The sequence below is a fragment of the Musa acuminata genome, chromosome BXJ3-6, assembly GCF_036884655.1.
Source record: "Musa acuminata AAA Group cultivar baxijiao chromosome BXJ3-6, Cavendish_Baxijiao_AAA, whole genome shotgun sequence".
NCBI classification, from domain to species: domain Eukaryota; kingdom Viridiplantae; phylum Streptophyta; class Magnoliopsida; order Zingiberales; family Musaceae; genus Musa; species Musa acuminata.
Window position 1 is genome coordinate 32,141,860 of NC_088354.1, and position 140,360 is coordinate 32,282,219.

Sequence of the window (140,360 nt, forward strand, 5' to 3'; positions counted from 1 at the left end):
AAATATGATCCGTTTTTAGTAATTTATATTTCTTATCAATTAATTTAAATTCATCATACAAATCATGAAATGCATCAAATAATTCATTGTAATGTAAAGATATTTTAGGTGAGTCACATACCTCATCGTCGAGAGACATCAAAGCGTAGTTCGCCACATTGTCTTCATTAGTTTGCTCTTCATCTTCTGATGTACTTGATTCGTCCTAAGTCGCCTTGAGTGTTGTCTTCTTCTTTTGTGCAAGTATCTTCTTCTTCAATTGTGGACAATCACTTTTGAAGTGCCCTAGCTTTTTCTATTCTTAATAAGTTATTATGTCTTTTTTAAGTTCATTTTTATTCTTATATTCTTTTTTTATGAACTTTTTAAATTTTCTTACGAGGAGTTTAAAGTCATCATTATCACTTGAGTTTTTGCTCCAATAACCTTCTTTGATTCTAAGTGTAATATATTTTCCGTTCTTTGAAAGTTTATTCTTATATTAATCATATATCTTATAAGTCATTTCATAGGTCATTGATCCTAGGAGTTCTTCAAGAGGAAATTTGTTTGTCATTTGCTTGTTGAATTACAGTTACCTTTATATCCTAATTTTTTGGAAGGGATCTTAGAACTTCATTAATAAGTTCAAGATTAGTAAAACATTTACCAAGAGCTTTCAAACTATTGATAACATCCGTAAAATTGGTTTACATGACACTAATGATTTCGCTTGGTTTCATTCCAAATAATTCAAAACTATGTACCAAAAAATTAATCTTAGATTCTTTAACTCTATTTGTGCTTTGTTGAGTAACTTCAAGTGTGTGCCAAATATCATGTGCAATTTCACGAGTTGAAATACGATTAAACTTATTATTGTCCAAAGTACAAAATAAATCATTCGTAGCTTTAGCATTTAATAAAAATATTTCCTTCTCAAAATTATTCCATTCATCCTTTGGTTTAGAGGGTTTTTAAAAATCAAATTCAACGACATTCCATAAATTAGAATCTATAAAAAATAAGAAAATTCTCATTCATTTTTTCTAATATTGTAGTCCGTCCCATTGAACATATAAAGATGAGTGATAAAGTGACCCTCTTAATTATCGACAAAAGCTATTTAATCTCTCTTGGGTATTAAATCTATCAAGAGAACTTGGCTCTGATACTAACTATTAGGACCATAAAGGTACTAAAATGGCGAGGGATAAATTAATGCTTTTGAAAAATTATGATTTGAAAACTCGTTGGATAAAACCCGCATCGAAAATTCATTTAACTTGGAATGTGAGTGAAAGTAGTGAGCAACTAAATCATTAAGCAATTAGAATAAAATGCACAAAAGAAATACAAACTAGATTTATAGCGGTTCGATTATCCTGATCTACGTTCACTCTCGATGCTAAGATTAGTGTGCAAAAATCCATGAAACTTAAAAATGCGTAAAAGAAAGTTTGTGTTACATAGGGAGATCGTATATCCTTGAATCCCTACAAATCTTTAGGAGAGGATGAAGGAGGTCAAGTGTCCTCCTCTCTAGTGGTGAACCACACAGCATGGCTGCGATGATGCTCCTCAAAACTTCAAGCCTACTTTGAGGTGAAGAGGGGGAGGAGAATAGGAGAGGCAATCAAAGGCTCTAGCCTATGAACCACTGAATCTCTCCTATTTATAGAGGTCCCTTGTCAAACCCTAATGGATCCTCCCCTCTTGGGTATTGGATCCGCATATAATTACCCAAGTCTCTTAGATTAGTGGATCTCTATCCAATAATCTATCATAGGCTTTTATTGGATCTTATCCATAGGATCCAATAATTCAAGGGCTTATTGGATATCCAATAAGATAGGGGCTCCGGAGGATATCTCATATTCAAACCTCTACTCATCACAATGCCTACCATATGTGTGTGACCCTCTAGGCCCAATATCGAGTTGTCCATGAGTCATACCTGTCAGAACTCCTTTTGGCTTAGTGAATTATTATCTCCATAATAATTCACTTGACTTATCGACTACGGACATACTATGCCACTACGCCGTAGTCCCTAAACGATACAGGGGAATCTAATCTATTGGACATGTCTATTCTCAATTACCGTGTACCTATAGTCCCTCATCCATCTAATATCCTAGAGATTGTATACCGGGTATGGTGTTGTTAGACCCATATGGTTTCTACTCGAGTCTTGCTCTAATTGAATTCTCCTGGAGTACTCTTTCTCTCTCAATCTGAATGACCTTGGTAAGGGATTTGTTTGAGCAAGAACATATGTGATATTCCTCTCATGATACCAAAAAGGTGATAGCACTCCCACTTGCCTTCCTATATACACAAGGCTCATCTTTGTTCTTAACGAAGTCATAAGATCTAATTGCCTCATCAAATCTTATGTTCTAACTTCGGGAAGCTTGGTTTAGTCCATAAATGGATCTAAGCAACCTGCACATCTTATCTAGGCAGACCTTGGACATGAATCCCTCAAGTTGTATCATATACACCTCCTCCTCGAGGTTCCTATTGAGGAATGCGATTTTCACATCCATCTGCCAGATCTCATAATCATAGTGTGCAGCAATAGCCAATAGAATTTGGATGAATTTTAGTATTGCTACGGGTGAGAAGGTTTTGTCATAGTCAACACTTTGTCTTTGATGATACCCCTTAGCCACTAGCCTTGCTTTATAGGTCTCTACCTTTCCATCTACTCTGATCTTTTTCTTAAAGATCCACTTACAACTGATAGGTACAATACCCTCGGGCACATCAACTAGGTTTTAAACCTTATTGGAGTTCATGGAATCTATCTCAAAATTCATAGTTTATTTCCACTTCCTGGAGTCTATAATCATAATAGCTTCCTCGTAGGTTTGAGGATCAATATCCTCAGCATTCTCTCCTCTAATATGTCTCATATATCTCTAAGGAGGATAGGATACTCTGCCGGACCTACGTAAAGTTAGAACTTGTATATTATGTACCTAAACAGATTCAGGTTGTAGAGTGGTACTTGAGCTAGGTTCTTCAACCTTGCTCAACTCTATCATTCTCCCATTGTTTCCGCCAAGAATTTGTTCCTTCTCAAGGAACATCGCTCTCTTAACTATAAAGACCTTTTGGTCCACGAGATGATAGAAATAATATCCACAAGTTTCCTTAGGGTATCCCACGAACTTGTACTACTCCATCCATGATTCCAACTTATCGAAGTTATATTTTTTAACGTGGGTAGGACAACCCCAAATCTTAACAACCTTAAGATTAGACTTCTTTCCTTTCCATATCTCATATAGTATAGACACTACCAACTTAGTTAGAACTTTATTCAGAAGGTAAGCTACGGTCTCTAGGGCATATTCCCAGAATGAGATGGGTAGGTCAACGAAACTCATCATAGACCTTACCATGTCTAACAACATACAATTCTTCCTTTTAGACACATAACTAAGGTGTATAAGGAGGTGTCCATTAGGATAGAATCCTATGGTCCATGAGGAACTAGGTGAACTCTGTACTCAAGTACTTACCTCCTCGATCTGATCGAAGAGTCTTGATACTCTTTCCAGTCTAGTTCTTCCACTTCATTTTTATACTCTCTAAATTTCTTAAAGGCCTCGGACTTGTATTTCATTAAGTATACATATTCATACCTTGAGAAATGATCAGTAAAGGTAATAAAGTAGGAGTAACCACCAATGACATGAGTTGATATGAGTCCATATACATCACTATGTATGGGTTCCAATAGCTCAATGGCTCTACACTCCAGTTCCACTAAATGGAGAGTTGGTCAGTTTTCCGCAAAGGCAAGGCTCGCAAGTTGTATATGACTCATAGTCGAATAGATCTAGATATCCCTCCTTTAGCAACTTTTCAATCCTTCCCTCATGGATGTGACCTAGTCTATAATGCCAAAGGTATGTATTGTTCACCTCATCTCATTTCATTTTGGACACACCTACATTCATGATATGTGGAATAGTGTCTAGCATAAACAAATTATTATGCAATATTCCTCTCATCAATCTCCTCGGCTTTGTCAAAATCTATAACAAATTGCATATGTGATAAGTAATATCGGTATCTAATACCCATGTGTTATCATAAGTGTCTGACAAATGGAGACTGATCATGAATGTACCTGAAGCTTCTCCAAGCTTCTGTTTCGCCCTCTCTACAAGGTACTCTTTGCAGTTCCTCTTCCAGTACCCATCTTTGCCATAGTGGAAGCACTGACCTTTGTTCTTTGTCGGGTATTTCTTAGTAACCTTTGCTTTACCTGGTCTACCCTTGCCCTTGCCCTTCTTAAGGAACTTTTTTGCTTTCCATTTCTTTCTGGTCTCACCAGTGTAGAGAACTGGCTTCTCCCTTTTGATAGTGCTCTCTACCTCCCTCAACATATTAAGGAGCTCTAAGAGAGTCACCTCAAGCTTGTTCATATTAAAATTCATTATGAACTATGAAAAGGAACTAGTAGGGACTAAAGCACAATGTTCACACATAATTTATAATCAATCTTTTGCACGAACAACCTAGTTCTGATACCACTATTGGGAAATCTAGGGGTGACATCACATACACAATGAAAGAACAAAAATAAAATCTCAAATTCCCTAAGTTGTTCGTCGTCCTACGAAGATTAGTGCACAAAAATTCACGAAACTTAAAATTGCATAAAAAAAAGTTTGTGTTATCTAAGAAGATCGCATATCCCTGAATCCCTGCAGATCTTTAGGAGAGGATGAATGAGGTCAAGCGTCCTTCTCTCTAGCGGTGATCCATACAGCAGGGCTATGATGACGCTCCTCAAAACTCCAGGCCTTCTCTGAGGTGGAGAGGGGGAGGAGAATAGGAGAGGCAAGTAAAGACTCTAGCCTATGAACCACTGAATACCTCCTATTTATAGAGGTCCCTTGTCAAACCCTAATGGATCCTCCCTTATTGGGTATTGGATCTGCATCCAATTACCCAAGCCTCTTAGATTAGTGGATCTCTATCCAATAATCTATCATGGGCTTTTATTGGATCTCATCCAGAGGATCCAATAATTCATTGGCTTATTGGATATCCAATAAGATAGTGGCTCCAGAAGATATCTCATATCCGAACCTCTACTTATCACAATGTCTATCATATGTGTATGACCCTCTAGGCCCAATATCGAGCTAGTCGTGAGTCATACCTGTCAGAACTTCTTCTAACTCAGTGAATTATTATCTCTATAATAATTCACTCGACTCATCGACTACGGACATACTAGGCCACTACGTCGTAGTCCCCAAACAGTACAGGAGAATCCAATCCATTGGACCTGTCTATCCTCAATTACCATGTACTTATAGTCCCTCATCCATCTAATATCCCAAAGACCATATATCGAGTATGGTGTTATCAGACCCATATAGTTTCTACTCGAGTCTCGCTCTAATCGGATTCTCCTAGAGAACTCTTTCTCTCTCAATCTGAATGACCTTAGCCAGAGATTTGTCTGAGCAAAAATATATGAGATATTTCTCTTATGACACCGAGAGTAGATGATCCTCTTGTTAGGATCGGAGCGGCACTAAGAGGGGGGCTGAATTAGTGCAGTGGATTAAAACTCGTAAGTTTAAAAATGATTTCGTAAATGCGTAGAGATTTCAATTCGTCAATGACTTGGAGAAAGTTGCTCGAGTAAAGTAAGAAGATGAAAACCGAAAGCTTGTTGCTATGTAACTAATGGTTTCAGAAAAGTAAGAACTCACACATTCAAGGAACGCACCAATTTAAAGTGGTTCGGTCAAAATGACCTACATCCACTTAGGAAGCCTTCTTCAATAAGGCTCCCAACTTTCACTAGTAAATCACTTTGAAGGGGAAGGACAAATACCCCTCTTACAACCTTTTACAAGTGGTTCACACTCTTACAAATTTTCAAAGAGAAAGATGGAGGTGAACACTCAAGCTATTGAAAACAAAAACTTGCTAAAGACTTTGCTAAGACTTTTATCTCAATCTCTTGCTTCTCAAAGGTTGTGTTCTCTGCTGAGAATTGAGGGGTATTTATAGGCCCCAAGAGAATTCAAATTTGGGCTCCAAATTTTAAATTCTCTTGGGTTCCCGAGGCTGGCGGTGCCACCGCCCGACCTCTCGGGTGCTAGGCGGTGCTACCGCCCAGTCCAGCGGTACCACCGCCTGATCCTTAGGTTCTGAGCAGTGCCATCGCCTAGTCTGGCGATGCCACCGCCTACACTATTTTAGCTCACTGGTTGGGCTTCAAACTTGGCCCAAACCAGTCCGAACTTGGGCCCAATTGGCCCCTACTTGGGTTATAGGATTAACACATAATCCTAACCCTAATTAACGTGTTAACTACGAATTTAAAGACATTTCCTAAGCTATTACAAAGTCTGCAAGTCAAGACTTCTTCCGGCGAGCATCCGGCGAACTCTTAGAAACCATTATGCGGACTCCCGGCAAGCTCCTAGACTTCACGATTTGATCTTGGCGAGTTCCAACGAGCTTCTTCGGCAAGCTCTGATCTTTCTCAGTGAGCTCCGTGAACTTCCCACGAACCTTCCGGTGAGCTTTCGAAAAACCCTTCGGCAAGCTCCCTACTCATTCTCAGCTAGTTCCGGCAACATTCCCAACGAACCTTCGGACTTCAGTCGAACTCTTGAACTCCTAACGAATCCTTCGCGCTTGACTCCGGCACTTTGTTTCGCTTTATGTCTTCATCGTTATCGTAGTTAATCCTGCACACATAAGCCAAAACTCTACTCCGATCTAGACAATTATTGCAACGCGAATTGACATTCTGTTGCCCGGCACGTCATTGGTTGGCGCTTCGTCCGATTCTTCAGCGCATCGTCCTCTCTTGCGGCTTATTGCCCAATCGACGGTTGACCTCCGCAACCCCGATATCCTTGGCGCAATTCCGCTCTCCTTAGCCCGATGCCCAACGTCCGAAGCCTTCTACCGTCTAATATCCTAACGTGATCTCCGCCGGCGCAACGTCAATTCGTCCTGCATCAACTGTCTAATCCTGATCGAGTAGACCTGCATTACTCAAAATGCAGTTAAACATATAAATATAATCAATTAGTTTCATCATCAAAATCTGAGATTCAACACCTCTATCGACACTCAATAGCCCTCGTAAGGGTGATTGTCACTCCCGATGACCAACTATATTAGATCTGGGACATACAAAACTATAAGTCCGGTATCAAAAAATGGAGTACTCATATAGGACATCCTTGGTGTCTCAAGTCTAAGGACTAAATACATCACTAGGACTATGGAATCGCTGTTTGACAATAAGGCATCATCAACCATCCAGCATTCCTTAAGCGGATCAATCAGTGAACTCATTCTCCAATGAGCACCTGTACTGTATCCCTAGTGTCCCCACACGAGCAGTTATGAGACCAACTACATCCATCATATGGATGGGTATACAACACACTAGTCTGTCAGGTTATCTTGATATCCCTCTTGAGTAACCTATGATTGGAATTATTTAGGATATATGTTTAAAGGTGAATTGGTCTCATTATTGTGATCTCATTACGTTCTGATTCATATTGCATAGGTCCAAGGACATCACAATATATATATATATATATATATATATATATATATATATATATATATATAATAAGCAAAAAGTGATATAAAGTGATATAAAGTTATATAATAGTCAATATAAAGTGATAAATACCAAAATGTAATAAGCAAAAAGACTGTGCATCAAGTCACACGTGCCATCACTCAACTTGCTGAGCACATATGACTAGTAGATCAATTACCCTTGTTACAACTCTTTCTCCTTTTCATAAGCTCAGAAGAGAACCTTTATATCTTTCTTTTACAATTAGACCTCACTCCTCTCTTAAAAGACTTCTAAGACTAAGGAGAAAGATACTCAACAACTTAAAAGAGTTTACATACTTTTTTTTCTCAAGAATTTGTTTCTCTTTCTACTCTTTTTCTTGCTATCTCAAGTAAGAATGAGTGACATTTTGTATGCCCCAAATAACTTAAAAATAAAGGTAAAAAGTTAAATTCCTAGGTTTTTGGGGTATTGGCGATACCATGGCTTGTACTAGGTAGTACCACCGCTAACATGGAACCGAGTTTTTCGAAAAAATATATTTTATACTTTCCAACTCAGGCTTAGTGGTGTCATTGCTTGGCTTAGTAGTGCCATCGCTTGGCCTAACTTCAAGCCATTGAATTGGCCTTCTAATAAGTCTAATTCAAGCTCAATGGGCCCCTAATCAAATTAACATTATTATACCTAAAATCAACTTAATTAAAACCTAAACTACTTCGATCAAGACAAAATGATTACAAACATGAATCCTACGTTGTTCGGTATCTAATTGGTTCATCCGACACTTCGTCCAAACCTTCAGCGTTATCGTCCTCTCTTTCGATATATTGCTCGATCCACCGATATGTTGACCTTCCGCAACATCCGATCTTCTTAATGCAATTTCTGATCCTTCTGGCTTGATGTTCGAACTCATTGCATCTTCCGGCACATTGACCAATCCTCTAGCCCGACATCCAATCGCTATCATGATCCATTCCGATCCAATTCTTCTGCTTTAATCGATTTATATTTTTATGATCAAAATTAATCCTACTTCGTTCAAAAGCTCATTAGATCTTAACTTTATCAATTGATTTTATAATCAAAATTCGAGATTCAAAGCTATATTAAACAAAAAAATTTAAAGATTAATTTCATTGAGTACCATCCTAAATTATACTCCAAAAGAAAAAATATATAAAAGCAAAAATAGCTTGAGCACATTATAAAAGTAAACATGTATTTTGTTTACTATGTTGGATGATGTGCCATCCGAATTATATGCAAACATGAAAAAAAAAAAAAAAACCCTCTAACATTATATTAGAGTCATTGTTGATTACTTGCCCGTTCTCGTGTACCGATAAATGAGTTATCCTAACTTAAAAATGATACCTAAGAGTAAAAAGAGATTCTCCTATTTGATAGGGACATCTCACATAAGCGAGATACCCCTAGCTAGGAAGGGCACCTATAGGATAAGGGAGGTTCCTCTACTTAATATGAATGCTTCAGGTGAGAGGGCTCCCTATCGGAGTAGACGCTCTTTAAAAAAAATAAGAGAGATAAAAAATGGAGGAGGAAAGTTAAGTTAGGGGTTTAGAAATTTTGATTTGAACCTATTCATTATGAATTCGTACCAAACTAGTTTTGTTTAACTAAAAAAAATCCTATTAGATTTGTTTGCAACCTAACTATATCAACTAGCAAAACTAAGGGTATATATGTCAATTCATGAAAAAAAAACCATTCAACAGAGAAGTGCTTTCCTACAAAAGGTGATTATGAGGGGATTTCTTTCATAAATTACCCAATATTTGATGTATATATAAAAACGTCCATCTCAACTGTGTCCATAAAAAATCTGCATGTCTCAGTGCGCGAGGTTGTCCGACCTTGCTGGATCATCCATGCTTTGTACTTGTCTAATCCTCGCACGTCGAGTCCACTGTTGACCGGAGGACATTCCCAAGTTGGTCCGTGATGGGTTCAGGTCAACATATGCTCTTGGCAAGCTTAATTTAGTGTGCCACAAAAGATTCCGAAGCTCATTTCCCAAAACAAGTCTCTCTGTTCATGATAAGCCTTTTGTCTCAGCTAGCATTTCGTGTCACGCCTTGCGAGACTCTGTGTTGATGTGATTGGAAAGAAGCCCATTGATACGTTGCCGTGTCAATGGAGTTTGATTTGTTAGAGAATTGCTGATCCATTTGAGTCCATTGCATCACCAGGAAATGGGCCTTTCCTTGCTGCTGTCCAATAAAACGGTCAGATTTAACTTGAAGCACTGAATTGCTTTCAGATGGTCATTCTCCTTAACTTTATTGTTCCAAACAGTACGCAAATGTGTTGTTGTAATGATTATTTTACCATGGTAATTATTTCAAACAGTACATCGGGTGTTCTTCAGAGGCTTTTGTGAAAGAAATCTGACAAACATCTAATCAACTATAATCTTTAAGAAGATTAAGACAATTAAAGACAGATTTGGAAACAGTTTCGTTCAGATTTGGGATGGATCCACTAATTTGGTTTGCCATAAACAGACCCCACCTGCACCCCATCCAAGTCTGGTGGATGTCAACGTCCACAAAGGTGAGTTAGGCCAGTCTTGTCCCAGTCTGTCTCTTTCCATCTGTGTGATCTTAGATCTGATCCCTCCAGAAGCTAAACATTGACACACTTCCTGCAACATCCTCCCTTTCCGAGAGACGGATCGGATGTGTAACCCTTTTTTTTTCTTCTTTTAAACAGATGTGTAACCTCTGACTACAGCAACCCTCATTAAATCCTCTCCTCTCTTCTCTGTCTACAGCAGCAGCAGCAGAAGACCTGAGACTACCTCATTGAGGTTCGTATGTTCTTGCTTCTCTTTGGGTTTTAATGTTACATATAGGAAGGATTTTCTCCGTGGAAACTTTGGATTTTATCTGATTTCGAAATAAGAGAAAATTTTCCTTTCTTCCCCCCTTCCCTTTCTCATTTTTAGGTGTTTTTCTTCTTCTTTTTTGTTTCCTCTCATATGTATACTGGAGATCTTCAGTCAGTGGAACAAAGAGACAAATGTTTTGGGTTATTCATGTTTGTTTGCTTTATGAACTTGAGATGATTTTGTGCTTGAAAGCCAAAGAAGAATTGTGCACCTTTGGTATTTGATGCTCACATCATTATCATCCCACGTTCCATCATCGCATCAGATGCAATGCTCTGGTCCTGAGGTCATTCTTTCTCCCTGTGGACAGGCACTCCAAGGTTGAGAGATCTTGCGGAGGAGAAGCACCATGCTGAGGCAGGTGTCCAGTAGGAACCAGAGAGGAAAAGGGGGCTTCAAGACGAAGAATGTTCTTCACGTCTGCCTCTTGGTTGCCATCTGCGTCTGGTTGCTCTATCAGATGAAGCACTCTCACGACAAGAAGAAGGCATACGAGGAAAGGGTGTCAAAGCTCTCATTCAAGGGCGGGGAGAAGCGACTTGACCTCGCAAGTTTTGGTAGGAAGTATCTCCCGCACACGGTCGAGACAGAACCTATACGTGAGTCACAGATCGAGGAAGAAGATGATGAGAAGGTAGAGCATGAAGTCAGGCGTGAAGAAGCCGGTGATGAAGAGGAAAGCGGTGCTGGAGATCACGAGATAGACGGAAAAGATCAAGAGGGATCCCAGAGGGAGTCTGAGCATGGAGAAGAAGTTACTGCTGCTCATGAAGAAGGGAACAAGGAGGATCGAACAAAGGGAGTGGATGGTCTTCAAGATCGAGATCATGAAGAGGCGTCGCACAAGGCTCGAGAGATGAGTTTTAGAGGTGATGATGCTTCCAGTGAGGTGGTCCATATCACCCAACAAGTAGAGCATGAAGAAGGGTTGCAGGAGGCACGGGAGAGGAGTTTTAAGGGCGATGATGCATCCAGTGCTGTGGCTCATGTGCCTCAAGCGAACGAGCCAGTGTCGGAATCTGAAGATGGAGGATCGAGGAACCTGGATGAGCCTGGATCACAGAGAACAGAGACAAAAGATGGAGAGATTCAAGATGAAGATTCAAGTGCTCTCACTCAGCTTGATGATTCAACAGGAAATGATTCGACTGCCATTCCACGAGGAAGTGAGCCTTCACATAACAACACTGTCTTCACGAGAGTTGTGTCTCCCCAAAAAACGACCACCGGCGGCGAATCTGAAACTCACAAGAAGCAGCAGCAGCCTGATCTAATTATCATGAGTGTCATCAACAACCAAACAGACAGCGAGAGACACTCAACAAACATGACGGGCAATGTAGTTCGATCGCAGACAAATTCGACCTCTTTTTCGACAAATCAGATCAATTTTCTGAAGAATTCTACTGCAGTATCCATAGATGGGGTTGCAGCTAAGGCCAACCTGACAGCAAAGTGGGATGCAAATAATGTCACGGCGTCACAAAATCAAACGACTTCCACGCATTCAGTCGATGGACGAACTAATACAGTTGAGCTAGAAACACAGGAACCGATAGAGAAGGACAACACAGTTGCCAAGCCAGAGGAATCTGAAGAGAGCTACAAGAATTCTTCAGCGACAAATGAGAAAGTTGTTCAAGGCAATTCAGTGCATAGTTTGGCCCATGGAGATGCAAATTTGCCAGGCATCCAAAACGGAGTACACAAAGAGGAAGCTGCCGAGACATAATAGGAATGGAAGGTGGATGGATCTTTAACAGTGTAATTGGCTGTCTCGTAATTGTCATTCGATCTCTTTTCTTGCTTCCTCCTGAAGCTATTAGAGTCACTTCTGTTTTCCTACATTATTATGCTGCTGGTTTCTGCTAACAAATGGTTAATTCCAGGGTGTGCTGTGGGTTAACAGTGATGTTGAAAGCAGCAGATATCATCATCATCTTCCTGTTTCTCTCTTCTTTTTCCCTTTTTCGTGGGTAAGAAAACAACCTATTGTGTTGAAAGCAGCAGATAAGACAGCTCAATCGCCTTGCACTTGGCCTACTTGGGCCCATTGGCCACACAATTACCACATCCCGTAGCGATGACCACTCCCTACTTATCTTGTACAAAATAACCAAAGCCTACAGTAAAAGATGAAAACAAGAATGAGCCATCACCGATAATAATCTTCTCATCCTCCTCTATAGGATAAGCGTCTGGGTTTGACAAAAATCATTTGTATAGGCCATCACCTTGTAGCGATGGAAGACAGGCAGCTCAGATGGTGGCGAAATACGACCCCTTTGTTTTTTGAGCCAATGCATCCACAGGAAAGTTCCTATGGAACTACGCAACGACCAAGCCAATGTCTGGGTAAATTTGATCCTTCATTCATTCATCCATGCTCTCCTTGGTGCCAGAAGTCAAACATTTGAAACTTCGAATTGAAATTATGCTCCACCAACTCCGGTAATCTTCTAGCAACTCTACAAACTGGACACACTTCTATTTGTGATCTATGAATTTTCGCAAACAATTCCGAGGTTGGCAATCGCTTCCACAAGAGCCTTCGTGGGAAAACTTCAACTTTGGGAGGGCACCCAAGCCTCGTACTTGTTCTTTTGGCAAACAGCTAAAGCTTGCCCATTTGTCGAGGGGGTCCAGACCCATCTGTCTTGCTCAAGAGCTCGAGGATTTTGTTGGATCTTCAGGATTTTATCTCTGAAAGGATGATGGAACACAACATCAAGGAGATAGCAATTTCCATTCATAACCCACAAACGAATTGGCAACTCAATTCAACCTCATCATACCATGTACATTGACAAAAAGATAGGTCATTTATTAAAAGATATGTTTGATATCCGAGCATCAAACATTTTCAATCAATTTTTTAAACCCTTTCCTAATATTCTCAAAGGTTCTGATGAAAATAGATCTGGATCCTGAAGTTTTAGGATAAGGATTCAAAGGGTGCCAATTACCATATTCTGTAGTAAAAACCTTCACCCATAACTTATCTTCATTATTGAGAATGGGTAAGTTCTTTTACCCCAACTAGTTTCATAATTATCTTTAGGTCCCTAATCCCAACATCTTAAAAAATCCTTATGGCAAGTTATTTTGTTTTAAGAATAAACAAAATAAGGATAAATCTTTTAGCTTAAGAATAGAATTAATAAGAATAAACTTTTTAGCTTAAGTTATTGAGTTAAGTATCCTTTATATCATCTCTAAATCTTATTGGTAGTTTTTTCCAAAAGAATATTCTAATGACTCTTATTAAGTCTCCCATTTGATATATAACTAATAATATAAAATAGTTAACAATATCTATCCCCTTTCCACCCAATGCTATGGGTGTCGATGACACCTTTGTCAATCAACTTGATTCTGTGCTATATGTATAGGAGTCAAAAAATAACTAAGAAGATGACTCAAGTGCTTGCTTGAGAATTAATATATAAGAAGACTAAAGTCAAATAGGGTATTTGATCTGGTCCCTTCAATACTTAAGTTAGAGCCAAAGTGAAAAGTAGAGTCATAGATGAATAGTAATTGACTTGGATAACAGTAAATTAATATGCTTTTATAGTAAGTTAGGCTCGAGATAATATTCCATAATTTGAGTAAAATATTATCTTCTAGGATCATCATTGTTATCAAATCTGGGTGGTCACCATATCATCTGAATCCTGCTCTTTATGTTGAACTAGTAATAACCACAAGCTACATTTGGAGGGAGAATTCTCACCCTATCTTGTTCCCACCCACCCAATTGGAAAAAAAAATTAGTCTTAAGATCACCTTCCCCAACCCATTAAATCTTAGCCTTAATGCATCACTAATGAAGTTAACGATTAAGGGTTAAAATTTTCTTATAAAAATAAATCAAAGTTTTATCAGCCTTTTCAAATATCCCGAAAGGTTATCCTAAGACTTAAACCTTAATCTCTTTATAAGTCTTCCCGATATTATGCTCTAAGCTAGCCTCTAATTTATTTCATTTGTCAATGAATCTCCTAAGAGTATTAAGGTTACTATGCATCTGATCACGGTGACACTTAGTATTATAAGGATTGTTCCAAATATATTTAACTATATTCCTAAGATGATGGTTATTAGTCCAATAATAATCAAACCTAAATATTTTACTCCTTTTCTTACTATAAACACTGTATGGTTAAACATATCAAATTAGCGAACATGATCTAATCTAGCAGAGATTCTTGAATACGAGTCTTTGAAAATTAAGATAAATTATTTTGACATTAAAAATAAAGTTTCTAAAATTCATAACAAATTTAGAAAAAGAAAATAGCTTTCCTCCTAATTTATCTTTAGGATGAGAAATCGTATTCATATCACTATAAACAATTAAGGCACCTCAATGAATTCATAAGATGTAAGAATATTCTAAATATTCTTTTGTAAAACATGATATATACTTACATAAATTATAGTAATGATAAAAAAAAAAAAACTTATGGAGTTGAATACTATGTTTAAGAATTGTTTGTCTCTATTGATTGTTCTTGCCTACATACGCTCCTTGTCCCAGCCTAGTAAGATCCTCCCAATCTCCCCTCTGTCTCAACAAAACCACTCAATCAATGTCTTTCAAGCTTCTTTAAAAGTTATACACTCCCCTCTTTCTGAAAATGAGTCTCCAACAAAGCGATTACAGTAAGATTATGCTCCTTGATTAAGTATTTAAGTTGAGCCAAACAATCCTTTTTGGTCACCCCCTTATAATTCTAAGATAAGAAATTTATAAAATCAGATTAGAAGATTCAATCTCTAGAACATGAGGCTCGGGATCATTGGGTTTTTAAACCCTATCCCTTTGCAAAATACTATTTTTTTTCTTAATATGATGTTTAAGAAAAATAAAAAGGATTAATGCTTCAATCTTATTCCAAGCTTTATGTTCTTGGCTATAGATGACTCACGTCCACCAAGGTCATCTTCCTCCGGAACAAACTCGGGCTCCATCTCAGTTGAGTGATTCTCCAAAACACTTATTCTGCTTTTTCTTGTAAACCTACATCTCTGAGTTTAGATGGATAAGGGTAGAGAAATGATAAAGATGATGAGAGCATCCCACACCATCACTTCTTTCCTTGTATCCTAAGCAAAGAGACATTAACATTGACGTTGCATGTCTTGGAACCCCGCCCTTCTACTACAGGTGGTGACAACCTGCAACTGCTAAATAGCCCTTTGAAAGCTTAATACAAGATTTGACCTAATAAGTAAATCACTATTTGGGTCCATTGCAATTCCCTCCGACTCATGTCTTCATTGAAAATACCCCATAAACCCTCTAATTGGGCTTGGCCTATACAATGTGGTCGAGTGAGATCTGCCCACTCCCGGACTCTTATTATCTCATTTCATTTTGGTCATGGAATCAATTCGATTTGACCATACTGAGGCTTTCTTTGGACCCTTACCTATGATCTATATAGTTTCATCTTTAACTTCCACCTTATTATCAGAATCCTAACCTTCTCTCATTGTATCTCGGATTCTCTTATTTCATCCTATTTTAGCATGTAAATATCTTATGACCTACTCTTCCATGATAGAAGTAAAAATTTAGTATGTTCTCATAAACAATGGACTGAAAAAAATTAGTAAAACTAATCATTCTCCATAATCCTTGAGGAAGAGTTTTAGATATATTCATAGGTACACGGATTTACATGTATTTTCCCCACGGAAAGTAATATTATCCGGCGTAAAGGGTCTTTTCACTAATTTAGCTAACTTGTAAAGAATTGTTGGAAAAAAATGGATAAAAATATATGTGGATATAGACAATTAATTATCAAAAATTTTTCTCCCACTCATATGAATATGTTAGGAACACTAGAGTATATGAGTAATGAACAATTAAATCACAATCAAACACACAAGAATATCGATATTTTTTTATGTCGAAAACATAATGTGAATGATAGAAATCATAGGACCTCTCTTGGTCCAAATCAAAATCTCCACTATGAAATTATTATTCATAGTAATAAAGATTCACAAACGAATTTGTTCTATAATAAATTCAAAACCCACAACTCAAATACTCGTGAAACAAAGATAGAAATCACAAATGGTAACTAATGTTAAATTTTAGAAAGTATTTGCGGCATCTAAATGCAATCTTTGCCATTCAGATTAAAGAAACACTAGTCTAGAACATGCTCACCAAAAATCAGTCAAATCAAACCACAAATGATAGTCCAAATGCTAAATGAGATGAAATTATTCAAAATAGAAAACTAGTAGAATAGTCTTGGATGAAGTTATTGAGAAATCTGGGACGACATCACATGCACAACTGAAGAATAGAAAAATAAAATCCTAAAATTCCTATATAAAAGATGGTTTCGTTGTCATACAAAAGTTAGTGCATAAAAACCTGTAAAATCGAAAAACTAAGTATAACAGAATTATCTAGGGAGATCATATATCCCTGAAAGCCTACAGATATATGGGAGAGGATGAAAAAGATCAACTATCCTCCCCTCTAATGGTGATCCACATTGCAGGGGCTGTGAAGATGCTCCTCAAATCGCTACTCAAAACTCTTCCTCGCGCGCACCATATAATCAAGAATGGGCTGCCCCTTCTTGGGATAGGATCTCATAATCCTTAAGGAACTAGGTGAACTCTATACTCAAGTACTCACCTCCTCGATCTGATCGAAGAGTCTTGACACTCTTTCCAATCTGGTTCTCCATTTTATTCTTATACTCTCTAAATTTCTCAAAGGCCTCGGACTTGTACTTCATCAAGTACACATATCCACACCTTGAGAAATCATCAATAAAAGTAATAAAATATTAGTAACCACCTATGACGTAAGTTGACATGGGTCCACATACATCACTATGTATGAGTTCCAACAGCTTAGCGACTCTTTCTCTCGTTCCACTAAAAGGAGAGTTGGTCAGTTTTTCACAAAGGCAAGGCTCGTAAGTTGCATATGGCTCATAGTCGAATAGATTTAGATATTTATCCTTTAGCAACTTTTGAATCATTCCCTAATGGATGTAACCTAACCTACAATACCACACAGGTATGCACTGTTCACCTTATCTCATTTTCTCTTAGATACACTTATATTTATGATATATGAAGCAGTGTCTAGTATAAACAAACCATTATACAATGTTCCTTTTATGATAATCTTATCATCTAATATTATTGAATAACTATTATTCTCAAAAACTAATTTATATCCACTAATTGTCAAACATAAATGGAAATAATATTTTTGATAATAAAAAGAACAAAATAACATGTATCCAATGTAATAATAACTCCATCAAGCAAATGTAGGATGACCTCGCCAACAACTACTATAGCAACTTTTGTTTCATTACCCATCTTGAGATCCATCTCGCCTCTCGCCAATCTCTTAAGTCATGTCAGAACCTATAATGAATTACAAATATGATAAGCACTACCGGTATCCAATACTCATATGTTATTATAAGAGTCTAACAAATGGAGATTGATCATGAATGTACCTGAAGCTTCTCGAAGCTTCTGTTTCGCCCTCTCTGTAAGGTATTCTATGTAGTTCCTCTTCTAATGCCCATCTTTGCCGCAATAGAAGCACTAATCTTTACCCTTCGTCGAGTCCTTCTTAGCAACATTTGCTTTACCCGGTCTGTTGTTGCCCTTAGCCTTCTTAAGGAATTTTTCTATTTTTCTCTTCTTTCTAGTCTCACCGGTATAAAATGATCATCAATAAATATCACAAAGTAAAGTGCATAACTAAATGACCTTACCTTCAAAGATCCATAAATATCGTATACCAATTCAAATAGCTCAGTTTTCTTAGAAGGAATATGATGGTTGAAAGAAACCTTTTTCTATTTCCCAGCTAAATAATGAACACACCTAGATTTTCACCTTTCAACCCTAAAAGCATATTCTTTTTAGTTAGACAATCAAGCCCTTTTGCACTGATGTGACTTAATCTTTTGTACCATAAATCTAAAGAGTCAATACTCTCAACTGCATTAACATGATCAGTATTGACCGAAGCCTCCAACCAATACAAGCCATAAGATTTCTTTGCTCAAACTATAATTATATAGCCTTTAGTAATTTTTCACTGATTATCATCAAAAGAGCCACAATAACCATTATCATCAAGCCTCCTCGTAGAGATCAAGTGCAACTGAGAACATCTGGTGCATGTTTGACATTCTTAAGAATAAGCTTTGTCCCAATATCAATCTCTAAACAAATAGTTCCAATGCCTATTTTCAGAACTCCAAAATCACTTAGAGTATAAAAAGTGAAGAAGTCCTTCTTTGATGTAATATGGTAGGCAACACCACTATCAAAGACTTAACTGGTTTCGTTCTTAGTAAAGTTGATGTCCTCTGCACAATAAATAGTAGTAAGGTCATCAGAAATAATAGAAACATGATCATTGACCTTTTTATCTTGCTTGTTGTTGCCCTTATCTTTGTTCTCTTTTTCTACCCAAAATAATATTTCTTGATGTGCCCTGTCATACCATAGTAATAACATTTAAGAATCTTGTACTAGGCGATGGAACCATCGTCGTTCATGGGCGGTACTATCGTCGTAGGATCTGTACTGGGCAGTACCACCACTGGCAGCATTGCTGCTGGCGATACCACCGCCCAGAAATCTTGGGGTGCTATTCCCCAGGCGGTGCCACCGTCGGCTAGGGTTTTAGCACCCTGGTTGGGCCTTGAATTCGGCCCAAATCAGTCCAACTTCAAACCCAATTGGCCCCTAATAGAGTTGATGAGATTACCTCCCAATCCTAACTCTCTAATTATGTGCTAACTACGATTCCTAAGACATAATCAAAGCAAGATAAGTTCGATTTCTTCTGGTGAGCTTCCAGCGAACTTCCGATGATCTCTCGATAATGTTCTGGCGGACCTTCGGCAAGCTCCTGGACTTCACAATGATCTTCTTGGCAAGTTCCGACGAGCTTCTTTGGCAAGCTCATAGACTTCTCAGTTGGTTTCGGTAGAACTTCCGATGAACGTTTGGACTTCCAACGAACTCTCAAACTCCCAACGAAATCGCGTTCTTGACTCCGGGACTTCATTTTGCTTTATGCCTTACTATTGTAGTTAATCCTACATACATAAAAACATACTTCGATCCAAACAATTATTGCTAAGCATGAATCATGTCGTCCGGCATGTCATTGGTCTATCGATGTTTCGTCCAATTCTTCGGCACATCGTCCTCTCGTACGGCATATTACCTAATCGGCTAATTGACCTCCGCAACTCCGATATCCTTGGAGTAATATCCGCTTTTCTTGGCCCGATACCCGAATCAATGGCCCGAAGCCTTCTGTCGATACGACGACCGATCCTTCGACCGGACATCCAATCTTCTGACATGTTTCTCCAACCCAACATGATTCTTCCTATTTTAATTGTCTCTCCTTGATCGAAACATCCTACGTCACTCAAAACATAGATTAAATCATAAATACTTATCAATTAGTTTTATCATCAAAATCTAAGATTCAACAGCTTCTCCCCCTATTATCAGTAACCAAAATCTTTGAGTGCCATTTAAATGTATCCAGAGTTCTTCTTCTTATTTCTTCATTCAAAACATCACTTTTCACATACTCCATTGTCAGAGTACCACTGAGAGCAGAGTTTGCCAAAAATACCTAAAAACTCTCTCAATCATCAGATAGAATATTAAGTAACCAAAGTCCAAGTACCTCTTCTTCAAACATTAGACCCATGCCAAACAATTGATCAAAATAACCTTGAAATTGATTCTAAGTGATAAAAAATGGAGCTACCTTCTTTAAACTACAAGCGTATAGCTTATTTAAGCAAAATTAGTTTATTATTGTAGTTCTTGAAGCATACAAAGTCTTAAGTTTTTGCCACAATACATTTGCTTGTCTCATTGATAATGTGATTGAAGACGTTATCTTCTACCCATTGTTGAATAAAGCTACAAACTTATTGATGCACAAAATCTCACTCTTTATCATTTTTAGACTCCAGTTTTTAGGTAAGAACACATATAAATATAGCTTTTTTACAAAGAGAAGATCTCTCATCTTTCCTTTCCAATTGTGATAGTTTGTGTCATCCAAACAAACCAATTGGATAGTTTGTGTCATCCAAACAAACCATTCTACCTAAATTAGCCTCCATAATTCTAAGTAGTGAAAAAACAGCAATAACTCAGCTCTAATATCATTTTATTAGAAAATATATATAAATATATACGGATACTAACAATAATTATAAAAAATCTCCCCCCCCCTTACTCAACAATTAAATCACAATCAAGCACACAATAATATTGATAATTTTTTACATAAAAAACTCCTTCAATATGAAGGATAAAAACTCCAGGACTTCTCTTAGTCCAAATCAAACTATCCACTATAAAAATATTATTCACAACAATAAAGATCTACAAATGAATTTATTCTACAACAAATTCAAAACTCACATCTCAAATACCCATCAAACAAAGATAGAAATCACATAGGATAGTTAATGTTAAGTTTCAGAAAATATTTACTACATATAAATGCAATCTCCACTATACATATTAAAGAAATTCTAGTCTAGAATATGCTCACCAAAAATTAACCGAATCGAACCATAAATGACAGTCCAAATGCTGAATAAGATAAAACTATTCGAAGTAAAAAAACTAGCAACATAATCTTCATTGAAGCAACCAGAAGCCTTATACTTGCTGATAAAATTTTAGCCAAATCCAACGGCTGAATACTACCCAGCAAAGAATCGAAGTAAACTAATTGGTAACAAAACAATCAGTGAACAATTGCTATTTAAGAAGCCGAAACCTTATAAATAAGACCTCTAAACCAGATCTCTACCATTCAGAATGAAGATCACTAAGCCTAGAATATCTTCACTAAAAATCAATATGATTTAATAAAAATCTCACCATCCAATCGCCGGAGAAAAATGGCTGAATGAATTTTAAAAAAATCTAAAAAAATTCTCTCTCTACAGTGGTTGTAATGAAATTGAGTTGTATATCATGAGTGTCTCAAAATGTAATCTTAATGGGTTAAAGTACATGGGCCAAAATATTTATTGTCGGGCTCTCTCCACGTTAGAGTGACCTAACCCAATAAAAACGATTCCAAATAATTATAGGGACAAAAACTTTTTCTCTATAAAATCAAGTGTTAGAGCTTGCTTTTTTACAAACCAAGATCCCTCTATCAGAATTGATTAAATTTAAAATATAATTATACGGCTAAGTCTATAATCTTTATCTCCGGTGATACTTTCTATATTTTCAAAAGAATTTTCTGAAGAAACTCATAGGAGATGCTTAAGAATTTTTCATACAGATTTGTTCAAAGCTCCAGAATGAGCTTTGAACTTTCTCCAATTTTCTGAATCTTTCCGTCTAGCTTTCCATCTGCCTTACACAAATCCAAGCCTTTGACCTTTCCGGATAGGCTTGACCAAGATGGAGGCTTGTAAAGCTCCAAAGGATGACTACGAATCATACCATCGCCAACATTAGTCGAGCATCCTCAGACTGCACCACTTCAATAGAGACAAATACTTTAACAAGGGAAGGAGAAGAAGAGACCTTTGGGGCTATAAGAGGAGTTTCGGAAGGGTCCAACTGACGAACGAGACAGAGTCCTATTCCGGTGGAGAGCTGCTGTTGCTACAGCATATGCAATATTGATGTCACTACAAAGGCTAGTGATTTTGATTCCAAGAAATTTGATGATGAACTCATGCAATCATTCTTCTCCAATATTGTGAATATGCACAAATTAATTTGTGGTTTTATTGATTGTAGGACTTTGATCGAATGTTGACACTTTGACAATACATGACCCACCTCAGAAAAAGACACGGCCACCCACTCATGTAGAGGTGTTAACCATGCCTCGAGTCTTATCCTCTATGTTTGGTCACCAGTTCCAACCATGAACTGCGTCCTCCACCTCAAGCCTCACCTTCGCATCTCGATGAATGGCCACCGCCCCGTTCGATCCCCTACACCACCATCACCACCACCACCACCACCTTCAAAGCTCCAATCGAACTCATCACCCCTCAATCACGCACCAACAGCAGCCACCGTCAAATCCGAGGCCCCGACACCCGTGGAAAAGGAGAAAGCGGAAACCATCCCTGACGCTGAGCTCCCGAGGTGGTTGCTCCTCGGTGGCGCTTCTCTCGGCCTCGCGCTTCTTCTCATGGGGATCGACCCGCAGCGCCAGGCTCTGGCCCTGGGGCCCGAAGGCCCTCTGATGGAGGAGTTCTGGGACAACGTCCGGCGGTACGTCCTGTACGCGCTCACGGTCAGCACCGGAGCCATCTACACCATATCGCAGCCTATCATTGAGCTGCTGAAGAACCCCATCACTGCCGTTCTCATCGTCGTCTTGTTGGCCGGCGCTTTCTACCTCTTGTCTCAGGTGCTGAGCGCCATGGTCGGTATCTCCGAGTTCTCTTATGACTATGCATATTGAGTCGCTCGGTGTTTGACATGATTGGTGATGAATGCTGCAATCTGTTTCTCCTTCCCCTGCTGAATCCATTAGCATGTATCTTTCCTGATCACTGTGTTGTCGTCTTATGATTCTGCCAATGAGATCATCCACAGTAGAGATTTATAGTTTAACGATATGTTCTTCGGCTGAAAGGATTTGATTCGTATTAGGCATGTCTATACTCACATGACAATTGACAAAATATTTTTAATTAAACACTAAGAAAAGAAAAAAAAGATTAAGGATTTGAACTCATGACCAGCTCTAACACGTGTTCATAAATCCTAAAAACTTAAACTGTTAGGAAAGTGCCTAATATATGCTTTAGTGTGCATAAATCCCAAGTGAAGAATAGTTTAGGCATAAATATTTTTGATTAAATACTATAAAAAAAGGTTAATATATAATTCAAACTCATGATATGCTCAAATACAACACCCAAAAACTTCACAAGAGAGATGATAGAGTATATATGAACTTTTGGCATTTATGATCACTCGATTAAAGCAGTTCATGAGTTGAATCACGTAGTTACCTCGTTTTCCTGGTATTTTAATTAGAAAGTTTTTAACTTATACTTTTAATTGCTTTAAAACTGTAGTAATAGATGAATCAAAGACTACAGTTGTTGATGAACCGTTGGGAAAAGTATGTGGAAAGCAGCATTTCTTGCTATGTTTTTTTTTTTTGTATTTTCTCTCTATATTTTTATATCTTAATCTCGACATATCATCCATGACATTGGCATAAGGATCACTATCATTAACATTATTGTGACCATCGAAAGCCATCGCCGTGAGAAAATTAAATGATTCATCACTTAGTTCGTTTCATAACTATAAGAAAACCTTATTACTAACCATAAAATTTTTCACAACATTCATTTATATTTATTATTAAAAGATGATTATTGATGGAATTATCTCCAAAAATAAATTATTAGTGATGAAAATAATTTATCATTAAAAGATCATCACTAATAATTAAATTAAATTTATAAATTAATCGTGAAATTAAAATAATTTTTTTATATTTTCTAACAAAAATCTTATGATTATGACAATTGATATTTTACTTGGTGACAAATATTATTGTTATCACTAAAACAATTATTATTGGGATCAAAACATGTCACCATTTTTTATTATTGTAGTTTTGACCCACCCCTGCTGCCGCCGGTAAAACCCCGCTGGTAAGAGCCCCTTACAGAAGCGAATTCACCGCCGGCGGCCTCCCAATCAGCGACCTCACAGGAAGAATCAGATTCTTGCCACAACCTAAGTTATTTAATCCTAAGTAATTATTTACTAATTGATATTTATAATATTAATTTGTAACCAAAGCTTCATTATCCTTATAGTCAAGATGTAGTTAAGTGGATATTATAATCAATTAATTCAAAATGGAGAAACAGAGAGAGTAACTTAAAATCCATTCATTATGATAGCTCGAAGTTCATGTCTTATTATTTAAAAAATATTTCTGATAGAGTCAATATAGGCCAGTAGATTAGTGTTGTTATTTACTAAAACTCTTAAAAAGGATAGGTATATAATACTCTTGAATTCATTTCAGTTAAACATTTTAGTATCATTTTGTGTATGTAAATTTTGACTTTTATATCATCAATTTTTTTATGTCAATTTTATGGTATTTAAAACATATTTTCATAATCTTACCAAGAGAAATAAAGTCAATAGGTCAAAACAAAAAAAATGCCACATATTTTAGGGGGAAAAAAGTTATGCCAGGTTATTGATAAAAATGTAAGTAAATTTTTCATAAATATTTTATATATTTTTAGATTTACAAATAATATTGTCTTTTATATTTTGTTAGGAAGCTAAGCTAGGAAAGAAATTAACTAGAGATGATATTTTTATTATCAGTTATAAAAAAATAATAAAATACTAGTGGACGAGGATATAGCAAGAAAAACTATATGTATCACTTGATCTTTTCATTACTATTTGAGTTTTTATTTGTTTAATTTTCCTTTTTATTAACAATATATTTACTTTTATTGTAGGAACAAATGAAGCATCCTAAGGCACAACATCCTGAACTTGTAATAACTGATATTCCATTAAGTGAAGATATTGTCTCTCAAGAATTAGGACCATAGACATTAGGATATGTGTGATGTTATAGTATAGAACCATCTTCTTTAGATTTTGTAGCATCATATCTCATTGTTTAAGATTTATGGCCACACAGTTGAGAATGAGAAAGATGAGAAGTTTAACTACTAAAAAAAGCTTGAAAAAACTCATGATATGGAAGAAATATGAACTCAATTACAAATCCTTCTGGATGAAAGAACTTCTTGAATAGATAATATAGGTAAAAAATTAAAAAACTTCTTTTATTATATGATTTCATATTTATATTTATGTATCTAATTATTATTATTCACTTGTGCCTGACTTTGAGAGAAGCACTATGAAAGATTTCTTTGATAATTTTTTTGATATTGTGCTACTCAAAACTTTCAATGAAAAAGTTGTTTGTTTGCATCTGTATATAACATTATATGTACTTAAATATTGGTACTGTGATTTTTGTATAAATTGATTTGGTTGATGAAAGAGTTCTGTCATCCTTTTTTGTGAATTGTGAGCTATCATTGTGGTCGGTATATTATGATAATTTGTATATTATTGTGGTTATCTTTCATTAGATAAATGTATCTATTTATTTAATTAAATAATATTAAAAATATGTGAATTATGATTGTGATTTTCCTTTGGAGGGTAAAAATATCCATTATTGCAAGTGAATAATCGTGTTAATAACTAAATTATTACTGTGATTTTTATTCATAAGATAAAAGTATCTATTACTGTAATTATCGATCCATAGTGATATATGAATTATTAATATGATTTTTATTTATTGAGGAAAAATATATATTACTGCAATTGAATCACCGTATTAATATTTTAGACCTTTACTTGTGCTTTTAAAAATCACAATTACACCTTTTGGCGATGGCATCTATTATCACAATTTTTAAGTACAGAAATAGAATTTACTGTAGTTAAAATTGGAGTGATATATAAATAAAAACTATAACTACAAGTACAATTTGTTGTAGTGAAAGTTGTTTTTTTAGATTAAATAACCATATTCGATATACGAAAATTGTTTCTATGGAAGCTTAAAGTAAACAACCTACATTATATTTAGGAAAGAAATCTGAAGCATAGTGATTGGATGTCTTTACATGAATTTGGTGTCGAGAAGAAGAATTGGCTCCTTGTGAGGGACATGGCATCCGAATACTTTGAGAAATGATAATTTGCTTAGAACTGGGGCATGGAGCGGCAACATGGTAGACAGGTAGATCAAGAAGGCTGGCTGGCATCCCAGCTCTTACTGCAACATGTTCAATTGGAGACAGAAAATGATGATGATTAAGCTAATTATTTATGAAGAATTCATTGTGTCCGGTGTTTCTAACAAAATGATCATATTTTATTATCTATGGAAGATGCAAAAGCACTCAAATGGTGGAAGAAATACAAGGTCTAGGGCAGATGAAACATCATTAAAATGACATATCGAGATGCCAAATAAAGCAATTTTGGCTGTGGCATGTGATGAATCTTCAATTTGTGTTGCCAACCTTTTTACCATGAATTCTGAGAGTCAATTTATCTGATAAAAGGTTGAAAATTCTATCAGTTCATCATACCAAAGCAGGTTTTACCCCTTTTGCTAACACATATGCTGCCTACAAATGAATATAATAAGATAGATTAATATAGAAACTCGACTTTGTTTTCATATGGTTTATGTTCATAGTGGTCAAGGCCCCAGTACATATAGGCCCTGTATATAGAAAACACTTTTACTTTCATATAATGATAGGCTGTACTCCTTTTACTTTTTTGAAAAAATACTTTTATATCTTTCATTAAATCCTATGTTTTTTGCTACATCTATTTTCGAGTTTTGTCCTGTATAATGTGAGATATCTTATATGTTTCATTTCACTTCAAAGATTTGGCAAGAAAGAGAGTTTGATTCTCAAATTCCTAAGCACTATAATATTTTATAATATTATTATAGCTTTTTGTTGCAGTCTTATATAACCCCTTCCAAAACCTATATGATATCATATAGTTTCACAGAATAAGTAGTAATTATTTTTTTCTTGAAATATTTTTCAGAGAACAACATCTGAAACTATTTTAGCCCGAATTAAACAACACTAGATGGCTTAGATCGATGACATTTTTATGCATCATCACGTTGTTGTTATTTTTTCTATCATTTTTTCATCTAAATAATAAAATAATAAATTGTTTATACTTGATAAGGTTGAGAGTGGTTTCTGTACCAAAGGATGATGTTTAGGGCTATCTTGATATATATATATATATATATATATATATATATATACACACGAGATCAAACCAATGTAAACCCTTTTTTTTAGGGCATGCAAGAGTCCGACATGCTCATTGCCCAAGGCTACACAAGCATCCTCCAATGCTAAGCTTGATATGGTGTCCCCCTCCATGGCCTGCGTGCCTTGAATGGTGCTGCAATGTGCACACAGTTTTCCTGAACTTGAACTGTAGTCCCCACTCTCAATGCATGCAGGAGGGGATGCCCCAAGCACAAACACCATGGATTACAACTCCAGCACTGTATTAAAACCTGAGAAGAGGACAATACTGACAGAGCACGCATGGCCAAGTAGGGTTCAAGTGACACTGCTTTATATGGCCAACCCTACCAACTGGCCGACAGGTGTGTCAATCACCACATCTTCTCTCACTTTAAGTCCTTCGACTCGATGACTTGGTGCTTCATTCTTGGGAGTCACATCTCATTCATAATCAACTTTGTGTCTGCCATGGTCATCACTGACCTCAGATCGACTCCTTATTCATTAAGGATCGTACTTGGCATGCATGGCTTCTTCTATAACCTCCTCCTCTTCTATCATTGCTTTGTTCAAATGTGAAGTGGTCGATCCTAGTAACATTAGATGCAGAACTTTGAAGAAACTATAGTTTGCCTAACTCCTCCAACTCATATGGTCCATCCATGTCTCCTTGATTTCCAACCTTTCGTAATCATATCTCAAGATGATCTTTTCCTATCAATATTGCATGCCTCAAGGCCACTGTGGATTATGATGTGTCCCAATTACTTCTTTTATTCCCACAGCAAACATAAATTTATTTAAACCAAAACAGGTTAATATCGAATAAAAATCAATAGAAATTTTCTTTTTCTACAAAATGATCTACGTGAGCTTCTAGCAAGCTTGACTACTCAACTCAGTCAACAGTGCTATCACAGCATCAAAAAGTCTTCAAATAAGGGGTTCCTTGCATTGATGTCAACTAGCAGTGAAGAATTACTATCAAGCTCAATAAATTTGATTCCTTCAGCTATAGCAACTTATAAACCCTCATTGGCAACAACGATAAGTAGCATTGCCCTCAAGAATAACAAGACCTATACCACCACAACTATGACTGTTAGACCATGACTCATCTATATTAAGTTTGAACCAGTTTTAGTTAGGGCTGCTCCAATTGACTGAATCACTGCATATCCTTGCATTACCTTTAGATCTTTGGGTGTTAATGCAGGAAGTAGCATACGCGAGAGTTCTAAACATTAAGACTCTTAGGCCTCTCTTGAATTTGGTTGAACTTGGTATCATTCTTGGCATGTCATAGCATCCAAAATCTAGTGGTCAGACAAGCCTTGTGGATCAGTGCTCACCTTCCTTGAGCCAGGTGCCGCTCATACCTTTAGCACCCGTAGCAAAAGGAGTAAGCATTTCGAAGAGATCTCGGACTTGTTGTGCAATATCACAATGAAGAATAGATGGCTCACCGATTCAAATTCAGAATTACTAAGCCAGCTTTGGAAGGATTGAGACAAATTCACAGCAACAAGCATGCAAGAGGTAGGAGGTTTGGTACATAAAACTTTTCAGCAGAAGACCAACACCCTAGGCATAGCCAAAAGCGAGGTTTATTGTGGTCCTCAAAATTGTTCCGAATGGATGATACGTATTGGTCCAAATGTGGACTAATATGCGAATCAATCATCCGTTAGAATGGTCTAATTCAACTTAGAAAAAAAAATAATAGAGTGATGGGTCTGTCTAACTTAGTATTAAAAAAGAAACAAATTTAAAATAATTCGTGACCCCTGCTCTCACAACGGTTGTCATCGTCATTATTTCATTAGTCTTCTTCTTAGCGATGCTACTATCACCACCAATATCACCACTAATGTTATTTGCTAATGTCTATATCTCATAAAGATATGCTTCCACCTCTTCTTCTATTATTTAATTTTGTTCCTCCACCGTTATCTTTTCTTCTTTTGTTCCTCCACCATTTTCTTATTTCTTATTTCTTTTTTTTTTCCTATCTTCCTCTACCTGACCTTTCTATTATCCTTCTTTTTCTTTCTTTTTCAAAAAGTTGATATATATAGACATACCAACATATGGTATATCGATATTGACTGATATATACTGGTCTAACTTAATCATCAAAATAAATTTAGTACTCGACACAATGATCCTTAGTAGGGGGTTTTCAAAATCTATGTCAATCTATGTTAGGATCATCAACAAGAACCTATTATCATTAAAAATTTTGTATGGTAACACTACTTGGGGTTAGATTCCACGCACATGTTATCTATCATAAGGAAACAACAATGTGTAGGAATTAAGAATCTTTTGGCTAAGGGAGAGACCACGAAACCTATTTTGTTACCTTCCTTCTAGCCCCTATATTCAATTAAATCGACAATAAGACAGTTAGGAGCTTCACTATTGATAAACATAGATTTTCACATTAAGGGGATAACAAAAATCTATATTGGTTGGAGGAGGTTAGTGTAATTGCCATTATAAATAAGTCTATAAAATCATAAGTTTAAATGTAGTCGATGTGCACCAAAATAAAAAAAAAATAAAAACATAGCATATGTGAATAATTTTTAGCTCCAATTAGAATTCGATATGTATCGAGAAGTCCAAGGAAAAACCTCCATACAACACAAGAACAATTTGATTCCATAAATTTTTCCTTTGAGATAGATTTGAATGTTCTAATTTTAAGAACTCATTTAGTAATCTTTATATCTTTAATATCAAGATCTTTTTCAAAATAAATATGAAACTAATGATAGATTAGATAAGGACCTTCCTCCTATGAAAAAAAGATCCATGCCATCCATTTTGATCTTTATAATATTAAAAATAAGATCATGACTAACCACGTGAGTCTTCTAGGAGTCACAAGAATTTTAAGATATTTAAATGTTTTTATTATTATTTTTTTTTAAAAAAAAAGTAAGCGACAAAAATGAGATTTGAGTGTAAGACCTTTTGATAAACTGTCAAAATCTTTGTCAGTTAAAATAACTAACACTTGAAAAAAAAAGATATACCTGATGCATTACGTTTTCATTCGGGGTTTAAGAAGGGTTAACATACATAGTTTTATCTTTAAATATTTAATTTTTTTATGACTACTTTTATCTAAGTCGTTAAGGAATAATTTTACTATTATACTAAGGATCGTTATCTCCTTATATCTGAACATATTATATACAATTTTCTTGGTACCTTTAGAAGTGCGTAAGCCGTAACTTATATTTATGATTTAGCCAAGTTCATCTTTACATTGTAAGATGTTTTATTAGTCCTAAAGCTAAGACACTGCTAGACTATAAAAGATTATATAATTTAGTTTTTTAAATAAAAAGGGGTATTGAAGACATGATTCGAAGCGCTATTGAGAAGGCCAAGTGTTACGCACTATACCTACCTTTGTCCCTTCTTTGGAGTTTTATTAGAACAACCTACACGCACTAGTTTCCAACTTGTGCCATATGCACAAGATAATACTAAGATAACAACAAAATCTTACCAAATAAAAAATTACTTAAGCATATGACGCATCTAATTATTAAATATGTTTAAGTATATTATTTAGTGGAGTTAAAGTTTGCCATTATTTCAACGGCAAAATGTGGAAGATATGCGAGAGACACAAAATTTATATATGTTTTGTATACATCATGCTAGAATGATTTATAATGAATACTACTACATATCTCATATGCGTTGAGGGATTACGTTTTAATTAAGAGATTTAATGGCAGTTGCTATAAATCCCGTAACACACTAATATGTGTGAGAATGTTGGTTTGTTTGTAATCATATGCAGAGTGATTTTGGTGGATGTTGTACTATCACAGTATAAACCATTACTGGCGAATAAATAAAAGCAAAACGTATTTTTAAAATATAAAATACTTATATAAGAGTACTATATTGTATATTTGTTTATATCTAAACGGGACATGCTATATCTAATAGTTATTTCTAGATATAATATCCTTATGTGCATCACTAATATGATTTGGTTATTATTGTTATTGATATTATTATTATTATTATTATTATTATTATTATTATTATTATTATTATTATTATTATATTCTTCGCTTATGCATATGCACGTTTAGTAGAGCGAAAACATACATACTTGAAAATGTATCATGCATCTTTGTGTTTTAAATAGTTAATAGTTATTATTATGTTCGCCATATAACATAATTGATAAAAAATGATTTTATTAATAATTTGGAATATCTAAGTTAAATTAAAATGTATCTTTTATTAATATTTTATTTGCTCAAATGGACTTTCTTGACATTATATAACTTCATAGTGATAAACAAATATTTTACATTGTACTGATAATTATAACTTTTGAATATATATATATGCATATATGTATGTATATATATATATATGTGTGTGTGTATATATATATATATATATATATATATATATATATATATATATATATATATATATATATATATATATATGTATGTATATACATATATATATACACATATATATATATATATATATATATATACATATATACATATACATATATATATATACATATATATATATACATATATATATATACATATATATATATATATGTATATATATATATATATAACACTGTTGAAGATTAATCATCAGATAAAAAAATGAGGATAATAGAACATTACTTGTCCCCATAGATTTACTGTTGATGCATTTGGATTGGAAGAAAAGAAGACAGAGGAGACTATGACAAGGAAGAACATACTTCCAAAAGCTCAAAGGAGGAATCCTTTCAAGGACCCACTTTATGGCACAATCAACGGTGAATGATGTTCAAACATGCACAAATGACACAGAGGGGCCCCCTCCATTGGTATGTGTGGGACTTGAGTCGATTAGGCGTCGGACTCGGGCATCATTACCGGATAAGAAAGCCACATCTGAGCCCATCATTAGCAGCACAAACAACAGACAACCTCCTTGAATCCAGATAACTAATCATAGATCGCAAGATCTCTGGTGGATAGAGCAACATATCTGATAATTGTTGTTGTTGTGGATCACAGCAGGTTCCTTGTATCTTAAGTTTGTTGGGTAAGAGTCCAAGCCAGTTAGGTTTCCTCAGATAGATGTAAACGATGCTGCATTCGTATGGGAATATGGTGGCCGTAGTTGAAGGATTGCAGCAGTTGTTTTGCCGAGGTAAGTGATTCATTCATGAAGAAGATGGTTTTACTGGTGTTGATCGAGATGGGATCTCAAGGCAATATGTTAGTGGTTTAGGTGTACGATGGCCTTTTTCCTGCAAACTAAGAACAGATATTATGGTCTGCGTTCAACTTAATAGGATTGGTTTTCTTGATCTGTCTTGGAGCTGCAGAAATTTGAATGAGATGCATATAAAATATTGGCACCTTTGTTCGACCTGTTTCTTTCGATTTCTCTGATGGAAGGGGGAAAGTGCCATGTGGTGGTCTGAAGCTCCTGCATATGGTTGCTCGAGTTTCCAAGTCGTGGGAGCTAAAAACCTATGCAGTGAAGCCACCACCCATGGCCTTCCCAAGAGAATCAAAGACTCAGGAACAGGACCACCACCACCTTCTGGTGTGCTCTTAGAGAAGGCTCAGATGTGGGAGAGAGTAATTTATTCCTTGGAGAAGTGTGGGCAATGGGGGAGGTGGTAAAAGCCTAGCCAGTAGGGAAAAAGCATCACCACCTTCCCCCCGCCCCCCTCTCCCCCCCCCCCACCACCACACACATCTACCTCTCTTCTGCAATTGCTTTACTGTTTCAGGCCGAGACTTCACCATCTTTCCTTCTCTCTTCCTTGCAGGTGGGATCTGAGTTGGTGAGTTGTCCTACATCAAATCTTGCTGAGCAGTAAAGCATTCTATTCCAACAGCAGTCTTCGTCTTCTCTTGTTGTTTATTGATTCGAGGTCCTATCGGTTGCCTCCGAGATTTCCTGCTCATGCTTCAACCACTGGTTGATCAAATGGCAATTCCTTGCTTCCCCAGCCATGCTAGAGTGGTGGCCATCGCACTGTGTCTCCTCCTCCAGTTTAGCTGCTGGAGTTGTTGCAGGAATCATTTGGCTTCAGCATTTCTTGCCACCTTGTTCGTTCTGGTGCTCTCCACTTCTCTTCCGTTCTCTTTGCCAAGGATCCGGCAGCTCGTCAAGTCCGACTCGATCCAGAAACCATCACCAGCTGACCAAGTTTTTGCTGACAAGAAGGTCGACGCAGCAGTCGCCGGGTCTGGAGAGGGAGAGTTGACGCACACTTGGACTTCATCCGACAGCGGCACACCGGATAGTCTAAGTCGAAGCGCGTCGCAGTTCTCCAACTTCGACGACGACGACGACGAGTCTCTGCCGGAGGATGCTTGCCACTCGACGGAAAGCTCCGAGGATTCCATATCCGACGACGAGAACCTCATCGAGATCTCGCTCCCCGATGGCCATTTCGTTGCACCTGAAAAGCCTAAAGCGCTGATGAAGCCATTGCCGGATACGAGGAGAGGATTCCTGACGAACCATCTGCCGGATTCGGTGCTGAGGCAACACGGCCTCATGGAGCTCTTATCGGAGATCAACGAAGAGGACAACCTGATCGAGATCGATATAACCAGGGGGTCCATAAAGTACTCGAGAGAGGGAATCAAGGCATAATACGCTCATCGTATCACGTTATTTTTGGTGATATAGCGGGAAGATGAAATGGTGGGTAGGAAGGAATAAAAGAGACATGGGAGTAGCCATAGATTTGGCTTTCTTGAAAGCCTGCAATGCTGCTTAAAGCGTTAAAAGAACTATGTTGGAGGAACTCATCCTAATGGCACTGCTTTCTCTTTTACCTTTTCTTTCTTGGAACCTTCAGCCTTTGTTCCATGGCTTGACTGATTATTTTTCTGGGATGAATCTTGGATTTTTAGTTCTCAAAATCAGCTGCTCCCATACAAATGTTCTATCAACTGCGTGGTTATAAACAAAAATAATAATAATAATAATGAAATGGATAAAAAATGGTGATCATGTTTGGTTTCCTGCGTGTGTGTGTGTGTGTGGTGGTTGAGCCTGGACTGCAGTGAGGGTCATGATTAGATATTTGATTTTGTCTACTTGAATTCAGCCAAAGATTTGAGATCAGGTTTAGTGGTGTTTGCTTTCATAACAAGGGTGAAGAATACCACCCCTATCGAGCCATTCGACCTAAGACTTCAGCTCTCGTGGACTCTATCTAAATCAAGCTTGAGATGAGAGGTTTAGGTTTTGTTTCAGTGACCAAAGTGCTTCAGATCTCATGGACCCCAAATCAAGATTGAGATAAGAAGTTTTGATGTCCCCTCTAATTAATCCTGACTGGTAAAGTCAGGTTTGCTTTCTTTCCCTCGAGTCCATCTCCTTTGCTTGTACTGTAGGCCCATGATTGAGTCCAGGGAAAATGGCCAACAACTTGAGATCACATACATGTTTAAGGGACCAGAATCCAATCGACCATTGACCAAGAGTTCACTAAGAGATATTTTAAAAATAAATATTAAATAAATTTAAACTTTTGATTTTTGTTTTTTTGTCTCTTTAAAAATACTAATATTCTTTATAATATAAAATTCAAACGTCTGCTACAGGAATCTCACAAAAGCAAAGAAAAGATGAAACCAAAACACACCCCAGGGTTCGGGTAGCAAACAAAGAGTTGGAGCACAATCGTAGTGCCAGAGACGAGTCACTTCTCAATCACACTTCAGTTCCAGCGTTCGTATCAAAACAGTACTGTCATGTAGAAAGGAGCAGTACTCCGCTGCTCATTTCTTGGCTCGCAGCTCGCCGAAGTAACCCTTGGGATTCCCCTTGAACGTGAACCGGCGCAAGCGCTCGCCATTCCTCCCGGGCGTCTTCATCATCTTGCCGACCGTACCGGCAAAGCAGCAGGAGAATGGACAGAGACAGAGGAAATCTTCCACTTCTTTTACCTTCTCCTCCAGGACCTTCTTCTTGCTCTCCATCTTGCCGCCTCAAGTTGCAAAGCGAAGGGACAGCAGGGGACAGGCTAAACGAAGAGGCACAGCAATGAAAGAGATGGTTCTGATGACTTTGAGCATGGCTGGGAAAGCAGGGCTTCTGGCCCGTAGTCTAGATAGAACACAAGCTCCATTTCTCTAGCCCTGCTCCTGCCATGTCGTCATATAATACTGCCTCCTTCCAGAGAATGCTGATGGCCGACTCTTTTTGAGATGAGTTGTGGGTTTTGGGTGAGAAGAACAGTGTTAAAAGTATTCTCTTTGAGTTGGCCTCACTGGGCTTCTGCCACTTTGAACCTAATCGGCATGAACCTTTACATGACGAAGGAGCAATTTAATATATATATATATATATATATATATATATATATATATATATATATATATATATAATTTGAATAAATTTTATTAATTTAGAAATATTTTACATAAATCATCACATGACAATATCGATCGCTCAAAGAGAAAAAAAAAAAGATAAATATAAAATCAAATAAAATAAATCAGATTTTTTTATTGAATATTTATTTCTTTATAGACAAAAGTTTATTAATCAAGAATATTCTTTGAATCAAATCAGAATTATTGATATGATTGTAATCTTTCTTATTTCTATATTTTTATTTTTAATCTTGTATTTAATATATAAGAAGGGATTAGAATATTGTAATGAGTCAATCGTAATGAATTAATGAATTAAGTTCCTGTACTATTTTTTCTTTATGAATTAATGAATTAATCCACGTACGAGTCATGCCGAAGTAGGATTAAAGTCCTTTAATCCTGTAAGCAAAATTAGTGGTACAATTATATCGATTATATTTTTTTTATCTTACCCTAAGACCTCTTCATCTACCCTGGATGTGGGAGGGAAAGGGAAAATTAGTGTAAGTAAAATAAAGAGCACAAAAATAAGTGCAATCATGGAGAGATGTCAAGATAGGCTGAGTGGAAATAATGATAATGATGCCTTTAATTTGATCAGAACAGCTACTTTGAACTCTCGACAAGGCTTAAATTTGTGGGAGGACACATTGAAATGCCAAGACTCCTCTACCGTGATGATAGTCCACAACTCTGCGTCCAAATTGATGACTCTGAAGAAGATCAAAGAGAGCTACAGTAATAGCTTTGGAGACAGACATGGGAGATGATAAGTAAATGCATTTGATTCAACACAGTAATAACCACGTTATAGCAGATTGAAGCTTGACGAAACAGTTCGAAAGTCCTTATTTTCTTGGACTAGCTTTAGAACTTGTGCTCCCAAACATGAACTGTCTGGACTTCTTCATGATGTTTGCACTCGTTCAACCCTCCCCAGTGACTCCAATCTTGGACAAGATAAGCAGGTTTTCACCCCACAGTTAATCTTCTGGCACAGTCAATTCGTGTGCAAATAACATTAAACGTAGTTTCACCTCGAAACAATATAATTATTCTATTAGTTTTCTCTTATTATAACCAATTTCTGGTTATACTGATATAACCTCTGTCTCATAATGTCCATGGACATAATTGAGGGTTACAGCTTCTGTGATGCTAAGTATGCCACGCTTATCGGTACTAAAACCACATACTGCTGACTTCTAAGCGTTTCTTGTCATATTATTTTCATGGACCTCAATGTCACGAGTTGCAGGACCTATCATTCTAGAGGATTAGGATCAATATGTGACAAAAGATTGTCTGGTGATGAACAATATAGATTCAGTAATTACCAAAGCAGATTTCAGCAAACTTTGGTTGCAAAGTGGATCACTGTCTCTCATCTCTAACAAGTTCAGCAGAAACTAATGTGCCGAGTTCCATCTATTGCCGTAGTTATTATCAGGTTATGCCTGTATCAGACTGATATGGGAATAGCACAAATACTTGTAAACCATGCAGAATATGTTGGCGACAATAGAAGACAAGCAGAATATTTTCTCACCACAGAAAACCTATTAGAAGATTTGGAGTCTTGGGAGATGTTTGGTTGAAGATTTCTGCGAGAAGATACCACATCAACTTGTACTTGAATGAAAAATAGACAAGGTGCTTTCTTCTTCCTCATCCTCAAGAGGAGAGGCACACCCAACGAGTAGATGTTACTGTGTGGTGTATGGAGCTGAGTGAAATAGAACAAGTGCATATGTCGTCTCGTGCCGCCAAAGCTGGTGTATACTCCATTGAGTGGAAGCTCAAGCTTTGCACTGCTAAGACTGAAGATACTGGCAACTTGAGGCAGGTCTGTGGATGAATGACGCCCGAAATGACACGACAGAAGCCATGTGTTGGTGAACATCTCTTTCTTGTGATCAGTTTGCCACTGGTGCTGCCCCTTGATTTTGGAACATGTATGCACACCATGAATGCAATCGCATCCACATGTCACTTCAGCTTCGTACACTTTCATGTTCTTCCGCTCTGCTGAACTTTCAGCGTAATGTTATTGAAGCTGAAAGATTTCAGCATATTTAAATGATGCTTCCGATGCCTAGCAAAAGCATCCTTGAAAATGGAGTTACAGGTTAAGAAGATATGTATCAGTGAAAATCTTCTTTTCTTTTATAGGGAAAGGCTTCGTATGCAATCCAATGTAAGCCAAAAAAATCTCTTTGCAGTGACAGAAATCAAGGACAACATGTTCAAAACATTCTACGCTGTGAGAAGTTGACACAGAACGAAAACAAATAAGAAAATTTATTATTAAAAAGAATTTTAGTAAATTGGTCTGATAAGAAAGGATAAGAAAAATAAACTCGAAGAAATCTTTACAATAATTATTTTTTAATAATTTTATAAACTTAATGGAGGCCTTTATTTATATTAATTCTATGCCTTTAGAATTAGTTAATTAATAATATGAGATTATTGAAAAATATAAAATATAAAAATAATAAATAGGCAACTTGGTCTTTGAAAAAGTCTTCTCTTATTATGTATTAATCCCTTCTATTTAAGAAAAAAACTCATTCTCGAATTTATGTTTAGATAAAATATTTTTTTTATTTAGAAAATAGTCATATAAATCTACAAATCTTTGAGATCCTCTAATCATCTAATAAATTAATTACATAGGCATTGTTTTTAATTTTCTTTAAGACATTGGGTGATATTTTGGATTCAATTTGTTGTAAGTGCTTATAGGAAATCTTTCTTATGTAACAACACTATAATCTCCTTCCTTGAACATATTCTCTCTCTTATGCTTGTTAGTTGCTTGATTGTACTTAACATTAGTAGCTTCCAACTTTTTGGGTGTCAAAAAAGTCGAGATTACACATGGGTTCATATTTTCTTGAATATTTCATTTTTGTATCGGATCTCACTCAATATCTCTCACTTTTGGGTTCATCTGGTAGAGAGATAAATTTAATAGACTTGCTCTTGGAGCCAAATCAGTTTAACACTAAATATCTCTCATAAGTAAAAGTCCATCTGGTAACACTTTAGGGGTAATCTCTTTGAATTCTTCTAATATATCTTAGTTCATTTGAATATTTACTTTAGATGACTTTTTTCCTTTCATAATAAGAGCATAGCATATTCTTGTTTCTTTAGAACTAGCAATAAATTTCTGCCTAGAGTTAAATTTGATAAAAAAGACTTCCCCTCCACTTTAGAAGTGTTAGATTTATCTCCCTTTTTGTTAATTGATAGAATGGTAATTTTCTTTCCATTCTATCAAAATACATAGATATTCTTTTTTCCAAGATGAGTTGTATTTACATCATACTACCATAGCTTACCAAATCGTACATGGCACACATATGTCAACTACCTCATATATAACTTCCTTCTAATAGCTTTTCCCAATTAAGAGAGGAACTCTACAAATCTCAATTACAGTGATAATTGAGCCTTCTTTAATACACCCTTGCTTGTATGGTGTTGGATGAGCTTCTACCTATAATTTAAAGTGCATCACTAGTGATTTGGATACAGCTTCCATTGTCTATAATTAATGCACAGACTTTGTTATTAACATTACATTGAAAATAGAAGATTTTCTTATGTTAAGATGGATCTTCTTACCTTGAGAGAGTAATAATCTTTTTACAACATATACAACATGTTCCCTTCTTCCTCTATTATTTTAGTATTATCAATATCATCAATCGTATCATCTTGGATATCTCTTTTTTCTTCAAAGTTAATTTTATAATATGTAAGATTAATAATCTTATCAGCATGACACTCGTTGGAACTAAGTTTCCACATTTGAAATACTTTCCAACCAGAGGTCGAGCATATGAATTGTTTATAATTGTTAGGACATACTTAGCTTGCATTATTGCTCTTCTGATATTTATGTCTTGATTTGTAGTTTGTATTGACTTAGTCACAACTTGCTTCTCTTTCTTAATAACATGTTGTGTTGTTATAGTATAGATTTGTCAGGTAGTAATTGGAGGTTGAGTCAACAACATTTCAGCCTTTAATGTCATATTGTGAGCTTTATCTACTATCTATATTGGAGTTAAAGATATTTTATCTTGAATTATAAAATCTAATCTATTAATATACCTTGTTGTTTGTTGGTCTTCTAACTTTAATAAGCTATATCTAGTTAAAAGACATAAGAATTTATTAATATACTTGATTATAGATAAGTGCCTTTGGATACAGTTTTGATATTGTTTGAACAATAATTATTCATAGTCTAGGGATAAGAATCTTCCTTTGAAAAGTTGTTCATGATGTTTGTATTGGTGTCTTTCCTTATCCTCTTTTGTTATTTTGCAATGTATCCCACCAAGTTGCTACACCTCCTTTCAATTAGTATATACTAAACTTGACTTGTTTGTGATCAGGAACATCTATTACCTCAAAGAAGTTCTCTATTTCATAACTCTAATCAAGAAAATCTTTAATGTTTAGGTGGCCATTAAAACTATGGAGGTTTGCTTTGAGACGATAATCTTCAAATAGTCTATTTCGTTTGAGTGATGCTTAATGTCTTTTGTATCTTTCACTATCATTTTCTAAATCATCATTATATACCGTTAGTTGTTATGGACAGATAGTAGCATATCAATTGAAATGTTGAGGTTGAGCTACACCTACACCTCTTCTTTGATTAGTTTTATGATAGTCCATAATTCCTTGTTCTTGATAGAAGATAATATTTCCTAACTATACGAGGAAATCTCTTTATTATGTTGAGGAAAATCATCTATTCTGTTGAGGGAAATCCTTTCTCCTAATCTGTATAAATAGGAGAGAAAACTTTTTCACTTCTTCAATAATTGTTCTTATCTTCTATTATTTTCATCATGGTATTAGAGTAGTGAGAAAAGCGAAGTTTCACTCTTACCTTTAGCCAGCGACCAACGTCGTTGAGAAAAGCGAAGCTTCGCTCTTGTCTTCAGCTAAGAGGCTCCACGGCCAATCCCCATCTTCCTCACCGCGGTAGCCTTCACTGCCTTCATTGATCTGCCAATAATCGGTGGACTGAAGGAGAACGAAGGGGGAGAACGAAGGGAACTGTGCCCTCACAGCAACACCAATCGCAACAACAATAGAAGATAAGATTTCCCTCTTTATTCTGTTGAGGAAAATCTTCTATTCTGTTGAGGGAAATCCTTTCTCTTAATCTGTATAAATAGGAGAGGAACATGTTAATGTATTGAAGTATTTTTCATTTCTTCAATAAAGCTTTTTCACTTATTCAATAAATGCTCTTATCTTCTATTATTTTCATCACTTCTAACTCATCTTCATAGGCTGGTTACCTACGTTGGATTGCAAGCTCATGTTGACGATTAAACTAGCCATAAGCATAAACTTTGGTATGGTTGATTCTATAATTATCATGAACTCTGTTGGCGCTTAAACCCAAGTTAGTGAGCATGTCGTGAATCTTTTGAAGTTCCCGAGTCATCCTCGCTTCTTATGCTTCGAACGTTGCCCATAGGGCTAGCACTCGTGATCATTACTGTTAAGTTGTTGCCATTACTTCTATCATGAAGGTTGTCGCTATCTAATTTGCTACTGCCATCGCTAATAATGCTAATTGTTGTTATCATCATTATTGCCACTAGACCTTATCTTGATAGGCTATAGAGTTATATTTAGTAAATTAAGTTTCTGATACACAACATCTACGTGAGTGTAGAGCATACTTCTTAATTTTTTAATCATAAAAATATTATACTATCATCAAGGGCAATGCTTTAATATCAACTGATAAAAGAAATTACTAAAGGAATCTAGTAAACAAACATGATACAAAAGATAAGAAAAAGCCGACAGAAAATTCTTTATAATATTTGTCATTTTTTTATGATTTTATATAATTTGAGAACATCTTTATTTATAAGCCTTTAAAATTAACTAACTGAAACTATTGAAAGAAACATAGAATATAAAAAATTAATAATATGAAACAAATAAAAATAATAAATGGGTAACTTATTATTTGAAAATAATCTTACTCCTCCGCTTATTCCGCATTAGAATATTACTCTTTGTCCCCTTCCTGCCACTGCATGGGCCATCCATCAGCATCGACGCCACCAAGTGGAAGCACCTCTTCTCTCACGGTCCTGTAGTTAAAAAGAGGGTGCATCACTTCAGATGAAACCTGCAATATCCCATGCAAGGTATGCCTTTGATGTCCATGTCCTCTTCCTCCCAGTCCTTCCCCTCAGTGATGTCGAAGGGTTATAGCCAAGCTGACTCCGACGAGATCGACGTCTTCGAGGCAACATGGTACTTCTCCGGCGGAATCGATGGCGCAGGCCTCGGCCTTCAGAGATCCATGAGAGAAGAGAGACTGATCAGCTGGGGAGGAGATAGGAGTTTGGACACACTTGCAAGATCCACCAGACTTCGACAGCAGTCCAAAAAGGTTGAGAACCAACGCAATGACAAGAAGAGCAGACAGCCCAGCTCGGCCGGTCGTAGGTTAGCTAGTTTCCTCAACTCTTTCATCAAGCAAGCCATCTACAGGAAGAAAACAAGGGCTCTTAACCCCACTGAGTCAGAGGAGGACGCAAGTTTTGACAAGATGCATGCAGGGAGGAGAAAAGGTAGCATCAACTACTCCCAGCGCATGAAGAGAAATGACTCCAGCATCCTGTGTTCCACGGAGCGTTGCTGCAATAGCAAGTCTAGTGGGCACCAGAAATATGCTCCTTTCTGCTCACAGAGAGAACTTGGGTGCGATAAGAGGGTAATAGATGAGGATTGGCTGGTTGAGAGAGCTAAATCCATGGATGGTTATCCTGAGAACAAATGGCTAACTAGTAAAGCTGGTAATCGGCTTCTTGACAAAGAAGCATTGTGGAGTGAAGAGTTCATGAAGAAGCAACACAAGTGGTTCAGGAGGACAGAAGAGGAGGATCGGGGAGGGAGTGAATCCAGCTCTGAACTGTTTGAGCTGAAGAACTATGATCTGGGGAATGTTGCCTTTCGTTGAATCAGCATAAATAAATATATTACATCTTATTTTGTTAAATCATGTTTCCTCTTACTTGGGAGATGGTCTCTCATAACCAGATTTCTGTCTTTGGCTTGCAAATATGTGAAATGATGCACCCTATTTGTTGAAAAGCACAAGAATTTTCTTCAAGTTTCAGCATCCTAAAGTATTCCTTTCAATGATAATTGCTAGTTACATGAACCCTTGGTCACATCTAAGATTCTACATCTCAGAAACACAATCATCTCACTTCTCATCTGCTCAGATGATTCCCAGGAAACAAGGTAAATGTCCATGTTTCTTTTCTTTCTTTTTTTTTGACCAGAACAAAAAGCATTGCTATATTACTTAAAGCACCCTGGTATAATCTGTGCTCTGCTCATCAGAGCTCAAAGCCTCAAGGAACTCAGGAGGAAAACCTAGCTTCCACATAAAATCAAGTTTCCAAAACTTGGCCATAGAAGCTAACTAGTGAGAACAGTTGTTGACTTCTCTAAAAACATGGGTAATAGATACTTGTTGAAAAGATTCTAATGCCAGAATACATTACTAACATAGTCAAAAACAAAGGAGGCTGTTCCTGCTTGGTAAGGATCGGAACCAAGCCTTGAGCATCCACTTCTATGCAACTTCTGAAATCCTTCTTCCCTACGTAGCATTAATCCCCTCTTCTACTGCCTTCATCTTATTTATTCTGTAGTTTCCTTCAGTAATAAACTTGCTCCTAGCGCTTAAACATCTACTTTGATCATCTCTTACGACAAAGCCTGCTCCTCCAACCTGTTTAGAAGAAGAGAAAGCCCCCCCACCCCTCAGTGTTCAATTCGAGGGGATGGCCTATTCCATTTCACTAGGATAGAATCTAATTCCCCACTAGGCCCCTCAGGAGAAATCTGGCCGTCCATAACAATCAGAAGCTATAAGCGAGGCTCTTTAGAGTTCTTGCCCCGTATTTATGAAGATTGCTTCCTTGCTTAAGCCGAAAGCCTCGATTTCACTCGTTGAAAAATCGAAATTGGAGGTCAAATTTCTTCTGATAGATGGACCAGACCTCTTAGCAAATGGAAATTGAAAGAAAATATGATTTTGGGAATCAGATTCACCCTCACACAAATAACAATAGTGAAAACATCAGCAGACTCATCTCTCCCCCTATAGTGAAAGAAAAGTCATCCCAAGATGTCTCATGGATTTGACAAAGAATTTCCAACACCAGCTCATGTTTTTATGACTACTGTTGAAATCCCAAAGAGAGAAAACCCGTATTTGGTGAGCTTGATGTCACGAGCTTCAATGTTCAAGCCATGAACCTGCTGCATGCACACGACACAAACATTGTCCCACTTCCCAAGGAAAGTAGCAGTTGTTGAATACTCATTTGTCCCAATTCCAAAGGAAAGTTTGTAATGTGATTGATATGTTCATTTAGCTTAATAAGCCTACGAGATAATCCAGTTCTGTTTCATTTATAAAAAGCATGTGTGCTGCAGCTATATGCAGAGGCACTGCATCACTCACATATGATGAGATATATTGCCAAATCTATTGGCATGATGAAAACACAGAAAAAACACAATGTGGATTCTTTAATAAGGGGACAGATAATGAATTATAGACGGTCAGAGTTGGTGGCTATTTATGATAACAATTGTTGCATTCATACAGGTAGACTAAAGTGAGCACACACAGAAGCAGAGTGGGTGAATTGATGAACTACAAACAGTTCATCAATGAGAGCACACACAGAAGCAGCTGGTTTGTACAAGGAACCCAAATTTGAAGGAATGAGACCATGCAAATTTTCAATCCCTTATTTTCCTGATCAAATTCTGGTCAAAACTAAACAAATTAAGAAATTGAAAACCAGCTTAATTGATAGGTTTCAAATAATCATTGGGCTGGTAATTAGAACCATTGTTGTCAACATTATTGTTGTTGTTACTGTTATTAATATGGTCATTATTAGCTTAAAATTGTTTGCATCATTAGCTAAGAAAATGTGACAAAGAGATCAAGAAAGCCAACACATATCTCAAACATGGTTCTTTTTTTGAACTCTGAAGAATGAAAGAATTCTCTTTCTTGGGGGAAAAAGACATGGAATCTTTGTCCATCAACAACATGATCAGATCAGTATGGTTTCAAGCCAAGAACTATTTTGCATATAAAGTTCTTCAAAGTCCAAGATATGCAGCATGTGATACTTGCCCAACTTTGAGCCAAAGTAAATAGGTGGAAGCATCCATGACCCACCAAATTAATCGAAGTCTATTTTATGGGGGACATGCACCATAATGATGTTCTTCTGTGAAAGTAACTAAATGTTGTGGTGAGGGACAAGTGACAGGGAAAGCAAGTCCAAAGCAAGTAGATTATACTGTGGAAATCATTTTATTTCCATTTTGATCATTGTCATTGGCTCATAGCAGGCAAAAAAAGCTTTCAGAAGACATATTTGCTCCACCTAATTGTAGGTAAGCCTTAAACCGAGCGAGTTCTACTCGGGACATGTCTCGTTCTCACTGATATGGGAAGTGACGGTTTGGAGGACAGGTTGATGACACTTGGCTTTTGCCTAATTAATATCAAATCCATCAAGGAGTACATTGCTGCAACATTCAAGGGAAGCTGTCCCATAATTTATTGTGGCAGTATAATATGTGTTTGGCAGTTGTGGTCACTTTCTCCTTTTAAAGTGATTTAGTCATCTAAAATTCAAATTTTGATTTTATTCATGCACTAGAATATTACCATGCACTTTGTTTTTCTCCAAGAAACGAGGAAGTGGTTCCCTTAGAATTACTGTTTTCTCAGCAACAAAAGATAGACCAAAAAGATAACAAAATGGACATTAGAATTAGTGTTTTCCTCAGCATTGTCAAGAAGAACAATGTGTTACCACTTTCATCTGTGCATGTGTATTTTGTGCAATAGAGTCAGTTTGTCAGTGACATAACATTGAGAATTCTGAGTTCAGGTGTTCCAACATATTAGTTCATGTTAGTTTTAGCGGTTGTAATTGCTATATTTTTATTGTTTGGATGATGGAGAACCATCTAGGTTTATAAATAATTTTAGAAGAGTTTATTTTAGATTAAAAATTAATAAAAAGTAATCGATCGACTAACTTAAAAAACTATAAGAGCTGTGTGAAAAAATAAAAAGTCATTTAAAGGAAGCAAAGAGATGGCATAAATAATGTAGTCACTATTGACTAACATGAAACGATTCCTTTTATTCTTATAGTCAAGCAAACAAATTCTAAGTCTTGGATAAGATAAACAAATTCTAAGTCTTGGATAAAATAATGCTCTCCAAACTAATGCATGATGTTTTGTCATTCTTTGTATTTTTTTTTAATTATGCATGCATGTATAAGAACATTTGTCTAACTAGTTTTACAAAATATGTGAATCCCCCATCTCTGGAAAAGCAAAATCACATCTAGTGATTGAGGGACAATGATAACCCAAGTCTTCAATGGTTTTGTTCCATGCATGTTACCATTAATTAATTTCATCCATATTAGGTTGTAGAGCTCAAGTCAAAATTATGATGTCTTCATGAAAGATTGGCCAGAATCTTAATTACAATCCTCTAAAATTAGTGCTTAATTTTGAGCATAGAGGCATTTGGTTCCACCTTGCAACCCAAGCATAAGATAGATCTTGGGATCAAAATCCATCTTCATGATTAATCTATTTTTAGAAAAAGAAATTGCAACTTTAGTTCTTACGGACAAGTCCTCTTATTTGAAGAAAAGGTCTTCTCAATACTCTACCCATATCATCCTTGGAAGAAGAAGCACAATATATATATATATATATATATATATATATATATATATATATATAGTGATAGTTTTGTTGGAATTGAATGTAAAGATGGCATCCAAATAAATTTAATCTTCACACACGCTTTCTAACTGGAAATGATATTAGCAATCTGAAATAATATTCATAAGTAAATATTATATGAGCAAACAAAGCTCGGTTGATCGGCTATATGTACTCTTTTTATTATAAGAAAGAAAGGTATGTAATCTGTTTGCAGTTTCATATTGTTTCGACTTGCATATCATAAACTAAGATGGGAAATTTTTAACTATAACTTATTTTCAGAAAATGAAAATCCAAAAGAATGATCAAATAACATTAGGGTTTTGAGAAAAAAATATAAGAAAATGGAATAGAGAAGAGGATCGCCTTATGGCTGCATTATTGGATCAATGACAAACATATAGATGGCATCCAAAACAAATTAGAATGTTGCACCCAGTTAAACATGAGAGGACAGTGAGGTATATCGACCATCTTTGGCTACAGACTTCAGAGTATAGTATCGGATGTCTTTTCTTCTTCATGTTTACAAGTTTTCTTACAGAGGAATTTGATGTCAGAAGAGAATGAACCTTGAAATATCACCAACTGAAACAATGAACTTAGTATGAAATGCTACTTTCTCAGCTACTTTTTGTACTCAATTTATGTGCAGATGTTCATGTTGATTAATCTTTGAAGTGCAAGCTTTGTCCACAAAAGATAAATGAGTACATCCCTGCAGAAAAATCCTTTATCCTGTTTCGTCATTTTTTTCTTGCCAAGCATTGTCAAATACTAGTGATGGTGGTGAGCAGGTAACACTGAACTCATGGAATCAATAAAAATCAGATTGCATAAATATATATTTGACGGGCTCCAAATCCTTCTTCTTAGATCAAAACTTGTCTACTTCGATCGATCTGTATGGAGTTTTATCATCCAAGTAGCAAGGGATGTCTTCTTACTTTAAAACATTTCTAACGAGGCACTCAATACTTGGGTTTAAATCTTAGCAATTCATACATCTGAGCAACATGTATGGATCACTTCCTCTTCATCTGCAGTGCATCCATAGGACACATGGATCATAACTGGGAAATAGTACAGATTTAAAGATGTTTCACTATAGAGAGATCTAAGACAAGATCCAACAAAAATTAACACCATAATTGCATCACTAGGAAAGAGGAAGAGCTCCATATGTTGTTTCGGAACCTAATCCTTCTTTTCCAATTGCTTGCAAACACTTGAGCTTTCCATTCTAGAGCAACTGCTTCTTTCCTGTGTCATCAAGACAAGACGGCACGAATAATTAACTACACAAACCACTTCTAATGGTGAAAAATGAAAGTTATTTTCTCTTTACCGAATCTGGAACGGGAGCCAGTTCATTGGTATCAGAAGGCGAAACAATAGTCGACGAGCAACGAGGATCACACTTAGCCCACTTCAGTTCATGTGACAAGAAGCATGCAAGATACTGCCATTAGTATTGCCTTCAGAAACAAGTTGATAGTGTGATAACTTACATTCTTTGCAGCCATGCTAAATGCTTCCCGGTGAGGAATATCAGGTTTAGCTGCCTTGATTCGTTGTATTTCCTCCCTGTCATGATATGGTTCTTGAGTTATGTGATTTGTCCTCCAGCAACAATATACACGAGTTCAAGAGCAAGCTGTAGCCAGTTCATGACTGCAGTTCCAATCATACATAATGCTGCAACATAATGTGTTGTACTATCTTCTGTATAACAACTTATAAAGGCATCTACTTGGTTTAAACACTACACAACGCTTCCTAATATTTTTCCATTGCTAATGATTGATGTCTTTATGTGCTTGTAGGTGTAAGATTACGTATATTGATCCTCTCTAGACCCCTATTCTAGGAGCTTAAGATCATCACTAGAAATTCATTAATAATGATTCTAAGTCAAATTGATGTGGGTTAATATATATCAGGGTAGTTTCTAATTCAACCCAAAAGTTTAAGCCATTAGATTGTAGGCCAAACTCAATATATGTCATTTGACTCTATCAATATTTAGCATATAGGACACTTCTTTTTAGTTCAATTTTTAATCTCTCCACATACATAAATATTTCTACTCTATTATGTTGTTGTGTGTCTTGAACATCTGACTTGTAAGTAACGAGAGTAAAGACTATTAACTAACATGCTTCATTTATAAAGGAAAAGGTCAAGAGGAAGCACACAGCATGAAGTTGTACAAGGGATCTATTGGCAGAACCATTTTAGTATCTGAGTCACATTTACTCCATCTTTGGTGTTTCAGATGCATCAAATGAAGTTGCCCCAGTAGGATATGATACGTATCATAAGGTACAAAGCAAAGAAATTGTAAATGCAGAATTAATCTCAGAGGAAGATCGATGTGATGAAATGTAAAGGTGCAAGGTTAAAATAGTAAAGGTTCATAAGGAAAAAAGAAAATGCTATATATTTTTACAAAAAAGGTTTCCTGTGCTCTTTCGAGCAGCATCGAGAAAAGAGGACTTTGCTACATTATCTGTGTGAAGGATGGTGGAAAGTGTCTGATGGTAGGTTGAGAATGTCTTTAAGGAGTCTGCCGTTTTGCGACGAGAACATATGAGGATTTGGCTGGTGATGTTTACACCAGATCAAATCTGATGATATGCTCATTCATGAGATGCAACAAAGAAAATACATCAGCACTCGTATGAAGATATCGTATCTGATTCTTACTTCATGAAGCGATTATAAGCAGAAGGCATTCTGTGCTTCTTCTCGGGAGCTGCCATCAACAATTGAAGGAATCAATATTTCCTCAGAAAAAAAGAAGAAGAAAAACACTAAACATGAAGGGAAAAAAAAAGAGAGAATCTTTACGTTTCATGACAAATTGTGGGCTTTGGATCATTTGCTCAATTGAAGTTGATGATGATGGTGGTGAAGGTTGTCCTCTCAGGCAGTCGGTGCAAGGACCCTAATCAAGATAACGAACATCGTCATACAAGATAAAGTGCCTAAAATATCACTGCCTTTTCCAGAAAGAAAAAGAATCAAACCAAGCAGAAAAGGAGATGGAAGGAAGCAGACAGACAAGATTGCAATGGATCCTAAAATATTGTTCAATTTATAACGCATCACAAATATATTGTTCGGTACGCATCATCTTGTCACATTAGTCTAAGCACAAGAAATTTAATAGAGAAGAAGTGAACCTGAAGGCCTATGAGATGATGATTAGTGGGAGTAAGGGACTGCACAATGGGTCTGGGACCGAGAAAGGAGAGATGGTTGCAGTGACCACATTTCACAGTAATTGTATCCATCATCCGCTTGCATGGAACTCCAACCTGCAGCCAAGTGAAAGTCTTGTCACCACGCCAGATCAAGGTGTAATCGGTAGCTCTTTTCACCCTCTGGTATCTTTGGCTCTTATTTTCCCAATAATGTGCTTTTTTTTTCCCCCCATATTATCTAGAGCTGGCAATTCTGTGGAATCCCATGTTGCCTTTCCAAAAGATTGCAACTCGAAATAGAAATAGGAATATTATAGTTCATCCACAGAGTAATTGTTAGCATCAAGTGGATATCCTGTAGATAATTGTTTAGCTGAAGAAGAGCTGATGAATTTGGGTGAGGGGAAGGGAAGGGAATAGATATCAAAGTCTGCTTCCATATAGTATGATCTTACACTGCCATGAGCAGGTAAAAGAAGAATTCAGCATAAGAAGAGAGAGGAACAGAACTAGAATGCTCGAAGTTTGAGGAAGGTGCTTATGATCTGCTTTATGCATGCTCTTAGACCAAGATCAGCTGCATTTCATGGAACTGCAACCTGCAAATACTGAGGAGACTAAAAAATTAGAGCGTGGAAAGAGAAAAATAATCAAGGAATCATCTTTAGATTCCTCATGCATGCAAACAGATTGGATCTCGTTTGAACAATTTTCTTTTTCTCACTTTGTAAGAGAGAGAGAGAGAGAGGAAGAGGAGGAAAAACCCTAGAAGCCGACGGGAATACTTTGTCGTAATTAACAGCGGCATGGACAGCATAAGAACCATCAACACGAACAGTAGAAAAACCAAAGCAAAGTAGTACTTTCATCTGGATCTTCTCAAACTAAAACATCATTCATGGTTAGTGAGATAATTAAAAGTGAACAGAAAAGTATGAGAAAAGAAAATGAAGGCTTGCTTTGAAAGTACTGGTCCTCGGATGCCAGATCGAAGAGAACAGAGAAAAAACAGGGAATTCATACAGAGAAACTTGCTCAGAGAACAAGCTGATATGGCTGAAGAAGATGCTCTTTTTTTTTTTGAATGGACATCTTTCCTGTACATCTAAAGCACCATGACTGGCCTCTTTTTAGTCTCCTACTTTAAGAAAAATTACCGCAAGAACAGTGTTGCAGTAGGTGCAACGCACGTAGCACAGTTGCTCAGTGGGAGAGACCAAATCCATGACTAAGAAGAAGAGACAAGCTAAGCCGGGGGAGAAGAAGAGGGTGATAGACCTCCTCTCCCGTGCCCAAGAGATGCTCACTGCAGTGGGCATGCGCCATGGCTTAGGGTTTCTATTCTGGCAATAATGCCCGTGGGAACCCCCACTCATGGAACGTACGGCCCGGCCAACCCTGCTTGAGAGAGAACGGGTTTATGGCTTCCTATATCTCGTGATATCTTGCCATGGTGCTTACCATCTCTCAGTATCCGAAGTCAGACTCCATGTCTTTTAGCTTCTCAAATTACTACTTGGTCAAACCAACATATAGAAAAGTTATCCCCTTCCTGGGTGACAAGCTATATTACTGTATCTGGTAGGGTTACTAGGTAGGTTTTTTGACTTCATGATACCAAGATAAACTACCATGCTTTCACATCTATGCCTTTGATTTTTATGTGTCTACAGATGCACCTGAAACAGTGCTCCTATTTTGTTTCAGGGTCACTTGGTATAAATGAACAGAACTTAGCCTTTGACTTGATACGTTGTTCTTTATGATCTCTTCTGGATACATGCAGCAAAAGATGAGAAAGATCAAAGTCCCACCTTCTAAAACACTGTTTACCAAGTTTCTATTAATCGATGATGAGCCTCCATGATTCTCCCAGATTTAGAAAAAACGCATTCAACAAGAAAGGGTACGATCAAGTTTCAGAAGCTGCGTCATGTTGCGCTCCAAGGGCAGGCACTTGCTTCGAGCAACACATATCCAACAACAACAAAAACATACAGGAATCATGCGCCAGTCTCCATCAGTCCGCATTACAGAGCAATCTTCGAAGGCTACAAACCAGGCCAAGATCCATACGAGACATCATGACATGCTGAGCGATGAAGAGGGGCAACATATCACGAGAAGATGCACCCGAGAAGGGTGGTGAGTGCAGAAAGTTTAAGAAGGGGAGGGAAAAGGTGGAGGGGATCAGTTGTCACTGTCCTGAGGGGCCAGTGAGTGCGGGAAGTGATGTGACGATTCCTCGGTTTCCCATAGGGGTAAAAGAAGGGACACCCCCCAACGCACCCTCACTGTTGCCCTCTTCGTGTAACCACGCCTTTTTCTCCACCATAGAGAGCCTTTTGCCCGCCCAGACTCGATAGGCTCTGCGGGAAAGAAACTGCTCGATGGGGGAGGCGGTGGTGGTGGTGCTTGGTCAAGCGCCTTTAATGGATTTAGCTAGGATCAACAGGTGCGAGCCAGGCTTCACTTTCTCTCATCTTGGGAAAGAGCAGGGTTGATGAGACAGCCAAGGTCAGATGAAGGCTTGCTGCCATCCCAAATCCCAACCTGCACGCACTTGTTCACCCTAATGGCGCACTGTGAAGTTATTCTCTTCTGCTTGGTTGGGTGTCAGTCCACAGTCCACAGTCCACACTCTCATGAGCAAGCAGTACTCTTATCTGCTGCCAGAAGCATGGCTTTTACCATACCGAGTAAAGATCTGCTCTGAAACATTTTTATATTTGGTTGATTCTGTGATCTTCTCGTGGGGTGGAGGCTGGATGTTGGGGGAGCACTCGCGCACATGCTCGCGTGCAGCGCGTCGCTGGAGTTGTTCTGCGACCCCCGCTGGTGTGTAGTAATTGCGAAGCAGGCCGAACGGTGCTCGCTTCTGCTTTCCGTGCGTACCATATCCATGGAAGGCAATGCTGCCTGCGTCTTAAGCGCTAGGGTTAGGAGGCTTTTAAGGCCTAATAGTATGTATCGTGTGATCTCTCTCTCTCTCTCTCTCTCTCTCTCTCTCTCTCTCTCTCGTGAAAAGCATCTGTGAGCAATGACTGTGAAGACGCAAACTTCTAGCAAGCTCAACTCCCATGGTTAGAGGGGTATTTCCTCGCTATCAAAATAACAGTACTGTCATCAATTGACTAGGGTTTAGATTTGGAAGGTGGATGAGATGTCCAATATGTGGGCATCCCAATTATTTCAACTTTGGAGATGGATGTGTATGATTTAGCTTTAAACTGACATATGCAAACAAAAAAAAAAAACAAATATTTTTTATAATAACTCAAATCAAATTGATAGAACTAGAAAGTTCAGTAGTAGTTTTTACATAAAATCAAACTCTACTCCCGAAAAATGGAGTAGCTCCATGTTTATGACATCTTGGTACACAGTGAGCATTTGGCATGTAGTTCTCAGATTATTACTTGCAGACTGCTCACAAGTAACTGAGTTAGTCTTTAACATTTACATTCATGGTTTGGCTTTCCACTATGTGCTCCATTTGACTGACAAAAGGAGTGTCGGTCAAACACAAACGATTCCCTTTTTTTTCTGGTTGATCATCCAAATTATGAAAGGAAAAGAAGAAATTTAAGGGAAAATATGAAGGTAGTGCATAGTATACCAAACAAGAGATGACAAAAAGAAAAAGGCATGGTCAGATCTTCTTCTCTGAGCTCCAACATGATGATATTGTTTGGGAGATACTGCCAACGACCACCACCAATTAACCCACTTAACTGTCTTCAAGAAATCTTGCAATAAAATCTTAGTCCAAATGTATCCAGTGGCCAGAATGAAGGCTCATAATGATTGACTTGTAAACTCAACGACAAGTTAGTGCTTGTCATTGGAGACCACAATTCAAATTTTCACATTGTCATCATCTAAAGAAGCTCACATTTGGTTTGAGCAAAATGTTAGCTATTTATCTTCATCAAAAGAAAGAAAGCATGAAATAAAGAAAGAATTAGCTGCCTAGTTGTTGAGGTTTCCACTCCAAGGATAGATCAGGTTTTGGTTGCTGAGGTGTAGTAGTCCAACAAAGACAACTAGAAGCCCAATTGTTCACATGGGATGTTTGTTGTTCCATCATTTTACATCCAAGATCAATTCTTTAGGTTTTCCTCTCTCCATGAACGTGAGAGATTTGGCTTGGATCAGCGTGTAAACGTTTCCAACCAAGAACTCAAAGAATTCAAATGTGGATATTTGATTCATTTCTAAATTCCATTTTGGTGACCACCATGTATTGAATTATAATTTTCCACTCCGAATCTTTATTGATCTTTTATTTGAAAAAAATCGATATAATATGGCAAATAAAACGCTGCAATATAATTCATGAACGATAATTGAGTATGAGACAGCACAACTAATTTAAATAAAAAAAGGCGTATATATGCGTGCGTATATTTGTGTGTGATATTTATCACTTCGGATTCAATTAATTTCCGACTTGTAAAAGAATAATAGCTTCTTGAATTGTTCGCTTTCGACTTACTCCATGATCCAAAGTTACGAGATTATAAATCCATCTGCTAAGTCGATCGATGTAACCCATAATATCATACTTTATATTTATATACTTTACATATATGTATAAATTATATACTTATTATCAAGTGCAGATACTAATTAAATTTAGAAATGGAGTTAACAAACATTTAAGAAATGATTGGGGATCCATTTCTGATCCAATAATAGTTGGCTATAAGGAGCCATACTTGAGAAAATTCATGTCAAGCCCCACAAGATGAAGCCCGAATTGATATGGATAGCATGTCCTGCCTCTTTAAGCTAAATGAGTGCTACTAAGACAGGTTTAATTGTTTTGTCTTTCTATGTGTGTAATTAAGAGGATGGCTTTGCACCAACAGAATTCCTTGGATCAAGTACCTGTTGTATTCTTCAGTAAGAATAAATCAAGTTCATATCTTTGTGATGAAGAGGGTAGAAACAACAGTCAGGTGAGCCCACAGTCTCTTTATATCATTTTCATGGATCCACATGCATGATCAACTTCGGACCATAAAAATAGGGGTCCCAATGCTGATAGTTCCCACAGCATTAGGTCTCACATGGATGTCGGGATTTGTTGTCTCGCCATGGATTCTTAGATGATAATGTAGGATCGCATTGGTAAGATTATTTTTGTGACTAAATAATATGTTGAATATGAAAGTTACATTACTGTTGGAACCAAAAAGAACTTTAATTTTGGAGCATGTTTTACCCTTAAAAATGTTAGATGCATGCGAAAAAAAATCAATCCACATGCGTGCAAAATAAGTCCTTCTCAACCAGAATTTTCAGGATTTTAAGAACATGAGATTAGTGCATCCTAAACCCTATCTTTAAGTGCCTCTTTCTTTACAAGGATCACATTGATCCCTTTTAGATCTTGTATTGATGGAAGTCTCTTATGTTGAATACCGCTACTAATTGGTATTAGCTTCTGTACAATTAATGTTGGGCCCTATTGATTATTTTTTTCTGGGAATAGCGATAAATTGATGATGTCTCAACTAATCATTTTATTCCTCCCTTTTCCTTTGTGCACAGCATGACATTTTTTTATTGTGTTTTTCTTTGATTTTTCACTAGAAAAGAAAAATATGTTTATATTTATAACGCATTTCTAGCCCGGCATTTAACTACCCATCTATAGCATTTTCATTTGGATAAAGAATTGAGTTATGAAAGCAGATTTTGATCTAAGTACCTTCTTTGCTAGCTAAGCTAGCTAGCATCTACATGAAAATAAAATCCTCAAAGTTGGATTAGTATACACACACTTTGCTATCGTCTTCTTTCCATTCTGCAAACAATTTTTTAAGCAGCATCTTATCCTCTACCTACTTTCATGAAGAACTTTGCATGGATTGCTATACTCAGTTGATTTCTCTCCATCCATATACATAATGTATTGTGGATGCTATAGGATTATGCCATATGACATCCTGCATCAGTATTTTTGCCTTTGGATGTGATCAAAATCAATCAACTTCTTCTTTGAATGGCATCTAATTAGCAGCCATGGGCTCCAGATCTTAATTGAAACTTTGGCAAAGAAATGAACGACAAACATGAGTTTTTTCTGCTTCCTAACAAGGAATACATCCTAAATCATCTACGAAACCTTTTGCATTTGATCTTCTAACGATTATTAGTAATTTTTTGTATATTAGTTTGTCCCATCTTACAACGTTTTTCCTTCTCCCTAAATTGTTCCCATGCTTCCTTAATTGTAGAAACCTGTATGTATTCAGATTAAGATCTGGGCAAGAATCCAGCAAACCAATTTAATTAAGATCACAATCTGCAAGAACAAATCACATTTTGACAGGAAAAAGGTAATTAAGATTCAATTATTTTGCTTGATGGAATGGATGGCAATATCCACCTATTGGTAGATCACACGACATGATTCAGTAAATAGTCTTACTAGTCAGAGTTGATGCATGGTGTTCAGAGTTTACTAGACTCAAAAGAGCTAAATAGTGGAAAGCCACAAGCATTTGATTAGAGATCAATGTCCCAAACTCCCATGTAATTATATTGTATCTGACAAGAGATCAAAGTCTGAGTGTCTATACATCCCTTTCTCCTGACATTGTCACAAATGCTAGCTGCAATATGCAGGTTGAGTGATGCTGAGGCATGGAATTTGTGATGCTGTTTTCTGTACAAGGATATATATAGCATAAAGGTTAGCAATTTGGTAGAAGAAGAGGTGAATAATAAGGCAAAATGCGGAAGCCATGGTTGAAGTCTACACCAGCCAAACATAGATGATAAGACCAAGGCTGTGTGTCCTCATGCAGCCCTACCTCTCTCAGTGAAGGAGATATGGACAGCTTGGAAAATGTTCCTGAAGCTGCATTCTCCATAGGATGGTCCCTGTAGCCATGCAGTGAAAACCATGTTTCTGATGCTCCATAGGATGGTCGCTGTAATTATCCTCAGAAACATATCATTTGTCATGCAGAATTGATGGACAGCACAAGCTTTACATTGATTCTGATGTCCTGCTCCTCCTCAACCTTTTTAAGCTCATAGCAGCATCTAGAAATGTTTGGCAGGAGATTCATGGAGGCCATTTGAAATTTGAAAGACGTGACTGATGTCGAGTTATCGTTTCTCTTTCCAGATATCAACCAATCCAGGGACAAGAAATCCTATGCTGACTGGAGTTGTCATCAACCTGCAGTGGATCCAGTACTGTTCACCAATCAGTGACCAATCATCTGGACTATGCCTTCTCTCTTCCGGACCACAGGTTCATATGACCTTGTACATGAAGAACATGGACAATGGTGGTCCAGGTTCCTGTTCCTCTGAGAGAGAGAGAGAGAGAGAGAGAGAGAGAGAAATAGTATAATTAATATTTAACATTATTAGTTAATTATCGTATTAATCAACCATGCCAAATAACATATGAGTCAATCTTCTAGTTTTTGTCTACTCAAATTGAAGTGTAATACCCCCACGCATAACCTTGAATTGGCAACCACGCTCACTTTAGCGGAACTGTATGATTGATCGTTAACGTGCGCCGGAGGCCAAGAAATAGGGTTTATAATGTTGCGAAGCAAATGCCCTCGGAATCATCCCCTCCGCGCGATCGTGTTGGGGATTTGGATGCGGCAATTCGAAAGCGATGCGGTTCTCAGTCAGGGCGGCCAAGAGCTTGCCGCTGATGCCATCAAAATCGAGTCTTTCACTCTCCTCCTCATCCTCTTCTTCGGCCCCAGAAATCGGTGTGGGGCGACGTGGGAGGGAAGCCCGGAGGAGACGCAGTCGTCGAGGAAGGAGAGGCGAAGATTCTTATGGATTCTGCCAACGGCGTATTCTACGACGAGGCCCAGGTAATGATCCTTGTGCGAGTTCGTTTTTCCGAAATGAGAAAAACCATTTGGTAGAAATTGCTTCTTGTTGTCCCGTTGCTCTTGTTGATTGTTTAGGTTGGATTTCTATCGGTGCTTCTAATTCGTTAGAAGAAGTCATTTTTTCTTGATCTGAGATTGTAAAGATTATTATTTTTCTTTTCACCTTGGACAAGATTAAATTTTGGTCATCTACGTCATAAAGCATACAAGGTATAGAGCATGTGTTCGTTTTAGTAGTTAATCTAAATTATATTGTAAAAATGTGTCATGTTGGGATCCTTAAATGATAAATTGTTAAAAAGAATACTAAAAGTAAATAATAATGAGTGGAAATTAGTCCCGGGGTGTGCCATTGGGGTCATAATCACTTGTTCATATTCCGGATAATTACCTGTCCATTTTAATGACTTAAAAGAATTGGTTCCTAAACTTTATTATTTTTGGCATTCCTCTCGTCAATGTAAGAAATGTCACTTAAGACCACGATTAGGCTTCATTTAGTTGGAACAAGGTTGACTTAGATAGAGAAAGCCAACATGAAAATCTGTGTTGTTACGATTGGTGCTGCTGCTTGAACAACATGAATTTGGTTTTCGATGTTCCCCTGTATGTATTCTAGTTGCTGTTGAAAGTGATGTATGATCATTAGGTTCATAACAGAGACATTTCCATTGCTGTTTTAAGGACTTCTATCTCAAAACGCAAGGAAGAACATGCTATTATGTTGAGCAGGAAAAGATCGGCATCAGAGGTCCCTTGTGACAGGCCTTCTGATTATTTATCAGATGGAGATTGTCAAATCCAACTAGACACTTCAGATTATACCAAAGGCAACTTAAGAGAAATTCAGGAAATTCCTGCCTCAAAAGTTCAAGAACTCAAAGCACCCACGGTTCTCGAGGTGCATCTATAGTTATCTTTTGTACCTATCCTTGCAAATGGAATAATGTGCTTTGTTGATAAATATAATCTAAGTTTCTACAAGGTGGTCTGATCTTTAGCCTTCATCTAAAGTTGTGGTCATTATGAGCATATGTTTGCTATGCCCAAGTTGAAATATTTTTTGGTTAGGAATCTGTAGGCTTTAGCTGCTTCTGGATTACGATCGCGGAGATATGCACTTGAAATAGATGGCATTGGCAAAATTGTCGCTCTCGACTATGACGAATGTATTGTTTAATTTTACATAGTATTAATTTCTTTGCTGGTAGAATTTCTAGGCAAGGCTTGAAATGGATGCTTAATCATGTCATATGCATTACTGCAGAATCTATTGAAGCTTGCAAAAGAAATATACAGTTTAATGGCTCTCTGGCATCATCAAAGGTGGAAACTCATCTTGCCGATGCCTGAGTTTATATGCTTACCCATCCAAAAGAATTTGATGAGGTAACTTTGGACCCTTGCAAATTATTAGTTTTAAGCTCATCTTTGTTGAAGTTTTGCTTAAAAACATGTGGCACTGAAACCTGGGGATGTTAGATTGCCAAAATCAAAGAAATTATCCTATATTGTGTTTCTTCTTCCTTGTACTTAATATATTTCTGGAAGTAAGATTATTTATGGACCTGTTGTTTGCTATAAGAATTTTATGTTGAATGGACTGATATGAGGCTTCTTCTTGTACCTAAGTGTGGAAAGCAAGTTTAGGCTAAGTCTGTAACTCACACAGGTTATTCAAGCAATTTATCAGTTTTGCAATTCTTGGAAGTCCACTGTTGTGCTTGTGGGTTAGCATGTTCCTACTTATACACCTAGCCTAGTCTCCAGGAAATGTATTTTCCTTGTTCTCCACTCTATTTTGTGCCTTATTCTATTATTTATGGGGGAGGTAGGATCGCCTGATCAAGTCAAATTGTGCTAGGATTACAACACCCTCCCGACGAGGTAAAGAAAAGTTTTTCTGGTCAGCTTCTGGACCATCTTTTGTGGGCTTTACAGATTGACCTTATCATCATTCTTATCTCTAATTGTATGATCTTTAGTCATTATATCCTTTCATAATCCACAGTTCCAATAAATTAGATTGATGCTTTGTCCATGCAGCAGTTCATTAATCATTTATTGTGTATCCCATGAATGAAAAGTACATAGAAGACGGTAATCTCATGAAGACACATTAAAGAGCTAGAAGAAACTTGGTGAGCTTGTAACCTCAAGTTTTTGGTGATATGCTATCTCACATGTTTGAAGGAATCTTATATACAGAGAAGATCATTCTTGGATGAACCTTGGCCTGCCTCATTAATTGAAAATATTACTCCTGTTCTTCTGCTTAAAGGAGTTGGATTGATTTGGGAAATATCAAGTGGATTCCTGACATTCAAATGGTCCTGACTTTCCTGTTCTGTTTTAGTCCTCTTCAACTTTTCCTTTGTGGAAGTGATATTTTATGGAGAGGACCTTCTTTATGATGTGGCCTGATTCTGGAAGATTTCCATCAGCTTGGTATACACTCAAGGTTTATTTAGCCTTAGGTTAACCTTTTTAAGGTGCTCAATATGAATTGTGTTAGGATGGTTCAACTGAAGACAATTGGTAGAGCCCTCCGACTTTCCATCAAACAGTTTAGCACAAAATCACCCAATCCAGCATTGTACAAGTCATTTGGTACACTGAAGACGGACCAAGTTGCTATAGCAGCAGTATACAGAAATTATTGTGGACATTAAATAGGTTTGTTTGCTTCAAGTCTGAGGAATTTTTCCATATTGAATTCATTCTGTGGTTGAATCAAAAGAAAAAGTATTTGCCATTAAAGCATATTTAACTTTGACGTATGGCACATTATCATTCCATTAATGATATACACTCAAGGTTTATTTAGCCTTAGGTTAACCTTTTTAAGGTGCTCAATATGAATTGTGTTAGGATGGTTCAACTCAAGACAATTGGTACAGCCCTTCGACTTGCCATCAAACAGTTTAGCACAAAATCACCCAACCCACAGCATTGTACAAGTCACTTGGTACACTGAAGACAGACCAAGTTGTCATAGCAGCAGTATACAGAAATTATTTTGGACATTAAGTTTGTTTGCTTCAAGTCTCAGGAATTTTTCCATGTTGAATTCGTTCTGTGGTTGAATCATCATGATCGAAAGAAAAAGGATTTGCCATTAAAGCAGATTTAACTTTGACGTATGACACATTATTATTCCATTAATGATGTCAGATAATTTATCATTTTCAGATTTTGATCTATGCTAAATCTAATAAATTTCAGTTTGTAATGATGAAAATGACTCTGGTATTAGGTTGAGCTTGATCCTTATGGATCACCTTCTGCTTTCTTGGACTTTGCTGTTCAGTCAATTGCTGATGGTGGATTACTAATGTGCACAGCTACAGATTTGTCAGTTCTTTGTGGTGGCAATACTGCAATCTGCTAATCTAAGTGAATTCATGCTTATGAATTTTAAACTAGAAATTTCTATTTTTAGCTAACTTTACCTGTAGATATGGGTAACAGGTATGGTTCTTATCCTTTGAAAGCAAAATATCATCATGATGTTACGGATAAACTTTTAAACAGGATGTTTGATGTAATGCTTATGTATGTCCATATCTTTTGGTATGTTCATGATTTGCATAGAGGGACGGTCGAAGGCTTAATAGTCCCATATTAGTTGGGTTTGGTGGCCGCTTTAGGCTTGTAAAGAAATGTTGTGTCATGTAGATATTTGTGAAAGATTTTCGGTCTGTAGTGGACCATTTTGACCCTTTATTGTGCAACTGTTTAGAGCTTAGAAAGTATGTTTGTAATTTGCATTGTGTATGAAGTGTTTTCGGAAATGTTTGCTTGTGGATCCCGAGTGAGGCATTTCTCTCACCCATTTTCTCTTTTGTAGGTCCTAAGGGACCATGTGAGGCTTCGGAGAGGCTGACCTTTGCGGACGGACACGCAAGGGTGCCGCACGACTTAGGCAAAACCAGCTAAGTTCGTGATAGATAGTATCAGAGCGGGACAAGCACTCATAGAAACACTTGGCATGCAAACGTGGGGGACCTAGCGGGGGTTGTGTTGACGGCAGTCAGCACACGCGCGACCGTTTAGGGGAAAACGGGCATGGAGATGTAGGGAAAATGAGTCGCTCGGAGGAGCGAGCATCTGAAATTGGCATTCAGAGGAATGGCCAACCCTTCGCACAAGAGGCACCATGAGAACAAGCAAGCTTGGAAGAATGCGGAGTGCACAAAGGTTGGGATGGCTGAGTCCGAGCTACGGCTCGACGTTGACAACTATACTTGATGGTGCTCAAGGCAAACGAGACGCTTGGTAAAGGATGAGACCATGCAAGGTGGAATGAGTTGCTCAGCGATCGAAAGAGTTATGCAAAACTCACAGAGGTGAGGGGAATTGCTAACTCGAAGAATTCGGTACTCATGCATGGGCTTGTATGCGGACGATAGAATGTTCGCGACCATCCCAAGGCGACCGAAACTCGACGCCATGGAGCATTGAAACTTTCTTTTCGGCATGTGAAGGATACGTCCGTAAGAGGCTAAAGTGTGCAGCGAGTTCAGCATGTTGCTAGGCCTTGAGTGGTGCAGTGGGGGCTGTATTGACGTGGAGTCGCAATCTAGCAAGTGCGTTTGCAGGAGGCAAAACAATGCACAGTTTGTTCAGCAAATCGGAGTAGTCCAAGGGGATGGTGGTCTCCGAAACGAAGAGAGATTTTGCTCCAACGGGACTGTTATCCAGGAGGGATAGATCCCGATTTCTCCAGAGGGAGAATCATGTGCAACATACCGCACATGTTGAGGAGGAGTACCTCAATAAACAATAACTCTACGAAGCTCAATGGACCGAGTAAGCGGTGAGGAGTCGTCGCATGATCTCGCTTGAGAGAATATATTGGTGGATGCATTGCGAGATTAAGTGGGGGAGCGACCTAAAGCAACACAAATGAAGGCACACTTGGAGTCGATATCGAGATTGGACTCAAGGGAGGGCTGACCCGTGGAATGGTGGGCGCGAGGGCCACCATCAACTCAATGCAAAAACGAGGAGCAGAGCAACTTGGGTGTAACTTGGCGAAGTACCCAAGCCGCATGAAGGGAGCCAGCATAGAAGATGGAACATGGAGCGGAGGCACAATGCTTTCCCTGGATAGAGGTCAAGGACATGAACTCTTGCAGAGGCAAGAGCAGTATCATGTTGTTCCATGGGTCCTTCATTCTGACGGAGCGGACTCATCTTGCATGGTGCCAAAGACGAAGGGAGCTTCTGGGCATATGCACCTTATCTCGGAAAAGCATTTGATGGAGAAACTAAGGCGACTCAACTTGCGGAGGCGAAGTTGGGTTCAGAAGGCTTTGACACGAGGCAAAAGGACACAGAGGCGGGTACTCTTGGAAGAATATGCCACAGTGTTGCCAGTTAAGTTGCCAGGCAGGAAGCAGTGCGCAGTGGAGATTGTGCTGGTAGGGGCAGAGGCCTAGGATCCAGACAATTGTGCTGGTAGACTTCGGGAGCTACTATGCGACGAACTATCCTAGAGTGGTGCTTCATCTAGGTGTGACCCAAGAGTGGGTGGATGAAGGTCGATTGCTAAAGGAGCGAACAAAATCGAAGGTGGAAGAGACCCTGCAATATATTGGCAGAGGCCACACATGGAGGGATCATAATTCGAGTTCATCCCAAAAGGATCAGAATGCAATAGAGATGTCACCAGGAGGCGACATAGTGCAGCGGATCGTGGTGGAACAGTTCGTGGCAATGCGATACACACGACATAGTCCCGTGAGGGACTAGATATACGGAGGTATGATCGGGAGCTACTGGAAGCTCCACTTCGGTGAACAACACGACGACAAGAAGGGCTATGAATTCAAGGAGTGAAGGCCATGGTACCGCAGAGGCGGATCTTTCGTGCGTGCATCGAATTTTGCATCGGATGAAAGCCTTGGTCATCAGCATATGGGGGCTGTGTTCCACCAAGAGAAATGTTCGAATGCAAGTACTAGTGAGTCCCATGGGAGGGACTTGATCATGCAGAGGTATGATCGAAGCAACTGGAGAGTTGGACTGCTCCAGAGCCCATATTCGCTTAAGGGAGCCCGGCAAGTCAGAGGACAAGGTCGAGTAAGCGAACGTTGCTACCAAGGAAGCTAAGGAGAACAGAATTGGTGCAAACCCTACAACGTGATGGTAGAGGCCATGCATATGAGTTGCAATCTGTCTTTCCATCGACCAAAGGGAGCTGCTTGGAGAACACAGAGGTGTTGAAGCAAGGGGTCGAAAGGGGCGAGGAAGCGACGACGAGTCCAGAGGGACTTAGCTACCCAAAATCAAGCATCAGTTAGAATGGATGTGGACTCGGAAGAGTGCCATAGAAACATATCTACTGATCGTGAAGAAAAGAGATGCAGTTGCGAGGCGACGGATAGTAGGGCCATGGGCATGGCAGCGCCATGGTACCGCAGAGGTAGGACTTCCGTGAAAGTCATTGATCCCTTGCTCTCATGGAGGGAGAGCGCTTCGTCGTGAAAGAGGCCGAGGAGGTGGAGCATGCAGAGGCAAACTCCAAGTACCAAGACAAGACTGAAGGGCAGAGGAATAGTTCGTGGGAATGTGATACACACGACATAGTCCCGTGAGGGACTAAATCATACAGAGGTATGATCGGGAGCTACTGGAAGCTCCACTTCGGTGAACAACACGACGACAAGAAGGGCTATGGATTCAAGGAGTGAAGGCCATGGTACCGTAGAGGCGGGTCTTCCGTGCGTGCATCGAATTTTGCATCGGATGAAAGCCTTGGTCATCAGCATATGGGGGCTGTGTTCCACCAAGGGAAATGTTCGAATGCAAGTACCAGTGAGTCCCATGGAAGGGACTTGATCATACAGAGGTATGATCGAAGCAATTAGAGAGTTGGATTGCTCCAGAGCCCATATTCGCTTAAGGGAGCCGGGCAAGTCAGAGGACAAGGTCGAGTAAGCGAACGTTGCTACCAAGGAAGCTAAGGAGAATAGAATTGTTGCAAACCCTACAACATGATGGCAGAGGCCATGCATGGGAGTTACAGTCTGTCTTTCCATCGACCAAAAAGAGCTGCTTGGAGAACACAAAGGTGTTGAAGCGGGGGGTCGAAAGGGGCGAGGAAGCGACGACGAGTACAAAGGGACTTAGCTACCCAAAATCAAGCATCAGTTAGAATGGAGGTGGACTCGGAGGAGTGCCACAGAGACATATCTACTGATCGTGAAGAAACGGGATGCAGTTGCGAGGCGACGAATAGTAGGGCCATGAGCATGGCAGCGCCATGGTACCGCAGAGGTGGGACTTTCGTAAAAGTCATTGATCCCTTGCTCTTATGGAGGGAGAGCGCTTGGTCGTGAAAGGGGTCGAGGATGTGGAGCATACAGAGGCAAACTCCAAGTACCGAGACAAGGTTGAAGGGCAGAGGAACAGTTCGTGGCAATGCAATACACACAATATAGTCCCGTAAGGGAGTAGATCATACAGAGGTATGATCGGGAGCTACTAGAAGCTCCACTTCGATGAACAACACGACGGCAAGAAAGGCTATGGATTCAAGGAGTGAAGGCCATGGTACCGTAGAGGCGAGTCTTCCGTGCGTGCATCGAATTTTGCATCGGATGAAAGCCTTGGTCATCAGCATATGGGGGTTGTGTTCCACCAAGGGAAAAGTTCGAATGCAAGTACCAGTGAGTCCCATGGGAGGGACTTGATCATGCAGAGGTATGATCGAAGTAGTTGGAGAGTTGGACTGCTCCAGAGCCCATATTCGCTTAAGGGAGCCCGGCAAGTCAGAGGACAAGGTCGAGTAAGCGAACGTTGCTACCAAGGAAGCTAAGGATAACAGAATTGGTGCAAACCCTATAACATGATGGCAGAGGCTATGCATAGGAGTTACAGTCTGTCTTTTCATCGACCAAAGGGAGCTGCTTGGAGAACACAGAGGTGTTGAAGCAAGGGGTCGAAAGGGGCGAGGAAGCGACGACGAGTACAAAGGGACTTAGCTACCCAAAATCAAGCATCAGTTAGAATGGAGGTGGACTCGGAGGAGTGCCACAGAGACATATCTACTGATCGTGAAGAAAAGGGATGCAGTTGCGAGGCGACGGATAGTAAGGCCATGGGCATGGCAACGCCATGGTACCGTAGAGGCGGGACTTCTGTGAAAGTTATTGATCCCTTGCTCTCATGGAGGGAGAGCGCTTAGTCGTGAATGGGGCCGAGGAGGTGAAGCATGCAGAGGCAAACTCTAAGTACCGAGACAAAGATGTAGGGCAGAGGCCAAGGAACTTCGTAAGACCAGTGTTGACGAGCTTCTCATCAAGATAGCTAAAAGTGAAGGACTTCGGGTCATGCAAGAGTGCACGACCAAGGAACAAAGCAAGCAGTACGCGGTGTTGTACCTTTGCTACTCAATGAAGTAGGCGGCCGGGTTGATAGAGAAAACAGTACAATCCTAGAGGCGACCAAAACTATTAGAGACTTACTCCAAGTTGGGGTGAAAACTTCCTACATTCCAGAAGTTCGATGGCATTGAAAAGGTGAATCACAGTAACTAACTCAACGCAAGGAGTGCAAACACTTCAAGTGCTTCAGAAGTATGAGCAAAGAGCAGGCGAAGGCCAGTAACCAGCTCGATGCATGGAGTACAACCTCGAGGAGGCGGGTGAAGTCAAGTAACCTTTGCCTTCTCAACTCTTAAGATAATGGGCGAAACTGAGTACCCCAATTCTCTTATCAATCCAGCAGAGGAGCTCTGCACAGGTTTAAAGACCCTTCAAAGGTAATGGAAGACAATAGTTGTCAAATCCTCATTAACGGTGATCAGTGCTACTGAGAGTAGATAGTCCGCTTCATTTCCCAATGAAATGCCAATCGAAAGCGGAAATGATACGAACCTACTTGGAAGGAACAACTAAGTGAAATAAGAGTCGATGGACAAATTTTATGGAGGAAGAACTCAAAAACTTCAAAAGTTTGCGAGACGATGCTCGTCAAAGCTCCAACAAGCATCCATCCAGTTCAAGCAGCATGAGTCATTTGAGAGACTGCGTAAAGTAATAATGATCTTTTCCTTCATCTGAAAGATTTGCAGGAACCAACAAGGATCAACACAACTCATCCAACCCCACACTAGAGTCAGAGTCATTGGCGAGTTGAAACAGTATGCCGGATCAAAGTTTGATTACTCAACAACAGCAGCGAAGAGTAGCTGGGAGCCAAAAAGCGCATTGCAGCTGGAGGAGAAGATTGAAGACTTAGCAAAGGCGAGGAGTTGTAGTGTCGGCAAAGGCTTCGACGAGGACGTTGAAGGAATGAGTGGAGGAGAATGTCACGAACAAACTTCTAAACAGAATGTTTGATGTAATGCTTATGTATGTCCGTATCTTTTGGTTTGTTCATGCTTTGCACAACATGTAGAGGGACGGCCGAAGGCTTAATAGTCCCATATTAGTTGGGTTTGGTGGCTGCTTTAGGCTTGTAAATAAAGTTGTATCATGTGGACACTTGTGAGAGATTTTCGGTCTGTAGTGGACCATTTTGACCCTTTGTTGTGCAACTGTTCAAAGCTTGTAAAGTCTATTTGTAATTTGCATTGTCTATGAAGTGTTTTCGGAAATATTTGCTTATGGATCCCGAGTGAGGCATTTCTCTAACTCGTTTTCTCTTTTGTAGGTCTTAAGGGACCATGGGAGGCTTCGGGGAGGCTGACCTTTGCGGACGGACACGCAAGGGTGTCGCACGACTTAGGCAAAACCGGCTAAGTCCGTGACAATGAGATGACTTTGAAGATGCTTCTTGCTTGTGTTGAGGTGTGGTTCATCATCTGATTTGTAACTCTCTTCTCTAAATATTGTCATCTTACAGGTTTAATTCTTCTCATGCCCTCGCAATGCAGAGTCATGCAAACCGTTACAGACATTACATTGTTCTCATCATCTCTGTGCCGATGGATTTTTATATGCAAGTGTTTGTGCACATATTCACGGTCTGTTCTCCATGCTCTATGTGGTGACATATAACAATTTTAATCAAATATGTTTAGATGTTGTGTATTATATTTTTTGATGAGCACTGTGTAGCTGCTTCTCTCCCACAACAAGTGTGTAGGTAATTTTCTGTGTATGTTTTTTCTCAGGTCTGCTAGGATGATGAAGATCACGCCACTTAAAACTCTCATACATATATCAGTGTGCTGGTTGTGATTCATTTCATTTACAAAGCCTTGGGAGGACTGTTACTAAGGTATCATATCAATTAACTGTTGTTTCATGGTTCAAATATGACATTTTGCTTTGATACTGTCATCTATATTTTCACTGTTACATGTTCCTGCAATTCTGATTTTGGCTCTCGTCTACACTATCTAGAACAACACAGTTGTTCCTAAAAAATGCACCTGACTGTGGAAGGAATTTTAGCATGGGTGGGGTGGACCTATATGGTCTGCTCCCATCCCTGACCAAGAATGGGTAGAGCTTCCATTGTTACAAAATATTAAGCTGCAAAGGATAAGCATCCTGCATACAAAAAGATTGTAGCTGTACTTATAGCAATATCAGAGGTTTTAAAATATTATTTTAATTCATCCATTGAGATATTTAAATTATTACTGATCATTTTATTCTTTTTCAGGTTGATGTTATTTACCAAAACTGTTTCTCCGAATAGAGTACTGAACATGAATTTGACACCAGTTGAAAAGTCATGGGAGATGAATACAACTAGCTTTCTTATCTTATTTCTAGTTGTATCATAATAGCACATGGAAGTAATGAATTGACTCGAGATTATATTGAAGTCGACACATGGAAGTAATTTAATGTAGTAGATGTTTAAAACTTTAAAAGATTGTATGGTTCAATATTTCTTTTCAGAGATTACTTGGTTTTCTTTCTTTCTTTCTTTCTGATTGAGGCTATAGTATATATAGTGTGACATAGTAATAATTCCATTTTCTCATGACATTTTAACAATTTTATGTTATTTAACATAAAATTTTATGTTATTTAACAATTCTCAAATGTACACCACCACCCTTTGCTCTTATGATGTATGTACTTACTATGCTATGATAAATGTTGATTATCGTATTTCTAACAGTTAGTTAGTTATGTGGATCCACTAGGTTGTTTTTTTCTTGTTTCCTTCAATGAATAATAATAATGGCTCTCAATTCCTTGCAATACTAATAATGCTCTGAGCTATTCATTTGTGCATTTTAAAATTCATTTCTGTATTTTAAAATTAGATTTCATCAACGGATCCCAAATATTTATAACATTATGGTTTGTTTATTGTTATAAAATTATATATATATATATATATTTTTTTTTTCCAATTTTTTCTTTGACCTCCTATACTTGCTCTTACTTTTTGATCCTTTATATTGAAGAATAAGTTGCTTCTTTTCTGTTTTTTTGTCTTCTCTATTGATTGTTGTATCTTTGTTTTGAAGGTTAAGAATCATCTAGTGAAAACTCAACCGAAGAGTGAATCAGGAATTGTGATCTACCGAGAAGATAATAAACCATATTTAGCATACAGACAGACACCAAATACTATCGTACCTACCTATTTATATAACAAGCGTGGATTCTTCTAGCATGCAAAGTAATATAATAGCATGACAATCTGTTGGAGCAGTAACAGTACACCGAGAGAGAGAGAAGACGAAAACCACGATTATTTGGGCCTTGTTGTCATAAGAAATCTCTAGACAATCTATTAGTAGTACATTTCAAGATAAATCTAGGCAGGCATACAAGAAATTACTAACAAACATATGAACAAATAACTAGGGAAGCCATAAGAATAGATTTGATGAGGGTAACCCGACTAACCTAAGAAAAAAAAAAACTTACTTTGCTTGCTAACAACTCAGCCTTTGTTGAATAGTTGGTTTGTATTCGACAATCAAAAGCGAAAATTGGCAAACGACAAGGCGATATCATAGCACCAAATATTTAAATGGAGGGCTACCCTCATTAATGTTGAAAAAACTACAAATAGAAAGACTTGGCAGAATAGTATCACAGCAAAAAAAAAAAAATTCATATTTCACAAGATTCATTCTTTGATTGGTAAAGAATCTCATCATACATGTATGAGTTTATACTTGTGCTTGAAATCAAAAGGCATTAGTTATTAAAAAGATGGGATAGCAAAACAAGTGTAATTAGGCCAACTAGACTTAACCATCTCATGAAATTAACTATTCTCAAAATAGAAGTTTTAAATCGAAATAAATGTTTTGTACAAATAGGAGAACTCTTGACAAAAAAAACAAAACAAAAGAGGGTAGTGATTAGAGCAAAACTTGCCATATGACAAATAGAAGAAGAGTTACCAAACACAGTTGAATCCAGCATGAGTTACCAAAAAACACCCTATCCAATTTTACTAACACCTTAGCCAAACCCTAATGGTTGTTGTTATATCATATGAACCTCGAACTCAAAAATCCCAAGTCCATTAAACTCGAGGCAGTATAAAAAAAAAAAAAAATACTAAATCTTTAAAGTACCCAAAAATGTAAAACCCACAAGTTTGTCTTGAACATCCATCCAATAAACAATTGAAATCTCTAGCTAAAACAGCAAGGCACATCCGAAAGATTAATAGACAACAACGAAAGCATTTTGACAATCTAAGACTAACAAACAGTAACCATAGAGAACAATCTAGAAATTGAACGACAAAATGGATACATTAAGCATGAATTGATATCACATAGGCTAAGATATTTCTAATAGACGATGCCATCTCTCTAAAGCCCCAACCATCAATTGAGCAAAACCAATCAACACCACAAAGTATGAATAAGACTTTTCACATGCGTCTCATCAGCATGTGTTTCTGTCAAAAAAAAAAAAAAAAAAAAGCACATCCGTTACAAAAGTTAATAAAAATTTTAAATACTCTATCTATTAACAAGGCATTGAGTAGCAATCTTCATTTATTAAAAGGAGAAGGAAGAACAACACTACACTACTTCCAATTCCATGGTAAAGCCTTCCTGAACAAGACCAGCATTTTTCATGGTCAATTCACCCTAAAAAAAGGAATCTCAACATTTTTTTAAAAGACAATTTTACCAAAATCGAGGTGTCAGTTTGAGTCCTAACAAATCTCTACCAGCTTACACCAGACTCCACAACTAGGTCATCAATGCATCATCACACTGTCCCTAGGGCCCAAGGCTCATTAATGAGTATTATACCAGAGGCATCAAATTCCATATGACCTTCATGTGGCACGTCAGGAACTAGCCATTCCCAAGAAGATGCAATAATAATAATAATAATTGATGACACTGTTTTCTTCTTTAATCAATCCCCTCTCCTGTTCCGGCCGAAGAAAGCCTGGCCACTCCGATGCCGACGACCTTTGGGTCGACCTATATCCCCCCCCTTTCAAAGGTGAATGACCTTTGGGTCGACCCAAAAGAGATGCTAAGCTAAAAACACAATCATTGTTTTAATATTCAAAAGGAAAGCTAACTATTTGAACCCAAACCGAACCGAGGGGATTCTCTCAGTGTGACTCTAAACGTCCATGGTCCCACGCCACAGTAAGAATCTAAAATTAAAAATAAGGTAACACTCAAAAAGAAAATAAAATAAAATAAAATAAAACTCCTACGTCATATCAACTTTCACATATACAAAACCACATATCTAAGATTTTTAGAGAGGATATTCACTTTTAAAGTTTTTGTGATTCATTGGAATCATGCTAAACAGGAATATCACAAGGCTGATGATTACAATTGGAACAGCCATCCATAAAGGTAGATTGCCTTTCATAAAATACAAAAAAGTATTCATTATCCAGACTACAAAGAAACGAACCTATGGTTGCAACCAATTTTGTCATCAACTACAAGGTCAATATAAATTCAATTCAAATGGCTGCTAAACAAGGCAGGACTAATATTCAAACACCGAACATAATAAGTACATGATTTGAAACAGATTCCCATAGAATTAATATAGCCAGTTTCGGGTGGATCTGAAACCCCACCATCCTCAATTCCTTAAATCTTTTCCCTCCCTCATTGTTCCGAATATAATTACGAGATGAAAATAGAAATAATGACAAACCTAGAACAATTCAGATGATCAAATAAAATCATACAAGAAAATAAACCTGAATTTTCATGTCAAACCTAATACCCATTTTAATGACATTTCAGGTGACATGACACCGAGCTATCAAATAACATATCAAATCATATCAGTAAAATATTAATAAGGAGTATGATGTACTGATCCGTACAATCTGTCTAATTCATTACCCATACTAAGTTGGAAGCAGCACCGGTACAATCTGCATGTTAAGGCATGGATGATGAAATTGACGTAAGACAGCAATTAGGCAGTTGCACAGTTCAAAATAATCCACAGCAAGCTACTGAAGAGATAGCCTAATCATGTATATGCAATTAGGCCATAACTTGTACACACTGGTACAGAACCACCATGATCCATCATAAGCTATAATGTTTGCACAGAAAGGATTAAAAAGACAGACCAGAATTATCATGGCTCAAGTACCAGCTATATTGATCCAGGTCCATGTGTTTGTACTAATCATATCCTGAATTATCCACCTAACTACGCAAAAAAAAAAAACGAAGCGCCACAGGGGTAAAAGGAAAAGACAGTTTCCTCCACCATGAGAGCTCACCAATCTTATAACCTCTCAGAAACTCACCAATGTTGAGGACTCAGCCATGTATCAGATACTATGCAACCATGTTAAGTATCCTACACAAGCAGGCCATCTTTCAGTCATCATCGTGCGTCTTTTGCAGCATCCTTCAGGTTCTATGATAGCTTGCTATCTGCGGTAACATTTGTCAACCAGAGTGCCTTGTCATTTTTCTAAAAAGCCATGTACAACTTAAAATCATACAGCCCAAAATGGTTTAGGGGTCCTAGTTGCATGGCTCTTTGGCGATTCAACACTGCTTGTTGGGGTATCTTCAGATGCATCCGCATCATCATCTTCATCTCCATATTCTGCAAGCTTCAGCAGCGTATCTAGAAGCAAGCACGCCACAAAAAGGAGGTATTTTAAATGATGGCAAACATGATGTACAAAAAACATTGTGCAGTTCCACTGTTCTTATTACCAGAGAGAGGCACAGTCGATTTCTTGGTATCCATGCTACCATTTCCAGCTTTTGGTGGCAGCTGGGGTCCCAAAAACTTGGGAGGTGGTGGAGGCATGTTTCTTGGCGATAGTGGCGGACCACTTGATTCCTCTAAAGCCTTGCTTCCTTTATCAGAACTAGGTTGTAACTGACATGATAAGAACTTTGGTGGCGGGGGAGGAATGTTCCTTGGAGGAGGTGACGTCCCATTTAATCCAGGATCTACTAGCTTCTTTGGTGGTGGCATGGAAGAAACCCTCACACTTGAATCCTCAGAACCTGGCTTAAGAAATTCTGACCCCTGTTGTGAGTTCTGAAGAAACACAATACAAAATCCATTTTCTCAATACCAGCATTTCAAAACTAATAAAGATATCCACAAAAGAATTCAAATCAAGTAATTTATAAAACAAGATATGAATGTACTCTATAGTCGATCTCCAGTGCAGAAACAAGAGAGCAAAAAAACCAAATATCTATGATTCTATAGTAACTTATATCCTTGTGTTGCATAAACTTAAAAGTGGAGGAAGGCAAGAAAAGAAGGGAGAGAAAGAGGAGGCATGTGTGTTGTGGTCACAGCACATCATCAGCAAGGGATTAAAGAGGTCATGAGAACAAATAGATCAAATGGACATGAAGTCATGAAGTTCAAGATAAAAAAAGGTAAATCACATTAGATGATAAGAATCACAAGTGAAGAAGAAAAGCAAAAAAGAAGGAATTGTTATCATATGGAATGTCCATAAGCAGGGTAAGAATATAGGTAATGGAGAGAAATCAAGCTCATTCACTTGATGGCAACTAGCAGCTCCAGGATTTATCAAACTGCAGCGCTAAACCTCGCAACATAAATGCAAGTCCAACGGTTGTATGCTATCAGCCTGTCAACTTCAGAGAAGGTCAGAGAAAATACCTGGAACAATTGTTGCAAAATCAGTATAGCCACTATGACAAAATGAATCAAGGGAGAAAAAAGAGAGCATTTCATAAGATATAAAATTTGGACATATATTTTACAAAAGAATCTTATCTCATCAAACAGTAATTTACAATTTTCAAATTCTAGTCTCTATAATGATAAGAAACCAAATATTGAAAAAAGAGCCAGGTACAGAAGAATTATATGTTTAAAAACCATCTTCAGGGTTCATCTCTGTAACTTGAATTGATGATAGTAATCAACACGTGAAACATTACCAATGCAGTTCACTATTATCCAAGTAAATGCAATCAAGTGATGAACAACTTCATATCTATATACATATATCCATATACGTGAAGGAGCAACACTCCTAACAAATGCCGGATCTGGAGAGGTCAGACACACAACCTTACCTCTGTATAAAGGAGGCTGTTCCTAAGACCTCTCTTCTCTAGAGGCCGTAATTTTTTCTCTCAGTATTTTGGTGGCAAGGAAGATGATTTTAACTTGTTGAAAATAACTGAAATCCAAACAGTATGAAAAGGAAAGAAAATGAAACACGATTCAAGCCACTGGCCAAGCACCAAGCTTTTCTTGGGTCCAAATCAACATTGTTAACAATGATAACCTGAGTGTTCCTCAATGCAACCCAAAAGAATAAGGAGCATATGCTGGGTCATATTATAGCTTCTTTTTTTAAGTAATTTTACCCTTATTTATTTTAGTGGATCATAGTATAGAAAATAATAGCATTTCTAATCCAGATAATTTTAACCTTATTTATTTAAGTGAAATCAGAGTATATGTCTATGGTACATAGCATTCAAGATCATGCACATGAAAGATCTTTGTTGGTTCTCTCTTCAGCCCTGTCTCTTATCCCTCGGAGCCTCCACTAGCAGGGTTTTTTTGGAAAACTCCAATTCTGGAGTGGATGGCAGGCAGGCCTTTTTAGTTTCAATAGGACTCCTTATGAGCATTGTTTATATCTACTATTATCTAAAAATATTATATAATAATAACCACTAGATGTCTCCTTTTGAGCAGTAGAGTCTATGTGAATTACCTTTTTGAAACTAAAATACCCATTTAATTGTAGACTCAAACAAGGCGTAATTTATGTGGTAACTCATAAGATGGGAAATATGAGGCATTATAAAGCATGAGGATAAATTGATTTTTTGAGTACGAGATTCTGTTCTCCCCTTTTTCTTTTCTGTTTAGCATCTTCCTTCTTCACCCCTAATCTCTTCACCTACATGAGTTCACATTGCACAGCATGACAACTGCTTTATACTGGAACAAGTTAATTCATAAGATGCCAATTTAGCCATTTAAGGTTTCAAAGGACAGGAATATCTTCTAATGTATGTCTCATATACTACACTAAGATAAAGAATGTCTTGAGTTTGTTAATTGTATACCATTTCCTAATTGGGATAAACAAAAACTATACCTGAAATGCAGTTGAAACCTTTGAAGTAACTGGTATCTCCTGAAATTTACGTTTCTGTGGAGGCCGAGCATCTGCTTTAGCATTCAAACTCGATTTCCGCTCAGTTGTGTCCACAAAGCAACTTGTCGATGAAACACAAGCAGATGAAGTGGATGCTTGCCTAAGTGCTAAAGCCACCTGCTGCAATGGCGTGGACTGGGGATATATTCCTTCATAGCCATTATAGCATGTTGCTCTTGTGACAGCAGGAACGGTATAGCTAACCAAGTTTTGGGGATTCCCATATTTCAACACGTCTCCAGATTGGACTGCTGTCCCTTGAGATGAGACAATGGAAACTGCAGACAGTGGATCACCACCAGGTAGAAAAGACTGTGTCGCCACCATAGAGCAAGTGGCAGTGGATGGAAAGATGGCAATTTGATCGACATTTCCAGCAGATGCAACCTTTGATGAGCTTTCTGTTCCCAACAACAATTGCTGTGGGGGAGGCACAGCACCATAGACTTTAGTGGATGAGATCCTGCGATGAAGGTGTTATAAATCTGTCAAAATGTAAAATTAAAGAGAAACTTTAAAGATAAAATAAGTCCATGTAGGCTACTACAATCTACAACATTTACACAGGTAGACATTCAGGTAGCCAAATAAAGACCTTAACAACAATTCTCACAATCATTAGTAACATACATTGCTTAGCAACAAATAAAATCCTGATTCCATCATCAGCGGATAAAATAACTAGTGAAATGAGTCTCTTCACGATTCAGGTAAGTGAATGTGAAGTGCAGTTGAACACAACCACTTTTAGAAAGTTAGGTTTGAAAGTCTTGAATACGAGACCATCAAATAATGTGGATGGAAAATAGATTTGGATAATCACCATCAGAAACTCAGGTACTAGGTACTCAGTGCTACGAAGCTTTTAAGCAGGTATAAAAACCTGAACCCTTCCCATATATCTAAGAGACGAAAACAAGAATTTAGGTTTACAAACCTTGAAGCACCACATTCAGATGCAATTGTGTCCAAAAGATTTTCTGCCAAAATCTTTGCAGCTTCCAGACTTTTCGGATTTGTACTTGACAAATATAAATGCAAGGGTTGCAATGTTTCTGCATGTTAGATAAAAAAGAAATCAACAGTAGCAATATAACTATAGGACTTACGTAAAAATAATACATATATAATAGGGCACCAAACCTTCATGAGAACTATCAAGATGTTCAGACCCCCTTCCTCTTAATACAACAGTAGCTCCTGTTTCATTCATAATATGATTTATATAGAGGTCCTGCATACACAAGTCCGAACCACCAGCGACACAAAAACAATCTCTCCACATGGAGATGTCAGGGAGAGCTTAAAAATATTAGTAATATTTGAAATAGTGAAAGATGAAAAGAAAAGCTCCAATAAAGAGAATAAAACAGAACATCAATAGAACAAGAAATTCTATGAAGTGCAGCAGACATGCTGTCAAACATATTAGTAAAATTGATAATCCAACAAAGTCATAAGTAGTTGAAGTCCCAAAAGTAACTTGGTCAAAATGAAGACACCAGAGAGATAATAACTATAAGATTTTGTGCAAGAAATTTACATACATTTGGACCACGGATACGAGTTGCAATATTTAATGAAGGGTCAGCATCAAAACCCAGAAACAAACACATACTCAGAGCTTGAATAACCTGTCATCCAAACACACAAACGTCAGATCAACACAAACTTTACATGTAATGATGTTATAGACAATAGATTACCGGGCCATTTAACAAAACCGATTGAAGAGGGGTAGAAGACATCAGGGAACTCTGGCCTTGCTTCAAGATTTCCTCAACCATTGCTGCTGCATGATCAACTGCTTTTATGCGCTCAGCAGTGTCTTTTAACTAAAAGTACAATAACAGATTAATGAAAATATAAATATAAAATTGCTAAATAAAGATAATTTTGACATAAATCTTATGCATCTAAATTTATCTATCCAAGACATTTAAACAAATCCACAACACGAACAGAGAAAACTAATCCAGATCAGTGATTAAAAAGAGGAACCATTTGGAATCCAATATAAGACGTGTATACCAACAACACCCACAAGTTTGTAGACTCACATTAATGTTGGATTAACAAAATATAAATATTAAAATGCTAAATAAAGAGGTTTTTGATGAAGATCTAATGCATCTAAAAGTCATCCATTTAAGACACTTAAACCTACAATATAAAAAAGGCAAAAAAGCCAGATCAATAAATAAGGCAGAAACTATTTGGAAACCAATAAAAACCATGTGTATACCAAACACACCCACATTCTTATAGACTTGCATTAATTATAGATTAAGTATGTAACCATTATGGTAATTCAAGCCTACTCCCTTCAATGACTTAGCAGGTCATGAACCACATCTTAATATGCACAGGCACCAAGGTTTGACGTACTGAAGCATATCGCTCAGTACGAGCAGTACATACCAGTCCGATAGAGGACCGATACAGACAGTACATCAGTACACCCCAATGTACCATGTGTCAATATGCTCTGTACAGCTCGGTACAATTCGATACGTACTGTACCAACAGCTGATCGGTACACCGATACGGACCGATAATGCGAACCATCATAAGCACTGAGCTACAACCATTTGTATTATTTAATTTTCCCCATGATTGTAGTAAAGTTAAAAACTAAAAATTTTATATTATTTCACTTATAATTTCCTGTTATTTTCTCTATATTCTTTAAGTATTGTGCAAACAAATTTCCTTAAATGATATATAGGATAGATAAGCTAGCTAACTATTAATATGATTTATCATGATATACAAACATCACTCAAACATCTTAGAAAATCAGACATTGCCTTCTTATTCCCATCGGACATGAAAGTCGAGCAGGTCTTCTACCTATTATTATCCTTCTTCTGACCACAATCTCATAATTTCAATATCTTCTTACATACGTAGACCGACCAATTTGGGGTGCAAGCTTAAGGTCAAGCAATTGTGATATCAATGAACATCACATAACATGGGTCCAAAAAAATATATTGGATGGTTACATCATTGAAGGCTTAAAATTGTGCTAAACCATAAAATTATGAAGAAACTCATATCTATCCAAGGTTCATCATACCATGGCATACCGCCTAGTATAGGCAATATGTACTGGTCCGATAGGGAATCGGTATGGGAGGTATCTACTAGTCTGTCGATATATCCCACCATACCATGTGTTAGTATGTCGATACACACCATACCGATGGCTAGTCGTTACACCAGTACGGATCAGTAAGCCAAACCATGTCATCTATCATTAATGTAATAATAAAATATGAACTGGATTGGCCAATCAAACCAAGAAAACGAGAAACTAGATCCTCAACCAGTTTTGTACACTAGCTAAACCAACTGAACCTTGAAAAACCTAAAATGACTTCAATTCTTTATTGTTATCAACGATATTGGATTTTCAAGGTCATTAACTCTTTTTATTACAAGAATAAAGGATAAAAAAATTGTCATTTTATTTACTATTAAGTTTTCTCAATGTGTCTGCTCTCGTGACATCAGCACTACCATCCTCTTTCACTATATCATAGAAAAAATATTTATTATATTACCTAATATGTTTTATATTTTAACATAACATATAATTATTTTATTTTATACAATTTATTATATCTGTGTCCAATCAATAAATGCAACAGTTCAACCAATAACACTGTGATCCATGATAAAAAAAATTTGATCTGATCACTGTCCAGTCCCTTTTTTTTAACTATGCACTAAGATTGGTATGCAAATCAAATATAAAATCAAATAGGCCTTTTTTATGATTTCTTCTAACAACTACCATGTAGTTGCTGTATTATTTTCAATCTGGTTAACAGGCTAAAACAGGATTAAGCAAGTGTCAACTGATATTTCAATTGGTCAAGTTGACTGCTTATTTAATGAAGGTAGTTATAAGCTGGTTAAAGTGAGATTTACATACACAATGGGGAATGAAATTTGGTCAAATTCGATTCCATCCAATTCCAAATTTGATTAGCAAACTACTATCCAAACAGTCAAGCACCATGAAAATATGAGGTATAATCAGTGATTTAAAAAGCGCTAAGAGATAGGCGCTCGCACGAGCGAAGCGAGACACTAAAATATAAAAATATATAATATAATTAATAAATATAATTATTTAAAATTTTAAATTAAAATATGCTATTAAATTAAGAAAATCTATTAACAGTATTGAAAATTAATAATTTCAATTAAACCTAATAATATTAACAGTATACGATATACTGTTAACAGTATACTGTATACTATTAACAGAAGGAGAAGAAGGAAGTGTAAGGGGGAACTTAGCCTGCTGACTGAGAAAAGAGGAAGCGGCAGCCGCAACGGAGTGTAAGGAGGCAGCGGCGACAGCGGCAACGACGAGCGGCGACAACGGCAGCGGGAGGCGCGAGCAGCGACAACGACGAGCAGCGGCAGCAGGAGCAAGAGTAGGAGCGGGAGCGGGAGCAGGAGCGGCGAGCAGCGGGAGGCGCGAGCGGCGACAGCGACAGCATTTGCAAGCAGCGATAGCGACGAGCAGCGGGAGCGGGAGAAGGAGCGGCGAGCAACGGGAGGCGCGAGCGACGATAAAGGCAGCGTTTGTGAGCAGCGACAGCGGCGAGCAGCAACAGCGGGAGCAGGAGCGGCGAGCAGCGACAGAGGCAGCGTTTGCGAGCAGCGACAGCGGCGAGCAGCGAGATCGGGATCGGGATCGGGAGCGACAGCGGCGAGGGTTAGGGTTGGGTTCTCACTTATATTAATTTTAATTGGTTCGATTGAACCAACTAACCATCAGAGACCGAACCAGGACCGAACCAAACCTAAAATCCTGGTTCGATCGCCTTGGATAACCCAGGCGCTCGCCCGAAGCGCCCAGCGCCTGGGCTCGGGCAAGCGCCCAGGTGGCGCCTATTTGAAGTGCGCCGCCTGGGAGATTAGCGAGGCGCTCGGGCCTCGCCTCGCCTCGCCTAGGCGAGCGCCCGAGCGCCTTTTTAAATCACTGGGTATAATGGACCAAATCTAAAACCAACATATGCAATCAGAGGCAAATAATTGTCTAGTCCACTCAAAAGAGAAGGCCATATAATTAAACCTGAAAAATGAGAACAAAATGGATAAAAAGTGACTTATGATGGCTCCAATCAACATAAGGCTCTGAGCATCTTCATAACTTCTATTATTTCCTTGATTTCAACCTAAAATTGCTTTTAGCCACCTCCCTAATATCACCACTTCCATACTTCATTTGTATATCCTCTTATGCCTTCTAAAATTATTCAATATCTGAATATATTACCCTGCATATAAAAACTTTAAAATCCGCTTGAATGCAACCTTTTTCCCAAGCACCACATCATCATTCAAGACCATAGCCACATCAAATAATTATCAGCCAGATCATTCTAATCGTTAATAAGACCTAAAATTTATTCAGAAAATCTCAATTACAAGATTATTCAACTAAAGCCCACCTGTTCAAAGTAACATGTGACCATTTTAATAGTATAAGTATCCAGCTGGTGTCCACAAAATCAGGTAAATTTCACTTAATAAATAACTTATTCAAGCTAAATCTTGAACAAAACAAATAAGATTGAATGTTAGCTATATTGAGCAAATGTTAACCTAGAAAGCAATGCTTAAATGACAAACAGGGGTCTGAGGAGGAGACATGTCAGATTAGTTCATAGTTCCAAAAAGGAAAAGTTCACACAGAACTAGTGAACTTTGATACTTAATTAGCATAGTGCATGTTTAAATTTTAAAAACAGTAGCTAGTTGTTGAGCTTGAGGACATCCCATAATTTTATTTTTGCATATTTTTCAAATTAGTTCACTTTCTTTGATAAATTCTATAATTTCTTAGGTTTCACTTTCTTGGTGACACAGATCAAGAATCCACTGACAATCCACAGCCAAGTTGGTTGATTAATTAGACAGATGGAACACCAACAACAAAAAAAATAGTTGTCATCCTTGGAAGCCATCTAACTTTTTTTGGAATGGTCAGATCAATCATATTAAAAGCAATACACAAAACCTTCTTTAATATGTTCAGGTCAGTTACACTTACACCAAAGACACCAATTATAAAAGCAAACAAGTCATGGAATGAAGACATCAAAAAGATTCTGCAAAACTAAATATATTTTCCACCTTGGCCAATTATTTGTGTAAACTACATCCTAAATAAAGAAACACTACATACATGAGCCCCTGCAGATATATGAAGATATAGTGGCTTTTCGCTGTCTGGCAATCCATTTGGAGGACGGTACTTGCCTCTGAAAAGGTAGAACGCAAGAAAAATACATGAGACTCAAAATAGGAAATCAATAATGCAAACACTTGCATTAGTACCTTGTTATGACAACTGCACCAGTGCATTTCTGAATCTGCAAAAGTGAAAGAGAACTTGTAAAATTGCAAACATCAATCATACCATACCAAGATTTTCTTAAAGCATGAAATAAAGATGCAAATCATACTAAATTAAATCAAGGATTCACCTCTTCTTGTGTTTGACGTTTAGTAAGTTTGTATCTTGCAGTAGGTTCTGCATCATTTATTACAATCTCTCGAGCTATTAGCTCATCTTGAATTTTTGGCTGCAAGGACAAGAAAAAGTCAAGCAACACAATATACATATGGACCAATGAGGATGCAGCAGAACTTGTAAGAAGTTCTGCTGACAAATTGAACTTAAACAACAATACTCTAAAACCTCAATACATCACTTAAACTAAAAAGCCAAACAGATTAAGCAGCCTAGCACATAGGTATTCACGTTCAATAAAAAATTTGTTACAAGAAAAATACCTGATTTAACTTTTGAATAATTGCAGCCGCATTTTGTGGGACTGCAAGTGATTGTACTAATTGAGGAGGATAAACAAAAGTTGATGGAACTGAATTTGTCAAAAGAGACCCAGAAAATGGAACAGCACCAGGAAGAGTGGTCCCCAAGATAGTATTTGGGGCCAATGGCACACCTGGAACTGCTATTCCAGCAGATAGCAGCGGCTCAGCAGGCTGATCCCACTTTCTCTTTTTCCTGTCAAGTATTTTTGGAAATTTGCTTTAGAAAAAAAGAGAAAGAAATACTTAAGCAACCAGTTTTGGTTTCTTCAATCGTATATTAGCTGCAACTTTCTGTCACTTCCACATTAAAAGCATGGAAATTGCAACTTTATGCATTCCCAACAAATGAGAACTTAGATATACAGCAGTCTTCCCTTTGTGTTTTAACAGATAAGAGATAAAATCACAAATTTCAAGCCTCAAACAGAGGTTCATCCAGAACTTTAATAAACATAGCCAAATAAAAGCTTCCAATCTATATTTATACGTTCTGGTTCTCATGGAGAATGATATGAACTCATATCACATAAGACAATATAGTACTAAGATAATAAAAACAATCTAATCCTTAAAAGTATCCCACAAATGATGCAGCAAAATCTCCGATTCATGTGTTTGCGTTAGCAAGTTATCATACTAAATTTGACTCTGTTCTTCCGAGTGACAGAGAGCTCCTTTTGCAATAAGCCACTATACAACCAATTTCACCAGTATTTAATCCCAACAACAACAAAAAGGTACACAAACTCGATTAGATAGGATAAATTCCGATCCGTAAAAGGACATCGGAGTAAGTTCTAGTTTGAACCGAAAACCGTGAAGAATTAATCGGGCACCATGAACCACACTCTTCATCGAAGTCAAAACAAATCATTGACCCTCCGAAACCCAAAACTTGCTTATATCATAAATTAATATTGAGCAGATTCAAATGGTAGAAGTATTAAAAAATCCAGGTAAGGGTTTCCAGAAAGAAACACCTTTGCCTCCCGACGCTTGTCGCCACCGCCGATTCATCGGGATCTTTAGGGCTCCTGTCTTCCGTCATCGCTCTACCGCCAAGATACCAAACACGATATCAATAGAGGATCGGAGAAGACTCGGAACAGACTGGAAAAGGGTGGAGGGTCAAAGGGGCAAATTCCGCGAGCACAACAGCGGAGACAGAGGAGGAGGGAGATCTCGTTAGGGTTTCGCCTTCCTGGGAAACGAATAGACAGACCATTATGGATCAGCGTGGGGTTAATTTGGGAAATTTAAGAAGCCGTCTCGCGGCCGATCATCACGGTTTGACGTCGCATATATTGTCGCATGCCCAACCGCGATCTGCCCTTCCCTTCCGACGTCAGGTAATCTCGTTCGTCCACCAACATCATCGCGTAAGAACCAAGACACGTGTAGGAGTAGGACGGCACAAGCTAGGAGAGTTCGAGGGTTCCGGAAACTTCGCGTGATCTTGAACCGTCCATTTAGCATCATCTACGGCAGGAGATGACCAGATAGGACGATGTTGAAATAACAGCGCGGTTTCCTAATAACTGCGAATTAATCTCGTCTCCGTTGGGAACAGATATCTATTTAGTAATGAGTTACATAAGTAATACGTCTCAGGTTATTAATTTCCTATATGAGGTAATAAATTTTCTTTTAATTTTAAGTAAAAATAAATCTAAAAAAACATCAAAATTATTCTTATTTAGGTGGATCAAATCACATTCAGAATTTAGGCATTTTTTAGAAACAAATTGGAGATTCAAAACAAATTGGAGATTCAAAAATACGTCTCAGGTTATTAATTTCCTATATGAGGTAATAAATTTTCTTTTAATTTTAAGTAAAAACAAATCTAAAAAATATCAAAATTATTCTTATTTAGGTGGATCAAATCACATTCAGAATTTAGGCATTTTTTAGAAACAAATTGGAGATTCAAAAGAACAACACAATAAATTTGCATGTGGCGCCTTACGTGGCTGCCGCAAGCCGCCAATAAACGCATCACAAAATAATTATTATCCCTTAATCGAGATTTTGCAACGGAGGCTCGTGCATGCCATTGGCTATCAAAATCGGCCCAACAATGGCCCGACAAGCATGCAAAATAAATAGATTTTGGTTGAGCATTTTTATTTTCTTCCTCGCAGAGATCTGATGCAGTAGAAGGAAATGCGATGATGTCAGCCTACCAGCTCAATCAGTAGGTATAAAGTAAAAAACTTGGATCCAGTTGGGTTGAGCCCAACCACAAGTGTGTCTGCCACAAGAACAATGCGTTAGAAAATAACATGACCATACTGGGTTTAGGATTTTGATATATGATCAGAGCTTAAATTTTGCACTAGCTATTAAACATTCAGAAATGCTCACTGCTATGCCTGCATGATTAGTGAATACATATATGCTAATAGAACAACAATAGAACATTCACTCTCTTGGCAGGGACATTGCTTCAACCATCTTCCATCCTTGGCTTACGAGTTTCACCATATATATATAAATGAGATTTCTCCGAGCATGAATCCTGCCCAAAGAAGTTCCAGCTTTTGATTAGCTTTAAAGGATTTGGTGTAAAAAGAGAAAAATATCACATGCTCACTTGCACACTGGTGCTTGGGGTTTCACTTGATTGCCCAAAAGTAACAATTTGTTGGGTGTAATAGCAACATTGGAAAAGGCTTGAGACTGGTAAGTATAACTAAGAAATTTGAAGACTTGTGGAATCCTTGCTGCACGGAAGAAGACAGTAATTTATGCAATAGTCATGTGATCTCTCTTACAAATTCATAATTCCTCCTACCCCACTATTCAACAAAACCAAACAATTCATAACAATGATTTCTCAATTTAATTGGACTATATCTGTTACTATGATACACAAACATCAACTGAAAGGCTTTAACTTGAAAACTATTTTTGCCACGAAAAAAAAACAGAAATTTCTAATTAGATAACACTTGGGACTTTCTATCTTATGTAACCTCTAATTTGATAACAGAAATCCACGTAGTGCCTTATAGAAATTGGAAATATAATACCAAGACCCAGTTAAATTGAAATACAAGATTACTTTGAGCTTATTACCAATATAGAATATAAATATATAATCTAAACCAAAATTGGTACCAAAAGGCAATCAAAGCGGCTAGAATCACCATGAAATTGAAGTATAGAGAAAGAAGCACATACTATAGAGAGAATTTTGCACCAAAGTTGGAATTAGTACAAATATGTCCTCTTCAAAACCACCATAATTTGTCAACCTTAAATGACTGGATCTAAAAACTCAGCAACCAAATGAAATATTGTTTGGAATTTAACCATAACTTGTATCTTGTGCAGATAATATGTCACAAGTGGTTTGTTGACCGCATTTCTCTTCAAACATTATACAAAGCTTTGATGAACTAATAAGAAGAAAAGCTGATTGACTATTTGCATTGTTCTACAAGCACAAGCAAAAATGCACTCCCTAACTGAAGAACATCAATTAACTGAAAAAAAATCATGGTATATTCTAGGAATTCTGGCTACCTAAAGACCATTCTACTTATTGACAAAATGTTAGTCATTACCTTAATTGCATAGCATTCCAGGTGCATATCAAGTCAAAACTGTGCAAGATCTGAAAGAATCAGCGAGAATGCTAATGTCCAGATTATGACCTGAAAAAGAAAAAGGATAGATGACCCTAAATACCACAAACTCCATGAAGAGAAACAAAATAAAATGTTGGTTATGATTTATGAGCTTTTCCTATGAAAACTATCTTGCTCATTTGCTTTTTTCCTTGATGCCATTTGCGAGCTGGTACAATCTCATATATTTCTCTGACTGCCTGCCAAAAAAGTACATGTCTGTGGAACTAAGTTCATGTATGAACACAATTAACCATAATTACAGATGTCTAAGATTATCATACAGTAGTTAGTAGCATGTCTATTGACGGTATAAATTGAATTACATGCCAGAGTTTCTTGTTGTGGCAAACAATTAATTTAGAAGAAAATATTTATTTTGTTTATACGAATAAATCACAGTCATCTATTGTTATCAATTGTTGTATCAATTCGTGTTTTATAAAAAATAAGACGGAAATATCAATGAGAGTGCATGATGGATCATGATTTTATTTATCATGTAACAATGCTGGACATTATGCCTATTTAAATTAGTTATTTTTACCTCTACTAAAATAATAGCTTATTTTTTTTAACAACTTAAGCTTGAGCTCAAGCTATTTTTTCCTGATTTAAATTAAAACAATAGCTTGATTTTGTAACAACCTGAGTTTGAACTCGAGCTTGGCTCATTTCATAGCTCAGGCTCAAGCTCGACTAGTTTGACAAGATAAACAAACTACTAATAAGCTGAGCATGTGCTGCCCTGGATCAAGTCTAGGAGCTCGATCATCATTTTCAAGCTCGACTAGAATTTCAATCATGTCTGAATTATAACCCTATAGTCAGTGAAAGGAGAGGAGGAAAGCAAGTAGGGACAATATTTACCAAGTATTAGCATCCAAACTGCTTTTGAAAATGCTGCTCATGATAATTCACTTGTACAACCACCTCAACGTCATTAGCCGAAGGCCAAAATAATTTATTTAGTAGTAGCACCAAAACTGCTTCATATTGCATTTTATGGATTTCTAGGAAATCATTGTGGTTGAAACATATATTTGTTCTTTGGGACCTCCAATCAACTACTCAAGTCTTGAACGTCTTCGTATCTTACTTATGAAACTTCAACTAGGATTAGGTTACTTAAGAAATTAATCATTGCATCATCTCGTTCAATCAAACCACCTAATATTATATCTAGGTTCAGTACACTATTTGCTCAATCACAATCTGAACAGAAAGGGAAGGAAGATATTATCCTAAACTACATGCTTATTATACATCTGAGTACAATTGTTAAAAAAGAAACATCATCAGTACTTGAAACAGATTATCATCTCAAAAAAGATAGCTTAAATAATTGTTTCCAAGGAAGATGGACAAATTGACAGTAACTACTCAAATCTCCGCTTACAAAAGTTGTAAAACAAAGGAGAGGAATGAACAATAATGAGCTCTGCATTTTATGGAATTATAAAGTTAACCACTGTTGAAGGCGTGCTTCTATAAAGAAAAAAGATATAAAGAGTCGATTGTTGTGTAATGTTTTGCTGATCAACATAAAGAAATTCTAGCTGAGTGCATGCTCCACAGTGGTGCTCCACTAAAGCTAATCCAGACAATGCAGAACTTACTCTTTTACCCTATTTTGAATATAATGCGATACTGAAAATTTGCATATGAAATATATTGTTAAACTTCTTCAATCTTATCAACTGTCTTTTTTTCCCTTAGTGATGTACCTATATAGGATGATTAAAATGGTTATTAGAACATTTACAATATAACCATTGTATGCAGACAAAAAAAAATACAAAGAATACTTAAATGCAGTTTAATGAATCACATGCTCCCAATTCTAGATACTTTTCTTTGTGGTTCATAATATCAATGACAAACCATGACCACAAGGTGAGTGTGCATGTCTATATCACAGTACCACCTACATACAAAGAATGCAATTTCGCCTGAAACTGGTGCAGGGCTTACCTCCTGATAAGCCATGTGAACCAGGCAGTAACCATGTTTCATCTTTCTTTTTTTTTCTATCCCTAAAACCCCCACCCATCAACCCCCAAAGCCTCTCGTGACCTGCACCACACACCACAAGCTGCTCAATGCCCACCTCCCACTGTACACCGATGGTACTCCTCTTGTCCCGATCCTCGTCTGCCGCTGCCTCCTCATCCTTCTCCACAGCCATCTCCTCCTCATGTACCTCCTTGCCCTCTTCTTCTGAGCCACTTCCTCTTCACCTCCTCCTACTCCTCTTGTTTTCTTCCTCAGCCTCCTCCTCCCTGGTACCACCGGCATACCATGTGTCATTACACTGTTTAACACAGGACTCATACCAGTGTCAGCAACCAGCACTGGTCCGGTACCCAAAATTGCAATACTTGCCTACATGTCTGTACGTTATTTAGGAATATGCCGATACTAGGAATGCATGTTTATACACAATATCTAGGCATGATATAGCATGAAGCGAAATCCATGTTGCGCTCTTGGGTGCCCATGGTATAGACTTCAAAAGTCGTAAAAACTTGCAAGAGATATGTAATGTCATAGCTGTTCAGATTTATTTTTTACATGCCAAAAGATTTTGTGGTGTGGAGATATCTGGTGCTAAGCTCAAGCCTTAAAGCTAGCAAATAAGGAAATTCAAATAACAATCATGTCAACTTTGGTAATGTACACATTTCAGATAAGACAAAACTGTGGTAGTATGAACTATGGCTGCAGTCTCAAAAGTGGATAGAGGTAGGTAAGTTTATGCAACTTTCTTAGCATACCCATAATTAGTCATAGACAAAAACACATTTAATTATTAGAAGAAACCTGGAGAGTATGAAGTTGATCAGAGTTGAGGACATTTAAAACCCCTTTGCAGCGATAGACATCCATATTAGATTTCTTCTCCCATAGAAGATCCTCTAGCCAAGAACGAACCTGCATGAAAATAATGTCAACTAGAGGAATGCAAGACCAACCTAAAATTATCTTCATTGCATCATAATAAAAGTTGCATAAAGTAGCATTGTTTTTTGCAATAGCATGGGTTAATCCATGATCTAGTAGGCATCTTACAGGAAAAAAAAAAACTGAGACCAATATAAGCTGATACCTCTGTAGAAAACTTGTAATAGTAGTATAAAAGTCTCAAGTCTCAACTCATATATTTAGAAAAATGAATTTATTCTGTGCACTTCATCTCTGCTAAGGGCCACAGCCACCATTGATCTGATAGACATCATATCCTTTTCTTTGGAAATTTAATTATTGAAAAGCATATTATCTGTCACACATGCTGCCTTTAGTTTATGAAATAATCACATGGAACAATGCTCCATGGTTTGAATCAAATTAATCAAAGTGATTATCGATTACTCAGTTGGATCTTAAAGCATCAATGTAACCTGGTGAATTAATTGAAAACCTGGAACTACTTACCATGCATTAATAATTTGAAATATAGACATTAAAAGCTAGTTAATGTTCTATTGTCACTAAATGACACAGAAACAAGCAAAAACAGATAATATGATACTAGTGCTTGCATCCAACTGCTATTAGGGATCTTAATGGAAGTAAGAAGTACCAGAACTAAAGAAACAGGCACCCATGTTGCTGGTAAATAAGACCCTACCATATCTAAATCAACTGGTTGCTCCTCATAAATGCACAATGTGCGAAGAGTGTTATCATGACGGCTTCTGCTAAATGTAGATTTACTGTCTTCTAAAAGTTTCTCCAGATGAGCTATATTCTGATATAAATATACAAAAACACCTTAATCAAGTTTGTCCTGAGTCACAGATTCAATTGGGATACAGAGCATTCATCTTCAAACCTTAGCACCATAGGCCTGCCGATCCAAAATTTTACACAGATCAACTTGGCAACGAACACTGTGTATGACAGTGGCAAGTGAGTTGATATCATAGATCTTCTTTTCCAGTTCTTCCAATATGGATGAAGTATCAAGCCCATAACCCTCTTGCAAGACCAAATCAACTTTGTTTAAAATCACGACATCCTACATTGAAGAGAAGGGATATTAATGAAATTCAAGATAACAATTTTTGCATTTCCTTCTTCAAATTAATTCAATTCACAAGTGAAAGAAAAGAGGAAACACCATACATGTAGCAGTCCAAAGAATACGGAAATAAATGACAAATTAAAATTGCAACTGAGTAAGCAGAGGAAATACAGCGAATGCTATCTGAAGGAATGCTTCAGGAAAGAAAGAAGACTTAAGATGCTCCTCAAGCTGTCGTTGTAAGTTTTTGGCATCCACAACCTACTTGGGGAGGCAACAGAAAAGTCATAAATGAGTGCAATAAGTAGGAAAATAGAGTAGCATTAAACAAGTTTTACAGACTAGGAAACCTCAGATATTTGACAGGAGGATTACTTAGATAAGAATAGTTTCCATTCTGGTTTACTCAAGAGAAGAAGTTGAAGAACTTCATGGACAAATGTATATATCTGAGATAACCAGTAAAGAAAGACCAAAAGTTCCAGAAGTATATGAATATTGAATTATATTATTGTATACCATCTTGCAAAAGAAAAGTTGTTTAACATAACTTTCACAGTAACCAAGCACTATAGACAGTAGACACCACTTATGCGCATCATACTTTGACTTGTATATGACAGATAGCAGAAATTCTATCAACTCGACCGACATGGGAAATCATCAGAACAGTGAACATAAATAAACATCAAAGCACATAAAATACATACTGCAGTAAGATGTGATTACCTATTGTCGCATGGTAATCAAGTAGGGGATAAGCAGAACAAACTAGTATATCAATACAATCAATCTGACATCAATTACAAACACAAAACAGACCCTCGTTTCATTTTCCAAAGAGAAGAGTAACTGGTTATATGAAATAAGCAAACTCACTGTGATTATAGAATCAAGAGTAATTTCTGACTCCAGCTGATCATCCAGCCAAAGAACAGAGGCAAGGGGAGCAGGATCAGCCAGTCCAGTTGTCTCCAACAATATATGATCGAGTCTGAGGCAGGAAAACAAAAAAATTACAATATAATATATGTACCTCATGTCTTGAAGAAGGATGGGAAGAAAGAATTAATTGTTTCCACATTTCCCCTTTTTTTTTCTTCCTTACACCTCAAAAATCAGATAGGCAAGCTCAGTAGCAGAGACATCCAAAAAAAACAGTACCTGGGAAAATTTTACCAACAAGGCATCCCTATGGATCTATTACACAACATTACTAACAAATGTAGAACAGGTTGTAGCATGATGGCCCATGAAGTCTAACCTTTCTTTCCGCTGAACAAGCTGCTCCAGAGCTTGTACAAGGCTGTGCTTAACGGTGCAACAAACACAGCCATTGGCCAACTCCACCCATTCCTCCACAAGCGCACCACCTTCACCCTCATTGATCATCGCCCTCTCTACTCCTATCTCCTCTCCAAACTCATTCAATATCACGGCAATCTTCTTTCCATGTTGCGCATTCAGGATGTAATTAACTAACTGGAAATTCAGAATACAAGCAGCTTTATAATCTGTTCCCTATGTTTAGGTATAAACTTGCTAACAATAATTTTCAGCATACTTTTAGAAATAAAATGGGCATCTAGATGAATTCTCGGACTGCAAATATCAAACTCTTGATGTGCGATTACTAGTTTCAGGAACTGTACAGAATCGAACAAAAGCGAGCAGGGAGGCGAAGACAACTTCCTGGTTTCCAAACTATAAATGTGAAAGCCATGAAAGAGTCCATAAATCATCCAACTAAATTAATTCATTTCTTTGCCCATATAGACTTTTCTTCTTAGAAACAAAAGGGAGAAAATATTACATGGCACAACCCTAATTAACCAAGAAATCTTAGCAAGCTGAAGTCGGAATAATCAATCTATGAATTACTTCGGCGACGGAAGGACATAAGACGGACCGTGGATTTGCCGGCGCCGAGGTACCCGGTGATGACAGTGACTCCGACCGGAGATTCCTCCGAGGTTCCCCGCTGTACATTTTGGGAACGGTAGGAACGTTCCGGAGGATTACTCTCGGGTTCTTTTCCAATTCGGACGGCGAGAGGCGGGGCGTCGTCGTCGTTCTCCATGGCTGAAGCAGCGGAGCGTGGTGTTTACGATATCTCGGCGATCGAAGTAGCTAGAGGGAGAAAGGCAAGGAAGGCGGCTCCCGAGGAATTATACAAGGTATTGCAAATCACCGTCAAATCAAAATCGGACGGCTAGAATCTCTGGGCCACCACCCTCCCTGACAACCACATGGCTTCTTTAAGAGCAATCCATAGTATGCCCCATATATTCGTACCGCCGAATCTACCAAAAGGCCAGCAGCGGGACCGACCATCAATCAGCACCAGAAGAGAACGGTGCGGTGGTAGACGGGTGGGTAGAAGGATTATTCGTGCCTCCTTTTGATAACTTATACTAATTACCAAACCAATCATTTTCGAGGTTAGAAGCGATGCTTTATTCTAAAATATCCGTCATTAATTTTTATCTTGGACTGATCCTTTTTTATCACTTGATAAAAACATCCTTGCGCTGCATCAGTCAACCACGGCGAGTGGCGCCACGTGTCGCCTTCCCCACAACTCCCATCGCGAGCGGCGTCGCCCGTCGCCTCCCACCCCTCCTCCCTTCCCCTTTACCCTTCCCTCCCCCCTTTCTCCTCCTGGCCTCCTCCTCCCCCCTCCCCTCTCCCGCCGCCCTAGACTCCCATCGTGAAGACAACACGGAGAGTCGGCTACGCATCGTCGTCGTCGACGCAGTTAGCACCCTAGTCGCACTGCTCTCTCACCCAGACCCCCGGCTCTAGGAGCACAGCGTCATCCCCATGTTGGACCGCTCCCTCTGCGACGGGAGCAAGACCCTGATCATCGCTGTCGAGGGGATCCGCCCCCTCGTTCGCGCCCTCTGCACCGGTACCTAGTCGCCCGCGAGAACGTCGCCTGCGTCCTCCCCCAGCTTGACGACCTCCGCACCGTCATCAGATGCTCCGACGCCATCCCTCCCCTGGTGGCCTTCCTCGAGTCTAGTGGGTCCCGCGCGAAGAAGGACGTCGCCGCCACACTTTTCGGCATACTTGCGCCTCCTGAGGAGGAGGGAGAAGGGAGGAGGCGACGAGCTTGCGTGAGAGCAGGGGGCGGAGGCGACGGGACGGGACGGGCGGTGCTGCACAGAGGGAAGGGATGGGGGAGGAGGAGACAACGGAGAGCACCGCTCACGGTAGAAGTAGGAGCGGAGGCGATGGGTGGGCGGTGCTGCAAATAGGGAAGGGAGGGGCAGGAGAAGGCGGAGGAGAATGAGGAAGGGAAGGAAAGGGGGAAAGGAGGAGGGGGAGGTGGCGACGGGGTCTCGCGGTGGATTGCAATTTGTCTCCCTTCTTTTTTTTTTTGTTCTCTCCTCTCCTCTTTCCGTGCTTCCTTAACCCTTTCTAGTCTTCCCTGTAAAACACCCTCGCGCGTTTGCTGGGAGCTGACGACACATGTAATGGAATCCCGATTCGTATTTCCCTCAACTCTGTAGCTCTCACAATCGACACACTAACGACGAGAGCTCCGCCTCTAGGGTTTTTTTTACCTTGTTTCGCCGTTGGTGTTATGATAGAGATACACATGAAAATTTAATATTTGAGGATTAATTATAAATTTGAATAGTTATTTGATTACGTGATTTGAATACATGATCGAAACAAATCTTTTTAAAAAAAATTATATAAATATTTGTCTCAAATAAATGTATTGTCTCGAGCAAAAAATTTCTCTACCTTGTTGTCAACAATCAATCATTGGTATACCAACGATAGCATATGCTGCTCTGTCGTCAATCAACGAACTTCAAGTCATTGCAATTATTGTATTGCTTCTCCTTAGAGCTATTCCTTACCGCGTCAAACTCCGATCGCTACTAATTTCCTATTCTGCCAAGCGATCTTCGTTGATCCTCAACGAAGCCTCTCTCTTCTCCCCTCACCAACGAAGCGATCTATGCTGCCCTTAATCCACCTCGAGAAGGTCATTTGGCTTATTAACCGTAATTCCTCACTACTACTAGATAAAAATTATAAACAATAAGATAATAAATAATATATAATATATAAATTATATGTTACACATTATTTGTAATAAAAATATATAATAATTCTTTATATTCAAAAGATTTTTTAAGTAATTCATATATAGAATTTCATGTGGTAGGAACATCCCTAAAAAATCTATTGGATCTTTTACTATTTAGTTTACAAAATCTAGCCCAATTATTTATCGATGGACCCCACACGAATGAAATAAATTGCTTAATTTCCAATTCCAAACAGTTAATGGCTTGTTGATTTACTCATTGTGATCACTGAGCTGGCAGGAATCACAGTAGTAGTTTGACGTTCAACTGCTGTTACTGTGTTTTCTTGTCCATGCAGCTCTGTTTACGCCTACGTGGCCGCATGATATAAATCTATTTATAAGCATCCCACCTCCCTCTGTATAAAAATAATTCTACCAATCCGACAAAAAGCAAGCAAGCAGCTTAGCGTCGTCGATATGCTGCAATACCCGAAAATAAAGAGCTTTTATTTAACGATCAATTAATGAGCTCTTTTAATTGCCATTCCCGTACTCCCGCAAAATACGAGGAGGGTAGTTTAGTAAACTCCATCGTCTTAAGACGCGCTTAATAGACGCGCACCCACACACGATAGAAAATAATAATAATAACAACGAAAAAAACGTGACGGACGCGAGCAGTTTGCCCTCTTTTGGTCCTCGCCGCCAAATTCACTGATTTCCATCCAGATTCCCCCTCCGATTCCTCCTTCAAATCTCTTAACCCAATCCCGTGCTGATCCGGCCTCGTCCTCCGCTTCCGATTGGTACCCCATCTCGCCTTCCTTTGAAGTGCATGACGGCTTCTAGGGTTAGGGTTTCCGTGCCTCGATTTCGATCCCCATCTCCGGATCTTGTTTCATCAATACGTTCTTCGATCCGCCTGCTGCCTTCGCCGTAGCTCGATTGATCCCGATTCGCTCTTCGGTAGGTAGATCGAAATCGAATCTAGGGTTAGGGTTTGATTCGGGTTCTGGATTCGCTAGGTTGCTGAGACCCGTTTCCTACATCTTTTCTTCCATAATCTTCGTCTGCATTTTGCCGCGTTTCCCCTCTTTCAATCTATTGTTATCTTTTGTGAAGCCGGAATCTCCCCGATTCCGCCTGTTTCTCCGGGGGTGGGGCATATCACGACCATCTATCGAATCAATCGATAGGTCTTATTTCCGGAAGAAATTAGGACCTAGGATTTGCAATTTTTTTTATCGCTTTGAATTCTGGGAGTTTCAGCTTGTTGGTAGGTTAATGCATATTTTTCTTCTTGTTTTTCTCAAATTTCTTTAAATCTGTGTTATGTAGCAACCTAAATTTTGTTGATTGATGTCCCAGGGCACACTAGTTCTTTTTGGTGGATTACTCCTTAAAAGGTAAATAGCAGTCACGAAATGCAGCAACCTGTGTTTAGTTTTATGTCATTCTTAGCTAAATTAGATTTACATTTTTGTCCTAAACAAGTTACTTACGTTATTGAAAGAATAGTTAAATTAGCTGCAGCAACTTGGTTTTCACATTTCATAATGTTGACAATTTGGAAATGGCTTTCACTAGTATTACATGTCTGAACACTTGAATTATTTGAATGAAGGTTTGCCTGTTCTGTTTGCTATTAGGTTACTTATACGAGAGAACAATTTAATGGAATGTAAAACTCTGGTTTTTGCCCATTGATATCCAATTACTTCTATGGACTTAGATAATGGTACTGGAATCCTTGCTAAAATCTTCCCGTACTGTTATCTATCAGGTAATACAGTATGGTTCGATGTATACTGCTGAAAAAGATTTAAAATATATGAGACATATGTAATTTATTGGTGTGATCGATACATGTCCTTTCCGATATGGTTTTCGACTGGTCAAATCAGTATATAGTGTTACAATTGCCTCCTTGTTTTTTCAAGCAAAAATGGCCTTGTTGGTATCGAGTGTTGTCCTATGGATGGAAGTCTCTATGCTGATTTGCTTGATCATAGTGTTGGGGACATTGAATTAAATGACCAATGCAGCAATCAATTTTTTCATTTACAAGACAGTTGTTAAATTGTAGCAGTATATGATTAACATATGGTAGTGCCAATGAACTTGTACAGGACATACATTATCATTGTTTGTGAAATAGGCTATAATTAAGCTGATACAGTATTTAATCCATCACCTTTCTTTCTGTAAATGCATAATGCTGAATGCCCATGCCTTCTGTCAGGATGATTGCTGCCAATGAAAAGAAATCTAATTGTCTACACAGAGGAAAAATTCTTTAGCACACAAATGCAAAATGAAAACATAAAATATGAAGTGGATTGCCAATGCTTTTCATTTTGGCTATTTATTGGAGTCTTTTTGTGTTAAGCTCATTACATTTTGGCTATTTATGGATAATTTATCATATAAGGATATTTGTCGTTGTGGTCTTTGGGTTGCTCCTTCATTGTTTCTTCCTGGGGCATTTTGGTGATGAAGATGTATTTTCTTAATATGAAAAGCTTGTTCTTGATATTTCATTATTTCTCATTGATGGCATCATTTTTCCTGTTGTTTGTAAATGTAAATTCACTGTCTCTATGCACTTAATTTGCTTGCTTTAGCTTTGATTGGATGGTAGTTCTCTTTCTGGCTATTTGAGCATCGGTGACCGTGAAAGACAAATTGCTGGCATGTTCTTTTCTACATTTGGCCTTCATGACAGATGTGAACATTTTTTTCTTCTGTAATCCAACACTGCAAAGTTGTTCAGGTGGATGATGGAGGGAAATTTAGGAAAATTTAATCGTTGCAAAGATTGGTAAATTTTGATGGTGTATAGTATGGGTACTTTTAGGACAAAGGAGATCTTTTTCAAAAACCATAGCCATAGACGTAAAACTCCAACTATCGTAGTGCTCTTGAAGGACTTGCTGGTGTCATGCGATCTTTTGACAGAGTAAGGCGTGCTTAAATTTGATGCCGAATGATGAATTTGTTATTAATTGGAATTTTCTTGTGATACTGAGACTTGACATGTGACACCTTATAAGTTTTCAGAACTTGATGAATAAGATAATTTAAAGTGTCAGGCATGTAATATTTTAAGAAACCATGTGTAATACTATAAGGAACCATTTGTTTTATATATTCACAGTATAAGCAGACATTATCGCTAAGAAGTTGAGAATTACAGTGTCATAAATCTAGAAGTGGAACAGTGTGGATATCTGGATGAATTGATCAGGAGTCTTTAATATGCCTCTGGATGTTATTTTTTGGTTATGTCTGGATGCTGACTAAGACTTTTAAGTAGGAAACATGATTGATTGTATGTTGGATTTATATAGTCAAAAAGATCATTGCTTGTTTCTTAGTTATTGATAACATATACTATCATCCCTATAGTCTATTTTTTTTCGAATTTGCCAGAGTTTCATGCCTACTTCTGATTACTAGACTGGTACACACTGGACTTTGACCAGATGTGTTTTTGGGTAAGTCTTTGTTGTTTAATTGCTGCTGATGGACTTAATTATAAGAATCAGGTCATTCTTTTGATCTACAAGATTTTGTTCTCCTACATTAGAATAAGTAGTCATTGAACCTCGTTACAGTGTTTTGCTTGTATGTTTTTTTTTTTCTCACTTTTTTATCTGGTTCAGTTTGTATGGAACAGTCATCGAGTGAGATGTTCCAAGTTATTCATGAGGTTCTTTGTCAATGTCCAAATTTACCCTCTTTTGGAATATATAAAAATGTTTCTCCATGTTTTTATCATTCGGGGGCATTTAACATTTGTTTTTTATTTTCATAGAAATTGTTGTTCTCCTAAGTTGTTTTAGTTGTTGGCACCTTTTAGACTTACTTTGCTTGTTACTTTTGTAGGTTAAATATGGTGTTCAACCAAAATGGACAGTCATTTTCTGGTCACATGTCTGACCAATTTGCTTATGAACATGAAAGACATCTGGCTTATGATGATCAACTTTCACCATTTGCTGAAGATTCTGCATGTGAGGCTATCCCTTCAAAATCACAATCTTCTGGTAACTAAAGGGAACACTTAGTATGCAAGTTACAGGGAGTAATTAGCCTACATCTCCTTATGTTTTTTTTTTTGTTCTTTCCCTGATGTAAAGATGAAGAGCAGAAGGGTTTCTCCAACCGCCACAAAGATTTTGAGAATGTGACTGCTGATCCTCCCTATGACAACCTTCATAGTGATCTCAATGGCAATCCTAGCTTTTCATGGATGGTGGTCAACAACAGTGAAGTCATTTGGTCAGAAAATGGCAAAAGGCTGTTTTGTGATGACGAAACTTGCCTATATGCAAGCAAGCATTCAAAGCAATTGGGTTCATTTGAAGACAACTGCTTCCCTGCCTTTGAGAAACCACCTTTAGGTAATCTGAATATTTAACTATATTCTTGCTTTAATCAGATAATATATAAGATTCTGAAGCAAGATATTAAAATATTCTGACCTTTTTATGAAAAAATGTGTTTTTAGCTGCTGCTGCTGCTGAGGACTTGAAAGATACAAGAATCTCTGTTGCTGTGGATGCTATTAATCAGGCAACTACCAGCCATTGTGTTGCACGGGGTAGTAGCAGAGAAGCTGGTTTGGACACTGCTCGAGAACCTTCCCATCATAGTTATATGGGTAATATCCATCAAGCAGTTGAATTTGATCAAGTTGAAGAGATCTGTTCACCTGTTTTTGATTACTTCAAAAGGAAACATGTTGCTATTGGAGTGAATCATCAGGTTGATATTCCAGAATGGAGATCTAATAACCATATTGGGGATTATGAGGATTTTTCTTCCACATTGCCTTCCGAGACAACTCCACCGTCATCAAATCATGTAGTTGATGAAGTTGAAAGTGATAGATGGGTCGGGACATGCGCAATGCCATTACCTGAATCTGCTTTATTGGCTTCAAATGTTTTAGTCTTGCAATGCAAGGACTGCGGATGCCCAGATGAGGGTTCAATAAGATGTGTGAGGCAGCACGTGATGGAAACAAGAGAAAAGCTGAAGAAACAGTTAGGTCAGGACAAGTTTATAGAGTTGGGTTTTGGCGATATGGGTGAGGTTGTAGCTCAAAAATGGACCGAAGAGGAGGAACAGTTATTCCATGAAATTGTGTTGTCAAATCCTGCATCATTGGGCAAAAACTTTTGGGATAAACTGCCTCGGGTGTTTCCAGCTAGAAGTAGTAAAGAACTAGTAAGTTACTACTTCAATGTTTTCATGCTTCAGAAGAGAGCTAAACAGAATAGGTTGGACCCCCTGCACGTAGACAGTGATGATGATGAATGGCAAGAAAGTCATCATGGTGAATTTGCAACGGGAGAAGATGAAGATTCTGTAGTGGAGTCTCCTCTGGAAGATGAAGATGAAGATGATGATGCTGGTGAGGAAGATGAAACCGAGGAGGAAGAAATATCTGAAACAGCTGATGACATAGAGAATTGTGATTTTTATGCCCACGCCAGGAACAATGAAAAAGGGACCTGTGGTGCTGTGAAAGGGTGCATTTCTAGTCAGACAAACCTTATCTCTAACATGCAGTTCACAGAAAGCAGTCTGTATAATTTTACAGAGGAGCAAGACATTCAAGATGATTCATGCACATCCTTTGAGGGCCAGCATAATGGTTCTGATTCCTGTGATCCTCTCGGTATCTTTGACCTTCAACATGGTTTGAATGAGGATCATGATTTCTGCAACGAATACCAGAATGATAGTTTAAGTCGGTTAACAGATGATGGGTTCTATGATGGCCACTGTGATCCAAAAGCATGGGATATGAGTTATAGCTGTGGGGCAGAAAAAGATGATTTCTTATCAACAAATAACCTGATAGAGGAGGTGTTTGGAAAAGAACCCGGCGACGACAAATGAAGAGAAAGGCGGTTATGGTTCATGCCAATATGACTAGTCTTGGATTTTTTTTTTCCTTTTTCCTTGCTTTACCTTGTATCGCCCACTATGATTGATATCCCAATTGAGTAAATTCTTATGACTCCCACTTGGTCTAGGATAGGGATTGCTGGTCGGACATTGTAGCCTTTCCACCTTTCCTTTGTTATTAGATCGCCGTCTTGTAAAGAAAAGTGTTTAATAATGGAGGAGTGGGAGAACCGTTCAGAGGGAGGGGGGGGGGAGAAGCAAATTGAAACCTCGCCAAATTTAATTCTTAAGATTTAATATCTATCTAGTAGTAAGCAGTGTGTCCAGAACTGTTTCTCGTTATTTTATGTGAGTTCTTTTCCCTAAATATCTTCTGGGTTCTTTGGTCGTTTCATGTCTGCCTTCCCTCCAGATTTCGATTGCAGAGATTCCTATTATTATCTCTTGGTAGCAGATATTTCAATGTCCAAGCGGGGTAGGTTCAGACCCCAAAAAACTCGATCCATGGAAATGGTGAGATCAATACAAGATTGGACCGATACCGACTTACGCACGTGGCTATATTGGGTTGTCACACGTGGGTGTGAAGCTTTCGAGGCAACAGTTGTCAGTCCGTCAATGCAATATTAATTCAAGCACTGCAGAAGTCAACGTTTGACAGGTGGGGGATGTCTTCCCGGAGGCTCCACATTTGAAGTAGTCGACGTCAGCGTAAAGGCCGAATGGATGCCCACCACGTAAACAGGGACCTAAATGGGCGCAGTGCAAGCGATGATGCACTAGTTTGCGTTGATAAAGTCAACTGCTAGAAACAAACGCCCACCGGCGAGATATAATCCTCGATGCCAATTAGACGATTTATTAGGAAGAACTAATGAATATTAGTTAACAACATAATTTTATTCCTTAAAAATTTTCAAATGATGTCCCGTTTTGAGTGATTTTCCGATTTATTTTTCTTTGATAAAATATATATGATTTTTTATTTATTTATCATTCTTAATTTAAACAAAAACCTAAAAACTTATATGTATATGTATATGTATATATATATATATATATATATATATATATATATATATATATATATTTCTAACGTTGGCTATCATCTATAGGTATCGCCTTCGAAGCTCTAACAAAAAATTCGCACCTTTTAGGAATATTAAGAACACTTTTTATGTATTTTATATTTATATATTTTAAAAATAGAAATTAGCTATTTGCAATCATGGTTAATGGTGATTTACTTGAGTTAATAGTTATATGAACACCAAGTTTAGTTAATAGTCAGAAGGAGATTTCCCAGCTCTGCACAGAGCAAGAAGAAGAAAACCCTCCAATCTGTATGTAGGTGAAGCTGCACAAGCACATTAAACCTCATGCTCTGCCTTGCCTGGAAATGCACGGGTGCAACCAAGGAGGAGGGGCCGCACACGTCCTGCTGGGCCTCATTGAGACACACTGCTCGAGTATCATCTCAGTGCTAGAAACACACCTGAACGAAGACTAGTTGTCGTTTCCTTGGGAAGGTTGGAGACTTTTGTTCCCGCTAATGGTAGATCTGGTGGCATCCTCGTGGCCTGAAGAGCCGCGTCGTTCAAAGCTGTCGCTGTCGCTGTCGCTGTGGATAAAAACCCGTAAAGCCTTAAGCTCTTAGTTGAGGCTCCAGGTATGCCTGCCTTCCGCTTCTCCCTACACAAGATATGCTAGCACTTCTCCGCTGGTTCACCGTAGTCTTTGGAACTTGTTTTCAGATACTGATGAGCGGTGACTCTAGTATATTTATCTTGTGGCACCCTATGAATCTATTTTCCTCTCATTATTGGGATTCCATTTCTACTTTCCTAAGCTCTTTGATAAGCTATCAGAACCATTTATTTAATGCTTTCCTAAGCTCTTTGATAAGCTATCAGAACCATTTATTTAATGCTTTCCTAAGCTCTTTGATAAGCTATCGAACCATTTAACCCGATCGAAATTAATGATACTTCATCAGAAGGTAATGTGAAATTTGAATTACTGGGACTCCCTTAGTAATAGCATCGTTGAAGCTTTTGACTTCTTTTAACTTCTTCCACCGTAATCTCTGCCTCCTAGTTGAGGGAAGACGTTCGTTATCTTCATACCTAAGAAGAATAATCTAGAGAAAATTAAAGATTACAAACTCAAGTTAATTTCATATTTTTTTTGAAGAATATATACTAAATTTTAGTAACTTTATAACCATAAAGTATTGTTATTAATATTATCGAGAAGTGATTTGATCAAACCTTCGGTTATAAAAATACTTTTAAAATAATATAAATAATTTAAAATTTTATGTGGTAAAAATTTAAAATATTAAAATTAATAAATTATATAAATATAAAAAAAAATAAATATATACAAAACCTCACTCACATAAAATATGATAAAAATAATATCATCAGCTAACATTATATATATAAACCTTCATGCACATTAAATAACACATGATAATTCTTCCATATACATATCTTTGAATCAACAAATATAACGCATGATTCCTTTAGGATCAGTGCTCTTGGAGACTACCCCAACACTGATGATGTTAATATCACTAACCCGATCAAAATCTAAGTTGCCAACTCAATCATCAGCATCATTGATGATTGCATCTCCATCGGTTCGAGCTATACCAATTTGATCATCTTTAATGTATTATATAGTCTTGGCCATAATATCAGCATCGGTAATTTTGACAAGAATATTAATGTGAAAAATGTCATCGGGTTGATGGTGAGAAAATGCACTCTAACCGATACAACAAATAGATCGATGATTAGGATATGACAATCTTCTCCATCTACATTGAAAGCCATCAATTTTCTTTCTGAAGACATTATCATGAACAATATCTATAACCCCATTATTATAGATCAAAATTATTGGGCACACAAACGATTACAAATAAAAGAGAAATGAAAAAAATATAGAAAAATGATATAAAAAAAAGAGGTGATAGGTGGGAAAGGAGATGAAGAGAATACATATGAGAAGAGGGGTGGAAAGAGAACAAACTATGGAGGAAAGAAGGAAGATATATAGGGAAGAGATGGCAAAAGAAATAGTGCACGACGAAAGGAGTCTTGGAGGTGGTGAATTCGTTCTCAAGGAATCTTGGATGATCAAATCATTTGTTGGGTTAGGTCACTCCAATGTGAGAAAGCCCAACAATAAATATTTTAGCCAAATCACTATGATTACATTTTGAAACATTCAAGAGATATAACTCATACTTTTGCAGACGCCACTATAAAGAGAGAAAATTTTCTAGGTCTTTCTAATGTTCATCCAGCCATTAATCTCTAGCGATATGACAATGAGTTTTTATCAAATCGTACTAATCTTTAAAGATATTTTAGATTTAGCGATCTTCATTTTGAATAGTGATGATCTGAGATCTTCTTCATAGGGTTATGGCTTCTTGAACAGTAGTTATTCACTAATTATTTTATCACCTATCAGTTCACTTTGACTCATTACTGGGTAATATTCAACCGTTAGATTTGGTTGAAACTTTATCAGCAAGTGTAAAGATTTTGGTTGTGTATTCTGAATGGCAAAGATCGAGTTTGAAGGTCTTTAAGTATCTCTTTTTACTGCTTCAACAAAAATTATGCTATTGGTTTTCTAGTTCAAATAGTTTCATCTCATTTAGGACTGTCATTTATAGTTTGATTTGGTTGATTTTTAGTAAACATATTTTAGACTAGTAGTGTTTCTTTAATCTAAATGGCGGAGATTGCATATCTATCCCATGTGATTTCTGTTTCTGTTTGATAGGTATTTGAGTTATGGGTTTTAAATTTATTATGGAATAAATTTGTTTGTGGATCTTTGCTACTATGAACAATATTTTCATAATAGAAATTTTAATTTGAATCAGGAGAGGTCCCATGATTTTTATCATTCATATTGAAGGAGTTTTTCACTTAAAAATTATTGATATTCTTGTGTGCTTATGATTTAATTATTCATTGCCTTCTAATATATTCATACAAGTGAGAGAAAAAAATTTGATAATTAATTTTTTTATCCATATATATTTTTATCCGATTTTTCAAGCATCATTTTGGAGGGTGGTTTTCCCTGCTATGCCTCATCAACGATCATGGCAATATGTTTGTTGGTGACTCTACACTTAAATTTTGAGACTCTATACTTAAGTTTTGGATATATGTTTGTTGTCTTCTCAGTTCTACGTTGTCCAGATAGATCCTTAAATTTTGTAATGTATAATCATGACAATTTTTATAGGACAAATAGTTATACCTGTTTTTGGTCTTTCTCAAAGGAACCCAATTGCTTTGGATTTTATAGATCTGGTTAATCTACTTCTTTCTTTTATAAAAAAAGTGATACGTATTAATTAATATAGTTTCAAGCTATAGATTTGTAAAAAAAAAGTTCATTTTGTTTTTGTAATATTTTTAATCTGGTCATTCAAAAAGAAGAGACCAAAATAATATTTTAAAGAGAGAATAAGAAATGGAGGGCTTTTCTTAGTCTTTTTCTAGGAAAATTAGGATAAATCGCCCTAATTTTTCTCTCTCCCCTCCCGTGTCGTAAGGCTAACGGTCCAATTTTTCCTTCTCTCCCCCACCCCCCCTCCTGTTATATAACCCCCAAGTGCGCAAACGAGATGGAGGAAGAGGAGGAGGAGAAAGGAGTCACCTTTTCCCGTCGAATCGTCTTCGGTGAGAATCTTCTGTCCTCCCCCTTCACTTGACGTCCTGGGAGATACATCCAATGGCCCGGTTTTTGATCTCTAATTCCCGTTTTGTTTGCAGATGTTTTGACCAGATCGAATCGGAGACGAAGAAAAGGAGGAGGCTTCCTCTTGTTCGCGTTCTTGACCCTCTCGAATTACATCACGAGTTTAGTTTCCAGACCTCTCTCTCGATTTGAAATTTGTTTCCTTTATATGGTTTTGGTTTTCGACCTCAATCATTGCTCCTCTGTTTCTTTAGGTTGATACACAAGAGAAGAGGAAGGAGACGAAAAGAGAAGTGGTATGTCTTTTTGCTATGATGTCTTTCTTCAAATTGGGTTTGGAAATTGTGTTTCCTTTGTCATTTTCTTGTGATTTCTTCTGATTTTGACGATATATCTTTTTTTTTTTGTTGGAATTAATGTTGTTCAGGGATCTTTTTGTTGATGTTAGTTGTATTCTATCAACTACTTGGATTATGATTTGAGATTGTCTTCTTCTCAAAAGACTGTCTCAGTCTATGTGACTCTTAATTTGTCTTGGTCTATGTTCCTTGCCTTCTTTGATTATGTGACTTTCTCCCGTAAAGCTATTCCGGTGCTCAAGTACTAAGATTTGCCCTTTGTTTCTTTCAGCTTGTCTCTCTACCATGTTCAAACGTTGTTGCTTTAAGATTTTCTATGTTTGGGATATACGTTGGCTTGGGTCTATCCTCTTTATCCATTTCTCAGTCTTTTTCCATGCTGTATTATTTCTTTTTTTTGTGTTTTTCTGTAAAAGTACTCATTTGAGAATATGATATGCTCTTCTTAATGTAATAAGATTTCAGAGAATGTGTTATCAAGCCTTGAAATTTGTTGTGTTTGATTATTTACCTTCGTCGTCCACATATCTTTCGATGAGATGATTTATGTAGTTCATATTCCCTTTCTCCCCCTATTTATTTGGTCTATTACCAGATACTGAATTGGATCACTATTTTTCCTAGCTTATCATTTCTGTAAATGATCATCCTGGTGGGTTTCTCATGTATCTTCTCCACCACATGCTTAGTTTTGAGTTATTATCCAGTGGTGAAACTGCTCTTGGATGCATTGGCTTGCTGTGCAGATCTGCATAATCTTCTTGATGGAGTTTATGTTTGTTAATGGTTCTCATTAATATACTCTCTGTCTTGTAAATCCTTCTTTATCTTTATTTATTAAAGTTTACATGATTATTATTAATATCTCTCTTTGCCTTATAGCTAAGATCCATTGATTGCCTTCTGATTGTGTTGGTAGGTACAAAAAAAATGGAGACCACAGTTGACTGGGGTCACTAAAATCCTTGGTTCCTGAATTCTGTACCTATCACTTCTTTGCTTGAATCCGACACCACCAAGATGCCTGTATCTAGGGGTGCCAAGCAACGTTCTTCTGACCCTGCTTTATCGAAGCCCAACCCTTTTGATTCAGATTCTGAATCTGAAATGAATCCTAAACGTGGAATGTCTTCCTCAGGCACAGCAACTGGTAAGAAAAATCCGAAAAGCTCCTCTAGATGATGAAAATGAAGGAAGAAAGGCCTCATCTTCTTCATATTCATACTCAGCTTCTGCAGCTGCAAGAAACAGATATAAGAACGATTTCCGTGATGAAGGAGGGTTGGAGAACCAATCTGTGCAGGAACTGGAAAGTTATGCTGCATACAAGGCTGAAGAAACTACACAAAAAGTAAATGACTGTCTCAAGATTGCTGAAGTCATAAGGGAAGATGCTTCAAACACACTCGTGATGCTGCATCAGCAAGGGGAGCAGATCACTCGTACTCATGAAACTGCTGTTAGCATTGATCAAGACCTTAGTCGGGTATGCGTTCTATACCTTTATATCTCTTTGCACATCAAATTTTTTACATTCAAGATCATAATATAGGTACACAAAGTCAATCTGAAAATGAGCTACCAGATGTGTGCCGCATTCATACATTTCATATGATATTGTTTGTAATTATGCCGGATATTGTTCTTGTTGTATAAGCCGATAGAAAGGTAACTTATTGGTACTCATGGTGGAGATTTCCTGAGTCATGTCATCCTTTGCAGGGTGAGAAACTTTTGGGGAGTCTGGGGGGCTTTTTCTCTAGACCTTGGAAGCCAAATAAAGCTCACCAAATAAAGGGTCCGGCTCCTACAACAGGTATGTACATATAAAAGAACCAGTAAAACAAGACTAATTTTGGTTGGTGTCTGTGCTTGATTTGGTACTCCTTCATTCAGATGATTCATTGTCGAAGAAGATAAGCCACATGGAACAGAGAGAAAAGTTAGGATTGTCTTCAAAGCCTCAGTCAAATCCACGGAATTATTCTGAACCCACATCTGCTATGGATAAAGTCCAGGTTGGTGTTCTTATGACTTTTAAGATGAGCAGTGTCTGGATTATTCGGTATTATATTTGGATTTCTTGTAGATGGAGAAGGCAAAGCAAGATGACACCCTTTCAGATTTAAGCGATGTCTTGGGCCAGCTTAAGGGCATGGCTGTTGACATGGGTTCAGAGATGGACAGGTCGGATACTAATTTGTTCTTCTGAATTTATATTCTTTCTTTATCTACTCGCTCGCACATAAATTCGTTAATGCTATAAATGTTAGCTGGTTAGTGTGAGAATTGATGTTTGTTTGACTAGTTAGTGTCATCTTGCTAGCATAAATTGATTGAAGTCAATGATAGAGGATTAGTAGTAGAACTGATCTCCGTGCTAGCATTCTCATTCAAATTCTTGAAGGATTTCAAGCTTTCCTACCTCATGTAGCTGTGTAGAGGATGTTGTTGCTTCCTTGCTTTTGTGTAGCATTTTCTAAGCGACTTTGACAAAATTTACTTTGAGATTTGGTCAAATTCAAAGGTTTTTATTGTTTCCTTATCATATTTTCTAGTGATAAAACATATTCTTAGGAGAGAAAAGAGAGCAAAAATTGGATGTTTGATTCCTAGATGCATCTGTGAGCATACATATTCGTTTGATATGAGGAAAAAATAATAATAATAATCATAAACATAATCACAAATGTTAAGTGAGAACTATTGTCAAACATAACCAATCTTTAATTAAAAAGGAAAGCATCGGTCATCGCATTAGTGATCAGTTTCTATGTTCATGTTAGCCCTATGGATGCAGTATGTATCATCAATGGCTTTTAGATATTTGTCACCTCAGTATTCAATAATCTTTTAGATCTTTTGTTATGCAACCTTTTCCTTCTTCCACATGTCCGGGCATCTTCTTTATACGGTTTCGTGTGTACATTTTTCCATGTTCATTTTCATGTAGAGAAATCAACCTTTTTATTTTTGCTTAATGCTAGTGAAATATTAAGACTGGATGAAACTATAGTATGTTAACTGAGAAGAGAGATGCTAGGTGAAACAGAGAATCGTTTGATTTATTGAATGTACCGTTCACATCATACCAATGTGGTTGGAGCATTTGGCAGTTCTGTGACGCTCATATCTCTCTTCTTGCATAAAAGAGTTACATATCTTAAAGCTTGATCAAAATGAAGAAAAAGTTGCTTCATTCACCTTGAGTTCAAGAACTGTTGAGGCAGATCCAAGTTGCCAGGGATAATTTACTGGTTTCTGTCTCTCATATCTCTCTTCTTGCATAACAAAGTTACATATCTTAATAAAGCTTGATCAAAGTGAAGAAAAAGTTGTTTCATTCACCTTGAGTTCAAGAACTGTTGAGGCAGATCCAAGTTGCCAGGGATAATTTACTGGTTTCTTTCTCTCAGATGACACCCCTAATCTTCTGGCTGCTTTGCAGGCAAAACAAGGCATTGGATGCCTTGCATGATGATGTGGATGAGCTGAATTCCAGGGTGAAAGGAGCCAACCAACGTGCTCGCCACTTACTCGGGAAATAGAGCGCAAATGTTCCATCATTGAAGATACCACCAGTCGAAGCTGCAAGTCGTTGTTGTGTTTACATTTACTCCCCCCCCCACCGACCCCTTTTATTTCTGTCAAATGAAAACTTTTCAGCCTTGTACTACACACACCTATTGCTGCACTACATTTTTCCTGCTCATTAATGATTTCTGGAGTTTTACTGCACTCTTCTTCCTGCTCATTAATGATTTCAGCAAAAAGATGATTCATACATATTCCCTACAAATTTCTCTAACACATGAAAGGTGATGATGGCAGACTCATTTGAGAGTGCACATAAGAGGTGTATTTTGGCATCATGTTAGGCGGCTGTAACCATTTGATAAATGGTTAAATATTGGCTGCTATTATGCTCAAACGGGCTGCTTTGTTGAAGTCAAAGGCAAGCTTAAACTCCAGCTGCGAGTGAGTTACGAGTTATGAGAGAGTCGAGTTCAGAGGGAAGAAAGCAAAATAAGTAATCGTTTGATAGATAGATAAAAAGAATACAGTTGTTGATGCAGAAGCATTGGTAAGATTGCTTGTGTAAAGTCATACAAATGTGTTTCAACCAACATATACTAAATTTATTCATAAATGCAAAATGAATCACATAAAATGCTCTAAAGAGAAAAAATAAACAGAGAACCATATGGATTAACTTTTACTACATTAGTTTCCTCAAACAAACCCCCCCCCCAAAAAATAGAGTTACTACATGTTTAGTCTCAAAATCCAAACTCAATAACTATCTCCAAACAAATTTTTGCATCAAACCTGAAATGAATGTCAACAGCAACATCTAAGCCAAATTGCAAACTACTTTTATTAACTTTTACAAGCACAAAATTCTTTTCTCCTTGGCTTCAGCCAGCAGTGACTAAAACAGTGACAATTATATTTCAGAGAGATGCCACAACAAGTTTCCAATACTAATATTGGCTTCAACATAGATCACTATTCCAAATGTGCCTCGGAAGCATCGTAGCATCAAGATAGACCAAATCATCCACGTAAATATCCACAAAGAACAATTAAACAGCCCTAGGTGTTAATAACCAAAATTTACTTCAGCAAATATTGCTTGAAGATACAGTTGAATACAAAGATTGAACCGTGATTATAAACCCAAAATATTTTGGTTTCCAAGCCGACGAATCTTCTTATTCAGTCAAACATACTGCAAAATAAATCTTAAGACAACCAAAATCACATCAAAGAAAATAAAGTCAATTCTCCACTTTTGAAAATGTAGAGTTCCATTTGCCATCTCATTTGCTAACATCATAAAGTACATAAAGTGCAGCTTGTGCCTTTGGACATGCTTTACAGACACTTGGAAAAAAATAGGTGTCATTGTTGGCACCGGACGCATACTACTGCACAACATAATATTTGACTTGCTGATTATGAAGTAGAGAAGATAGCAGTGACGAATTGGCCACTAGAAATGACCTTATCCACATAAAAAATTTGGATACAGGAAACTCCCTCTTGCTTTGCTGATCCTCGTACAACTTCACGACATTTTTCAACTTATCATTTGTTCTCTGGTAAGTCAAACTTTCAAGTTAACTTATCTGCTTAAGAAACTGGATACAAGAAACTTTTTCTTGCTATCCCGATCCTCACACAACTTCACAACATCTCTCATCTTCTCAATCAATTGTTCTAGACAATCCACTCCAAAGCTCTGGTAGTCGAGGACTTTCTTGTAACGCTGCTCATAGAGAGCTGCAAAAGCACCAAGGGGAATTGGACAAGAGTAACAAACAAGAAGCTCTTGCGTTTCCTGTCTGATATTTGTAAGCTGGTCCTCAAAATCATAGGTTGAACCTAGAAAAAAATCATCATTCTTCTCATCTTCCAAGGATTCATCAGAGAAGCTACCTAATTGAGGACAGGTGCTGATATCGATGCTCTCTTCCGGAACCCTCTTTCCCTTTTCATTTGTCATCACCATAGCTGGACTACCCAGGCACCTTTTTATATGTCTACCAGCAGAATTGTGAAGACACAGCAGCTTTCTATGCCCCTTCCCGACTACAAATAGTGCATCAGCCATTTTCTGAAAGAGATTCACCAGTTTGTAAGCTCCATACTCTGACACATAGAGCGGCCTCCTAAATACCTTGAGATACTCTGAAGGAACACGTATGAGAGGCAAACTCCCACCAGACATCTCTAGCAGCCTTACTATCTGGCCCTTCAAACCGTGAAGATCTCCTGGTTGAACCCACCAGTCCTGATCCAGGGAAGAATTCTGATGTACTTGAACAGATGGAAGACTTTCACATCTTGAAGAAGTAAAACAAGACCCAGCTGCTAAGTTATTGATATTGTACTCTGATGATTGAGAAGCTCCACTACGTTCTCTAGATACTTGCGAAGGCATACAACTATATGCTTGGTTAAAGTTACCCCAAGTGGGATCTTCGCTTATCGAGAGTCCTTGATAAACAATGGTCTCTTCTCCATTTTCCATGTCAGGGTTATCCTCATTCCTGAAATTCATGATGTAGCCATGGGGAAAAGTCTTTGGAGGCACAAAACCTTCGCCACGGACTACACAAGGCCAGTCCCATACAAACTGTCCTGCATTTCTGAGAGCCGAAGAAACACCGACTCCTGAAGGGATGACAAGGATTATGGTGTATCCACGCTGACCAAGAATATGCAAAGCAGGAGCAAAGTCTACGTCGCCAGATATCAGCATGATTGACGAGGGTGGTTGGTTATCTAGAGCAAAAAGAAACATATCAACCAAGATAGCCTTGTCGGCAGCATCTTTTCTAGTGTTTGGGATGTCTACTAGTTTAACTCCAGTTCTCTGGCAGCCCTCCCTCAATCGTCTGGGGAAAGCATTAAAATCCCCATAAGCAGAGAACACTGTAACAGCTCCCCTAATGAAAGGATGCACTCGTAGAGCGATTCTTATGTTACCAGCAACATCTTCGGGCCGGACATCACTTGGAACCGGACAGTTCTCAATGTCCCAAAGGATAGCCACATGTCCATGCGAGGCCCCAGTTTGCTGGTCAAGTGCTTGAGTTGGTTCTCTGTCTGAATTTATGGAGATGATGCCACTCGAGCTTGATATCCCTGTCATTGTAACTTTCGGTGAAGGACTTCGACTGGCCATTGCTTTATCCTCACAAAACATCTTCAATTCCACTGTGACAAAAATGTTTATGGAAAAGAACATGATTATCAAGCATGAGATCAAAGAGACATTGAAAGTATGAAACAGTTATACATATCAACCAAATAATCAGACACATATCTTCTGAAATAGATGGCATCTAATTATTCTGTATGTAAGTCAAAATAGCATAGAGAAAAAAAGATATTGTTAAAAAGAAGCATGTGGATATCTCATCATTTAAATGTTTATTATAGTGGACCAACATTATAATGCATGTAACAATAATAGTTGGAGAACCAGAATATATCATTGACTGAAGGTGTCAATTAAGTTAGACAAACTATATTACCCATGTAACACTGATCGGCTCTAATAGCTAATTTAATCAAGTTTATCAGTTGTACATCACTAAATAGTGCAAAAATTACTTGGAAATAGTAAGGTTTACCAAAGTAATTTAATCTCATCTTTAAAATGTTGTAAATTGGCACTTGCTCCATCAAATATGACTAAATAACTATGAACGTGACTCATTGCACAACAAGGAAGAGGCTTGATTTTGAGAGATGCATATGAAAGAGGTTGATACCAAACAACTGTCAAAGTACAGTTGTAGCAGAAGTCGCGGTACAGATGTTATAGAAGCATATTTTGCATAGATACATCTATCAGAACTGATGATAACCAAGATATTTATGTATCTCCTCTAAGCATAATTTTGCCACACTTCAATCTTCTATCAGAACTGCACCAAATTGTTCGCACACGAAAACATTTTGTTATTCTATATTTCTGGTAACTTCGTACAGTCACCGCCATTGACTGATGTACCACCCGACATTGTATGATACGGGCGGTAAGTACCGGTCTGCCCATCGTCTGAAATGTGGACTGCTCCATATCGGGTGGTATTTAAAAAGTGGGATCATACTGAGCGATACATGTTTGCACCAAGCAAAACAATCGAAATTTAACCATTACTAACCTATACTGATCGCTAATAGTAGGATTTCAACCGAAACCAATCAAGGGGTGTGATTGATCCTGGTCCAACTGTCAATTGACCGTTGAATTGACCATTGGACCACTTTCTAACCTAGTTTAAACTCTAAATATCACCCCTCCCTCCCCTCTTTCACTCTCTCTCACTCACTCTCTTTATCATTCATTCTTACTCTCTTTCTCCATTAAGGGTGGCCTTTGGTGATTAGAGTTTCAATTGGGAGGATTTACTCATTCTAACAAGTCATTTGGTGGAAGATCTATTAGTTGTATTCTCTTTCTACTTTTTAATTAACTTTTGGCATGATTAGCTCCTTATTAGCTCCATATCAGTGTAATTTTATCAATTTAATGATGATTAATATCATTTTATATATGATTACACACTATTAGGGTCAGTCTCTTACTTTTAATGCCAATGTGGGGGTAATTAGGCCTAAACACAACTTGTTAATATTGTAATTAGTGTCATTCTATCTAATTTAGGCATAATAAGGGCCATTATTCTACTTTTAGTTAGCTTTTGACATGACTCCTTATTAGTGTAATTATATCAAGTTAATGATGTTAAGTGTCATTTTATATGTGATTAAGCACTATTAGGGTCAATCTCTTACTTTTAGTGTCAATTTGGGGTACCTAGACCTACACGCAGCTTGTTAATAGTATGATTAGTGTCATTCTATCTAATTTAGGCATAATTAGGGCCATTAATCTACTTCTAGTTAGCTTTGATATGATTAACTCCTTATTAGTGTAATTATATCAAGTTAATAATGTTTAGTGTCATTTTATATATGATTAGATACTATTAGGGTCAATATCTTATTTTTCGTATCAATTTGAGGTAATTAGGGCTAAATGTTGTATGTTAATAGTGTGATTAGTGTCATTCTATCTAATTTAGAATTATTTTGTCATTAAGGTTATATAGAGCCCAATTTCATGTCTTCCTCTTATGATTAGTTTGTTTATCTTAACTTTAGGGGCAATTAGGGCCATTAGGTAACATATAAACCTAATTTGGGGGTAATTAGGTATAAACACAGCTTATAATTACTTGTTGGATTACGAGCGGTATTTATCTTGATTCTTTAAAGTTCATTTCTTGTGTTTCTCTTTAAAGAATAGTTTTCTTTTTAAGTTCATTAATTGTAGGATTATGGATTACGGTCTAGTGATTCTAATTAGAGCCAATTAGTCTAAATTTGTTACTTTAGACTCAGTTGGAGTCCTTGATTGATAATGCACTATCACAGCTTATTAATTTAATAAATATTCATAGGAAAATGATCCCAGAGGAACAGATGCATGATCCAACTTGGGATCATGCCCATCGTTTGGACAACAACTGCCATCATTAACAGTGTATTCATCGTGACTACGTCAGTTAGACTAGAGAAATCACTTGGTTGAAACAACATTTGGTTGACAGGTATCTCGATGTGGCAAAATGCACCAAGATTCCAATGGGAATGAGAAAATCATTTTAAGAAAAGTTGCAAAAGGCAAAGTATGATGCAATCTAAAGGAAGGCCGACCAACAAGAAGAATATAAACGGGCTACAAAGGAACCCATCTATACCAGAGTCATCACGATGATGTCAACCCAGACCTTGCAGCTAGTATCTATGTTTCGTTGGAGCAGAATGGTGATGGTGCCACTGGGCCACAAGGATTGGGAAGGAGTGTCAGCATGAAGTAGCTAGTTGCCACTCCTCCTTGGTTGAGCAAGATTGACAGCATAAGGTAGGATGGCATACAAGGTTTTGTTAGAGGGCTTGGCTGGAGGTCAACACTTGAAGTTGTCGATATTGATCCACAAGCTTATGCACCACATTCAGCAAAATAGACTTCAATTGATGATGCAGATACAATAGAAAAGAAGCAAAATATTGACAAAGTCATTGCAAAGTGGTTTAACTACCACGGGATTCAAGCATAGATAGCTCAAGGTTCATATTTTCAAAGCATGGTGTCATTAATTGAAAAGGTTGCCACAGGCATCCAATCTACTACGTTGAAGGAGATAACAACGTTTATCTAAATGAGATGACAGAATTCAAAGATTAGATTAAATCATCCAAGAAACAAATCAAATTATATGGGGTGACACTTATGTGTGACAGTTGGACCGAACCGATTAGAATGAGCATCATCAATTTCTTAGTGTGTTGCAACAAAAGGGTGGTCTTTCACAAGTTCACGAAAGGATTAGACAAAATTGGTCACCCATGTACTTTCACAAATGATGACATCGAGTGGTTCTCTTCGATCTCTAATTTTACAATAAAGATTTTCAACCGATGCAAGAATGGGTCAAAGCAGTAGAACCTAGGGGATCCTTTACTTGATGAGGCAAGATACCCTCTATGTCTTTCTTGTTTTATCATTGAGACAATAGAAAAAGAGGAACAACATCCTAGCATGAGGAAGATACCCTCAGAACATGGCGAAAGGAACCCGACAACCTCGAGTCAAACTAATCGAGGCCATGACACCTAACAATCAAAGTCGTCCGCCCAACGTGCTAAGGCAAAGGGGAAGGAAATAGCATCTATCGATCCCTTGGAAAGAGCGACAAGTAACAATTTTAATCCAACAACGAGACACCATCTCTATCACAGTCACACTCCAATCAATGCGTAGAGACAGTAGTGACATCGATAGTAGTGCCCTCGATCGACAATGGCGGTGATACTAGGGATGTTGATGGTTCCATCTACTCAGCCTTAGCATGGTGCATGGATCGAGGAGCAACATTTTACGCATGCAATCATAGAGCTTAAGGTTCAACACGAAAGGGGAAGGGCAAGGCAATCGATAACTTTGAATAGATGTGACCGAGCCTTTACGATATAGACACAGAGCGAAGCTCGTATTCACAACTATCATTTTATCGATGATCTTGCAGCCAATAATAGTACAGTGATAATTGGTCATTCTTTTTATAAGCTGATCATTCTTATGATATGGAACAACAAGTTAGTGGCAATGACAAAAGTTCCAACGTACTCCAGCCTCCCCACCCATACATGCCACTATCATACTTGCCTTAGAAGGCTCCTCAGACACGTGTTGTTCAGGACGATCAAGCAACAACCATTATTACGTTGATGCACCAACGACATATAGTTTATCGATACACCTTGTCATGGGAGCAATTTCAAGATTGGGTCTAACAGATATGCCAAATTGCTATACGAATTCATAGGAACGAAGACACTGATTCACCGATTGTAGAATCCCACCATTTATTTTGGTGATAGAAGCATGTATACACAATTTGCTTCCATTTATTATTGAATTTACTAAAATCTTAAAGTCTTAACATGTAACCTAACATTTCAACTCGTATCTTAGTAGATGATGAAATATCAAGGGAAGAACCATCCTAAAAGTGCCGCAAAGCTGCTCCTCAACATAAAAAAAAAAGATAAATCCATTATTCCTTATTTCGATATTTTCTTATTAAATTGAACTAAATTTGCATTAAGTTATAATTGAAAGTCTTTAATTTAAGCTTTTTCGATTTTTCAGGTACTTTTGGGTTTTTCGGTATGTACCGATCCCAGATTGGACCAGCACAATCGGTTACTAATTCGCACGATATTGCATTCCTTGGTCACCGTAACATAAAAATTTCTGTCAAACTACAAAATCACACCTTTTGCCTTCAAAAAATCAAGATGGACAGAAGATCTTTTCTATAACGCTAGGATATTTAATTAGCCAAGGATCTAACTTTTATAAAAAACAAAAAAAAAATTGGACTTGCTAGAAATTCAAGCAAAATAAAGACCGATATGGGTCAACTAGGAGATGAGGAGGAGCAGATGCATGGTGGTAGGAGGCTGTGGCAGCAACAATAGTGATGACTTGGTAGTGGTGGCAATGTGGGAAGGAGGAGACGGAGAAAGAGAAACATAGAAACAATTGGAAAAATAGAGAGATGAAGAGAGACATAGAGATACAAACAAAAGATCAACACCAAACAATAGGCTTACCAGCCAGTACCCTTCATTACTGATCTCTTTACCACCTAGTAAACCCCACACTGTGAGCTTTACAAACACAGTACAACTCATCCCAGACCAAACCAGGCAAAGTCGGCAATTCCACATGCTGGTACCCTATCAGATAGATAAAAAACTGAACCATATTCGGTTTTGTAATCTTGTTATCAAATAGGATCCACCTAGGATATAAATCCAGAATAATTAGCTTCTCAACAGAATCTCAATCTGAATTAAGTTTTGAGATCCACAAGAACGAAATAAAAATGATTGAATCCCTTGACACATTTGGTTCATGAACTTCAGAATTGGAATCAATATAAAAATCTAAGTATATTTATCGCAAACACAATCTGTTTACAGTTTATTATTCTATGCTTAATTTACCTACTCTTACTACTCTAAGCTCTATTTGTGTCAGATCCATTTTTGCATGCATAGCATCTATGTAACTAGACATTGCATCATACACCTTTAGGCACAGTGGTACATTTATTAAATGGTTCTACAACAAAACTTTGTCGTAACATTATGAACATTCCATGTTATTATACCTTTCAGTCTAGTAAGAAGAAATGCAACTGACTATAATTCAATCTACTCAGTATTATCAGACATTTATTTTTTTTCATTTTAACATTGATAACTAAAATCATCTATTTATTACATTCCATTCACCATATGTGTGACCTCCAAGTGGCCCCCAACTCTGCATTTTCGTACTTTGTTTGGCATGGATATTAAAGTCACCCTTTATGTAAGGTAGTCTACTAGACAGTGTTGCCTAACCCATTTGACCCATATTGCAATGATTGCCAATTCTTTTGAACTCTACAACGGCCAAACATTGTCTACCTCTTCTGCATAGAAGTTATGATTTTCTTTTCGCATGTACCAAAATTTGACCAGCATCTCTATTATGAATCTACCATTAACATAAAAAATCAACACCAATTTATTCCTTAGAATGGCTGTTGTTTAACAAACATTTCTGAAAAATCTTTGCACCATCTAACTGTAGATATTTATGGTCATCCTACTATTCTGTAATCGAATATAGGATATACTTACCTTGGTTAATCAAATGCAAAACTATTTTGTGACATATCAAACTGAATGGTGGGTGATACAAGTACAAAATGGCTGATGACAAAAACATACTCTTTTGTTTATTAGTATATGTTTCAATTCGAAACTTTCAAATTTGTATCTAGGGGAGGCCATTCCCCCCTCCCCCAAACCTTCACACTTAACCTCCAAGAGAAACCAGGTTCACCTACCTCCACCCGCATGATATCATACCGCAGCCCAAAATGTTTCCCATTAATCATGGTCCAGCTGATACCTATTGTGCACATGGTTAACCTCAATACGATGAGCATAGGTCCCTAAAAAAACTAACAAATTTCATATTGTCCAACACACTTAGGCCTTTGATATTCTAAGACATTGAAACCATGAGGAGATCAAGGCAATGGAATTTAAAAAACCTTCCTATATTGGAATTTGTGATGGAGGACGAGTAACAAAATATTTCTTTTAGATGATAGAGGAATAGAATTAGAGGAAGAGGAAGATGATAGTGACAAGATAATAGAAAATAAATGGAAAACTTCCAGACTTGCTGAAGAAGACTCCTAGAATAAAGGGCTTGCACTTCCATAGGTCTCGCAAGAAGATGAAATCATTTCATCGGGAAAATAATTATGGTATTGCGCCACTAGAACTCAATTCACTGATCTTCTAACTGATGCATTAGAATGTTCTAACATCTGTTTCTAGCCCAAGTACAAGAAAAGAAAATAAATATTTAAAAAATTACAATTATAATTTTAAAAAAATATATGATTTGACGTTTCCTCCAAAGAAGATAATATTCTTGATTGATATATTTCCATCCTCGTAGAGATCAATTTTTACAAAATCTTCAATCACAATCATAATTTGAATTCTTTTAAAAATTTTCACACTTTTTACTTTTTTCTATTCCTAGAGTAAATTAGGAAACTGGGTTATAATTATTATGGATGTTGCCATGTGGCAATTTATGATATATACAAAATAACCCCTAAACTAATCAAAATTATTTAAATAAGTTATAGACTAAATTGGTCTGGCATCATACGCCTCCTCTATGTAGGAACTTGCCTCAAGTTCATGAAATAAGGATTGGTCTTGACGATGGAACATCTTGGCCAAACCAAAAGCATCGATACCAAATATGATGTAAGGCAACCCTAAAGGTGATGCTTAATATGATGAGAGAATTGGTGGGGTGGGTAATAAATGAAAAAACAAACTAAACCAGAAAGAGGGAGGAAACAAGAAAAATCCAATTTTCAGAAATATTAATTTAAAAAATAAGGAACAAGTGTTGGAATTCAATGCGTACCAAGATGGTCAAGGAGGAGAGCTTTAAGAGACGTTGCAAGTTCAATCAATGTGTCTTCATTGCAGGTTGGCTTCAGATAGCAGAGGAAAGCAAAGCATAGTCTTAGACTCACTCCAAGTCCTCCGACTGATAGGGAAACCATGCCCTCTCACCACTCACGTGGCATCCAAAGACTAATGATCTCATTACAATTATTGCCCTCTTTATACAGACCACAAATACAAGAAGAACAGGAAGTAACTAACACGAAAGAAAATAAAAAACACATCAAGACAAGTCAACACACTGTATCTAGTTATTTTTTGAGAAGATAAGCTTCTAGGATAGTTTTGTAAAATATTATTTTTTTTATGCATGATATTCTTCCTTTCTTGTAAGATGATGATTCTGTTAAGTAATCTTCCTTCTTTGTGCATTATGTCTTTCCTTTCCTACAAGATGATGATTATTGCAATATTCTTTTTATTTATTTCGTTCTTCTACTTTATTGTCAATCTAGGAAATAAGATCCCAATTGTGTATGATGTTATGTGACAACCCTAAAATATCAATTGAACTTGAACCTGAGTTTACCACCAATGCAAAGTGATACGGGTCAGTCCTTTTCTTTTCACGTCAGCGAAATAAAATTTGATTTTCATCAATTTGTCAAGTATTCATAGGAAAAGCATCGTATCAAAGATAATGCTCTAAACCACAACTAAACTAGTTGAGGAAACCAACAAAAGATAAACAGTAAATGCCTTCTTTATGCATCAAAAATTGTCCAAATAAAAAATGAAAATAAGGGGAAAAAGAGAGAGAAGACAAGCAAATACACAACAAAGAGAGAGGTGGAGGTGGCAAGAAAGAAGAAAGCAAGGATGTGAATGTTCATTGTGCTTTCAAGCGTTTGGGTCTTCCACTCGGTACATAATGAATCCCGGGGCCCAACACTCAGATTTCCCTGACCTGTCACATATCTATAATAATGTTTCATTGACATTTACTGCCTCAAACACGGCTAACTCCTTAATCGCAATCTTGTGAAGTACAATTTAACTTTAGCACCTAAAGAGCATGTAAATGCATTTCAAGTGTACTGATTGATCATAAACCAGTTTCTCTCCAATCGATCATATAAAGAAAGAAAAAGAAAATAATTCCATGTATTCACAAAACCAAACCAAAAATCAACCTAGAATCACAAGAAGGAAGGAAGAATAAAAAACAAACCATCAAACTAAAACCATAATCACCAATTATTACATCCAGCAGTAGCAGATGACGAACCCGAAACCCGGTACCAATTCGCAGAAGAGGACGAAACCGTCCTCTTCAGAATATAGAAAACAATGTCCAATCTTTCACAAAATTTCCAAAACCGTCTCCTCAAGATCACAGAAACCCTAACCAATAAATCAATCCAAACCAAGCCACACGAAACATTCTCGTGTAATCAAGAATTCTCTGCAATAGTCCTGATCTTCCATACCACCATTTCATCAGAACCTGACACCGAATGTCAAAAACTCAACGAATCCAAGACACAGCGCTCGTATCATTGAAGACACGAAATAGCACAATTACCTTCCAAGGACGTCAAGAGACTGGTTTCGAATCCAAGAATCAAGAATCAAGAAGAAGAAGAAGAAGAAGAAGAAGAAGAAGAAGAAGAAGGAGGAGGACCTTCTCAAGAGTTGCAGGGATTTAGAATGCACCAAGGATCTGACCAGCCGAAAAATGGAAGGGGAAAAGGCAGGAAGTGATGGAAATCCCAGCAGAAACGCGGCCTCCGCCACGACTTCGACGGATGAGAAGCAAAAGACGAACACCATCTGCTATACGAGCACCGCGGAGCGCGGACCGTCTGATTCATCATGGAATAAATATTAGAATAAATTCCTTTTGCAGAAAACACCCTATCTTTCTCTACATTTTTATATCAGCTCTTCTTCTTCTTCTTCTTCTTCTTCTTCTATGTTCGCGCATAAAAACTGTGCACCGTCCGATCGATCCTTCAAAAAAAAAAAAGGGAATTTAAAAGAAAAAAGATAAATATATATACGAATTTATGAAAATAAACATCTAACTTTAGATAGATAATTTATGAAAATAAATTATCTAAACAGCATCTCTTGGAAAATTATTTTTCCAATTACCTTTTTTTTTCATCCAAAACAGTGACTTTTGGATCGTTGGTTCGTTAAGGTTTTATTGATCGATTCAGGTTGAGATGGTTTACTTGCAAAGTGAGTGGCACAGTGTACAATAAGCTATTATCATAATATGAGTTTTGATCTCAATAAAAAAAAAAATTTGTACATCTTCTTATTCTTTTGTCTTTTATTTTTTTTCCTGAATCAAGAAAATAAAAAAAATCATGTAAATATATTGATGTCTTTCAAAAATAATATCTGTTTCTTGTTGTACTTTCATAAAAGCCAATATTTTAACTCATTTTACTGTCATATTGGTTTATTGATTTTTTAAAAATAATATTTTTAATTTTAATAATCTCATTGTAGGGAGGATTTTATTCCCGATAAAGTATTTTCAATTCTTTATGATATTGATAAACAATCATCAAGTTTGTATTAAAATCATAACTCAAGTATTGAACCTCTTTTTATAGACTTCAATAATTAATTTTCTTGTGATGAAGATAATGATAGTAATATCTTCGAAAATGAATTGACTGAAAACATACTATAATAAAAGTTTGAAGGTGACATAAACCCTAATATTTATGATGTATTAGATGTTGTTGGTCAATGAGTTATTTCAAGCGAGGATATGTATGATAATATTAAATAAGTACTTGCTAAATATGATTGTAGTAAAGATGAGGATATGTTGTTAAACATCTTTCTACAATGATCTATTTGTTGGTCAAGTATGATATTTGAATGATATTAAAATTATTTTATTATATTTTTTGATATATATATTATCTTGTAACTCAAATAATATATTTCTACAAATGGCTAAATTTTAAAAAATCTTAAAAGAATATATAGAAATTTTGAGATTAAGCATGTTGCAATTAGAAGTTAATAGTTAAAAACAAAATGTAAGGTTTCTAATTATCAATTGGATGATAGTAGCTCATGATGAAACTAATAGTTTTTTAATTATGAAGGTTCATAAAGAGCATGATTGTAATTTATCAAGATTAAATAGGCATAAGGAATCCAATAGTTCTTTCATTATAGTTAAATCAAAGATCAAGTTATGGTAAATGTTGATTATATTTCAAAGATGATTATTACTAATATTCAAAAAAGATTTGAAATTAATATTTCATATAAGAAGGTTTATATTTTTAAGAGTTAAAATTGCATAGTTGTGAGAGTCATGTCCAAATAATAATTTCATCAAAAATATTATTTTTTAAAAATATTTTGGGCTTCCTAAGGTTGTCTTAGATTTTTTTTTATATATGCAACCTATTTTTGGTATCGATATTACACATCTATTGGAGAAATATCCTGATGTTTTGATGACAGCAATAATTATTGATGGTTGTAATAGATTATTTCAATTGATTTGTTACGATGGAGATTGAGTATAGAGATTTAAGAGAGTTGTGATTGCATCAAGTATGTATTATGGCATATAAAAATTTGACTATTATTAATGATCAAAATCCAAAAAAAAATTTGTGAAAGAGATCTACCCAAATATATCATGGCTATTACATAGTTCATCTATCTAAAAATCTTGTAAATGATATGCGAGATAAAGAGACTATAAAACTATTTAAGGTTGTTGCTAGATCCCCAATGTACAAGTTTAATGAATGCATGCAAAAGTTGAGAAAAAAAATTACAGAGAAAGTTTCATACCAATATCTAAAATTAAGAAGGAGAAATGATCTTCTACATATTTCCTTGGCTATTGTTATAGAATGTTAAATACATCAAAAAGTATAAATTCATTATTGAATGATGTTTGTGGCTCAAATATTGTGTTTATGTACGAAATTACTAGGAATGTTGCTAAAAAGTTCTACATCCATCGTAAAATAGCTAATATTTTAAAATCAACTTTGATAAGTATAATCGAGGATTCACTTATAGTGTCTTTCCTTATACTCATACTAAATTACAAATGTAGACATCCTTTGAGATGGTTATGCTAGATTTGAGAAAAAAAAATTATCCATGTCGGCATTTTGATATTTTGAAAATTTTATATTTTCATGGTTGTTATTAGGTATAAGAATGATAATCCATATTCTTTTGTGAAGATTATTATCAAGCTAACACCTATAAGAAAACCTACAATGATAAAATATTTTCTAGGAGAAGCAATTAATATTGAATATAATTGTTAGGATCTTAACGGTACTAGGAGGGAGTGAATTAGTTCAATGATATTTTTAATTAATTTTAAAACTCAATTGATAAATCAACATATATTGAAAACTCGATTGACCAAGTTAAAGTTGTAAGCAAAAAGAATAAAACTAAATCAGAAGTAAAATGCAAGTAAATAGAAGTAACAAATCTATAGTGGTTTAGTCTTTCCGACCTATGTCCATTCCTAATTCCTCTTTTCTTGAAACTATTAGTTTTCACTACTGATTTATTTTCAATAGGTAAATATCAACTATCCATTTACAACTTTATCTTTTTTTAAGACTGAGGAGATAACCTTTAGACTATCTTTTTATATAAGATCTCTCACCTCCTACAACATAGAATTATAACTAAACTCAAGAGGGGGAAGACTCAAACTATGCTCAAAATAAGAGTTTACAATACTTCTGTGCTAAGAAATAGTTACTCCATCAACCAAGCTTGGTGAGGTATTTATAAGTCCCAAAAGACTTCAAGAATGAGGCTAAAAATTTAAATCTTTAAAAATTTAGGGTATATATGGTACTACCGCAAGCACCGAGAAGTGCTACCACCATAATGAGGCCACAAATCTTGGCTCTAGTAATACTACCATCGGCCTAGATGGTACTACCATCGCCCTCGGTAGTACTACTATCAGCATGGGAAGTACTATCATTAGAAACATAAATAATACTTTTCAGTTAACTCAAGTGGTACTATTGCTTAGGCCTGGCGGTACCATTGCTTAGGCCTAGTTTAAGCCACTAATTTGACCTTCTAATAGGTCCAATTCGATGCTAGTTTAAGCCCAATGGTTCCTTGACAAGTTGGCATAGTTTTGAACCAATACAACTCGAATTGACCCATAATGACCTCGATCAAGACTATGATAAATCAACCATGAATATGACATATTAACGAAGCTTTTAGCACGTTGTATGCTATTCCAGCATCTTCTGACACTTTGTACGAACGTTCGATACATCATCCTTTCCTTTGTTATATCACTCATTCTATCGACATGTCGACTTTTCCATGACATCTAATTTTTCGATACAATATTCGATCCTTTCGACATGATGCTTGAATTATAGTACGAAGTTCGATCTCCAAAACATCAATAAATCCTTCGGCTCGACATCCAATTTTTAGCATGTCAACTTTTCAACGCAATGTCCAACTCTCCTACTCGATAATTACTACTTCGATGATCTAAGTCCATGATAGAAGTATTTCATGTATAACATATCTCAAAAACATATTTAGTCTAATAGACTTATCAATTAGTTTCATCATCAAAATTTGAGATTCAATAATCTCTCCTTTTTTTATGATAACAACTAATTGATTGTGAGTTTTTAACAAGACTCCCTTATCTATTGATTGTTTTAAAATATTATAATAAACTTGAACTCAAATAATCATATATCCTTTTAAATGCATATATTGAATTTAAGTTGAAAAAAATTTGATGTGATATTATAAAACTAAAACACTTATCAAAATATCATTATAATTAATATTCTCCCATTAACTTAGAGTAATTTATATTAATACTCTTAGAAAAACTTGTATACTATTATTAAATTAGTAACTTTTATATTTATCCATCTAAATTTAATTTAAAAAATAAATTAATAAATCAATAAAAAATTATAACAGATATTATGTGTACCCAAATTTTTAATATGCTAAGACTTGAAATTTAATGATTACTTTGAGTTTAGTGGATGACCATCAATAGGGAGTTATAGGGATGAATATACATATATATGATTTAAATATTCTAAAAAAATATGAAGGGATAAATCTGTCATTTTAAACTATGAAAGGATAGATATGAAAATCTTTTTTTAAAAAAGGAGATTGTTAATGACAATCTCATTTTGATATTGGCCCTTACTTCATAAAACCATTAAAAATAATAAATATAATTTTATTAAATAGATCATCTCAATTACCTCTCATATCTCTCCTTTCTTTTTTTTCATACCCTCTCAATTACCCTTACTTCATATAACATATTTCATCTATTAGTTAATCATCCTCGCGAGAGTCACGTTGAAACCTTAGTCGTGTCCCCCTCTGACCAGACAATTAAAGTTAAAAAAATATTATATTAAAAAAAGGGATTAATGAATTGAGGGTATTTATGTTCATGTGTAGACGCATATGTTAGGGGTACTAAAAGTTCTTAAAGTGGGATTGCAAATAGCAGAGATTGCCAATATAAATCTTCAAGAATATTTTTTCAGATAAGATCCTAACTTAACCCCTTTTGCCATTTTGAAAAATACAATATTGGTTTTCCTATAAGGTATTCTAATATATGTTTATACATATATTCCCTTGTCTTCTAATTGATTGTGATATCATACTCTGGAAGAGAGAAGATATATTGCCTATTTTTTCTTCTTTAATGAACATAGTTTCAAGAAAAAATAAATAATTGTAACTTAGAAAAGAGGTGGCAATATATTGTCCTTTTAAAACTTGAGAAGCATGTTTTATAGAAAAATTTAGGATAAGTTTATCGAAAAAAAAAAATATTATTGATAATTAAGATATTGGTAATGGAATATTTTTTTTTGGAGTTTTTCATTTTATTGACACAAGCACTTAAATTACTAAGTTCATATGGTTTAAGAATTTATGAATCATTGTAAATTACAAATAATTATATGTAATTTGCACTGGCCTAATTTTGATGTGCTATAAAATATTTTGCAACACAAAACAAAGTTTTATATCACAGAGTCCAGACTTAATTTCCAAAGATACCTTAACATGTTGTGCTGCTGAAAGAAGCACATTTCTTCCTTAAATATCTACAATTTTCAACATTCTGTTTCTCTAATTAGATTTTAATATTTAAAAAAATAAGTTTGGAACCAATCTATCAATCATACAGTAATGCAATAATCATTAGAATCTCTCAACATATACTAATTAGCCATTAATTAAGAGAGTTTGTTTGTCTAACAAGGCGTGTTTGTTTCTCTAATTAGATTTTAATATTTTCCAAAGAGAACATATTCCTTTTATAAAAAATATCAAAATACCTTTATTATAAAAGAAAAGAGAACATATTCTCGTTGAAATCCAATTTAACTGAAGTGGAATATAGTTACTAAATTTTTCTAACATAGTTATTTTATTTTTTTGTGTCACTAAATAAAAAATATTATAGCTCTATCTTTGCTTAGTTCATTAGTTAAAGACACTAACCTAACTAGTTAAGTACTGAATTGATTTAGACTAGTTAGGTTTCAATTAATTATAAAATGCTAATTTTTAGATCTAGAAAATTAGACAGTGTAACATTCCTGATTAATCCCACATCGAAAGTGGGCAAGACTAAGATTGGCTTATAAGGGTCCGATGAGTGTACTACTATCAACTTCAGCTTAAGCATTTTGGTATCAGAGTCTAAATGGAGTCAGAGGACTCGTCAAGGCATGAAGCCACCACTGAGCTGCGCCTCACATGCACTATGCTAGGACAAGCCTTTGAGTGAGCATTTTGGTCAGTTGTTTAGATCAAACGAAGTTGATAGGCTAATTTCATGATAGAATGAATGATTACTAGCATTTTGATCGACTCTAGCTATTAGATTCAATTTTCAACTTGTATTAATCTTGCCAAAAAAATAAATTCGGATCAAATCACAATCTTATAATAAGAATAATCAGTCCCTTGCCCCTTATTTTTCAAAAATTAAAATTTTTAATTTTTGAGTTTAATTTTTTATACTTGTTTTGCATATCTATTTTTTTTACCTTTATTCTTTATGTTATTTTGATTCTCTTTCTCTCTCTTTTCTTTTTATTCTCTTCCATCATTACTTAATTTCCCATAAGTTTGTTGATTCTGTAGTATATATATATATATATATATATATATATATATATATATATATATATATATATATATATAGAGGTGACTCCCATATAATTTGTTGAGGCCTTACCCGCTAAATTAATAATCACATAAAAAAATTATTCCAATGCGATTTTATACACCTCACTGTACCAAATGCCATAGTTGTGTTGAAAGTAGCTGTTTCTAACTATCCACCGTAAGCACGCTATTGTCATTCTCTACAACGGCATGTGTAAAGCTATCAAAATAATATTAAGTTTTTCTCAATGGATAAGCAAATGAACGGTTTACCGGCCTTGTGATTGGTTCACCTCTCTCGTTCAGCAGCCGACCCATCCAGTGAGTAAGGCGGGTAGAGACGTAGGTATTCGGGAAACTGGTGGGAGAATTATATTTGTTTTTGATATTATTATATTCATCTCTCTGATCGCACCGACACTGAGCTCTCTGCCGCTACCGACACCCAACGGGAGATGCAGCTTTCGGAACGCGGCGGGGGACGGTGATCGGTGATCTGGGTAGCCCGGGCAACCATCGGTTTCTTCTTCCCAAGATCGGGGCGTCGGATGGCGGGCTCCGCTACTTTGGCCTCAGTTGCCTTGTTCGTTTTTCTCTTCGGCTTCGCGCAATGTAAAACCGTGAAGAGAGACGGTACTTCTTGCACTTCCTGCTGCATTCATTTCAAGATCTGGGTTGCATTACGTCCCGAGTCCTCTATTTTAGTGAGAAAGGCGAGTGTCTTGGGAGTTTGGTGATTTTGCTTGGGGTCTCTTTGCTCTTTGATGCGATGGATTAATGGGGTTTTGAGATTGGAAGCAAGGGCAAGACGTGGTAAAATAGTTGCCTTTTTTGTTTGAGTAGGAAAGATAGCCAAAATCTGTTTTTCGTTTCTGCAGCTGGCTTTTTTTCAAAACAAAAAATTATTCCTGGTTTTTATCAAATTTTGTCACTTTAAATCACAAGCTGGGTGGTAAGGGCACTATCAACTGCAATAATCCATGCAACTTTACGTGTCTCCACTCTCCAGATTTAGCTTATCCAGTACAACGAGATAGATACTGTATACCCTTTATCTACTAATTAGAATCCTTTACTCCTTGTAAGCTGCAACCTGAATTTCTGGTTTCAATTTACAGTCCGTTTGCTTTTCGGTTCACTATGGTGCACAATTTAGAATGTTGGGACTGGGATCCAATCTCAGCAATGTGCATTTGATTTTATTAATATTAACTGACAAAAAGGTTCGACAGAAATTTCTTCTTTAAAATTCTTCAAAAAAACCTAAAATGAAAGAAAAATGGATGATTTCATAGCTTTCAGGTCTTCAGCGACTATTGTTATTGATTCAATTAGATGCATAGTTAGTTACATGGTAAGACAAAAAATAATTAATTGCAGCAAGTGATCAGAGTATGTGAGGGTGGGTCTTGGTACAACAGTCAGGCGCTCCTTTTTGACGTGGGAGGCTAAGCTGTGTACATTGACTCTCCCAAACCCTCCATTGGCGGGAGACTCGTGCGCTAGTCACATCCCTTAAGTGATCAAAATTCAGTAAATAACATGATTCAAGAATAATGAATCGAATAATCATATGTCTATCTCACACATACCATGAAGTTAAGTGACATACTCCATGTCTGTGTCCATACCATCACTTGGGCTATTCCGCAATGACTATTGTGTTCATTATGATAGTACATTTCTCATTATGTTTAGTTTATAAGTTGAATTGTTATTTTTTAAGATGAGAATATGCATTGATAGTGTATAATCTAAATGTGTAGAATTTGTTGGTTCCTTCTCATGAGATGAGAAACTATCTTTTCATGCAGTAAAGGCACTGAATGAAATTAAGGCTTCACTTGGTTGGCGAGTGGTTTATGCATGGGTTGGAGATGATCCTTGTGGAGATGGTGACCTTCCCCCGTGGTCAGGCGTTACATGCTCACAACAAGGAGATTACAGGGTTGTTACAGAATTGTATGTCAAATTTCTATTCTTTCCCCTGAATATTGATGTATATATAAAATGTCTTAAACTCCTATTATCTGCTTTTTCTCTTTGTATGATGGACAAAATGATAAATGATTCTGCCTTAGTTTCCTCAGATGCAATTTGTAAGTTATCTATTTGGCTTTTGTGACAGCTTCTGGTTAAAAAAAGATATCCACTATTTTACGTTCTTGATTATAATGGTTTTTGATGGTCTGATTCAGTATGAAATTATACCATGCAAGATATCCAGTTGTGATACTTGTTATGTTAAGAATTTATTCAAAAAACGCATAAGTTCGAGAGAAGTTATCATTTGAGACAGAAATAACCTTGTCTTTCTTTTTTCAAGTATATCCTATAGGTCTAACACATGGGGATTTAAATTCTAATGTCGCTACCTCCTTTATTGTGTTAGTATGCAGCAAGGACTAATACTATCACTATAGTGCTTGGACAACGAATACCGTGAGTCCGTATGGGCAAACTGATACACTGGAACATTAATGAGATCTTTAAAAATGATCTCTCATGAAAGCAGTGCATCTTTCCGTTTCCTATCTTCAAGTTGTGCTTCTGATGGCAACTTTTAGTGAAAATATTGCTTGTTGAATACTAACAAATGCAAAAAAGTGCACTGCTGCTTATTGACCCCTTCACTAGCCTAGTTTATCAGATAATAGTCAATTTGATGTTTTATGCTCTGCATTCAGTGACAAGGTTTTGCTTATGCAAGCAGTTCAAACATTTGACTTGGTCCTTCGCATAAATATCGCACCATTATGTTCAATTTTTTTTCTGTTGACAAGACATTATTATTGGAGACTTAATTCATTGCAAAGCTTATATCTTAGACCTCTGCTTGCAGGGAAGTTTATGCAGTATCAATTGTTGGTCCCTTCCCTATTGCTGTTACAAATCTCCTGGATCTTACAAGACTGTAAGAACTCTCTCCACTTTACATCATTTTCAGATTATGAATTTTCATCACTTTTAGTAATTCATTCCCGTAGAATTTTTTGGTACTGAATTCCCTTGACCTCAAGTGGTGAAAGGTTACATGTTCAGAAGTAATTTTAAGGACTCTGGTGTAATGCTACACCTGCTTGTGGTTTTGCTCATAAAATTTGAGTCAAATATGGAATTGGACTTCTCTTGTCATTTACTTTCTTATTGCATTTACACCATGCACATATCTACTCGAGTCCCCAGATAGCTTGACCACATATTGGGCTTATTGCATCATCTAACGTGGAGTGTAATGTAAATATGATATAGTGAAACCTTTTAAGAAAATTGGAAATATAAGGATGCCTTTTTTGGATTTGTACTTGCATCTGTTACTTTTGGCTGAATTGGAGAACCAACAATGTGTCTTGATGCTTAGCATGAACATGATACTGCATTCAATCATATAATACAGGAACTGTCTTTTAAGAAAAAAGGTCACTTTAGTGGACTTTTGAACCTTTAGATTTTATTTCCATAGCATGTACCTTGCTGATTAGGAGTCTTATCTTGCTTCATGCTTAAAAAATGTAGTTCAGCTTATTAGAATGGAATTTCATCTGGATGTGACTACTCATTTTAGAGACTGCAGTCTTTTAACCTTTACATAATCTAAATGACAGGGATCTTCACAATAACAAGTTGACTGGGCCGATCCCTCCTCAGATTGGGCAGCTGAAACACCTCAAAATATTGTATACTCCTTCACAGCTTCTCTGTTAGGGCATTAATTTTAAATTATGTATCTTCTGCATGCTATGTTTCCATATTTAGATCTTTTATGTTGGATCCTCTCTTTTTTGTTTTAATCTGTAGGCATTGCTAACTTATAATCCCTCTCTACTTCTAAAATGATCTCATTTAAAGACAATATTCAAGCATGTCTGTGCACATGGAGCTCACTGATTGTATAGTAACTCACTAACACATTTCATTGACATTGTTGATGGATGAATTTTTGGGCTCAAGAATTGTAAGCAAGTTGGGAAAGAAAATGCCAGTCAAGCAGTCCAAAAATACCGTGAACAAAGTTTATTGAATTTATGGAGGTAGGTTCATTTTAATCTTGGTCATTACAGTAAATGACTTAAGATGTCCACTCAGATATCATACTTTCCACTACAACACTTAAGGCAGCCTACTATATTTGTGAGAAGAACCATCCAATTGAACAACTAAGTTGTTAAATATCACTTTTTTGTTAAAGATGAATCCAAAGAGGGGCCTATTGCTACAAATGTAACTGTTTGAAAAAAATGATATTAAATAAAATAAATAAAATGGACCGAAGTGATGTTTGAGAAGACAGCATGTTGGTTGAATTGAGAACAATTGTTATTGAATTTTTTTTGACAATTTTATTTTCTTTTTTGGTTTCTGCTGAGTATTGCACCTATCAGGTTATGTTATTGAGTAATATTTCTTCTCTGTACAAGTAATTAGCTTTACTAATTGACACTTTGGCTCTGTTATCATGTACTTCTATTCGAGAGTCAACAAGCATGATGAGTATGCATAGGATATACCTTATCACTTAGTCCTATTCTTCTCCAGTTCCCAAAATATCCAAATTTTTATGGATTATTTTAGGAAAAAAATCATATATATCCCTGTAGAACTCTTAAATATCAAATTTATTTCTTAAGACTTCAAATATCATGCATCACTCTAAAGGTGAAAAGTGTTGAATTTGCTTCTGTGATCAGTTCCCATTGAGGAACTGTTGGCATTTGACCTTTTTTGCAAAGCGACTCTGCTAGTTTCTGTTTGATGTTCTTTTGTGCAGCATATTGGTTTTTACAAGAAAATTTTTCATTTGCTCTTTTCATATGTGCCCCTGTGATCCTGTAGAAACAGCATGCAATTTTTTTCCCATCCTTTATCTTTTTCTTTTGTATATATTCATCAAAATGTATAGACTTATGCAAATCTTACAAAAAACATAGAAAATACTTACAATAAGGGATGAGTTGGCTAAGTTTTAAGGGTAGGGGTCTGGATTGGGTTAGATTGGGCTAAATTGGTTATTTGTTAAGTTAGACACGTCTTTAACCTGGGTTGGAGCTTAATTGAGATCAACCAACCTTATTTTTTTAAAACAAATAACTATTAATGCTAGGGTTGAATTTGGTAGTTTCTCACTTTTAGAGGACATACAGTAGTATATTTTGATGTTTTGAAGGATAAACTCAATATTTTGGTGTTCTGCAGGAGTATGTATGAAAAGATTTCTTTATCTTATTGGGGAAGACAACTGGCTGAATTTGCAGCCTTAGTGAGTAGTAGAATTGGTCTTAACCACCAAGGGAATGTGCCCATTTTGCAGATTATGTATTAATTTAATATAGATTGGGTTATGCACTTTTCTGAACTATAATTTAGAGTAACTGATATCTGACCAATCTTGGACCTTCCTATGGTTCTAAACTGAATTGCTGGTGGCCACTATTTTCTTGCTGAAGAAAATCCATCCATTCCACTTGCAAATTACATGTTTTGGATTTTTGTCTTACGAACTTAAATTGACTTTTGTCTTGTGAATTGAATCTAACAATGTATTGTTTACTGTGCACAACAAGTTTACCAGGAGGGTCTATAAGTTGAAAATTTAACTAATCTGTCTTGTACCTTCAATCCATTAAAATTAAATTAATTTGTTTTGCACAAATGTTGGCAGTCGTGTATTTCAGAAATTTTAGCTGATCAAATAGCTATTGCAAATAAGCACCACTTAGGTATATATTCTTATTTTGGGATAATTATTCAAACTGTGTGAAAAGTGACTTTGTCCTCAGTAACCAACAGTTGTTATACCTAATTTGACCTGATTGATAATAAATAAAATAATTATAGTTTCATTTTCCATGCTTCTTATTGGTGCTTCTTAGGAACCTGAGATGGAATAAGCTGCAAGATGCCATTCCGCCTGAAATTGGTGAATTGAAAAAACTGACACATCTGTAAGTATGTTTTGCATTTTGTTTTTCCTTCTTTGGAGGTTTTATATTTTTGTGATGATTGATTGAAAACTCTGTAGGTACCTGAGCTTCAATAATTTTAAAGGTGATATTCCTGTGGAGCTGGCAAATCTTCGAGAACTTCGTTATCTCTATCTTCATGAAAATCGCCTTACTGGAAAAATTCCTCCTGAGTTGGGAAACCTAAAATACCTACGCCACCTGTATTGCTCTCTCCCTCTTTGTGCATCTTTATAAATATGCATGTTGGTTGTGTGTGTACATATTTTTAAGTTTGTTCCTGTATGTTTGAGTGCACGAATGTCTTCATGACTTTGTTGATATCTGTTTATCTTTGCTTGTATGAAATGCTGTTGTTCTTTTGCATATTGATGGTGCTTCAAAAGGATCATCCAGTATGGTTGCTGGATATTGAAGCTTCTCCCTCTATCATTTTTTACAATGCCTTGATGGTGAGCAAACAGAGTAGTGTACTAACCACATAACTTTATGCCCAGTGATGTAGGCAACAATCACTTGACTGGAACACTAAGGGATCTTATCCGCAATGGAGCTGGCTTTCCTTCTCTCCGTAATCTGTATGTGGTTGTCTTGTTCGTTTTAATTATGACATGCAACTTCACTAACATCTATATCATTGTCTGTGTTGTTAGGTACTTGAATAATAACCAAATGAGTGGTGGATTACCTGATCAGCTTGCAAATTTGACCAACCTAGAAATTTTGTAAGTGTTTCTATCTTAAGTGAAATAAACACTCTTAGACTAACACAATTAATAAATCATCTTCTTATATATATATATGCGTTACAGGTATTTGTCATACAACAAGATGATTGGACCAGTAACTCCAAAGCTTGTTGAAATTCCAAGATTGACCAATTTGTGAGTCACTGTCTAAATGCCCAATCCTAAGCAATAATTCAGATTTATTTTGGGTTTCCATCTCATGAAACTAAATAGAAACTTTATGGATACTGGGAACTCAATTACTTTCCTTTTTTCAGGTATCTAGACCATAATGCATTTACGGGGAGAATCCCTGATGGGTTTTACAAGCACCCCTTCTTAAAAGAACTGTAAGATTCTTTGGTTGTCATTGTGTTTGAACAACAACATATACTATACTATGAATAAATTCATGATAGAAAATTGGATGCAGGTATATTGAGGGTAACCAATTCAAACCCGGGGCAAAGCCAAAGGGCAATCACAAGGTGCTTGACCTGATCGACACAGAGTTCTTGTTCTAGTAGGCTTTCTTTGATTTGTTGTTACCTTAAGATTTAGGATTGTCCATTGCCACTATGCATCTTACTGTCCTAATTAGCCTACAAATATTATTTGGTGCAGTTAATTTTTTTACTCAATTTCTCACATGTAAATTAGAAGTTCTTATCTGTTTGACATGTTCTTGATTGTACTTTTTTATGTTGTTTATTTGAAATTGAGCTTTTTGAAATCAATAAGACTTGCTAGATTACCTGTTTGACAGTGCAGTGGTCCAAGTGTTGCAGATAAAGGGTCGAAACAACCCATCATCATCATCTTCTTGGATGAAAGGACATGCATATATAGTCGCATGCATGTCGATGGCGTGTAACGGATGTCGATAGGTGAAACTTACATGTACATGGAATATATTTCATAATAGAGGATCCTGACCGTCGATCCTGTTTGGGAAAGCATGATTTAGCCTGCATGGTGATCCTGTCCGTCGATCCTGTCGAGTTCTTTTCCCGGCCTCGGCTGTTCTCTATCTTCTTCCTGCAGCTACAATCACCGTTCTGCGAGGTGCGTTGTCACCTCCATCGTCAGCATTAATTGTCCGATGGGTCATGAATGACGGGTACGTCTCTTTCTAGTCCGTGAGTCATGCCGACGTGTGATATGAAAGCTCGGTCATCTTAGTACTCTAGAATGAATGCTCTTAGATGGTAAGGACATTTATCATCCCAACAATCTAGATTCTCGATTACATGGATAATTGAATCGGTCAGGAGAGGCCACCTCCGTAACTCTCCTACTTTCTGTAAGCTTTAGGTAGGTACATGATAGAGCATTCCAGTCATCGTATGCAGTCAGTCAACCTTCTCCGAACACAGCACAAAAAGTCAAAGTTGAAGTCTGATTTGGGGGAACGTTTTGTGCTAACATGTTCAGCAGGCTAATTACCTATAATTAATCATCATAATTTTTATATTTTTAAAAATTATATTGATATCTCTATACGTCCGAAATTAAAATATTAAAATTCTCATACAGAGTTAAAAATTAGATATTTTATTGAAATAATGGGGTTAAATATTTTATTTTTATAAATATAGGGATCATAATATAATTTTTAAAAGTATAGGAGTCGTAATATTAAATATAGTTAATTATAAGAATTAATTTATAATTAACCCTCAGATTACAAAGCAATCGTCGTCTCCATGGCCAAGACCTGCCATCATACTCCATGGATGCTAGTGGCAGCGGTGCATCGGAGGTGAGCCCAGGCCCGTCGACTCTGGTGTCAAGCTTCTTAGCCATGGGAATCCGAGTGCTGCTCCTTCACTCACCTGCTTGTGGGTGCGATTTATTCTCCGGCTGTAGTTTTGAGTATGCCTGCAAAATTCTTAGCTACATCTACAAGCAGACATACTGCTGATTGAACTCAAATATTCAAAATCCTTCGAGGAAGAGCAGTATGCCTGCAAAAAATTTCCATCAAAACTTGTGAATCAATCTCCACATGAATAAATCTGTTTCCTTTCCTTGTTGGATTGCAGTTTTGAGTTCTTCCAGAGTAGCTGCAACTTCACAATAAAGCCTACCCTCCCATCCTATTTATGATCCCAGGAACCAGTTAAGCATGACCCACCCAAATTCAGGTTTTTCCCATCAAACTGGATACTGACATACCTCATTCCTTCCCTTCATTCAAATGGCTGTACAGAAGAACGTACATAAACCATGGTTTTGTATAATAAGGTAACTGTATAGCTTATTATTTTCTACATTTGTGCCATCTTTTGTAGCTCCTCTCCAGTTTTTGACAACCACAGTGGCTTTTTTTTTTCTTTAATTTTCCATATTTTTTCTTCTTATGATCACAATCTTTGCAAAGAAGGTTGGGTCACATTTGTCTTTGTGGCTTCACATTATTTGCAGAACTGTACCTTTTGGGACCTATTATTGAAAGCACTTTGTTTCAACAAGAACACATGTATTACAATGAGATCAACAGTTGGATCTTCTGTTGATACCTTTTCTTGTGCTTGTGATTTAGGCTTTTGTGGCGGCACTCTGTTTCCATTCTGCAGGTTTAAGTTATGGTAGTAATTGAATTCCAAGGTATGAATATTTTTCCAGCTAATGGTGACCGGCCAATGGTAAAGAGGCATATCTCACATCAGAATTCCAGATTATATTTAAGTATTAGTGGCAGTCCAGACCTCAAAGAAAGATCAATTATGTCATGATTCAGAATAATAATAATTAACGTATTAACTTGTTGAATCTTAAGTCAGAGTTAGTAAGAACATACTCATCTCACTCTTAAAGTCTAATTCAATACTTTATCCATTTCTCATGTCTAATTCAATCCTTTTATCCATTTCTACCTGAAATTAAACTAGGGATATTATAATCTCCTCCTAAACAATTTTATATCCTTATGAAAAACCTATTATAATCCGAATTGAATTTTAATATGGTGCACATGAGGCTTAGCTTAGTAATGACTTCGCATTATGATGTATACTCTATCATCGTAATTCTTTTTTGTTCGAACATCTATTCATCTCAATATTATGTGATAGCTCACATATTAAAAACCTAAATATTGATATTAAATATTTAAATCTAAATTAATAATAATATATTCGTCAGACTCTATGATCCGAATCACTTTTAGCATCCAAGTTTGTATCACATATTACTAACAGCTATTGCAAAATTATTGTTTGATGCTGAAAGCTGCCAATCTAACAAACCAATGATTGGATTTCTTATATGAATTAGCAAGACCTTTACTGGAGCTAGATTTTGGGTGTGAAACAAAAGAAAGGAACATTCTTTCTTTTTTACGTATTACTGTGTCAAAAGAGAAGATTATACTTAACCAAAGGATTCCCTTAATATATTCTTGATGGAATTTTTTTCCCTTTTGGATGGATGTCTCATCTCTTAATTTATGGTTCCTTCATCGAGTGAGGAAAACATTTCTTGTGTATATATGCTTGATAGATGCTTGCTGGGGAATATATAACAGGCCATATTATAACAGCTATTCTTACAGTTCTTCAAGGTTAGCTGAGCAGCTTTGACCTGTTCTTTCCAAAAGAGATCTGCAGCATTTCTCAAGGCCAGTGTGAAGGAGGACCCAATCATGTGCTTTTCTTGGTTTCAGAGCCTTGAATTGGAATGCTTCGACTGTTTATGCCGCATTGCCTGTTCTGAGACTTCATTTTAGGCTACTGCGGGAATCAAATATGGTCGAGAAAGAAAAAGAAGCATGGAGAAAAGTTCTTTTACAAATCAACAGTCACCAAAGAGGAGGGAATTGGGAGTCCATGTGCAAAAGGAAAAGACCAGGAAAAAAGAAAGCAGCTTGCTTGCCAACCTACCTTTCTGCATCATCAGGCCTTGTTTATATCTTTTGCTGGTTGACATTGTCAACAAGGCAAAATCCATGCCACAGCCTTGAGCAGGAGGTGACTGTGCATAAAATAGTGAAACAGGGACTTGATTTTGCTTGGTATAAGATTCTCTTCATATTTCATGTACATATTTGAAGGTGTGGGGAATCCTTGAACACCATAAAGAGAGAGAGAGAGAGTTCTACTTCTTGTGCACTACTGTTGGTGACCAGTAGTAACAAAGTGACTTTTCTGATATGTTCCCTGCTTGCTCTTATACTTGCTTGCCATGGCTCATTTCACTACTCTATTAATTGATATCTTTAGGAGGTAGGATGGTCCCCTCCTTGAAGATGGATGGATATGCTCTCTACCTTATTAACACCCCTTCTAAAGTGGAAGGTTTTATTTTCTTGGAGGCTTTCAGGATAGCTGAGAGAGAAGGATAACACTATTTGGATTAGATCTGATACTGCCAGTCTCATTGGCATGCTTAATGGAGTTGCTGTAATCTTTTGGGCTCTCAAAGCTACCATTTTGGACATCAAATCTTTAGCTTATGATGTCTTTATTTATATTTTTTTTTCTAAAAGTTCAAAACTTGTAGAAATGATTAGTGAATACATATATAAGATTGATAAAATTGGGAATTAGTCAGCAATATTAATAAAGGTTAAAAAAAACTTGTAGAAATTAGTACTGCAGACATATTCATTTATATTTTTAGCAAAAGACACAGAAAAATGAGTAAAAAATGATAGAAAAAACACACCATGATTAAAAGCTGTTTTGGGGGAAATTTCTTAAATGTCATAATCGATTAAGAAAAACTTCTTTAAAAATCATGAATAATTGGATTTACTAGTTATTGCTGCATTAGTTTAGGATTAGTAGGTGAAGTGACTAAATCTGAGGCAATATTTTAGAGCCATGCAATCTTCAAAACCTATCACAATGAATTGACCATATGATTGGCATGCACACAGAATTCTTAAAAGAAATGTTGCTATTGGTGGCAATTTCAAACACAAGATTCTAATAACTTAAGCTTTTGGGGATTAAGTGGTAACTCAAACTCATCATTTATCATGGTATCAAAAGCTCATTGGAAATTGCCCATCATATATCCAAACTCTCTCATTGATTGACATGGTGGTGCATGCCATATGGGCATCACATGGATGGAAAAGCATCCTCAGTTCCTAACACATGAGTCCAAATACATGTACATCTTTTTTATAAACAAGTGCATAATGGCAGATTAAGTTATGGCATTTGATCCTATCCTCTTCCATGGGCTATTAAATCAAAAGACTGATGTTGTTGTCAAAGACAGACAGACAGGCATCATAATGATCCTAATTTAATTAAAATCCCCACTGTCCAACAATGGCACATTTCACTGCTTTCTATTTATTATTCTATCTACAATAGTTTAAAATTTCCCTTGTACATTTTTAAAGTCCATTCTTTTGGATCTGTATTTGCAGGAAGAGAAATTAGTAGGTAAAAAAGTTGATCATAAATGTGGAATGGAAGGTATGTCAACTGATATGGCATGGAATGAGTGTGTTGGTTGTTAATGGAGATAAGTGGTAGTAAAAAGTGTCTCCATGGATGGTCAAACTAATGCTCTTATTATGCATGATTGAAGTAACTAAAACACTCCCATGCACTTGATTTCTTTCCCTTCATAGGATTGAATATGATATGGCTATCATGACTTTATCTACCATAATAAATTGCATTTCTCTCTTACTTTTTGTACCTGCAATGAATAATTAGGAGGCTGCAACCTACCACCATCAAGAATGGTCTTCTATATTTATATACATATATATTACTTAAATCATCTATAGAATTGGAGGTAGTTTGGACATCTGATCAATGATTGTCTATTTTGTATTGGACACTCATGCAATCTCATTGTGTCCTATCAAATTTATGTATAGGAAGAAAAAATAGCCCTCAAATGTTTTGAAACATCAATAATTGCTTGGAGCACAACTCTCCCAATAAAACCAAGCAGATCCACATAGTACAAAAATTAAGTCAACATCTACAACTTTTAGTCTTCACCCAGGAACAGCAGCAAGCTGACTACCTACTTGAAAGACATGCAGACAATTTTGACAAAGCACTAATCAATCTTGTTTCTGTTGACATAGAATGCTGAAGGAAAATATGGTGACCAGAAAGATAAACAAAAAAATAAAAATTCAATATTAGCTAAATAAATATATCATTATTAGCTTAAGTTAAAATATCTTAGTAAGTAATTCAAACTATAAGTTATGATGTATTACATTATGACAGCACTGCAGGAGAGTCAATATTATTTGAGTTTTTGATGAGGATATCAAATTTCTAAGTGGAGAGACTCTAATTATCCTGTAAATCGATTCAAGCTACGAGGGTAATTATCCTGCCAAGAACTACACATCCAAGCAAAAAA

The 140,360-nt window shown here is 36.9% G+C and overlaps 12 protein-coding genes across 41 annotated transcripts; 8 read left to right on the plus strand and 4 right to left on the minus strand.

Annotated features, from left to right (window-relative positions):
- Window positions 1-10,169: 10,169 nt before the first annotated feature.
- On the plus strand, window positions 10,170-12,499 carry LOC135640442 (acidic leucine-rich nuclear phosphoprotein 32-related protein-like). Of its 2 annotated transcripts, XM_065154882.1 has the most exons (3): window positions 10,270-10,288; window positions 10,380-10,415; window positions 10,807-12,499. In XM_065154882.1, the coding sequence occupies exon 3, from the start codon at window positions 10,846-10,848 to the stop codon at window positions 12,226-12,228; it is 1,383 nt and encodes a 460-aa protein (XP_065010954.1). In that variant the 5' UTR covers window positions 10,270-10,288; window positions 10,380-10,415; window positions 10,807-10,845; the 3' UTR covers window positions 12,229-12,499. The 2 variants fall into 2 exon arrangements, with proteins under 2 accessions (XP_065010953.1, XP_065010954.1); XM_065154881.1 differs by having other exon boundaries at window positions 10,170-10,415.
- A 9,927-nt stretch (window positions 12,500-22,426) lies between these two features.
- On the plus strand, window positions 22,427-23,098 carry LOC135641661 (uncharacterized). The gene has a single exon (XM_065157225.1). The coding sequence runs from the start codon at window positions 22,459-22,461 to the stop codon at window positions 23,005-23,007; it is 549 nt and encodes a 182-aa protein (XP_065013297.1). The 5' UTR covers window positions 22,427-22,458; the 3' UTR covers window positions 23,008-23,098.
- A 9,114-nt stretch (window positions 23,099-32,212) lies between these two features.
- Window positions 32,213-34,296, plus strand: LOC103988996 (uncharacterized). 4 transcript variants are annotated; one of them, XM_009407700.3, is made up of 2 exons: window positions 32,213-32,638; window positions 33,270-34,296. In XM_009407700.3, exon 2 carries the CDS (start codon window positions 33,407-33,409, stop codon window positions 34,103-34,105), a length of 699 nt encoding a protein of 232 aa, XP_009405975.2. In that variant the 5' UTR covers window positions 32,213-32,638; window positions 33,270-33,406; the 3' UTR covers window positions 34,106-34,296. The 4 variants fall into 4 exon arrangements, with proteins under 4 accessions (XP_009405975.2, XP_009405976.2, XP_009405977.2 ...); XM_009407701.3 differs by lacking the exon at window positions 32,213-32,638 and adding an exon at window positions 32,675-33,075; XM_009407702.3 differs by lacking the exon at window positions 32,213-32,638 and adding an exon at window positions 32,675-33,065.
- A 7,801-nt stretch (window positions 34,297-42,097) lies between these two features.
- On the plus strand, window positions 42,098-42,865 carry LOC135641426 (protein BIG GRAIN 1-like E). The gene has a single exon (XM_065156783.1). It carries the CDS (start codon window positions 42,098-42,100, stop codon window positions 42,863-42,865), a length of 768 nt encoding a protein of 255 aa, XP_065012855.1.
- Window positions 42,866-47,685: 4,820 nt separating this feature from the next.
- LOC135585784 (protein DROOPING LEAF-like) lies at window positions 47,686-51,309 on the minus strand. Of its 2 annotated transcripts, none has more exons than XM_065153601.1 (7): window positions 51,074-51,309; window positions 49,896-50,030; window positions 49,561-49,657; window positions 49,417-49,465; window positions 48,219-48,294; window positions 48,056-48,136; window positions 47,686-47,970 (listed from the first exon to the last, which is right to left on the minus strand). In XM_065153601.1, the coding sequence occupies exons 1-7, from the start codon at window positions 51,290-51,292 to the stop codon at window positions 47,905-47,907; spliced, it is 723 nt and encodes a 240-aa protein (XP_065009673.1). In that variant the 5' UTR covers window positions 51,293-51,309; the 3' UTR covers window positions 47,686-47,904. The 2 variants fall into 2 exon arrangements, with proteins under 2 accessions (XP_065009673.1, XP_065009674.1); XM_065153602.1 differs by lacking the exon at window positions 51,074-51,309 and adding an exon at window positions 50,427-50,622 and having other exon boundaries at window positions 47,716-47,970.
- A 6,061-nt stretch (window positions 51,310-57,370) lies between these two features.
- Window positions 57,371-68,670, plus strand: LOC135586971 (tRNA (guanine(26)-N(2))-dimethyltransferase 1-like). Of its 5 annotated transcripts, none has more exons than XM_065155236.1 (8): window positions 57,375-57,781; window positions 58,487-58,703; window positions 58,884-58,971; window positions 59,070-59,191; window positions 67,466-67,602; window positions 67,689-67,778; window positions 67,929-68,035; window positions 68,426-68,670. In XM_065155236.1, coding segments are annotated over exons 1-4 (594 nt in total). In that variant the 5' UTR covers window positions 57,375-57,494; the 3' UTR covers window positions 59,072-59,191; window positions 67,466-67,602; window positions 67,689-67,778; window positions 67,929-68,035; window positions 68,426-68,670. The 5 variants fall into 5 exon arrangements, 4 of the variants coding, with proteins under 4 accessions (XP_065011311.1, XP_065011308.1, XP_065011309.1 ...); XM_065155237.1 differs by lacking the exon at window positions 68,426-68,670 and adding an exon at window positions 68,161-68,389; XM_065155239.1 differs by lacking the exon at window positions 68,426-68,670 and having other exon boundaries at window positions 57,371-57,781; window positions 58,452-58,703; window positions 67,929-68,389.
- Window positions 68,671-72,261: 3,591 nt separating this feature from the next.
- Window positions 72,262-83,528, minus strand: LOC103988998 (protein RIK). Of its 5 annotated transcripts, none has more exons than XM_009407710.3 (13): window positions 83,239-83,527; window positions 82,390-82,451; window positions 82,217-82,257; window positions 81,907-82,005; window positions 81,758-81,792; window positions 81,606-81,681; window positions 77,098-77,226; window positions 76,939-77,025; window positions 76,535-76,625; window positions 76,329-76,446; window positions 75,332-75,854; window positions 72,930-73,263; window positions 72,262-72,837 (listed from the first exon to the last, which is right to left on the minus strand). In XM_009407710.3, the coding sequence occupies exons 1-13, from the start codon at window positions 83,304-83,306 to the stop codon at window positions 72,704-72,706; spliced, it is 1,797 nt and encodes a 598-aa protein (XP_009405985.2). In that variant the 5' UTR covers window positions 83,307-83,527; the 3' UTR covers window positions 72,262-72,703. The 5 variants fall into 5 exon arrangements, with proteins under 5 accessions (XP_009405985.2, XP_009405983.2, XP_009405982.2 ...); XM_009407708.3 differs by having other exon boundaries at window positions 82,345-82,451; window positions 83,239-83,526; XM_009407707.3 differs by having other exon boundaries at window positions 82,217-82,451; window positions 83,239-83,525.
- Window positions 83,529-84,435: 907 nt separating this feature from the next.
- Window positions 84,436-93,417, minus strand: LOC135641663 (uncharacterized). Of its 12 annotated transcripts, none has more exons than XR_010497766.1 (11): window positions 91,830-93,405; window positions 91,185-91,402; window positions 90,800-90,914; window positions 90,092-90,181; window positions 89,729-89,914; window positions 89,477-89,644; window positions 88,717-88,827; window positions 86,011-86,093; window positions 85,831-85,919; window positions 84,855-84,984; window positions 84,436-84,779 (listed from the first exon to the last, which is right to left on the minus strand). XR_010497766.1 is itself a non-coding variant. In XM_065157228.1 (10 exons), the coding sequence occupies exons 1-9, from the start codon at window positions 91,998-92,000 to the stop codon at window positions 85,859-85,861; spliced, it is 1,203 nt and encodes a 400-aa protein (XP_065013300.1). In that variant the 5' UTR covers window positions 92,001-93,406; the 3' UTR covers window positions 84,436-84,779; window positions 85,831-85,858. The 12 variants fall into 12 exon arrangements, 5 of the variants coding, with proteins under 5 accessions (XP_065013300.1, XP_065013301.1, XP_065013302.1 ...); XR_010497767.1 differs by having other exon boundaries at window positions 89,525-89,644; window positions 91,830-93,399; XR_010497769.1 differs by lacking the exon at window positions 90,092-90,181 and having other exon boundaries at window positions 91,830-93,417.
- A 1,202-nt stretch (window positions 93,418-94,619) lies between these two features.
- On the plus strand, window positions 94,620-100,011 carry LOC103989001 (uncharacterized). 2 transcript variants are annotated; one of them, XM_009407715.3, is made up of 5 exons: window positions 94,620-95,247; window positions 95,340-95,377; window positions 97,860-98,020; window positions 98,114-98,377; window positions 98,485-100,011. In XM_009407715.3, exons 3-5 carry the CDS (start codon window positions 97,867-97,869, stop codon window positions 99,882-99,884), a joined length of 1,818 nt encoding a protein of 605 aa, XP_009405990.2. In that variant the 5' UTR covers window positions 94,620-95,247; window positions 95,340-95,377; window positions 97,860-97,866; the 3' UTR covers window positions 99,885-100,011. The 2 variants fall into 2 exon arrangements, with proteins under 2 accessions (XP_009405990.2, XP_009405993.2); XM_009407718.3 differs by having other exon boundaries at window positions 94,620-94,777.
- Window positions 100,012-104,546: 4,535 nt separating this feature from the next.
- Window positions 104,547-108,727, plus strand: LOC135640697 (SNAP25 homologous protein SNAP33-like). 2 transcript variants are annotated; one of them, XM_065155392.1, is made up of 9 exons: window positions 104,547-104,611; window positions 104,705-104,791; window positions 104,885-104,926; window positions 105,909-106,139; window positions 106,228-106,475; window positions 106,712-106,805; window positions 106,886-107,007; window positions 107,079-107,176; window positions 108,438-108,727. In XM_065155392.1, exons 4-9 carry the CDS (start codon window positions 106,010-106,012, stop codon window positions 108,535-108,537), a joined length of 792 nt encoding a protein of 263 aa, XP_065011464.1. In that variant the 5' UTR covers window positions 104,547-104,611; window positions 104,705-104,791; window positions 104,885-104,926; window positions 105,909-106,009; the 3' UTR covers window positions 108,538-108,727. The 2 variants fall into 2 exon arrangements, with proteins under 2 accessions (XP_065011464.1, XP_065011463.1); XM_065155391.1 differs by having other exon boundaries at window positions 104,548-104,611; window positions 106,219-106,475.
- A 1,038-nt stretch (window positions 108,728-109,765) lies between these two features.
- LOC135585351 (uncharacterized) lies at window positions 109,766-120,941 on the minus strand. 3 transcript variants are annotated; one of them, XM_065156943.1, is made up of 3 exons: window positions 120,765-120,940; window positions 119,097-119,269; window positions 109,766-111,715 (listed from the first exon to the last, which is right to left on the minus strand). In XM_065156943.1, exons 2-3 carry the CDS (start codon window positions 119,236-119,238, stop codon window positions 110,118-110,120), a joined length of 1,740 nt encoding a protein of 579 aa, XP_065013015.1. In that variant the 5' UTR covers window positions 119,239-119,269; window positions 120,765-120,940; the 3' UTR covers window positions 109,766-110,117. The 3 variants fall into 3 exon arrangements, with proteins under 3 accessions (XP_065013015.1, XP_065013017.1, XP_065013016.1); XM_065156945.1 differs by lacking the exon at window positions 119,097-119,269 and having other exon boundaries at window positions 120,765-120,941; XM_065156944.1 differs by lacking the exon at window positions 119,097-119,269 and having other exon boundaries at window positions 120,666-120,941.
- A 6,798-nt stretch (window positions 120,942-127,739) lies between these two features.
- LOC135640236 (probable leucine-rich repeat receptor-like protein kinase At1g35710) lies at window positions 127,740-134,703 on the plus strand. 2 transcript variants are annotated; one of them, XM_065154497.1, is made up of 12 exons: window positions 127,740-127,954; window positions 129,136-129,283; window positions 130,164-130,235; window positions 130,927-130,998; window positions 133,192-133,263; window positions 133,341-133,484; window positions 133,779-133,859; window positions 133,935-134,006; window positions 134,094-134,165; window positions 134,288-134,359; window positions 134,443-134,537; window positions 134,594-134,703. In XM_065154497.1, exons 1-11 carry the CDS (start codon window positions 127,870-127,872, stop codon window positions 134,531-134,533), a joined length of 981 nt encoding a protein of 326 aa, XP_065010569.1. In that variant the 5' UTR covers window positions 127,740-127,869; the 3' UTR covers window positions 134,534-134,537; window positions 134,594-134,703. The 2 variants fall into 2 exon arrangements, with proteins under 2 accessions (XP_065010569.1, XP_065010568.1); XM_065154496.1 differs by having other exon boundaries at window positions 134,443-134,703.
- The last annotated feature ends 5,657 nt before the right edge of the window (window positions 134,704-140,360 follow it).

Excerpts from the sequence above, each read along its gene's own strand:
- LOC135641663 (XM_065157228.1), bottom strand. The coding sequence starts at position 92,000 with ATGGAGAACGACGACGACGCCCCGCCTCTCGCCGTCCGAATTGGAAAA. Across the intron at positions 91,403-91,829 it reads TCGGCGCCGGCAAATCCACG|TTAGTTAATTACATCCTGAA; the intron begins GTCCGTCTTATG and ends CTGAATTTCCAG. Across the intron at positions 85,920-86,010 it reads AGCAAGATAGTTTTCATAGG|TCATAATCTGGACATTAGCA; the intron begins AAAAGCTCATAA and ends TTCTTTTTCAGG.
- LOC135586971 (XM_065155236.1), top strand. The coding sequence starts at position 57,495 with ATGTTGCGAAGCAAATGCCCTCGGAATCATCCCCTCCGCGCGATCGTG. Across the intron at positions 57,782-58,486 it reads TATTCTACGACGAGGCCCAG|GACTTCTATCTCAAAACGCA; the intron begins GTAATGATCCTT and ends TGCTGTTTTAAG. Across the intron at positions 58,704-58,883 it reads AAGCACCCACGGTTCTCGAG|GCTTTAGCTGCTTCTGGATT; the intron begins GTGCATCTATAG and ends AGGAATCTGTAG.
- LOC135641426 (XM_065156783.1), top strand. The coding sequence starts at position 42,098 with ATGTCGAAGGGTTATAGCCAAGCTGACTCCGACGAGATCGACGTCTTC.
- LOC103989001 (XM_009407715.3), top strand. The coding sequence starts at position 97,867 with ATGGTGTTCAACCAAAATGGACAGTCATTTTCTGGTCACATGTCTGAC. Across the intron at positions 98,021-98,113 it reads TTCAAAATCACAATCTTCTG|ATGAAGAGCAGAAGGGTTTC; the intron begins GTAACTAAAGGG and ends CCTGATGTAAAG. Across the intron at positions 98,378-98,484 it reads CTTTGAGAAACCACCTTTAG|CTGCTGCTGCTGCTGAGGAC; the intron begins GTAATCTGAATA and ends ATGTGTTTTTAG.
- LOC135585351 (XM_065156943.1), bottom strand. The coding sequence starts at position 119,238 with ATGGTTTCCCTATCAGTCGGAGGACTTGGAGTGAGTCTAAGACTATGC. Across the intron at positions 111,716-119,096 it reads TCTCCTCCTTGACCATCTTG|TGGAATTGAAGATGTTTTGT; the intron begins GTACGCATTGAA and ends TTTTTGTCACAG.
- LOC103988996 (XM_009407700.3), top strand. The coding sequence starts at position 33,407 with ATGCTTCAACCACTGGTTGATCAAATGGCAATTCCTTGCTTCCCCAGC.
- LOC135585784 (XM_065153601.1), bottom strand. The coding sequence starts at position 51,292 with ATGAGTGGGGGTTCCCACGGGCATTATTGCCAGAATAGAAACCCTAAG. Across the intron at positions 49,658-49,895 it reads ATCATCTCATAGGCCTTCAG|GGTCCTTGCACCGACTGCCT; the intron begins GTTCACTTCTTC and ends TATCTTGATTAG. Across the intron at positions 47,971-48,055 it reads TGGCTCCCGTTCCAGATTCG|GAAAGAAGCAGTTGCTCTAG; the intron begins GTAAAGAGAAAA and ends TTGATGACACAG.
- LOC135640697 (XM_065155391.1), top strand. The coding sequence starts at position 106,010 with ATGCCTGTATCTAGGGGTGCCAAGCAACGTTCTTCTGACCCTGCTTTA. Across the intron at positions 106,140-106,218 it reads TTCCTCAGGCACAGCAACTG|CTTCTGCAGCTGCAAGAAAC; the intron begins GTAAGAAAAATC and ends ATTCATACTCAG. Across the intron at positions 107,008-107,078 it reads CTGCTATGGATAAAGTCCAG|ATGGAGAAGGCAAAGCAAGA; the intron begins GTTGGTGTTCTT and ends GATTTCTTGTAG.
- LOC135641661 (XM_065157225.1), top strand. The coding sequence starts at position 22,459 with ATGAACTGCGTCCTCCACCTCAAGCCTCACCTTCGCATCTCGATGAAT.
- LOC135640236 (XM_065154496.1), top strand. The coding sequence starts at position 127,870 with ATGGCGGGCTCCGCTACTTTGGCCTCAGTTGCCTTGTTCGTTTTTCTC. Across the intron at positions 127,955-129,135 it reads TAAAACCGTGAAGAGAGACG|TAAAGGCACTGAATGAAATT; the intron begins GTACTTCTTGCA and ends CTTTTCATGCAG. Across the intron at positions 134,007-134,093 it reads TTGACCAACCTAGAAATTTT|GTATTTGTCATACAACAAGA; the intron begins GTAAGTGTTTCT and ends TATGCGTTACAG.
- LOC135640442 (XM_065154881.1), top strand. The coding sequence starts at position 10,846 with ATGCTGAGGCAGGTGTCCAGTAGGAACCAGAGAGGAAAAGGGGGCTTC.
- LOC103988998 (XM_009407707.3), bottom strand. The coding sequence starts at position 83,306 with ATGACGGAAGACAGGAGCCCTAAAGATCCCGATGAATCGGCGGTGGCG. Across the intron at positions 76,447-76,534 it reads TCTTGATAGTTCTCATGAAG|AAACATTGCAACCCTTGCAT; the intron begins GTTTGGTGCCCT and ends TCTAACATGCAG. Across the intron at positions 72,838-72,929 it reads ATCGACTGTGCCTCTCTCTG|ATACGCTGCTGAAGCTTGCA; the intron begins GTAATAAGAACA and ends GCTTGCTTCTAG.